At 43.5% G+C, this 144,179-nt stretch overlaps 4 protein-coding genes across 6 annotated transcripts in view; 2 read left to right on the top strand and 2 right to left on the bottom strand.

Moving 5' to 3' along the window:
• LOC144690570 (alpha-1,3-galactosyltransferase 2-like) overlaps positions 1–47,595 on the top strand; it is a 61,808-nt gene extending 14,213 nt beyond the window's left edge. The window contains exons 2-5 of one of the 2 annotated variants that reach the window (XM_078558183.1): positions 6,123–6,206; positions 29,114–29,209; positions 41,423–41,560; positions 46,432–47,595. In XM_078558183.1, the coding sequence (XP_078414309.1) occupies positions 6,123–6,206; positions 29,114–29,209; positions 41,423–41,560; positions 46,432–47,122 (1,009 nt within the window). In that variant the 3' untranslated portion in view covers positions 47,123–47,595. Of the gene's footprint in view, positions 1–6,122; positions 6,207–7,148; positions 7,186–29,113; positions 29,210–41,422; positions 41,561–46,431 lie in introns of those variants that run through there. The other variant, XM_078558184.1, reaches the window with a different exon arrangement.
• Positions 47,596–54,333: 6,738 nt separating this feature from the next.
• LOC144690567 (chymotrypsin-like elastase family member 2A) lies at positions 54,334–67,359 on the bottom strand. The gene is made up of 7 exons (XM_078558181.1): positions 67,290–67,359; positions 64,945–65,042; positions 63,619–63,747; positions 60,397–60,533; positions 57,336–57,481; positions 57,095–57,244; positions 54,334–54,429 (listed from the first exon to the last, which is right to left on the bottom strand). Exons 2-7 carry the CDS (start codon positions 65,022–65,024, stop codon positions 54,412–54,414), a joined length of 660 nt encoding a protein of 219 aa, XP_078414307.1. The 5' UTR covers positions 65,025–65,042; positions 67,290–67,359; the 3' UTR covers positions 54,334–54,411.
• A 4,998-nt stretch (positions 67,360–72,357) lies between these two features.
• rcc2 (regulator of chromosome condensation 2) lies at positions 72,358–142,677 on the bottom strand. Of its 2 annotated transcripts, none has more exons than XM_078558180.1 (12): positions 141,938–142,677; positions 133,380–133,473; positions 129,608–129,751; positions 127,596–127,727; positions 124,410–124,498; positions 123,019–123,133; positions 116,798–116,964; positions 115,190–115,370; positions 114,194–114,299; positions 112,185–112,257; positions 110,359–110,436; positions 72,358–72,444 (listed from the first exon to the last, which is right to left on the bottom strand). In XM_078558180.1, the coding sequence occupies exons 1-12, from the start codon at positions 142,097–142,099 to the stop codon at positions 72,439–72,441; spliced, it is 1,347 nt and encodes a 448-aa protein (XP_078414306.1). In that variant the 5' UTR covers positions 142,100–142,677; the 3' UTR covers positions 72,358–72,438. The 2 variants fall into 2 exon arrangements, with proteins under 2 accessions (XP_078414306.1, XP_078414305.1); XM_078558179.1 differs by lacking the exon at positions 72,358–72,444 and adding an exon at positions 105,022–109,525 and having other exon boundaries at positions 141,938–142,676.
• LOC144690568 (chymotrypsin-C-like) lies at positions 93,442–102,724 on the top strand. Its single transcript, XM_078558182.1, has 7 exons — positions 93,442–93,524; positions 95,956–96,053; positions 96,887–97,021; positions 98,670–98,806; positions 99,982–100,127; positions 101,007–101,159; positions 102,637–102,724. The coding sequence occupies exons 2-7, from the start codon at positions 96,031–96,033 to the stop codon at positions 102,652–102,654; spliced, it is 612 nt and encodes a 203-aa protein (XP_078414308.1). The 5' UTR covers positions 93,442–93,524; positions 95,956–96,030; the 3' UTR covers positions 102,655–102,724.
• Positions 142,678–144,179: the final 1,502 nt, after the last annotated feature.

The raw sequence follows: 144,179 nt of genomic DNA, 5'->3' as shown, positions 1-144,179 counted from the left end.
GTCTTACGGTCTTATGGCTCTTTTTGATGGTATAGTTCGGGTTTGATTGACTTTTTTGATTTTCTGCTCTGCAGTAAGTGAACATGTTGAATATCTAGATCTCTTTACGCTCCACTTTTGGCTACTGAAACCCCATTCTATTCATTGGTTGCTATCCTTAAATTTATGGCAGTTACACGTTTCCTAACTTTACTGAAATGGCTGCAAGCTAAGTTTCAGAACAGCGTGTAACTCAGGGTAACAGTTATTGTCAGGAGTAGTGGGGTCAGTGAAAAACGTCTGTTAGCAAGGCTTCAATTTCAGATGGATGCTGGAATGCATCACAGAACATCTTTAGGTGTATGATTGTCATCCACCCTGCGAGCATGCTTGAGCCAGCGAGGTCATCTCTCTTTGATGAGTGCCAACATACTCAGGAGCTCTGCCTTTTTGAGAAGACTGCCATGTTCGTGATTTTTGTCCTTCAGTGTTATGCCCAGAATGCACCGCAAACAGCAAAGATGAAAGTTGTTGAGCGTCCTTTCTTGATAGCTGTAAGTCGTCCGTGTATCACAGCCATACTACAAGGTGCTGAGAACACCAGCCTCGTAAGCCAACATCTTGGTCCTAAGGTTCAGCTTGATTGTTACTCCATGTATGTTTTGTGAGTTGGCACTGCTTTCTCCAGGCCTGTACCAGGTTCTGCAACAAGGAACAGGTTGTCACTGTGGACTCGCTGTAGGTAATCCATGAGCCTTTCGTAGCTTGAATTTCAGTGTGAGTGACTAGCATGGCATCATGAGTGTGATCAAATGTGCTAAATTTCTGTCTTCGCTTTCAATCTAGATAGATTGTAGAGCTTGCTGTCTGACCTAGTATGCAGGTAAACTCCTTCCATATCTTCAGGGATGAAAAAGGTCAGGAGCTGGTGTTTAAACACTTCTTAGCGTGTGTTTCACTGCTTGACGGGTGATTTCCAATTGGAAGTCCTTTCACTGGTCCGGCACCTCATTTGCCTTGATCTGAGGATTCAATATACAGTTCAGCTGTTCTGAGCCTGACTGGAGTCCCTTTTAACTAGAAATGTTTCCTTTAAGAGATCATCTCACCCACTTTGTTGTGATATCGCTTTGAGAGAGAATATGCTAATGAGTAAGTAGCCAGGATGTAAACCATGTGACCATCAGACATTGTTCAGAGGCGCTTTCAGTTTAGCTAGCAGCATGTGGTGTGAAAGAGTTGCAGCTGTACTTCCCTGTTAACAAATAGCTGTTGAATCTTTATAGTATGTCTGTTGAGCAATCCTGTACTACATCTTAAAATAAACTGAACTACATTTAGTTTACCAGTTCTGTATGAGATTGATAAGTTTTTTTTTGCATTAATCAAACATAGAAATACAACACACTCTAGTCAGGAAAGCCAGAAGCAAGATACAAATGCTGTACATCAGATAAGCAACCACGTCAAAGCTCACTTTGATTAAAAATGAGTTCCTGACCTGCCATTGGCCCTTCCCGCCCCCATACCCCTCTGCACGTGGGTCTGTAATGCTAATATTCCACTCAGTGACTCTCTCTATGTACTGAAGTAAAGAATCTTCTGATCTACGTGGTTTATTGATGCACCCCTGGGCCATTGGAGTGATGATTAGAATTTCCAAATTGTTGAAGACTTCACATGTATCCTGTTCTATGATTTTGATGGACAATTGTATTTAACCACTATGATTAACTATAGTATTTGCCTTTCTATACACTTGGTGCCACAAAACTCCCCTCAATCCAATATGTTTCACTAATTCAATAATCTCCCAAAGTCCACAGTGCAACACAATGATGCAGGAAGAAGTAAATTACTTTGTAAACAAGTACAGATACTGTCTGGCGCCAACTTTGTAATAGAAACTACTTTGATGCTGGTGCTCTGCGGAGAAAGTGATCACTGACGATGGTGAACAACTGCCTCTAAGCTGACAGCTTTAGGAGCTATGGGTTCACCCAACATTACCGTTCCATATTGCCACCTGTATAATTCCTACTCCTGCACTGCAAACCCAATGTGTGAAGGTTGAGCGTATGTAGTTGTCTCCATATTGTCAGTTCTTAAATGTTTGAATCTGTCCTGAATTGTGACGACCTTGACTGCAGAGTGGTTGCAGCTCATCACTATCTCTTTGGATGTTCATTGAAGTCAAATTCAGTAGTAACATGCCCTGACATTCTCTCAGCAAGTGCTTGACAATTTAGGAAGGTCCCATCTCAATACTTTGCTAATAGGCACACAGTAGGATCCTACATTTAACTTTGTCTTTGACACGAAAACCAGGATGGAAGTCAGCCACTCAGCCCCTCAAACTTGTCCTGTCATTCAACTAGATCATGGCGGACCTGTATCTGAACTCTTGTTTACCTGTCTTTAGTTCCATAATCCCTTTAATACCCTTACCAAACAAAACTCTATCAATCTCAGTTTTGAGGTTTCCAGTTGGCCCTGACTCCCAATAGCTTTTAGTGAGTGAGATTTCCACTGCCCTTTGTGTGAAGAAGTGCCTCCTGGTCATCTGGTGGTGAGGATCACACAGGAATGTTGGGTATAGTTGCTTGGTGACTTTGATACTGGACTATAAAGCTTGTGACTTCGAACCCTACATCGTGAGATTGAATTCAATAAATCTGATAGTTTGTAGTAGAATAGGAAGAAGGTCAAATTGTTGTAAAATCCTGACGTTACTAATGTCCTTCATGGACCTCTCTCACCATTTTACTCCATCTTGCCCACACTGCATAAATGATTCTAAATCCCTCAAGAACCCAACTAGGGATGGCAAATAAATTCTGCCAGTCAGTGTTGCACTATCATAACGAATATATTACAGAGGAAAATGCTACTTGTGGACTGGAGTCCCTGACATCCTGTGTTTGTGATGCCTTCAGAAAGTAAAGGCAAAGCCTCCCAGTACCCTGGGAAATGGTACATCCATTAACCAACCTCGACTGAATTAACTGTTAATTCATCTCATTGCTGTATGTAACAAACTGGCTGCCATAATTGCTCTACAAGACAACAGTAACTCCACTTTAAGGTGAATTCTTTGGCACTGAAATGCTTTGGGATGGCCTGAGGGTGTGAAAGACGTTATAAGTGATAAGTTCTTTAAAAATTAACCAGCATTTGGACACCTGCTGAGTACTGAGCTCCATTTTCCACAGGCAGAAAGTGCACAATGTAATTGGGAGCTGCTAGCCTATTCTCACTGGTAGCACACTTACATTTTTTTAAAGAATCAGTGTTGAAGTATAAATGCAACTGCTTTGTGATGAATCATACTTTGTAATGGAGGATTGAATAGATTTAATCTCTGGGTCCATTTCGCACATTAATCGAGATTAGTAGATTGCAAGCTCCTTCATCTCATGCCTGTAAGAACGCTATCTTAAATTTTGACAGACCAAATTTTGTGCAGCCTTGCCACATCCAGTTGTGAATAATGGTGCTCAACTAGATCACTAACAGGAGGAGGAGGCTTCATGAATATCCTTATTGTTGATGGTGGAACCTACCGCATGCAAAGGCCAAGGCATTTGCAGCCATCTTCAGTCAGAAGCACTGAGCACATGACCCTTCCCCGCCTCCTCTCGAGGTCTGAGCCAATTTAGTTTACTCCATGTGACATTGAGAAACAGCTAAGTGCACTGAATCCAGCCAAGGCGTTTGTGCACCTTGAAAATATCCCGGTTGTAGTGCTGTAGATATTTGCTCCAGGAATAGCTTCCTCCACCCCAGCCATCTTATTACAGTGCAGCTACAACGCTGATACCTGCTTGCATATGGAAATTACTCTGTGTTCTGTTCACACACAACAGGATTGATCCAATCCATCCAATTACTGTCCCATCTGTTTGCTTACAACCGTCAGAAAAGTGATGAAAGATGTTGCTGACAGTGCTATCAAGCGGCACTTGCTTACTCAACAGTAACCTCACTGATGCTTACTCAGTTCCACCAGGATGCCTCCTCTCCAGGCATTATTACAACCTTTGTTCAAAGTTTACCACGAGTTGCATGACAGGTAGTGAGCCCAGAATGACCTACCTTTTGGCAGCAAGGCAATATTCACCCAGGAGTTGTGCCAATGAGCTCAACCATAACTGAAGCCAGTGGAGATGGGAAAACTCTCCAGTGACTAGAGTCATACCTGGCCCAAATGAAAATAGTTGTGATGTTGAAGGTCAATCGCCTATGCCCGAGGATAAGACTACAGAAGTTCATTCACCGGGCAGTGTCCTCGGCCCAACTATCTTTTGTTACTTTCTACGTGACCATCCCTCCATAGTAAGGCTACAAGTGAGGCTGTTTACTGATGATTGAATGGAGATGAACATTATGCACAGTTCCTCAATCATTCAAGACATGGGCAGAATTTGAGCTTAGGCTGATGAGTGGCATGGAACATTTGCATCACACAAGTGCCAGGCAATGACCATCTCCTACAAGAGAGTTTAACCACCTCCCTTTAGCAATCAATGGCATTACCATCATCAAATCCCCCCACCATCAGCATTCTGGGGGCCAAAAACTCATCAGCCACATAAATGGCATGGCTTCTAAAGGAGGTCAGAATCTGGGTATTCTGTGACAAGTAACTCAACTCTGACTTTCAAGTCTCTTCTTCACCCTACAAGGCCACAGTCAGGAGTGTGATGGAATATTCTCCACTTGCCTGGATGGGTCAATTCAGGACAAAGCAGTGTGCTTGATCAGCACTCCATTCCTCCAGGTTTAATCCACTCCCTTCCTCACAAGGCACAGGATCTTCAGTGTGTATAATCTCCAGGATGCATTCGACTAACCTGTGACCTCTCGCACCAAGAAGGACTAAGGCAGCAGGGTTATGGGAACACCATTGCCTGCAAATTCCCCAGCCAAATTTCTCCCCATCCTTACTGGGACACATTGTTCTTCCTCCTTCAGCGCTAGATTAGAGTCCTAAACTATTTTGCCTAAAAAGATTGTGCTTCAAGAAAGCCCACCACCACAACTAGGGATGGAGAGTTTCTTATTTTTAAAATCGGCTCAGTTCAGTCCCTAGTTCTTTCACAGCAGAAAACTCTACATTTAAATTGTAGTCCCATAGCCTCTCTGAATAAGATGCCTGGATATCGTAAAATTACCATATTGAGGCAGTGTAGTTGCTTTGAGATTGGTACTGAACACATTCCTGCAGCACCGGGAACTTTAAGCTGCTTTAACGTTTGTGCGAGATGCACTGGTGCTGCCCATTCTCAAAGTCTCATTTTAAAAACCAGCCTGCCTAGCAGCTTGTTTAGCAAGTCCTGTCAGTTTTACACCCAGTTTGGGCTGTGTGAGATTAGTATTTTGCGAAATGGAAATGTAAAAGCAGCCTAAACACTGAATCTAACCTGTTCTATACCTAACCTGGGCATACTTGATGCTGTCACCTGAGTGCTAACAGTGGAACATGTTTCATTCCCCAGTATTAACATCCCTCACTTTGAAGACCAAAGTTTAAAAGCATGGAGGAAGCTCCTTCTCCCACACAGACAGGATTTCCATCGCTCATCTGGTGAAGTTACATTGGTGCTGGGGCTGCTCTGAGGAAAGTTATTTGGGTCCTCTTTCTCCTCTTGTCAAGGAAAGATATAAATCCATCACTGCACCTTTTTTTCTATTGGTTTTAAAGGATATTACCAGGGACGAGACATCTCAAATCTCTTAGCATATTTCAGAACTTTCCAATTTAGAAGCCTCCAATATCACGAAGGATTATCATTGGGAATAATACATTGAATGAACAGCAATGGTCAGATGATAACGAAGGGGAAAAAGATTAAGATAATCACAAAACATGAAGGGTGAGATTAGAAGAAGCAACTTTCGGTGGAGAGTGGAATTCTCACCACAAAAGTGGTGGTGAAACAGAACTTGGGTTCTTTTTAAAAGGGAATTGGGTTGCTTTCAAAGGTGGAACATTGAACAATATCTGGAGTGACTAGATTTTAAACGAGGTGCTTGTGAAGGAATACAGCAGTGAAGATTGGATGGACTGTAGGATCTGTTCCTGTGCGGTTACATTCTGTGATTCATCTGCACATCTGACTCTGGGTGTTTTATTTATTCAGGTACCTCACGATGAAACGTAAATGCATTGCATTGCTCCTCACAACCATCGTCCTCTATTTAGTGGTGGACCTCAGCTTTTTCAGGTAGGACATTCCTCTTTTTCCCCGCCCTTGGAGTGGCTGTGTCAATGGATTGCTTCTCTGTTGTACAAGGTAACTTTTGATTCTCGGCCTGGTTGGCAGTAGGTGGAGGTGCTATTCTTGGGCCTTGGCATACCTGGATTTGGGTAACATGGAGTGGGAGTTCCCTTTTCTAATCACTATTGAATGATGCCTCCTGGAAGGTGCTCATGTGGATAATAGACTGGCATCAGCTGTGATGCTCCCACAGTGAATTAGATGATTGATATAATGGCCAATTAGGTAAGCAGGCAAATGGTTGTTGTGGTTGAGAGAAATCTACCCCAGAAAGAGGGTAATAAATTGGAAATGGGGAAAGAAGCCTTTGAATAGCCCAGATGTCTGTTCTGCTTTTATACTGTTCTTTGTCAGTGCTGTGGATGCTATGCTGGAATTTTAATATACAAATCACTTCAGGTAGAAACAGAAACAGTTGTGTTTTGTATTGGCTGCTTGTGCAGTTGAGTTTGCTCTGATTTATTTAGCTGGATGCCAAAGATCTAGCAGTCAACAGATGGGCGACCCCATTCCTTTCCAAATTCCCTGGGCTGGGGCTAAACAGTCAGACCAGCAGTGAGCAAGAATATGGCAGTCACTTAGCATGGCTAAAGTTGGCATCTGGTGATCACTGAGCCATAACACCACAGTGCTTATATCACTAAATTAAAGGGGCATTCTGTGATGAAGTGGCATTGGTTCAGCTGACCCAGCCAGAGGTGAAAGCAGTTTAAAAGCATATTGGATAGCACTGAATTAATGTTAACAAATTGGTTGTGTCTCTGTAAAGAATGAGCATGGCCTCAACTTCAGACAGCCCAGTACCATATATGCATCACAGACCTTTACGAATTATGTATTATTATGAGATTCCTTTGTTACTGATACCTGTAGATTCCAGAGCAATAGGTGAGAATGCACACAATGGAATCATATATGTACATGAGTAAATATAGGTCTACTCTCTGAAATATACATTAGCAGCAGCATCCAGGCCTCTAACCTGCCTTTCCTTCCCACACCAATCTTTTGACCACACGTTTATCTGTCTGCCCCTATGCCAGTTAGCGCATGACTCGGGTAGCAATCCTGAGATTGCCATTTGTGAAGTATGTTTTGTTTTATTTTAAAATTTAATTCCTAACTGCTGATATTCCCTTGTCAGGACCTTTTCCTTGTGTTGGTCGAAACATGGTTCATGGTAATTGGATTTTCCATTCCCCCTCCCACATTCCCTTCAGTTACTCTGAGATATCCTTTACCCTTGTACCAGGTTGGTAATTTGACCTCCAACTGCAGTGACGTGGGGCTGAAAATTCTGCCCTTTCATTGGGGTCAGTACGGCGGTAAGTGGGCAGGGGCGTAATTCTGCCCCAGTTTTCTGGCATCATCCCGAGGTGGGATTGATGGGTAGAAGGGCTCCCTTCCTGCAAGCGGTGAATAGCCAATTGGGGTGAGTTTAAAAAGCCAATTATCAGCGGCATCGAGAACAGGTTGGCCACCTGGCGGTTTCTTGGCAGCAAGGCCATGGTTCCAGCACTCGAGGTACACTTTGAAGCCTACCTAGCAATAACTGTGGTCATTTGATTTTAAGTAAAAGCTTTGAGAGGGTGCCTCAAGATGAAGCTGCTCCTTTATCTTCCTTATGTGCAAAGGTAGGGTCATTTCCTAATGTGCCGGAGGACCTCCTATTGACCCTCCAACTTTGAGAGCCTGCCCGCTGTTCCTAATTGGACGGTGAACATGTCCTCTGGCCAGTAATTGCCAATTCAGGGAAACTTACTGCTGAGTGGCTGGTTCCAGCACAGTGCAGACTTGGAATTCCTATTTGACCCAACCCAAAATCCTGCACATGTTATCTAGCCCCTAATTGGAGGCATACCTAGCACAAAGGAAGATGGTTGTGGTTGTTGGTGGTCCATCATCTCAGTCACATGACATCTTTGCAGGAGTTCCCCAGGGCAGCGTCTGAGGCTCAACCATCTTCAGCTGCTTTATCAATGACCTTCCTTCCATCATAAGGTCAGAAGTGGGATGTTCACTGACGATTGTGCAATGTTGAGTACCACTTGCAACTCCTCACATACTGAAGCAATCCACACCCATATGCAGCAAGACCTGGACAACATTCAGGCTTGGGCTGATAAGTAACACTCGCACCACACAAATGCCAGGCGATGACCATCTCCAACAAGAGAGAATCTAATCATCTTCCCTTGACATTCAATGGCATTACCATTGCTGATTCTCCCAGTATCAACATCCTGGAGGTTACCATTGACCAGAAATTGAACTGGACCAACCATATAAATACTACAAAAGTAGGTTACAGGCTGGGAATTTTGAGGCAAGCAACTCACCTCCTGGTTCCCAAAAGCTTCTCCACTATCTACAATCATTGAGGGAAGATGTGGTAATATCACTGAACTAGTAATGCAGAGCTCCTTCATCATTGCTGGGTCAAAATCCTGGAGCTCCCTTCCCAACAGCACTGTGGATGTACCTGCACCAGATGAACTTCAGCAATTCAAGAAAGTAGCTCACCACACCTTCAAGGCCACTGGGGAATGGGCAACAAATGCTGACCTTGCCAGTGATGGGAAAATCCCATGAAAGAATTTCTTAAAAATTCTATCCCTGATGACTACATCCTTATTATTCTGCTTCTTTTTAAAAAAAAAAATGTGGGCAATGGTAGAGTTGTTCAGTAATCAATATAAAATCATAGCAAAACAAAGTTGCTATTTACCCTACAAGTGCAAATACATGCCTGGTAATATGGTAGTTTAAAATACAGTACTTCTGGCACTGTAGTGTCATGCTGAGAATCTCCCAAAGTCAGCAAATCTTGCCTCCAACTGTTTTTCATCTGTGGATACATAGGGAACGTATGATGTTAAGTGGATGAGGGGAGATGACATCACTAGGTTCTGTAATTCTAACATCAACTTTGAGTCTATCCCAAGGTTTTAAAGTAAGTAGGTGAGAACACTGTAGATACCGTGACTATAACCTTTCAATGTGATCCTGATTTGGGAACAGTTCCTTTTCGATTGGAAAATGATGTATATCACTCCCTTTATGGGACTTAGCCTAACAAAGTCCATTATACTACACCTCCCCCCTGACCTCTGTTCAGACTTCAGCGTTCTCTGATGTTCCTGGAAACCCAATGCTTCAGTCTCCTAATCATTCTGAACATTTCATGTTTAAGTCTCGTAGGAAATGTAGATTGTTTTGCTCTCTTGGCATCTTTAAATTAATTTTACTGATGCACAATATAATTAATAAACACTGCTACTCCCAATAACCTTTTACTACTGCTAGTAAACCTTACTATAGCTAATAAAACCTTACAATTACTAATAAATTACATGAGTTTTAAAGATAAAAGAACAAAATATTCACCAGCCAATCCTTTTATCTGTTTTCCTGTGATGTCACACTTGATTTCTCTCACACTGTGACCACTGTGCTCTGGAGCCACAGATTGCATTGGATAGCTCTTCTAGGTGGTGGTTACTGCCTCTGGGTCCACTTTATTTCCCTTACACTTCTAGGTGCTGCTGACTGGGCAAAAAGAGCACCCAGAACCATTCTAGGCGGTGGTTACTGCCTCCAGGTCCTGTTTCTGCCCACTCTCCAATCTCAAGTGTATGACTATGTTGTATGCTCTGCCTGAAGTTAGGTCCTTGGCTCATTGTCTGCTGATGCTTCACCCTGAGCAGTTTTCTTAGTTGATTTTCTTTTTCGGTGGTGGTTTGCCTTTGTTACCTCAAGTTGGAGCAGGAATCAAACTTGTGCTGTTGGTGTTATGAGCTAACTGGCCCTGATACAAGAAACCTGATTATTGTCTGTGAAAACTCACACTTAGTGTTGATTGTCAATCCTGCCTCTTGTAGTCTTCTCAGCACTGCTCTCACTCTCATGATGTGCTCAGCTTGAGTGGACCCATGTATCAACACATCATCCCTGTGGCAGACAGCACCATGTAAGCCCTCTGAAAGGTTTGACATTATTTTTTGAAATATCTCTGGTGCTGATGTTATTCCAAAGGGTAACATGTTAAAACAGAATCTTCCAAATGGTGTTATGAAAGTTGAGAAGCTTGGGCTCCTCTTCTAGTGGTATTTGCCAGAATCTGCTGTTTGCGTCTAACTTAGAGAATATTGAACCCTTCCCTAATTTAGCTAAACTCTCATCTACTGATACCATTGGATAGACTTTTCTTTTCAAAGCCTTTTTGAGTTGTGTGAGATCAACACACATTCTTATAGAACCACTTGGCTTTGAAACCAGTACCATCCCTGAGCACCAGCTCATTGGGTCTTTTATGGGTGACATGATTCCTTATCTTACCATTGATCAGTCTCTCTCTTTACTTATGGAAGTAAAGGGTGTGGAACCTTTCTGGGTATATATAAGCGTATTGGTTTCACTTCTGGGTTTGGGGTTTTTAGCTCTCCCAGTTCTGTAAATAACTTTGGAAATTCTGCTCTAGAGTCTCCTGATTGACCTTCACCGTTCTTCATTTCTTCTATTCTGCGGATTAGATGCCATTCCATACAAATCTTTCTACTTAACAGCAAACAACTCTGATCTTGACTTATGTATAGTACTACAGTAATTACATTCTCTCTCTGCTTTAATATAGCTGTTAATTCTCCCAGAACCATCAGCTCTGCTCCTCCTGGTCCGTGTAACTTTGTATGGGATGATTGTAGAACTCTCTTGACTAACCATGGTTCAATATCTGAAAGAACTGAAGCTTCTGCTCCAGCATCTAAATTGAAGTGCGTCCTGAGATCTTCTACCAGGATCTCTGCCCAAAGGCAGATCATTGGCAATTATCACCATACCACAGCAAAGTGCCGGGATTTTTTTACTAACAGTAGGACAAGGAGGCAGACTTCGTGTCCACCTCGGCTAGAACAAGGATTGAATCCCATGCTGTTGGCTTTAATTTGATCCACATGCTAGCCATCTAGCCAACTGATCTAACTGCCCCCCCCACATCACTTATTTTACAGCATTACAAAAATAGACCTAGCTCAGTGACCATTGTAAGAACATAGGAGCAGGAGTAGACCCCACAGCCCCTTGAGTCTGCTCCACCATTCAGTAAATCATGGCTGATCTTAGGCTTCAACGCCATTTTCCAGCCCACTTCCCATATCCCTTAATTCCCCAAGGCACCAAAACTCTGTTTATCCCAGCCTTAACTGTATTCAATGATGGAGCATCCACAACCTTCTGGGGTAGAGAATTCCAAAGATTCACAACCCTTTGAGTGAACCCATGCTTTCCTTCATTTCCATTCTGTAAAGATAAACCAATCCGTCTGAAGCCTTTGCAAAAAAAAAACAGACAGTGAATGAGAACACCAAGGGGCTTTGTAAAAGCTGCTTTTGTGGCATATAGGCATAACACAAAACATGGATTATTTTGGCTGGAGTTCCTGTTGCTATAGAGTTAACATGCTCTGACTTACACAACAGTGCTTGGGTGATACACAATTTGGACACTTGGCACAAACTCCCCTTTGAATATCTCGCCTTGTTCCAGTCCTCACGCCTCATTTTAAAATCCTAATTTTCTACTGCCCACCCAAGTCCCGTGCCAACTTTCTCACTGAAATATCTTCATTCTTCCTTCCTCAGCCTCTGTACTGAGCAGCTTCTTGTCCTCGGTGATTTCAACCCCCATCTGAATTAATCGTGCTCTCCCTCCTCTTGAGTTCACTGCCCTCCCATCCTCCCTTAATTTCTCTCCATGTGAACTCCCCTATGTACATTTACGGCCACCCCCTTGAGTTTATAACAACTGCTCTGGCTGGACAATTTAAAGCACTATTGGGTCCAGCTCTCGTCTGCCAAAGCTGCTCATTATTCCAGGATCTTCCTGGAATACAAAGGTGACCTCTGGCTTCTTTTCTCCACCATAAACCATCCTCTTAGAACCTTCTCTCCTTTCCTTGTCTCCTCCACCCTGATCTTTGACAACAAGTGCAAGGAGCTCATGCACTCCTTTGTCACGAAAGATTAAGGGTATATGTTCAATTGACTCTGCAACATCTCTCCCTTTCCCTAGCCCACTGGGCCAAATTTCCTCTAAAGCTCTGCCTCCCCACCAACATTGTCTTGAACTTTTCTCCAGTTCCTCTCCTATTTCCCTCGTGCTCAGTCCGAGCCCATCTTGTCCATAAGACCCACCTCATGCTCCCTCGCTCCTCTTCACACCAAATTGCTACCCACCTAACTTCCCCTCCTCGGCCCCTTGTTACCTGACATTTAATGTTGGTTTTCTCTCCTCGCGTACTTGCCCCTCGCCTTCAGATTGGCCATCCTCGCCCCTCTGGTCAAAAAGCTTTGAGACTCTTTCATTGCAAACTACCTCCCCATCTCCAATTTCCTTTTACTCTCAAGCCCTTGAAGCGTTTTCACCTCCCACATCTGTTCTCATCTTTCCCATGACCCTTGGCCGAGATTCAAGACACTAAGTGAAGAAAGCCACAAGATTCCACTAGTTTTGAACAAACAAAAATAAACTTTTTAAGATCAAAAATAAAAACAATTTACAATTTCTATTTTAAACTCCAACTTTCAGGGTATGTGAAGGAGGTGTATATGAATTAATAGACAAACTGTGGTCAGACACACCATGCTCGCAATAGATGACAGATGTGACCAAACCAGATTCTGTGGATTTCTCAACAGACATTTGTCACGTTGTGAGCCAACTAGTCTCATTTGAAACTTCATCTATCTCATGAGGGTTTCCAATCTCTACATTTTGAAGATCTCGCCTTGGAATTCTCTCCCAAAGTCGCTCCTACTCAGATAGCTTCAACAATGACCCACCTCGCAGGGTTTTGATCTCACCTTCCAGGAATCCTTTCCCCTGCATCTGGAGTACACTTAAGCTTCACCTTCCAAGCACAATTTCAGATCTTCAGCCACGCCAAGCAGGACAGCTCAGCTCCAAAAGGATTGGCCTGCAGCATGGAGCCACCAACCTTCAGCTGCATTCTCTGATCTTTGGGGCTTCTCTTGTTCCCACTTTGCTTAAAGTCTGCTCCCTGCAGCACTTTCTTTAATTCAGAGCCTATTTCTCTGCTTCCTCCTTTTAACTTGACTTAACTGGATCTATGCCTGTCCCTGTCTTTAATCCCTTACCCGGGATTTCCTTTTGGGACCTTCCCCTTCCCTCTCCCGTGTCCTTTTCCCTAGTACACCCTCCCTACAATGGCATTCCTGTCAGGTTATCTGACCTAACTTTTCACACCATTCCTCCCTCCCTCCCTCTCTTCTCTGCGCAGGTGTGCAGGGCTGGTCCACGACCTAAAGAACACAAAACAACCGAACTGCGCAAATGCGGCCACTTCCCAGCCAGCGCATGTGCGCAGTTCGGTTGTTTTGTGTTCTTTAGGTCATCTGGAACTGGAGTTCCCGACCTCAGAAGGTAAGTATAGGTTTCTTAACACCCAGATTTCCATTTTTGAATCTCTCCAATCAGGCCCTACCACCATACTGAAAGCATTTATCAAAGTCCTATGTCATGTGGAGCAGATATGAGAATTGTTTAAAAAAATTTAAAAACCTGTATGCCCTCCTTTAAAAGAGACACTGTGATCTTCAAGATGGCTGCCACAGGTCATTTGACCTTACAACTGCACTGTTGTCAAGCTTCCAGAAGGCTTGCAAGCAGACACATGCAGACATGAAAATACTTTTGAAATTCCAAGAGTCCTCAAACAGACGATGACTTTTCCTGAAGGTGTGAAAAACTTTAGCCTTTTTGAACACTGGAGGTGGTAAGGAGACTTACCTTATTTAGAAGATGACTTGGCATTTTGTCCAGATCACATGATACAGTGGCCAATTTTACTCTCTGCTAAGGTAGCAGGAAAAATTAGCCTGCCCTTTCAGATCCATCTTGAAGAAGCTTCAACCCAGGGAGAGACATCCAGAAATGGCTAATAATTTGATGTAATCAGGAAGCTAAAAGTACCATTCCTGAACAACTAGAAGCAAGGAATCTTCTCTAAACCTGATTCCTAGTACTAAGCTCACCTGTTAAAGCAACCTCTGGCAGCAGGTTCAACAGTAGAAGCCATTGTAGCTGCAGAGACGACTCAATAATCTCAAGACCTTCATTTCAGACATCACAACATCTCAAATCATGTTTACTACATATTTGGTGCAGACCTGCTATGTTTTGAAGTCACTTATAAGTATCATTTTTTTCTCTTCTTTTGTAACTTTCGTGTACGTATGTGTTAATAATTTTACCTTTTTCTTGGGTAACATGCAGAGCAACAGTGTGAAATAAACTAACCCTTTCCTGTTTAAGTAGAAAGGCTTTGCTGCTGGGTTAATTTTAAATTGAATTACTCACTCCAGGGGTACAACATACACTTGCATACAAATACATTGTTCGTAGGCGACTTTGGGGAAACACTTCTTTTAAAGTGCCCGTGACACATAAATGACATCTTATGACCATTGTTAACAATCTCACTTTGATGTATCTGTAGTCCTTGACATGGTTGACCACACCATCCTTCTCCCATGCTCCAACACCTCTCCTCTCTTTTGTCCACATGGGTGGGATTGCACTCGTGGTTCTACTTTTATCCAGCCTTAACCAGAGAATTACCTACAATGACTTCTCTTCCCACTCACCCCACCCCCCCCCCCAACTCTGCACCCAGAGATCTATCTTTGGCCCCTTCCTGTTTCTCATCTACATGCTGCCGCTCAGCAATATCATGCAGAAACACAGCATTCAGAATCCACGTGTACACTGACGACACCCAGCTCTGCCTCCCTACCACCCCTCTCAACCCATCACTATCTCTAAATTGTCAGATTGCTTGCCCAATAGCCAGTGCTGAATGAGCAGAAATTTTCTCCAACTAAATATTGGGAAGATTGAAACTGTTGTCCTCAGTCCCCACCACAAACCCCTTTCTGTAGCCACTGACTCCATCCCTCTCCCTGGCAACTGTCTGAGGCTGAACCAGAACCTGGTGTTGTGTCTGACCAGAGATAAGCTTCCAGCCGCACGTCCATGTCATCACCAAGACCACACACTTTCAGCTCCTTCGTATCTTCCGACTCCAACTCTGTGCCAGCTCAGCTGGTGCTGAAACCCTCGCCTGTGCTTATGGTACTGGACTGTTCCAGTATTCCCCTGGCTGGCCTCCCATTTTCCATTCTCCATAAACTGGAGCTCACTCCAAAACTCTGCCTGTTGTTAGGACCCCGAGCTGAGGTTACCATTAGAAAAGCCTGATCCCAGGGTGAAACCCAGCTTGATAGATCCTAACTTTTATTTGTTTGTTTAGATATGTGGAGAGGGACTACTGAACAGAGTTTCCAGAGTCAGCTAATGAACTTTTAACAAAGCATGAAATGTTCATTAAGCAAGAAAAGATGAACTATGTTACAATACTCCTTCACTTACAACTATGCCTCCACAGATATATAGAAATTTGTAACGATAATGCAAGTTACAAAAGCTATCTTCATTTTAAAGAGAGCGGGAAGAATTTGGGCAGAATTTTCCAAGACCGCTGGTGGCGGGTGTGATAGGTGGCGTGCGTGGAAGATATGGCAGGATGCAGCGACAGCGTGAAGGCAGGTCGCGATCATCTGCTCAGCCCGCCAGTGCCAGGCCGTGTTTCCCGCCATCGGTCGGCGGGGAGCTCATTGTAATACATTAGCATATAATTAAAAGACCATCCCGCCAGGCTCTTGGAACCCCGCTGTATTGTCCGTCCACGTCAGCGGGGAAAGCACGTTGATGTGTTTCACAACAGCACACAGGCGTGTGCACTTGGTGGCCTTCAATTGGGGGGAACTGAGGTGAGTGAACAGCTGTGTTCTCCATAGTTCGCCTGTTGTTTACAGGCGTCGGATGCCAGGGGGTAGGGGCAACTGATGCCTGGCCCCAGAAGCGACTGCTGAGGGGGGGATGGTGTCCGGGGACAAGTGCTGGGAGGCAATTGCTGAGGCGGGGTCGGGGGGAGGGGGCGTAGGGGCCAAGTGCTGCCCTGGCATTGCATCCCGTGCAAAGGCAATTGAGTTGGGGGGCAAGGTAAGTGAGGGAAGTAGCCACGCATTGGGGACACCTGTATAAACTGACCATGCATCTGCAACTAAGACAGATCAGGCACAGCCACAGTGATATGATTGGGGTCAGGCTCCTAGCCTGGCCACCCATGCAAGCAATGCGGAGGCACCAAAGGGCTCCACGTCTCCTTGGCGCCAAGCCCTGCAATAAGTGGCAGATGTGAGCTACCAGGTCCCTAGACATGCGCAGTCATCGGCGATACTGGTTCTCAGTCATCTGCAGGAATGGCAGGCAGTGTCCATAGACCCTGGGTGTCGCTAGACGCTGACCTGCCACGGTTCACTGTCGCTTCTGGGCAGCGTGTGCAGGGCTCCCCCTTCTTCCTGAGGTTGCTGCTTCTGCCTTGCACGGCCAGGTGCCTCAGTCACTCTCTCCTCCATCTTCTACAGTCTCTGTAGGCCATCATGCAGACAGCTAGGTCAGCAGGATCCATGATCCTGACGTGGTCCTCCTGCAGCATGAAAGAGAGAGAGATGTAGTTATCATGGCTGTACTTAGCACCTCTCCTGGCCCTGCGTGACTGCCCCTTAATGATTCCCGGAGAGTGCTGGTCACCCCTTGGATGGCCAGAGATGAGTGTGCTGCTTGGCTGCCCTGTCAACCTGTGACATGGGGGACACTGGTCCAAACCAGGATGCTGAGATTGCAAAGGGCTGTGAGCGCCTCCAGCAATGACTGCTACATGGCCAGCATTGGTGAGGAGACTGTACAACGTGTGCAGTCCAACTGCTTCGCGGTCCAATAAAGTGGTGGCGGACTCAAAGTCTGTGCTGGGAGGCATCCACTGCCAGTGGCTGTAAAAGTGACCGTGGCGCTCAATTTCTATGCCAGTAGCTCATTTCAGGGCTCCTCAGGTGACCTCTGTGGGATCTCTCAATCCGCCACCCACAAATGTATCCATGAGGTCACAGGTGCCATCCATGGCACACAACTTTGTGCATTTCGCCCGGGACCAGGACAGCCATTGGATTCGTCCTGATCTCGGGATTCCCACAGGTGTAGGGTGCGATTGAATGCACTCGTGTGGTGCTCAGGTCTCCATCGCTACACTCAGTGGACTTCATCAACCACAAGGGCTTCCACTCACTGAACGTGCAGCTGGTATCCGACCACCAGAAATGCACCCTGCAGGTATGCGCATGGTTTCCAGGGAGTGTGCATGACACCTACATCCTGAGTCACTTGCAGATCCCTGCAGCTTTCCAGGGTGCACAGAGACTGCAGAGTTGGCTCCTCGAGGACAAGGGCTACCCACAGAGGCCGTGGCTGATGACACCCGTGTGGTAGCCTCAGACTGCGGCAGAGTGACACTATAATGAGGCTCATGCAGCAGCTGGCAACTTGGTGGAGCAAACCACCTGGATGCTGAAGATGCGGTACTGGTGCCTAGACCGGTCTGGTGGAGCCTGCAATACAGACCACAGAGGGTATCACGCATCGTGGTGGTGGTGGTGTGCTGTGCCCTTTACAACCTGGCGCTGCAACGGGGAGAGGAGCTGGCCGAGGAGGGGATGGAGGAGTTGGATGTCTCCTCCGATGAGAAGGACGCCGATGGGAATGAGGGTGAGGGGGTCCTCGGTGGTGATGATGACGGGGATGAGGCTCTCGCACTGGCTAGATGAAGGAGGTGCACACGGGGGGCCCTCATAGCTGCCAGGTTTGTGGAGGATGGTGATGACATGCAGTGAGGTGCCCCCATAGATCCTCACATCGCAGTTGTGAACTCTTCACTCCAGACTGGCTTATGGCAGCGCCAATACCCTCTGAGAATGCTCCTGTCATGGAGATGCAGTGGAGGCCCTAAAAAGTCGCTCGATCGCAGGAGGCTGATGACAATATGCAGTGAGGACACTCCATAGATCTTCACATAGCCTCTGAGAATGTCTGACTCCCATCTGGCCGAGGGCAGCTTGCTTGTGCTCCATGATCAGGGCCATCTCGGAGATACAGCCATGAAACTTTAGACACATCTGATGCTGTGTCCGCCTTCAGCACCTCAGCCCTTCAGGAGCTGGTGCTCAGCATCACTGGTCGGAGATGCTGGTGTGATGAGGGCCAGCCCCACCTTAAAGGTGCTGAGAGCACACAGAGAGAATGCAAGAACTCTGTGGCGCCTGCCCACTGCATTCTGGCAGCAATGACCAGCATTGACCGAGTTACACTCCCTGGAAACATTACTGATGCCTGTGAGGCCGGACCATCACTGTGGTCTGAAGGCCACACAGAGCACAAGGAAGAGGCACTGGACTGAGACACCTGCCTTTTATCTTGTGCAGAAAGGTTTCACATCTGACTGACAAGAACACTGCTCATCAGAACTAGGAGGCACAGGCAGGGAGAGACATCCTTTGGAGCTTATTGACAATAGTGAACAGTATGTACAAGTGATCAACACCCGTGGCCAGGCTGTGCAACTATTTTTTTACCTAACTTTCCTAACCCTGCCGTTATGTCTTGGTGCTCCCCGGACATCCACAGCAGAGGTGAAGGCAGCCTGCTGACTGCAACACCCTGTCTGTGATGACGTTGGCTGGCCTCCTCTGGAGGGCCGGGACTTGCAGGGTCCCGACGTGCTTTCAATGTCCCTCTGTGTGGCAGTAGCACTCTCTTCCAGCCTGTGAAGCTGGACCTGCGGAGGTCACAGGAAGATAGGATTCGGATGGACCGGTCACACTTAGAGTCACCTGGGTGGACGGCCCTGGAGTGTGCACCTGTTGATCCTCCTCCCTGTGGGTGCCCGAGGGGACAAGACCTGTCATTTTTGTTGCCCTCTGGCTGACTCCGTGAGCGGAAGAGGTAGCTGGAGTGAGATCGAGCTTCCCAGCACGCCTCTCATATATACACACACACACTGCTGGAGGCCAACTATGCCATCAGTGATGAGTTAAGCCTATGCAGGAGTGACATCCTGGACCAAGGTCTCCATGGCGGCCACCATCCTGCCAGTGTTGACCTTGGTGCGTTGTAATGCTTGCACTATCACCTCAGCCTGAAGGTGGACAGACTGCAGGCGTGCCTGCGAAAGCAAGGGGAGGTAACTAGTGTATGGCAGTGGCCTGTGAAAGAGGACACATCACTCACGGCATGGTTGTCTGATGGATGTTGCATTGCTGGATCCTCACTGGGTAGAGCAGCGCCGACCTCACCATCAGCACAGGACCAGTCCCGGTCATCACTGGCCAGCTGAATAGCTCTGTTTTCGAATTCTGTCAGAACTTTGATTTCTGGCATCCCTCCACTTTTCTGCGACCTTTCCCTCCTGTTCTGAGCCAGTTTGTCTTGCGTGGATAGAGATGGGGAGTGTATCAGGACTCGTGCTGGGCTGAATGGTAAGTATGCCTGGCCTGTGTGGGTGCTGAGTGGTCCCATGGATGGGATGAGGACAATGACGGTCTGTAAGAGTGATTGATTGGTGATGTCCCTTGCACTGGCAGTGAATGAGGGCCCAGTGGATGTGTGATGGGTTTGTGAGTGTGAGAGTTGGGAGTGATGAAAAGAGTGACTTACCCTGGCGGAAGAGAGGAGATCATTCATCCTTTTGCCTCACTAGGTAGCTGTCTTCCTCTGCAAGGCGTTCGCACTGACCACCGCTGTCACCGTCTCCCAAGCTGGGTTGGTGACATTGCTACCCATCCTGCGGCCAAAGCTGGGGTAAAGCAAATCCCGTTGGGCCTCCACGGCATCCAGCAGTCGCTCGGCGGACCCATCGTTGAAGCGGGGGGGCTGCAGTCTTCTTGCCTTTGCTGGCCATATCTCCTGGACAGCATTGGTGAGCTGGTGGCAATGAGCGCTTTGCTGGTGGCTGCCTTCTAAAGATGGCGGCCGGCGTGATGCAACAGCGGGGTGATGGCGAGCAGGCGAATGAGATCATGCCCGCTGTGGAAACAGCGTGTTTCTCGGGAATGCATAAATAATGAGGCAGGCTCGGGAAGATACAGCGTGAAAACCCGTCATTTTTGTCGGCGGGCAGTACTTCATTTTACCCGCCCGCTACCGTGCTTATTGCAATTCTGGGAAAATTCCACCCTTCGTTTTAAAGAGAGCGGAGAGACTTCATGTGAGACAAGCAGAAGAGTGACGTCACGGACCACAACGTGACGTGAGTGCAGGGAAAGCAGCTGATTGAGTACTTCTAGTCTTTAAAGTAAAATTAAGGTCTTTAGTTTGTGTTTAAATCTCTAGTCCCTTTTTTTCCTCTTTTTCTTAAAAATAACTTAAGTGTAAGATTGATACTGGTGTAAAAAAAAATAATTACAATAAAGTGTAAAGAGCAGGGATGCTAGAGTAATGAATTAATAAATAAAATAAAATACGATAGTGATGGCAGGGTAGGTGATGTGTTGCTGCTGCAGCATGTGGGAGCTGCTGGACACCAAGGTGATCCAGAGCGAACACATCTGTCGTAAGTGTTTGTAGCTCGAGGAACTTCGGATCCAAGTTGAGGAGCTGGAGTCCGAGCTGCAGGCATTGCGCCACATCAGGGAGGGGGAAAGTTACCTGGACACTTTGCTCCAGGAGATGGTCACACCCCTCAGATTAGGTAATTCAGATATGGTCTGTGATCAGGGACAGGAGGGTGTGACCGCAGGTGAGGCAGGTATGGGGACCCAGGAGGTAGCTTTCGAGGAGCCTCAGCCCCTCAATTGTCCAACAGGTTACGAGGTACTTTCAAGCTGTATGGACAAGAGTGGGGGCTGCAGGGAGGATGAGCGAACTGACCACAGCATTGTGGTACAGGGAGCCATTCAATTGTGGGGAGAAAATAGGATCATAGTAGTGGTAGGGGACAGTATAATTAGGGGGATAGATAATGTTCTCTGCAGCCTTGAGCGTGAGTCCCGGAGGCTGTGTGCCTAACCAGTGCCAGGGTTAAGGACATCTCTTCAGAGCTGGAGAGGAACTTGAAGTGGGAGGGGAGAGATCCAGTTGTCGTCGTCCACGTTGGTGCCAATGACAATGATCGAAACAGAACTGAGGTTCTGCTGAAAGAATTTGAACAGTTAGGCACTAAATTAAAAAACAGAACCTCCAAGGTAATGATCTTGGGATTACTACTTGAGTGACGGACAAACTGGCATCAAGTCAAGGAGTTAAATGTGTGGCTCAAAGATTGGTGTGAGAGGAATGGATTTCAGTTCATTGGGCATGGGCACCGGCACCAGCTCTGGGGTAGAAGGGAACTGTTCCGGTGGGACAGGGTTCACTTGAACCGTGCTGGGACCAGTGTCCTGACGAACCGAATAACTAGGGCTGTAGAGAGGGCTTTAAACTAAATAGTTGGGGGAGGATTCTGGAGAGGGGATACGTAGGCTTACAAAGCAAAAGGATATGGGAGCCTTGCAAGGCAGCTGTTTAGGTAATGATACCCAGAGTGTGACAGGAAGGGACAGAGTGTACGCACATTAAAAAACAGCAGCAAATAGGGTCAAAGGGCAAAAATTAATGGTTCTTTACTTAAATGCATGTAGTATTCAGAACAAAATAAATGAATTAACGGCACAGATGGAGGTTAATGGGTATGGTCTTATAATCATTACAGAGACATGGTTACAAGGAGATCAAAGCTGGGAACTAAATATTCAGAGTTATGTGACTTTTTGAAAGGACAGGCAGGAAGGAAAGATTGTGGGGTGGCTTTGTTTGTATGCGATGGAATAAGTAAGGTAGCAAGAAATGATTTTAGACTGGAGGATGTAGAATACATATGGGTGGAACTAAGAAATAATCAGGAGAAGAAGACACTGGTGGAATAGTCCGTAGGCCCCCCTAACAGTAGCTAGACTGTAGGGCAGAGAATAAATCAGGAGATAATGAGGGCATGTAAAAAAGGCAGTACATTAATCATGGATGACTTTAGTCTTCATGCAGATTGGGAAAATCAAATTGGCAGAGGTAACTACGAGCAAGAATTCATAGTTTATTCAGGACAGTTTCCTAGAACAACATGTTGCGGATCTAACCAGGGATCGGGCTACTTTGGATCTGGTAATATGTAATGAGGCAGGTTTAATAAATTATCTGAGTTAGAGATCCTCTAGGAAACAGTGACCATAACATTGTAGAATTTAGCATTCAGTTTGAGTGTGAGAAACTTGGGTCAGAAACAACTGTGCTAAATTTAAATAAGGATAATTACAAAGGAATGAGGGAAGAGTTGGCTGGAGTGGACCTGGGAAAGGAATTTAGCAGAAAAGATGGTTGATGAACAATGGCAAACGTTTAAGAAAATAGTTCATGACTCACAACAAAGATATATCCCAGTGAGGAAGAAAGATTCTAGGAAGGGGATAAACCATGGTTAACCAAGGAAGTTAAGGATAGTATCAAGTTGAAAGAAAAAACATACAATGTGGCAAAAATTAGTGCTAAGCCAGAGGATTGGGAAAGTTTTAAAAACCAACAAAGGATTACCAGAAAAATAATAAAGAGAAAATGAACTTTGAGGGTAAACTAGCAAGTAATATAAAGACAGACAGTAAGAGCTTCTTTAAATATGTAAAAAGGGAGAGGCCAAAGGAAACATAGGCCCCTTAGAGAATGAGGCTGGGGAAATAATAATGGGGAGCCAGGAAATGGCAGAGGAGCTGAATAAATACTTTGCATCAGTCTTCACGGTAGAAGACATTAATAGCATTCCAAAAATACTAAATAATTAAGGGGAAAAAGGGGGTGGGAGGAAATAAATACAATAACTATCACGATAAAAAAAGTAAGAGGGAAACTAATGGGACTAAAGGGCAATAAGTCCCCTGGAGCTGATGGGTTGCATCCTAGGATATTAAAGGAAGCAGCTGCAGAGATAGTGGATGCACTGGTAATCTTCCAGGAATCCTTAGATTCTGGAAAAGTCCCAGAGGATTGGAAAACTGCCAATGTAACACCCTTATTCAAAAAGGGAGGGAGACAAAAAAACAGGTAATTGGTGAGGCCAACTTTGGAGTATTGTGTGCAGTTCTGGTCGCCTAACTACAGGACGGATATCAGTAAGATTGAAAGAGTGCAGAGAAGATTTACTAGGATGTTGCCGGGTCTTAAGGAGTTGAGTTACAGGGAAAGATTAAACAGGTTAGGACTTTATTCCTTGGAGTGTAGAAGGATGAGGGGAGATTTGATAGAAGTTTACAAAATTATGAGGGGTATAGACAGAGTAAATGCGAGTAGGCTCTTTCCACTTAGATTAGGAGAGATAAACACGAGAGGACATGGCTTTAGGGTGAAAGGGGAAAGGTTTAGGGGGAACATTAGGGGGAACTTCTTCACTCAGAGAGTGGTGAGAGTGTGGAACGAGCTGCCATCTGACATGGTAAATGCGGGCTCACTCTTAAGTTTTAAAAATAAATTGGATAGATACATGGTTGGGAGAAGTCTGGAGGGTTATGGACTGGGTGCAGGTCAATGGGATTAGCGGAAAAATATTTCGGCACAGACTAGAAGGACCGAATGGCCTGTTTTCTGTGCTGTAGTGTTCTATGGTTCTATAGGCCAGTTAGCTTAACATCCGTCATTGGGAAAATGTTAGCGTTTTTTATAAAGGATGTAATAGCAGAGCATTCATAAACGCATAAACTAATCAAGCAGAGTCAGCATGGCTTCATGAAGGGGAAATCGTGCCTGACAAATTTATTAGAATTCTTTGAGGAGGTAACAAGCAGGATAGATAAAGGGGAACCAGTAGATGTAAAATATTTAGATTTCCAAAAGATAAGGTACCACACATAAGGCTACTTAATAAGGTAAGAGCTCATGGTGTTGGGGGTAGCATATTAGCATGAATAGAGGATTGGCTAGCTAACAGAAGACCGAGAGATGGGATAGGGGGCACATTTTCAGGGTGGCAACCTGTAACTAGTGGAGTGCCAGAGGGATCAGTGCTGGGGCCACAATTATTTACAATGTATATTAATGACTTGGATGAGAGAAGTGAATATACTATCACCAAGTTTGAGGATGACACAAAAATAAGTGGGAAGGCAAGCGGTGAGGATGACAGATATAGACAAGTTAAGCGAGTGTACAAAAGCTTGGCAAATGGAATATAATGTGGGAAAATGTGAGCTTATGTAGGAGGAATAGTGGAGCTGAATATTATTTAAATGAAGAAAGACTGCAGAGAGCTGCAGTGCAGAGGGATTTGAGGGTCCTTGTGCATGAATCACAAAAAGCTAGTATACACGTTCAGCAGGTAATAGGGAAGGCAAGTGGAATGTTGGCCTTTATTTCAAAAGGAATGGAGTATAAAAATAGGGAAGTCTTGCTAAAACTATACAAGGCACTAGTTAGACCACACTAAGAATACTGTGAACAGCTTTGGTTCCCTTATCTAAGGAAAGATATACTGGCATTGGAGGCAATCCAGAGAAGGTTCTCCAGGTTGATACCAGGTATGGAGGGATTTTTTTATGAGGAAAGGTTAAGTAGGTTGGGCCTGTAGTCATTGGAATTTAGAAGAATGAGAGAAGACTTTATTGAAACATATAAGATTCTTAGGGGGCTTGACAGGGTAAATGCTGAGAGGTTGTTTTCCCTTGTGGGAGAGTCTCAGACCAGAGGGCATAATCTCAGAGTAAGGGGTCACGAATTTAAGACTGAGATGAGGAGGCATTTCTTCTGAGGGTAGTGAATCTGTGGAATCCTTTACTGCAGAGGGCTGTAGAGGCTGGGTCGTTAGGTATATTCCAGGCTGAGATAGACAAATTTTTAATCAATAATGGAATCGAGGGTTATGGGGGATAAGGCAGGAAAGTGAAGTTGAGGGATTATCAGATCAGCCATGATCTCATTGATTGGCAGAGCAGACTCAATGGGCCGAATGGTCTTGCTGTGCTCATATGTCTTCTGGTCTGTCTTATGCTCTAATATTCAGAGTAAGTACACAGTCCATGTAAACCAATAGGCACCCCGTGGTCAGACAGACCACACCATGAAACGAAGTGACAGATGCCACTGCAACCAGATGCTATGGATCTGTCCTCAACTCCCCCGCCTCCTGCCCAGATGCTTGTCATACTGTGAGTCAATCGGTCTCACTGACCTCTGTCTTTCGCACGAGGGTTTCCAATCTCCACTTTGCAAGAACTCGCCTTGGAATCTTCTCCTAAACCGATACTTTTTCTTTCAGACTCCTTCTTCAAGGGTTCGCTTCAGGGTTTCAAACCCTCTTTCTGACGTTTCTTCCCCCTGGGTCACCACGTGCATCCAAGCTGTCTTTCATGCACTCTCTGTCACTGACTTAGCCATCAACAGAACACCACTGCCTAACATGCCCATAGCAAGGTTACAGACCTTCAGATGTCTCTTTGGACCTTCTTGCCTCTTGCAAGCTGTTCTCACTTTAAATCTGCTTTCTACGGCATTTGTCTCTTTAAATCTGAAGCTTAGTGCCTTTCTCTCTGTCCCTCAATCTTAACTTCACTTAACAGGACTTTTCCAGGTTCCTGTCCTTCCTTTGACTAGAAGGTGGTCTTGGGTCTTTCTCCTGTTCCACTCCCTTGGATTTTGGAGTCTTCTTTAGCTTGGGACTGGCTATCTGCCCCTTTGCTCCAGTTTCTCCTGACAGCTACTTTCAAAACCAACAGAACTGTTTCCTAATCAAACTGCTGTTTCTAGTATCTTCTGTGTGTCTGTGGGGGGGACCTACCTCTCTGGACCCTGTTGCTAGGCAACATTCCAATTTCTGTACTCTTGTTTGTTTAACTTAACTGCAACAGTCCTAAAACTCTCATTAGATATGCAGGCACCTTTTAAAGTGAAACTAAAACTCAAATTGACCTTTCCTTAACACAGATAACAAAAATACAAACTTAAACGATAAAGCTAAAACTCATTCCTAACAACTACAAATACAAATATAACTTAAACTATCTCTATTTCCTAACACCGTATTCTAAGACACACCACGTCCTATTCGCACATCATCGCTTGCTGACCAACGCTAGCTCCTAATCCAGCAATGTTCCAGTGAAGCTCAACGCACAAACTGGAGGAACAGCACCTCATCTTCCGCCTAGGCACTTTACAGCCTTCCAGACTTAACATTGAGTTCAACAACTTCAGACCATGAACTCTCCCCTCCACCATAACCCGTTTTTGTTTTTTAATTCATTTTTATTTTTAAATTTTGATTTTTTATTTCCCACTTATTTTCTTTTTTTTACATTTATTTCCATTTTATTCATTGTTTTATCCCCAGCTTTTAACCTTTTCGATCTTTTTTCCCACCACCGTCCCTCCCCCCACCCCAGCCCCACTAGGGCCATCTGTCACTTTCCAGAGTGCTTACCCTGGTCCTGCTTTATCACATTCTGCTTTCCACTCTTAATGTCACCATTAGCACCTCATTTAGCCAGCACCACCACTATTAACAATCCTTTGACCTTTTGTTTCTGACATCTTTCGCAGTCTCTCCTTTGCCTCCACCTATCGCTGGCCTTCCATCCAGCTTCACCTGTTCCATCCTCTTTCAACAGTATATATATTTCACCACATTTCTACTTCCCTTTAGCTCTGAAGAAGAGTCATACGGACTCGAAACGTTAACTCTGTCTTTCTCTCCACAGATGCTGTCAGACCTGCTGAGTTTTTCCAGCATTTTTTGTTTTTGTTTCAGATTTCCAGCATCCGCAGTATCTTGCCTTTATACATCAAAGCACCCAGACTAGCTGGCTTTGATCCAATTGAAACACATACACAGACCCCATAGATCTCTACTTTAAATAATAATTTCCAATAACATTAATATCTCCATGACAAATCCTTATGAAATTATGGGGGAAAGAGCATTGTTATCTGCCCTTAAATAGAAACATATCTTGTCATATTGTTATTTAAAAGTACAGTACTTCCTTGTGACACTGTAGTGCTGGACTACTAAACATCCACAATCAGCAAATCCTGCCTCATCTGATTTTTATTTGAGTATATAAGTAATGGAACAATGTTTCCTTTTTAAGTGGGTGAAGGGAAGGGGGCATCACTACTTGTTTTAATTGAGTTGAGTCCTCTGTCCTTCTGCCAGTAGATACTGCTGATCTGATCTGATCTGATCTGATCTAGGGAGATTTAACAAAAATAAATCACAGGCAGCATTACGGGCCTTTGGGAGGGGTAAGTAGATTGACAGGTGCTTTCTGCTCCCCACAGCAATGCACTTTACCCCCTTGGGAGACCATAATACTGTAACTTCCGCCTGCTGAAGGGGGAAGTACATCTCGTGCCTCTCCTGATGACGAGGCTTATCATCCATGGCTCTAGTGGCTGTTCTGTTTATTTTTCCAGTCTGAGCACTTCATGCTAATAGTGTTCCTGCTTATCTGACTTACTCTGTACTCAGAAGCAGGAATGGCATGACAATGGCCCACTCTGAAGCAGCAATCCTGTATCTATAGTGTCTTTTAACAGGGTAAAAGTTCCCAAGATACCCCGAGTGTGATCAAACAAAATTTAATTGCAAGCCGCAAAAGGAAAAATTTGTTCAGGAGACCAAAAGCCTGGTCAAAGAATTAGTTTTTACGAAGCATCTTAAAGCAGGCGCAATAGCAACGGAGAGGTTTAGGGATGGAATTTCAGAACTTTCGGCTCCTGCAGCTGAAGGCGTGGCCTGCAATGGTGGAGCGATTAAAATCGGTGATGCACAAGAGACCAGAATTGAGCAGGGCGACCTTGGTTGGGGGCGATTTTAAAGCTGGAGGAGGTTTCGGAGCAGAACAGGAGTGAGGTCCTGGAGGGATTTTTTTTTTCTTCAAAGGTGGGGATTTTAAAATGGAAGTATTGTCAGGTGGAGTCATTGTAAGTCAGCAAGCACAAGCTGAGTCTGAAGATGCCAATATTTCTGTCATCTCAACTGACTTGCATCAGGCATGTTCCTTCTAAGGGACTTTCAAAACCCCACAACAGCATCACCATTGATGTCCCATGCCACTGCACCAGACAGAGTGGCCACTAGTGCTTCTGTCACTACTGGCAGAGTCTCTGGCAGCTGCTGCTTGTAACTTGACAACTCCCTTGAGTCCCAAGACTACTGCCTCTCAGTACCCACAGTTGCAAAAGCAGCAAGAGAGTCAGACAGAAATGAAACCAAAGTAAGAAAGGAATAAAGAAAATTGAAAGAGCAGCAAGTGTGGAGACAAATAAATGTAGATAAATGGAACTGAAGGTAGGAAGAGGGGAGTATACACATGAAGGGATAGAAAGAAAAGGGAAGGGGAAGCAGACAAAAGTAAGAGTGAGAGAGAGAGAAACTGAAATGGGGGAGCTATTTAAGGTGGATCAGCCAGACAACTTTGGCATTAATGTGAAGCTGCTGTATGCTCACACAAGTTGTAGCAGTGCTTGGAGGCAAATTATTAGTTGTACCCCAAAGATCCCCTCGCTGCCCCAAATGATTTGTTGTCCTGTTTGAAGTGTTTTCATCAGCTGCGCTATGAGGAATCAGATGGACCAAAATTCATTCTCTGCAGCATATGTTAGAAAAAATTGGCTAACTTAGTCATTCACCTGGCATTTCCTGGAATCGATTTTGATGTGATCGGGAGGAAGCTAGAAGTTGGCCCAGTTAGATTTTGTAAACAGGGCACGGTTCCACGTTTGCCAGATTGGTGCCAGTGTTATTCATGGCACTGCTCAGCAGGGGAGTGGGTAGTCTGCCACTTCTGGCTAAAGCAGCTTTCAAATGTTTCAGCCATGTCTAATGGTCAGTTACGATAATTCAATCCTAACTCTGTTCAATAATCTGCTTTCAGGTTTATGGAAGGCCTTATTCCCATGGATGTCTGCCATTTGCCTAAAGGATTTAAATTAAAACCTGGAAACCATGTGGATAATTATCTGGATTATTGGTACATATTTTTTTAAAACTGGTTAATCGTTAACAAATTTCTTTTCTGTTTGCAGTTTACATTGTATTAAATAAAAATGTTCTTGAGCACTTTACTCCTCCCATCTCTTGAAGGCACCAGTTCACCTGGGGTATAGCTCAATGGCTGCTGGCAGCTCCTCATGTAATTGGTCATTTTAGTATTCAGTTATTTTTTTTGTTTTTATTAGGTGTGTTTCTGGGCTCTTTTCTGTTCTATGTGCTGTTACTTAAGCCTGAGTGTGGTGACTGAGAAACTGAAATTAAACAGAGCTATAAGCATGACAGCAAACATTTTAGAAGTGCTGTAAATAAAACTCCTGAACACAGAAGCTGGTGTGTCATCTCTGCATATCTCCAAGGCATAAAACAAACTGGTGACAAGGATGATGGAGAATAGTCTAAATTTACTGACTCCACCTTTCCTTTCCTTCGCTGGGAGATCCACCCCTACCGTGGGATTGATGCATTTCAGGGTTAAAGAACTACTTGCTCATTAAGGAGATGGACAGTCCAGATGTAGCAGCGACTCGCAAAAAGACATATTCATACGTTGTCTTGGAGCAAAAGAAGGCCAGTGGATATTCGAGCAGCTCACCGCAGACATGTCCATGTCTGATATGGTAAATGTTCTTGAAAAATACATCAGGAAAAAGAAAATTATGATGATTGAACAATATATGTTCTGCCAGAGAGCCCATCATGGTCAGATACCTTCAAACATGCACCCAAGTTGTGGAGGTATCCATCCATCCATCCATTCACTACAACATGTCCAGTATGCTGGGGGAGGCTGTGGTGTAGTGGTATTGTCGTTGTACTGGTAATCCAGAGACCTAGGGTAATGCTCTGGGGACCCAGGTTCGAATCCTACCACAGCAGATGGTGGAATTTGAATTCCATAACTATCTGGAATTAAAGTCTAATGAAGACCATGAAACCATTGTCCACAGTCGATTGTCGTAAAAACCTATCTGGTTCACTAATGTCCTTTAGGGAAGGAAATCTGCTGTGCTCGCCTGGCCTATGTGACTGCAGACCCTCTTTAAAAATGCCCCCTGAACAAGGACGATTAAGATAGGCAATAAATGTTGACCTAGCCAGCAATGCCCACATCCTACAAAGGCCTAAAAAATAGGCCTGAGGGAAAATTTGTAACTCATTGTAATCATTTCACAAAAGTGTGCAGGTTGATTGAAGAAGGGGGGACTTCATTGATTCGACATGCGTGGGAGTCTCTTCCCAAGAGAAAAATACGGTAAATATATACCATCACAGACTTAAAGGCATTTTTATCCCAGTGTCACTCCTCATCTATGTTGGTGTGAAAGTATCTATATTGAGTGCCATAATCTACCATCATTATTTTATGCAACTTTCATTCATTCCTATGATAGACACACCTCAAGCATATGACTTGATCATTCTGGTTTTGGGAGTGGTCATGATTCCACTGTGCTACAAAAGAAACGTCAACCTAGACAGGTTTGCATTCTACATAAGCCAAGGGGTAAACCTTGGCTGGCTTCAAACTTGAAGGCCCCGCTGGAGATCACATTGTGATTGACACTGACAATGTACAATGCTATCCATCCTTATATATGGAACTTGGTGGGGTGGGGGGGGGGGGTGGGGGGTGGGTGGCGTTAAGGGGTGCTGTCGTGTTCCTTGAGTTGATGCTGGTTCTGTCAGCTTTGCAAAATTTGAGATGATTACCATTTGTAATCCGTGCTGAAGTATCACAGGAGCTGAAACGACTTGAGGCAAGTGGTATCACTGAGTGAATCAACTCATCCTCATGGACATCAAACCTAGTCGTTGCACGACTCAATGAAGACAAATTTAGACTGTGTTGAACTTAAGGTGGTCGACAAAGCAATTATTCCAGAAAAGAATCCACTTCCTACGATCCAAGAACTATCAGCATCATTTCATGACTGCATAGTCTTCATGAAGCTTGATGTTCACAGAGCTATCTGGAGCAAAGCCAATATCTTACAGCTTTTGTTACTCATGAAGGTGTGTTTCAGTAACACAGAATGCTCTATGGACTAAGTTGAGCACCTAGCGCATTCCAGAAGATCGTTTCTTCAGTCCTTTCAGACGTTGAGTGGATGCTCAATCTACTTGATGATGCTGTTGCCCATGGAAGGACAAAGCAGAACACAATCGATGGTTATCAGCGGTGCTCCCAATTGCCCCCCTCAACACAATTTGACATTCATCAAGGACAAATGTACATTCACGGCACCCGAGATTGAATTTCTGGGGTACAGAGTGACAGCAACTGGAGTAAAGCCTACACATGACAACGTCAAAGCCATTAATGCACTTCCAACCCTGTCCAATGTGAGAGAGTTAGCATTGTTTCTCATTACTACCAACTTTTATCACAAATTCGTTCCTAAATATGCAGAGACTGTAAAGCCTCTTCAAAAGGTTCTGCACAAAGATGCTCAATGGGAATGGAAAATTGCACAGAATACAGTGTTTAATGTGTTAAAGGCAAAGATCACATCTCTGCCAGTCCTTGCGTGTTTCAACCCACATGCAGAAACCTCTGTCGCAACAGTTGTGACAGGGAATGTGATGGGAGCTCTGCTCTCTTAGTACATTGAAGGAAGTGAATGACCAATCACTGACATGTCATGCCCTTTGTTGGAAACTGAATCCAAATATTTTACTAGAGAGCGGGAAGCACTAGACTGCATCTACACATGTGAATACTGGCATACGTATCTCTGTGGTAGAAAGTTCATGCCCTGCGCTGATCACCAAGTGTTGACTAAACTGTTAACCACATCACAATCTGATCATCGAGCTCTATACATCAACAGACAGTCAAATCAGCTTCATCTGTGCAACTTGAGGCTGAGCATCTTGCAGGTTCATGCAACTGGATGGCTGACATGCTTAGTCATGCTAATATCGTAGACAGCTTTAACAGTAGCTAAGTGACTTGCAATGTTGAAGATTGTGATCGCTGTAATTTCACATGTGACCACGAGTCAGTCTGACAACTGTATCATATGCGGAACTCGAGTGGTTATCCCGAAGTGCTGCGGCAAAGTGTATTGCATCTTGCCCATGAAAGACATCTGGGTGTTGTTGAGATGAAGCAAAGATCCTGTGAAGCAGTTTGGTGGCCAACAATAGATCGCTGCAAAACAAATGGCCAGAAATCACTACAACAAACTCCATAACCACCAGTTTGGTCTTTGACATTCAAGACAAGTTGTTTATAAAATGGGGTTTGCTGGAGTCTATCATTACGGACAACGAACCACAGTTTATTTCCAGTCAGTTCAGAGTTCCGAGCAAGCTCCGGAATTCATCACCATCTGACATTGCGATACAACCCACAATCGCATGGTAGCATTGAATGATTCAACAAGGTGATAAAGGACACCCTGTGGGCTAGTATGTCAGTGGAGAAAAGGTTTGAACAATCCGCTCATATCCTACTTCACACATATTGATCCAACCCACACTCTGACTGGAAAGACATCAGCCGACCCTTATGACTGGTCGTAACTTTCGTTTGCATCTGATCGTTCTTAAGCCGCCATCCTCCAAACAATGAGAGAAGTCTGCCTGAGTGAAAGCAAAAGAAATCAAAGTGACAAGGTAAAGCAAAAGTGTACTTCAACAAGTGAACATACAGGATTGATGCAAATCCAAAAAGCCAAATCGTGACTTGCATCATCTCTTATCGGGACCAAAGCAGATTAAGCAGTTGGTTGATACCAACGCTTACCTATTGGATGACAATACAAAGTGGAATACGAGATCCTTGATGGTGAGTAGACCAGGATATTTTGGGGACTGTGATTATGAGGATACATTTCCTTTTCTAATGTGTGACCACAATGTTGACCATCTGTCTCATCAAGGTAATCATGCAGAATCACAAGCTCAAATTTGTAGATCACAGCACCGTCATCAACAACCTTCAATGTCTAATGTTAGATGTGATTCCGTGATTTGGACAGCACTTGATGAACAATCCCGAGTGTGCTAAGAATTACACTAACAACCAATTTAAGATTGTCAGGCCGGCTTACAATGTGGTTTACTTACACTTGCTAGAATTGCTCTGAATTCTGTTAGTCAAGATTAGGTGTGGCGACTGACAACCTGAAACTGAACTGAAAGCTAGAAGCTGTAAGCATGAGAACAGACATTTTAGAAGCTCCTGTGCACATAGTAGCTGGTGCGTCAACTCTGCATAATTCCCAAGGCATAAAACACAACAGTCCTTACTTGTGTTTCAGCCTAGTTAGTGAGATGATCCACTATATAGATGGGGCATGGAGGTGGATGGCACCATGATTGGATTTTGTTCAAAATGCCAGTAGATAGGAAAAGGAGCCCTGTGATATTGGAATTCGGGGCAACAGAATTAATTAACACATTCATTCACAAGTTCTAAAATGATTAGAAGTGATAACCTTATTGATTGCTGGTTATATTTTATTCTGTATAAGTAAGACTTGACACAGGCTACTATCTGAGCAGGAGCATCAAAATGCAACGGCATTCGCATTATGTCCTGGGTAGGAGCACAATCTCCATGTAACCAATCTGTGGCCGTTCCCCCAGTATCACTGTGCCAGTCAATGCAACACCTAATACCTCTACGATCTCTGTGCTCACGGAATCCCTCCTTCTACTTCTTTCCACACCAAGCCCTGTGGAGAGCGATTCAACCCAACCATTGCCTCGTTATTATTTGAATGACATAATTGGAAAGAATGTCATTTGCCTACCTGCCCGTCCAAACCAGGTCAGGGTCTTGGACATATTGCGCTCGAACTCTTACGCGCTCATAAACGTTCCAGTGCCAAGGGACCTTAGTTATTTTGTTTTGGCCCCACTGACATCGGGGCCTAAGTTCCGACAAAGGTATTTTTCTTTCAGTTCTCAGGCAGCAGGCCGCCTACCGCCTGTTTTCTTGCTCTGCTAGATTTCTGCTGAAGTTTACTTTTTTTTACCATTTTGGTTTCTCTCTCAACTTTTGCAGTTGATTAAAATGTTTGGCTAGCAAAGGCCCAAATCACAATTTCCCAACTTGTCACCTTCCAAGCACATTTGAGCCAGAGCGTGTCACGAGCAGGGTGTAAAAACATGGATCAGTATAAGCAATCATGCCACATCTAGTGAAAATTCAAGCAGTCATAGTGTTTAAGTTAGCTTTCATTAATTATCAAGAAAACCCAATGCAGGGATTTTGTAGCATTCTTCCAATGGGTTAACTAGTCGTGGTAGAGTCTTTTAACAGGAAGTGTAGTAAAACTTAATTCAACACTTTGTCTTACCTCTGATGGAGTAATGATTCTCAGTGAATAAAGTGTATGTCAAAGTCTAATGATGACCATGGAACCATTGTCGTAAAAACCCATCTGGTTCACTAATGTCCTTAACTGGTCTGACCTACATGTGACTCCAGACCCACAGCAATGTGGTTGACTCTTAAATACCCTCTGAAATGGCCTAGCAAGCCACTCGGTTGTATCAAACTACAAAGTCAATAAAAAGGATTGAAACTGGACGTATCACCTGGTATCGCCCTAGGCACTGGAAACGACAGCGGCAAACTCAGCCCTGTCGACCCAGCAGAACCTTCCTTACTAACATCTAGGAACTTGTGCTGAAATTGGGAGAGCATTCTCAAAGACTAGTCAAGCAACAACCTGACATAATCATGCTCTCGGAATCATACCTTACAGATAATGTCCCAGACACCACCGTCCCTGCGTTTGTCCTGTCCCACTGGCAGGACAGACCCAGCAAAGGTGGTGCCTCAATACAGTGAGGAGGGAGTTTCCCTGGGAATCTTCAAAATTGACTCTCGACCCCATGAAATCTCATGGCATCTGGTTGAACATGGGCAATGAAACCTCCTGCTGATTACCACGTACCACCCTCCCACAGCTGATGAATCAGTGCTCTCCATGTTGAACACCACTTGGAGGAAGCACTGAGGATGGCAAAGGTGCAGAATGTACTCCAGTTGGGGGACTTTAATGTCCATCACCAAGAGTGGCTCAGTAGCACCACTAAGACCAAGCTGGCCGAGTCCTAAAGGACGTAGCTGCTAGACTGGGTCTGCGGCAGGTGGTCAAGGAACCAACAAGAAGGAAAAACACACTTGACCTCATCCTTACCAACCTGCCTGCCATAGATGCACCTGTCCATGACTGTATCAGTAAGAGCGACCACCGCACAGTCCTTGTAGAGACAAAGTCGCACTTTCGCATTGAGGATACTCTCCATGTTTTGTGGCACTGCCACCATGTTAATGGGATAAATTTCAAACAGGTCTGGCAACCATGAGGCACTGTGGGCCATAAATGCAGCAGAATTGTACTCAAACATGTGTAACCTCATGGCCCGGCATATCCCCCACTCTACCATTACCACCAAGCCAGGGGATTAACCCTGGTTCAATGAAGAGTGCAAGAGGGCATGCCCGGAACAGCACCAGGTCTACCTAAAAATGAGGTGTCAACCTGGTGAAGCTATAACACAGGACTACTTACATGCCAAACAGCATAAGCAGCAAGCGATAGAGCTAAGCGATCCCACAACCAATGGATCAGATCTAAGCTCTGCAGTCCTGCCAATTCCAGTCATGATTGGTGGTGGACCATTAAACAACTAACTGGAGGAGGAGGCCCCACAAATATCCCCATCCTCAACAATGGAGGAGCCCAGCACATCAGTGCAAAATACAAGGCTGAAGCATTTGCTACAGTCTTCAGCCAGAAGTACCGAGTGGATGATCCATCTCGGCTTCCTCTTGGGGTTCCCAACATCACAGATGCCAGTCTTCAGCCAATTCAATTCACTCCATGTGATATCAAGAAAGGGCTGAAGGCACTGGATACTGCAAAGGTTATGGGCCCTGACTGTATTTTGACAATAGTACTGAAGACTTGTGCTTCAGAATGTGGTTGACTCTTAAATGCCTTCTGAAATGGCCTAGCAAAGCCACTCAGTTGTATCAAAGCACTACAAAGTTTCAAGAAAGGAATGAATCCAGACGGACCACCCGGCATCGACCTAGGCACCGGAAACGACAACGGCAAACTCAGCCCTGTCGACCCTGCATATTCCTCCTTTCTAACATCTGGGGGCTGGTGCCAAAATTGGGAGAGCTGTCTCTCAGACTAATCAAGCAACAGCCTGATATAGTCATACTCACGGAATCATATCTTACAGATAATGTCCCAGACACCACCATCGCCTTCCCCGGGTATGTCCTGTCCCACCGGCAAGACAGACCCAGCAGAGGTGACAGCTCAGTGGTATACAGCCGGGAGAGAGTTGCCCTGGGAGTCCTCAACATCAGCTCCGGACCCCATGAAGTCTCATGGCATCAGGTCAAACATGGGCAATGAAACCTCTTGCTGATTACCACATAACACCCTCCCACAGCTGATGAATCAGTATTGTTCCATGTTGAACAACACTTGGAGGAAGCACTGAGGGTGGAAAGGGTGCAGAATGAACTCTGGGTAGGAGACTTCAATGTCCATCATCAAGAGTGGCTCGGTAGCACCACTACTGACCAAGCTGGCCGAGTCCTAAAAGACATAGCTGCTAGACTGGGTCTGCGGCAGGTGATGAGGGAACCAACAAGAGTGAAAAACATACTTGACCTCATCCTCACCAACCTGCCTGCCATAAATGCATCTGTCCATGACAGTATTGGTAGGAGTGACCACCGCACAGTCCTTGTGGAGACAAAGTTCAGTCTTCACATTGAGGATACCCTCCATCGTGTTGTGTGGTACTACCACTGCTAAATGGGATGGATTTCGAACAGATCTAACAACTCAAGACTGGGCATCCATGTGGCGCTGTAGGCCATCAACAGCAGCAGAATTGCACTCGAACACAATCGGCATATCCCCCACTCTATCATTACCATCGAGCCAGGGCTGAATCCTGGTTCAATGAAGTGTGCAGGAGGGCAGGCCAGGAGCAGCACCAGGCATACCTAAAAATGAGGTGTCAACCTGGCGAAGCTATAACACAGGACTACTTGCATGCCAAACAGCAAGTGATAGACCGTGCAAAGCGATCCCACAACCAACGGATCAGATCTAAGTTCTGCAGTCCTGCCCCATCCAGATGTGAATGTGGTGGACAATTAAACAACTCACTGGAGGAGGAGGTTCCACAAATATCCTAATCCTCAATGATGGGGGAGTCCAGCACACCAATGCATAAGATAAGGCTAAAGTATTTGCTACAATCTCCAACCAGAAGTGCCGAGTGGATGATCCATCTCGGCCTCCTCCGGAGGTCCCCAGCATCACAGATGCCAGTCTTCAGCCAATTCAATTCGCTCCGTGCGATATCAAGAAACAGCTGAAGGCACTGGATAGTGCAAAGGCTATGGACATTGACAATAGTCCAGCAACAGTACTGAAGACTTGTGCTCCAGAACCTGCAGTGCCCCTAGCCAAGCTGTTCCAGTACAGCTAGAACAGTAGCAACTACCTGGCAATGTGGAAAATTGCCCAGTTATGTCCTGTACACACAAAGCAGGACAAATCCAACTCGGCCAATTACTGCCCCATCAGTCTACTCTCAATCATCAGTAAAGTAATGGAAGGGGTCATCAACAGTGCTATCAAGCGGCACTTGCTTAGCAATAGCCTGCTCACTGACGACCAGTTTGGGTTCTGCAAGGGCGACTCAGCTTCTGACCTCATTACAGCCTTGGTTCAGACATGGCCAAAAGAGCTGAACTCCTGAGGTGAGGTGAGTGTGACTGCCCTTGACATCAAGGCCGCATTTGACCAAGTGTGGTATCAAGGAGCCCTAGCAAAACTGGAGTCAATGGGAATCAGTGGGAAAACTCTCCATTGGTTGGAATCATACCTAGCACAAAGGAAGATGTCTATGGTTGCTGGAGGTCAGTTATTTCAGCTCCAGGACTTCACTGCAGGAGTTGCTCAGGATTGTGTCCTCGGCCCAACCATCTTCAGCTGCTTCATCAATGACCTTCCTTCCATCATAAGGTCAGAAGTGGGGATGTTCGCTGATGATTGCACAATGTTCAGCACCATTCACAACTCTTCAGATACTGAAGCAGTCCATATCCGAATGCAGCAAGACCTGGACAATATCCAGGCTTGGGCTGACAAGTGGCAAGTAACATTTGTGCCACACAAGTGTCAGGCAATGACCATCTCCAGCAAGAGAGAATCTAACCATTGCCCTGTGACATTCATAGGCATTGCCCTCACTGAATCCCCCACTATCAACATCCTAGGGGTTACCATTGACCAGAAACTGAACTGGACTAGCCACATAAATACTGAGGCTACAAGAGCAGGTCAGAGGCTAGGAATCCTGTGACGAGCAACTCACCTCCTGACTCCCCAAAGCCTGTCCACCATCTGCAAGGCACAAGTCAAGAGTGTGATGGAATACTCTCCACTTGCCTGGATGAGTGCAGCTCCAATAACACTCAAGAAGCTTGACACCCTCCAGGACAAAGCAGCCCGCTTGATTGGCACCTTCCACAAACACTCACACTCTCCGCCACCAACATAGTAGCAGCAGTGTGTACCATCTACAAGATGCATTGCAGGAACTCACCAAGCCTCTTTAGACAACACGTTCCAAACCCACGACCACTACCATCTAGAAGGACAAGGGCAACAGATAGATGGGAACACTATCATCTGAAGTTCTCCTCCAAGTCACTCACCATCCTGACTTGGAAATATATCGCTGTTCCTTCATTGTCACTGGGTCAAAATCCTGGAACTCCCTCCCTAACAGCACTTGGGTGTACCTACATCACATGATCTGCAGCAGTTCAAGAAGGCAGCTCACCACTACCTTCTCGAGGTCAATTAGGGATGGGCAAAAAATGCTGGCCCAGCCAGCAAAGCCCACATCCCATGAATGAATTTTTTAAAATGCCATCAGAATGACACCCATTCTCCACTATTACTGATCAGCCAATCTAAGGCCGAGTCCTTTTATACAATTCATTAATTAACCTCTCTGCAATCATGATCAGCCATTAATTTAGCTAACCTTCATATCTGAGCTAAGAGATAACAGTGTCTGTATCCTGGCTAATGGCTTTTGTGACCATTGTCACATTGACACTGTCTGATGTTTGTTAAATGCTGGTTAACTCTCATTATCATTACTTTGAAAATTCAGATCTAATTCCTGATGATCAGGATATAATTTTCAGCAGTAATCCAGCTTCCTATAATAACGTTAAAATTGGTGACTTACCTATTGGTGTTTTGGACGCCTTTTAAGTCTTTGACAGAGATTGATGGTGTGCATTTCTAAACAAGTTATTGTCATTTAGCCTCCCACGAAACTATTTTGATGTCTCTCCAATTTAATCTCAAATCACTGCATGTTGTAATCAATGGATCATCCCCTGCCCTTTTCTTCCTGCTTAACTCGAGACTAGCCCAGGAACCTGAATCTCCCCTTCTCTGAACCTTGATTTCAATAATGTCCTCCACTTATTCAACCCCATCTTCTGTATTGTTGATGATCCCACTCTACATTAATTAACTTCCTTTTAAATTGTACATACTGGACCTCTGAGTGATCTCCTTCATGCTGTTTCAGAGGCAAAGAAAATCTTGACATTTTCAATTCTTCAATTATGTGGTCTCTCCCAAGACTAACCTAAGCTCTTAACTTTTAAGGGTTTCATCCTTGGTCTTTTTATCTATTTATATTCTTGACCTCACACCATCCTCCAATTTCCAATGGAGCTCTCCCACCTCCATTACTAATGCTGCCTCTGAGAAGCTTAATGTCCTCTTCAATGCTTAAACAATTCTTCCCTCCCCTTTTTAAAAACTCTCTCATTTCCGAAAAGGCCAAATATGACCACTGTGGTGTTCAGTTGTTCTGTGTTTGATTATGACAGTCTGGTAACTGATCTATGTTCACTGTACTTGATTGGTTAAACCTGGATGTTGACTTAGAGAAAATTAAACAGCACAGAAGTTGCAAGAAACTATGAGCTTAACATGTAGATTTTTAAAACATTGTATAAAACTCTTGAATAAAATTCCTGCACATTTAGAAACTTGTGTCATCTCTGCATAGATCCAATATATAAAACATGTAACAACCACTACTTAATCACGTTTAAATAGCTTCAGAGGTGAGCAGAAAAGGCTCCTACAATATTTTTCTTTTTGCTAGTAAGATCTAGGTTATCTTTCACCTCCAACAACCATTTCTCATCACAACATTCCTTGTTTTTATTTTGTCAATATTTCTATGCCCATTGCTCCTCTGAATTTTCTTCTTGTTTATTTTGCATTTCCCAAATATATCATTTCGCATGAGGCCTAGTGCAGCGATTCTGTCTGTAACTCCTCCTTTCCAAGTCTCGAACAGTTTATGTCCTTTGTTGCTTTCTTTCCACAATTTACCAGATTTCGAAACTCACATTGGCTTTCAGTGATTGTTTCCTGATGTTATTTTGAACTCTCTTTTGTCCTTTTGGTCCCCTGAACCCTACACTGTAGGCCTTGAACCCATGCTAATTGTAGCAATTAAGATTGTTCTCACAGCCGAGCTGAAGACTGGGATCTCAGACTAGAAATCAAAGGTGGAAACTTGTATTTAGAGACACAAACACTGTCTTTACTAAATCTTAAGCTTTGTAAACACTTTTTTCAAGTACTTCAGAAAATAATTGGAATGTAGGAACGCCACTGGCAATAAGTGATGTTAGACAAGTACAAGAGTAAAGAGAATAGAAAGATATACCGAAAGGCTGAGGTGAGATGGATGGAATGGAAGGGAACTCATGTGGAGTATAAACACCAGTACAAACCAGTTGGGCCGAATGTCCTGTTTCAATACTGTATCTTCAATGTAATGTAATTCTAGGTAACAACTCCCACAAGTGGAATAGTGCCTCAAAATACGAAGGCTCCTGATGGCTGTGCAGTTAGCCCTGCCAGAAAGTGCAGCTATATTGCAATAGGGCATGGCTCTGATATCTTTCATAGTCAATTAGCCTGTCATCTATCATTTAGTGGGATGACGGGGAGCTCCCAGGGCAGTCGTACTCCACATGTATCAGTGCCTGCTTGAGAAGAAGGGAGAGCATTGGAGGCAAGAACTGGGGAAGGAGAATGGTCTTTCTCATGGATATCTCTTTTTATCTCAATAGGGACAGAACTGATGTGCAGACTTGTACAAATTGGAAGGCGCCAATCATTTGGGATGGAACCTTCAATCCCATATATCATGATGCGATGTACAAGAAACAAAATATTGTTATTGGTCTCACGGTCTTTGCAGTTGGCAAGTATGTTGTAATTTGTGCAGTGTGAAGTACCATTATCAAACTCAGCATCAGTTGTATGACATTGCACAGTCATAGCCCTTTTGTCTTACAGAGTAGCTGTTAGTAAAAGAAAATCCATTATAGTGAAGATTGTGGTGCTGTAGAACCCACCCCGGTTACTTTGCTTCATAACTTCATAACAGCAAAACCTATGTTTCAACTTTCTGACAAGGATCATTAACCTGAAACTTTAGCTCTGTTTTTCTCTCTCCAGAGATGCTGCCTGACCTGCTGAGTATTCCCGACATCTTCTCTTTGCACTTTAGTGTCAAATTTCAGCTTACTTGCCAAATGTTTGAAAAAGTTTTCTATAGGCCAGTGAAGTGCAAACAAGCTATCACTCGGCCCATACTGACAAAGCCAAATGCACAGCCTGCCCGTGAGGAGGTTGCAAGTTCCCCACAGTGTGACCACTGCTCTTGGCTGGGGTAGCAGTTAAGGCTACAATTATAGCCTGAGCTCAGTCACGGTGTTCCTCTGTGCTGCTCTTTTCCTTTAATTTGCCTGAATCTGGAAAAGGAAACTGGATAAGTATTTGACTTTAAAGGAAGTGAGGGGAAGGACAGACAAATGGAATTTGAGTAGATGGATTCAGATTTGAATTTGGGACCTTTGGTGATCACTCCACGAGCTGGAATGCTTACAGACTTATTAATTAATTGATCTAGAATCGTCACAAATGTGTTGCCTCCTGTTCTATAGTTATCATTTTGATACTTTGGAAGATAAGGTTTTGCATTCTGAGCAAGAGGCATTCACAGGACATTAAAGGCAAGTCGATCAGATTGTAACTTTTTTCCAAAAAAATAAACAAATTTCATACAACCTAGAATGCCAAGGAATATAGAATATAAAAGCTAAGAGGTACTATGAACCTACATAAAACCTTAATGATATTTCAATTTGAGTACTGTATGCTATATATGGGCTCCACACCATAGGAAGATATTGAAGTTTTAGAGATGTATTGTATCAATACATTTTCACTAGGATACAGCCATGTACAAGGAAATGCAAATGAATGGACTCGGAAGTATGACATTCCCAGCATTGGCGCTAACAGTTTGAAGTCTTGGGAAAGCAAGGCTGAAGCACAATCCACAAGTTACACATTCCCTAAATCCTGACGCAGAGTAACAGGCCAGAACTCTAACCTCAAGATAACAAACTAAAGAATGAAACAAGTTGCAATTGCATAGTGCCTTTCACGTTCCTCAAAACGAATCAAAGTACACTGAATCCGACAAAGTTCTTCCTTGTTGGAGTCTCTTCGTGTAGGCAATCACAATAGTCAGTCTGCACATGACAAAGCCTTGCAAAGAGCAACTGAAATGATTGACCAGTGAATCAAGATTTATCACTACAATTAATTACTATTTAAATGGAGAGAGATTGCAGGACTCAGTGCTACAGAGGGATCTGGGTGTCCTGGTACATGAATCACAAAAAGTTATTATGCATGTATAGCAAGTGATTTGAAAGGTAAATGGAATGTTGGCATTTATTGCAAGGGGAATGGAATATAAAAGTAGGGATGTTTTACTGCAGCTATACAGGGCCTTAGTGAGACCATATCTGGAATACTGTGTACCGTTTTGGTCTCCTTATTTGAAAAAAATAATTGCATTTGAAATAGTTCAGAGATGCTTCACTCTAGGATGATGGGCTTATCTTATGAGGAAAGGTTGGACTGGCTGGGCCTGGATCTATTGAAGTTTAGAAGAATGAGGGGTGATCTTATTGCAACATATAAGATCCTGAGGGGATTTGATAGGGGAGATACCAGGAGGACGTTTCCTCTTGTGGGAGAGACTAGGACCAGGGGACACAGTTTAAGAATAAGGGGATGGAGATGAGAATTTTTTTTCTCTCAAAAAGTTGTTAGTCTGTGGAATTCTCTTCCCCAGAAAGCAGTGGAGGCTGGGCCTTTGAATTTATTCGAGGCAAAGTTAGACAAATTTTTGATAGATAAGGGAGTCGAGGGTAATGGGGGGCAGACAGAGTTGAGACACAGCCAGATCAACCGTTATTAAATGGCGGAGTGGCTTGAAGGACTGAATGACCAAGCCTGCTCCTATGTCCTATGTTCCTATCTGCTTTTGCTGATGTTGGTTGAGAGCAATTAAAGCAGAATACAGCAATGGTACTTCATTTGTATTTTCTCTTAAAGCACGGTTCTTTATCCAAGTCTGAAACACCAGGCTCAGAGGCATTGCTTTCAGTGACAGCAGCAATGAAAATGAAGCTATTATTATGGAGATGCTTAGAGTCTTGAGAAATGTGGCATGTTGAGCGTGATATTTAGTTATTAATCTGAAAACTAAGTTTATCCCTGAAAATCTGCCCAGGACTTTCAAATCTAAAAATGTAACAGCAATTAAGTATCTGCATCACACATGTTTTTCAGAATTCCTGTATTTGTACGAGAATGAAGTTGGAGTGAACACAAAAATAATAAGTCTGTCTAATCTTTGGCCAAGAACCTAGAGTATGAAAAGAGTCCCTCAGGAAAGCATTATTTTTGTAAAATTATTCCCACATACAGTGGAATTTCTAGAAATCGGAACCATTTGCAGCAGCCCCCAATAATCAGAGTAGACACAATCCAGGATGAATCAGCACAGCCGCAAGTTCCTTTGTGTGATGCTACAGTCTTATGAGCAGACAAAACCCTTCTTCGAAGCTAATGCCTTTTAGCAGCATTGAAATTTTCCATGGTAATGTAATTCCTTATACGAATGGCACTTTGCCAGATTCTAAATCTCATTCTGGTAAACGTAACTGGGTTGACTGTGATCAAGGCCTCTGATGTCCAGTTTTCCTACAAAATGGGTAAAGCAAAATACTAGGGAAAAATTTCTTTAAAAATAGAATTTAACTTATACAGTCTCTGTAAAGCTTTGGTCAGCTTGAGTAAAATATAATTTTTAAAAACATAAGGTTGAAATGTAAATCTGGCCGGGATATGACATACCGTCTGGTTTTTGTTGAGACAAATTGTGAATATTATTTTTAAAAATTTCCATTACCAGAAATCAAATATAAAGTTAAATTGAACACAAGAAAGAGCTTCATACCTTGCAAAGGGTGAGAAATGTCTGGGATAAACTGGCATAAACGACAGGAGGCACACTAAGGTTCATGATCTTGAGTTCTCAGCTCAGAGTACAACTCAAAAACAGGGCTGCAGCACTTTTTAAAAATTCATTCATGGGATGTGAGCTTCATTTTTGTTGCTTATCCCTAATTGCTATAACTGAAGGGACTTACTAGGTCATTTCGGAGGGCAGTTAAGAGTCAACCACACTGCTGTGTATCTGGAGTCACATGTAGGCCACTAAGGACACTAGTGAACCAGATGGGTTTTTATGACAATTGATAATAGTTTCATGGTCACCGTTACTGAGGCTAGCTTTCATTTCCATATTTTTTATGAATTGAATGTATTAATTAATTGAATTTAAATTCCACCAGCTGCTCTGGTGGGATTTGAAACTGGGTTCCTAGAACATAAGCCTGTGCCACTAGCCAAGTGACATTACAATATGCCACCATCTCCCCTTGTTGGGCTATTTAGAAGGATAAAGTTGGAGCCTGAGGGCGTGAGATTTAGGAGAGTTATGGTACCCTTCAGAGCGTAGGCCCCTGTTGAGAACAAGGGCCATATTGAGGAAAACATAATCTCCAGTTTTTGCTGGCTTGGGGAGGTCCACGTCATGCAGGAAGCTTGGCAGCTTTAGCTGGGGGGCGGTGGGGGTGGGTGAACCTCTTTTGTGAGCCCCCTGAGCCCACATCTCCCCCAAGGTCACTCTCTTCCCCGAAGCTCTTGAACCCAGTCCCTCGTCCTCCTTGCCGGGGCTAGGGTTGACAGGCTCTGGCTAGACCCCAACCCCAGACTGACCTAGGCTCCTTGGCATTGTGGGACTGCCTGTAACCCGAGCAGTGGCAACCACTCCTGGTGGCGCTGCTGGGACTACAGTGCTGCCAGCCAGCCGATTGGCTGGCAGCTCTCGCGGAGGGACTTCTTACTGAGAGATGGGTGGAAGTCTCACCTTGTGCTGCTCCCAGCATTAAATTGCTGCTGGGCAGTCATCAGGATTGTGGGCGGGGGGCTCCCCCACCCCGACATTTTAGTTTTTAGGGGAGGGGTGCAGGCACCATGTAAAATCCAGCCCGATGTGTAGATCATATTGCCAGGATGGGCGGGTGGGGCGCGTGGATTGGGGTGGTGGTCTATGTATGGTTCACATGTGGTCCACGGACCATAATGTGGACACTCCTGCTTTAGGATGCTAGAGTAGGAAATATGTAAGGTGGATTTAAGATGTACTTTCAGTTGCCTTTTCTTTGTGGTAGCATGGTATTTCTTTTTTGTTAGTCATGAGTATTGAGTGTCGTTTTAGTATACAGAGCATCCAAGTGCCAGCTTGGCCCCTGGCCACAAATGTGTGCGTTAAAATGCATTCACTCAAATGCCCCGTTCTCTAGGTGGCTGCTGGGTAGGCTTTCTGGTAATTGGAAAATTTGAACACATCGATTTGACTGAAAATGTGCCTTTACAAGTGCACTCTGATTTTGGACAGGGACCCCTTGCAGTCCCAGTATTAAAATTTCTAGTCCCTGGGGTGATGCGGTCATGGTTGCATTGCACCCCAAGTATTAACACTAGCTTGTGCGCCAAGATCAGGAGCTCTGCATTCCAAAATGAGCCAACATCTTAAAAGATTAAGATAAAACTGGGGGTGGGGGGTACGCTGGGGGTGAGGAAGAGTGTGTGGGTGTGTTTGTGTGACGAATACTTTTAGGAGAACGTGCATGTTTGCATATTTCAGGTATCTGGACATGTACTTGGAGAGTTTCCTGGTGTCAGCCGATGAACACTTCATGCCGGGATTCTCAGTTATCTACTACGTGTTTGTGGATGACCTGCTGAAGCTTGAAAGGCTGAGGCCAAGTGTAAGGCGGAAAATCGAGAGGTTTCAAGTTGAAAGGCACAAGCGGTGGCAAGACATCTCTATGTATCGTATGAAGTTAATCAGCAGGCTGATTGAGGACCGCATCAAGCACGAAGCTAACTATGTGTTCTGCTTTGACGTGGATCAGAGATTCCAAGGTCGCTTTGGCACAGAAGTGCTGAGTGAGTCGGTGGCTCTCCTGCATGCCTGGTTCTACAGAAGGCCAAAGTTCATGTACACCTATGACCGTAACCCCCAATCTGCGGCTTACCTGGGTGATGAGGGGGATTTCTACTATCACGCGGCCGTGTTCGGTGGAACTTGGCAGAGCGTCAAGAACCTGACGGAGACCTGCGACCGGGGGATCATGCAGGACAAGCAGAAAAATGTGGAGGCTCTTTGGCACGATGAGAGCCACCTCAATAAGTTCCTCTGGCTGCATAAACCCACCAAAGTCCTATCACCAGAATACTGCTGGGACCCAACGATTGGATGGCGACGAGATATCCACGTGGTCAGACTGCTGTGGGCTGAGAAACAGTATGACATCAGTCGACAAATTAACTAGGCATTTAGAAAATAATTTCTACTGATTTTAATGTTGGGTGTTCCTTGAATTTTCCCTTGCTTCTCTCTCCTAAACCGGTGCAACGTGTGTTAGGTGCATGGTGAAGCTGGTCGCACAATGTGCCTTAATACCATCCCCACCCCATCTCCCGGCAAGCTCAAAAGATCATACCCAATTGCATCAGTGCTGTATGGAAGAATGGTTTCTAAATTCTGACTTTGCGTCAAGCAAATTAATATAAATAAACTGTATAGATTAAAATTAAGGGCTTTAACTAAGTATTGCAGCTGTTTTTAAAACTTAATTTGTGCATTATGTTTACAAAGCCCCATTGAGGCTAGCACTGACCTTCAGTTATAAATTGGCTTCTCCGTTTTAGTATCATTGACTGTAGTGTGTAAATAATTTCTTATTTTAGAGGGTAGAGAAAACTGTATATTTGGCTTGAGAGATGAATGAATTTTTAATTCTGCCCAAGATGTTTGTTTTTGAATAACGTGCATTTTCTTCAGCTGTTTACGATTGTTTTCCCCCTTTCCCTCATCTGGCGAGTAGATTAGCCACAGGGCCTGATCTTTACTGGGGTAGGTTTACCAAGCCCGGGGTTGTGGAGGGGAAAGGAGTTTCCCGGAACTCGATGGCGTGCGTTTCCAGCAGATTCCCTGCCCAGAAGTTGGCCTGATTGACGGGCAGGTTTGGCTCCCTACCAGAAGAGGCTGCACCCAAGGAGCAGGAAGGCTTGGAGAGTCAAGCAGTCAATCGCGGGGGGGGGGAGCATAGTGGGTGGTAGGGGAAGTGGATCAGTGATCAGCGGTAGCTGTGCTTTCAGCTGCCTGACCCCACAGCTCAGAATTCCCTCCCTGAACCTCTTCACCTCTCTTCCTCCTTTTAAGACACTCCTTAAAACCAAACTCTTTGACCAAACAATTAGTCATCTATCTTGACATCCCCCATTTTGGTTCAGTGTCAAAATTTGATTAGTAACCCTCATGTTATCAGTGCTTTGGGACATTTTACTATGTTAAAAGTGCTATGTAAATCTAAATTGTTGGAGGAGAGGTGGATGGGGTTCAAACATGAGGACGGAAGCAAGCTGGCTGAATTGGAGGGGTTGGGGGGAGTACTCTTCCTCCTCCTGGCCCATAAGCAATGCTGGATGGGCACTTGCTTCATCTATGCTCTGAAAAATGGCAGTTCTGAGAATGTGATAGGATTACTGGAAATGGTAGTTGGAAAAAAAAAATGCTGGGGCTGTGACTCTTTGGCAACATGTTGCTATCTGGCTCTTGCACTCTCTGCATTGCTTGGTGCTTGTCAGCTGTGGCTCAGTTCATAGCACCCTCGCCTTTGAATCAGAGGGTTGTGGGTTCATATCCCACTCCCGGAAACCAAGAACTGTGATTGTACTCGAAAAGAGTTGCAATTTCCCCTCTGCATTGCTTGCACGCGCTCTCTATCGCTCACATGCTCTGCCTGCTGGTGGTCAAGATTAGGTTGTGTAAGGGTTGTTATCTAGGTAAGGACATGACTCAGTCGAACATTCTGGTACAATCCTTTCCTCAGCCTGGTGAGATCAAATGCCCTAGCAAGAGATGAGTAGAAATGTGATCTCATGGGCTGGGAGCTAGAGTGGGTGAGACACCCACCAGCCCCCTAGATGTAAGGTATATAAACAGGCACTCGAGCCTAAAGTACATCAGACAAGGGAGAGATTTCCAAGATGGGTTCCCCCTGTCTTTGGCCTTACATCCTGGTTAGCTCAAGAGGACAGAGCAGAAGAGACTGCCACTACCAGTTGTGATCAGCATCACTTTGCTTCATCTGTCTGTTAGTCTGATCCGGGACCAGTAAACTGTCCTCGCCTGTTAAGGATTATATGTTTACTGTCGATTTAGCTTATATGTTGTATCTAAACTATTGCTTTTTAATAAACTGTTATAAACTATTTGAGACATTGACTACCTTTTTTTGGGGGCGATCGGTGATTCTCGGAACAAATCTTACAGTGGTGTCAGAAATGGAGTTCACAGTGGTCGGGATTATAAGGATTGGGTTGCGAGGAGCAACAGTCTGAGTTAAGCATGTGAGTATTGTGAGACTGGTTAAAAAAAATCTCAGGAGGGTTTTGGTTTAGCAAAGCCAGAACTATAAAGACATTTGCATTTTACAGGAAACAGCTGACAGCCTAGTGGAAAAAACAAGGCTGCCCCAGGCAAAAGATATCCTGAGAATTTTTGAAGGGTGTGATGGTAATAAGTATATTCTCGGTAAAATTTCTACGGATATCCAGAAATGCAAGCTTAAACTTGAGAAATGCCAGAATAAATTGGCCTGCAGGGCACATGTGTATGTCTTGCAGTTAAGTACGAAAGAAGACTTGATGGAACAGTAGACAAGTTAACACAAGAAAGTGATAGCAGAATCCACAGTCAGTTATGCACAATTAGTTATGGTGGGAACATGAACAGGGAGCACCTAACGGAGCATGTTATACAAGGAGAAAAACCAGATCAAATACTGGACAAAAACATTGGGTTACAGGCAAGAAAATACCAGACTAAGTGAGGAGTTAGAAGATGCAAAGGGGGCTTTAAGGGAATTGATCCAGACCAAACTATTGCCTCCCCTTAGTACCCTGTGTTTAGCTAAAATGCGGCAGCCTCAGGCACACATTGGCCAACCATGGGAAGTGGCAGCTGCTGTCTCCAAAACCAGGTCAAGTGACCCTTGCCCCTGTTAGGACAACATGGGAGAAGAGGCTACCCCTGCCTTTCCCATGCAAGGCTGATGGGGTGGATGGGTGAATGCTGGTGTGTGTATTCACTCAGGCCCAAGTAACAGGCCAGCCTAGGCCCAAGACTGAAAGGAATAGGGATGGCAAATGACTGCCCACACCCACTGAGGGTGAGGGGGAGTCAACCACCACAACCACACATGGGTCCCTTACCCCACCCTCCTGTTGAGGTCAAGGCTCTAAAGGAGCAGCTGGGATGTGGATAGATATTAACACTCGATCCCTTTCTCCCACATCGCAGTGGGAGGTTTCTAAGGTCACCCACCTGGAATTGGAAAGGGATGACCGAAGCCTTGACCGAATCCAAAGATATTAGCGGATGTGCTCCCGTAATGCACACTGCTGAGATTGTACCAAATGTTTGAGCCACTGTCAAGTCACTGTTAAAGCAGAGTGTTATTCACAAACATCAAGTAGAAAAATCAATTTGAGGAAGAAGCTTAGAAGCAATTGGAGGTTAATCTAAAATACTGCCTTCCCCGATGAGAATGTTTTCCTCTGAATTTGATAATGTTACTAATGAGTTTTGTTTTCAATATCTGAGGATAAAAATTTGTGCATGATTGAAAAGGTAGCAAGGCTTAAGAAAACACTTGAACATGGTGTTTTGTTCATCTTCAAATGGAGAAAACATTTACAAGAAGTGACACAATTGCAGGCGTCAATGAATGTTTTGCCCAACCTTCAGTACCAACAGGCAGAGAGGTTCACTCTGCTGACTGTGTTTTGTAAAATTCACTGTGCAGCAACTTTGTATTGCTGAGTTCAAATTTATATATAGGGCATCATTAAATTTGAATTTTTAAATTGACAGATACGATTGAACCAATTAACCCATTGGCCTCCTGAGCAGAGTCACGATAGCTTATTTTCCTTTCAGAAATTCAATTGGCTCTTCAGGGAAATAAACCTGTAGGGCTCTGGAGAGAGAGAGAGAGAGAGAGTGGTGGGATGGGACTGGCTGGACTGCTCTACAGAAAGCCAGCATGAACACAATAGACCAAATAGCTTCCTCAAGGGGAGACATCGGCACAGCAGTAAGGTCACTGAGCTTGTAATCCAGGGGCCAAGCTAATGCTCTGGGGACGCAGGTTCAAATCCCATCACAGCAGCTGGGTGGAATTTAAATATAATTAATAAAACCTAGAATTGAAAACTAGTCACAGTAATAGTGACCATGAAACTATCAAGGATTGTCATAAAACCCCATCTGGTTCACTAACGCCCTTTAGGGAAGGAAATCTGCTGTCCTTACTTGGTCTGTGACTCTAGACCCACAGCAATGTGGTTAACTCTTAACTGCCCTCTAAAATGACCTAGAAAGACACCTGGTTCCAGGGTAAAACCTCCCATGAAAAGAATAAATGATCTGTGCTGTAATAACTCTATGACTCTATATAATTTGTTCAACATGTGGAAATGCATGGTGAATTTGAACTGAAGAATGTGAATTCAGCTCATGCTCAGCTACTTAACAACAGCGCAATGTAAAATGGTTAATGTGGCCAAGATAGATTAAGTTTCACAAAGACTGTTATTGAGGCAAAGACATGGCTCTAGCACAGGCCCTGGTACAAGATATTCCTAAACTGGATAAGTGTGGGTCTCAAGCTCCATATCTAAATGAATTGTCTGAGTAAGGATAGCATGAAGTAAGAGATGAGTAAACGGGTGAGCTCATGGTCTAGGGACTGGAATTTGGGAAGATGAGGCACCTGTCAGCCCCTAGAAACAAGATATTTAAAGAGGCACTTGGGTGGTAAAAGGTACATCAGACAAGGACAAGCTTTCTGAGGTGCATCCACACTGTCTTTGGCTTCACACCCAGGTTAGCTCAAGAAGACAGCTGGGAGACCAGCATCACTTTGCTTCATCTGCCCATTTGTCCGATCTGGGACCATTCTCACCTGTCACAGGTCATATGTCTAATCCATCTATTTAGCTTATATATCTTGTCTGAACTATTGCTTCTCAATAAACTGTTTTAAACCACTTGTACTTGAGCTCCTTTTTTTTGGTAACCCGTGACTCATGAATCAAATTTTAGACACACCAGTTCTTGCCTCCCTTTAACAGTCGGGTTCTCCGAGGTGAGGGAAATCCGGCCAACCAGCATTAAAGCCAGAAAAGAGAGAAAATAAGAGGCATGCAGCCTCATCAAAAACATTTAAATAAACAATCTGCTTTCTGGGAGTGGGTTGGTTTCCTGATCTTCTCCCACCTTTGTTAAAACCGGAGGTGTGCGGGTTCAAGGCGGCTTGGGTTTAAGATTTACCAAAAAATTTAACATCTCACTCAATCCAAACCCAGCTTTTTTGGGCTATAGTCACCCTCATATTGTGTAGAAGGTAGGCAGAGTTAAGGAGGGGCAGTTTAGCCCAGTTTCTCTCTCCTGATTGTGACTCAGTAACTCCTGCTCAGATTGTATGTAAGCATATATCTGGTGAGGTTTGTGTTCTGTTGTGGAGCCCTGATTCAGGGATGATGTCAGGAAGCACTTCTTCACACAAAGACTGATAGATTTTTACTAGGTAAGACTATTAATGTTTACTGAACCAAGGCAGGTACATTGAGTTTTTATTTTATTCTTTCATGGGATGTGGGCGTGGTTGGCAAGGCCAGCATTTCTTGCCCATCCCTAATTGCCCTTGAGAAGGTGCTGGTGAGCAGCTTCTTTTGAACTACTGCAGTCTGTATTGCATAGGTACACCCACAGTGCTCCCGTGAAAGAAGTTGCAGGATTTTGGCCCAGTGACAGTAAAGGAATAGCGATGTATTTCCAAGTCAGGATGGTGTGTGTCTTGGAGGGAAACTTGTAGGTGGTGGTGTTTCCAAGCATCTGCTGCGCTTGTCCTTCTCGGTGATAGAGTTTTGGGGTCTGGAAGGTTTTGTTGAAGGAGCCTTGGTGAGTTAGGATGTGGGGCTGGTTATCTTATGAGGAAAGGTTGAACAAGCTGGGCCTGTATCCATTGGAGTTTAGAAGAATGAGAGGTGATCTTATTGAAACATATAAGATCCTGAGGGGACTTGACAGGGTGGGTGCTGTAAGGATTTTTCCCCTTGTGGGAGAGACTAGAACTAGGGGACACAGTTTAAAAATAAGGGGTCTCCCATTTAAGACGGAGATGAGGAGAAATTTTTTCTCTGCGGGCCGTGAGTCTTTGGAACTCTCTTCCCCAGAAAGTGATGGAGTTGGGTCATTGAATATTTTTAAAGCAGAAACGGGTGGTGTGGAAGAATAAAATACATCTACAGGTCAACTAAGGGTTAAACAGTTAGCACCATAGTGGAATACTACAGCACAGTTCCCTCTTTTGTTCTAGCAGGCACACCTGCAGCTGCCAGCTAATTGAGCAGGAGGGGAGAAAGGGGAGTGTCATGGGCAGGCTTCCTGGAGTCCTTGAGACGGGGCTGGGATGTCTGCCCCCAACACAAGGAGACAGGATCAAGCAATGGTCATCTGTTCTCTAGAGTGTACACCCCCTAGCACTAAAGATAAGGTCAAGCATGGTTATCTATTCTCTGTCTCACTTTTTATTACTACGTGAGCTTCCCCCAATATCCTGTATAGTCATAAACTTAGAATAGACTAATTGCGTGACAATGATTCTCAATGTAATTGATCATTGAAAGTTAGACAGTCTTATCACCTTCAAGCTCTTTGATATGTACAACTTCTACTATAAATACGTGTGTGCTCTGATGCTTCCTCAGAGTGTCAGCTAGCTCCATTGTATGCTGCTGGGCTCTCCGTGATATCACGATTTAATAAAGGCTTCCGAGACAAACCACCTGGGTCTGAGTGTTCACTCCGATTTCCGCGACAGATGGAAATGAAAGGGTATCAGGGATAAGCGGGAATGTGGAGTTGAGGCCACAGTGACATCAGCCATCATCTTATTGAATGGTGTAGCAGGCTCAAGGGGCTGAATGACTTACTCCTGCTCCTAATTCATATGCTCGTATGCTGCAGTGCATCTTGTATATAGTACACGCTGCTCCCATTGTGTGTTGGTGGTGGAGTGATTGAAGGTTTAACTTGGTGGTTGGTGTGCCATTTAAATGGGCTGCTTTATCCTGGGTGCTGTTGATTTTCTTAAGATACAGATGGCCATGATCTAACTGAATGATGGAACAGACTCAAGGGGATGAATGGCCTATTTCTGTTCACTCTGTATTTAGTCTCCATGTGGAGAAATGCCATTTTTGTGAAGGTTGGTGACATTGATGGAACCAGACCGCGGCAGCACACTTCAATTATGATGGGGACATTGTACAGTCTTTTTAGATTAATGACCTTTCTCATCCATACAGTATCCATCCTGTGAACTCCATGTATGTCAAAGGGTTCAGAGCACCACAGAGTCATTGACTATGAAGTCAATTTCAATAAAGAATGTCATCATTAAAAGCCACAAGACAACTTTATTTTTAGAAATACAATTATTCTGAGTTCATCTGTTTGCAATCGTCCGAAACTTCAACGTAGATCACTTTAGTTGTTCATCATTTTCTGTAAAGTAATAGAATTGTCATTAGAATAGCATTTTTAGAATAAATTATTTGTCAAAAGATTGACCCCAAAAGTTAATAATAAATTCTTGGATTAGGAGTTGGAAGATGCTTTCCTTGGCAGAGGTTAAGCATGTAATTAACAGACTAGCAACAGAATTAAAAGGCTAAATAAAACTTATCTCCACCAAGGTTTCTTAGACAGTACCTTCCAAACTCATGATCACTACCATCTAGAAGGACAAGGGCAGCGGATAGATGGGAACACCACCACCTGGAAGCTCCCTCCAAGTCACTCACAATCCTGACTTAGAAATATATCACCGTTCCTTCACTGTTGCTGGGTCAAAATCCTGGAACTCCCTCCCTAACAGCCTTGTGGGTGTACCTACACCACATGGACTGCAGCGGTTCACCACCACCTTCTCAAGGGCAATTAGGGATGGGCAATAAATGCTGGCCTAGCCAGCGATGCCCACATCCCATGAATGAATACATTAAAAAAAAAATGGTTGAATATTTAGTTCCAATGTAACTCAACAGACGCTCGAGGAACAGCACTTTATCTTTCAATTAAGCACTTTACAACCTTCCAGACTCAATATTGAGCTCAATAATTTCAGATCAGAACCTCTGCTCGCATTCTTTTTTCGGACAGGCATGGACATGGCTCTGCTTTTATCATTTTTCAGTTCAGCTAGTCCCATCTTTTTCTTTTCCCTATTACCATCTCCTTTTGCCTTGCATCATCATCCCTTTTGACAGTTAATCTCTTCTGCCTGCCACCCTATCACTGATCTTCCCTTTAACTCTTCCTCACTCTTTTCCTGCCTTGCTTAAAATCTGTTACACCTCTTAAGTTTTTCCCATTTCTGATGAAAGACCTGAAACATTAACTCTGTTCCTCTCTTAACAGATGCTGCCAGACCTGCTGAGTACTTCTGGTGTTGTCTGTTTTTATTTCAAAATGCCAGCAGCTGCACTTTTTTGCTTTTGGATAAATATGTTGGAAACAGGACCCGGTGCTGGAATGGCAGGTTATAGACACGTAATCAAATACTCAAATAGCAAGGGTATGGGGATAGAGCAGGGGGAATGGGACTGATTGGATTGATCTACAGAGAGTTGATCTACAGAGATCTACAAATGGCCTACTGTGTCGTTATGACTCTATGTAATGACTTTAAGAACAGAAATACTCAGTATGTGTTGGGAGAGAGACAGAGTTAACATTTCCGGCTGATGACCTCCAGAAGAATCTACATAATTGAGGACCCAAAATGGTTGCTGAGGCTGAGAGCAGGAGAAGGAATATTGTCTCTGGAGAACAGCAAGCCACATTTGAAGAGGATAGGGCAATTTTCTGATGGTTTTACTATTAGAAATAAGAATAAATACTTGAGGTTTTGTAAATGCTGCAAGTAATAAGACACATTATATCCCACCCCCACCTCTGTAACTGGAAGCTTCCTCACAATGAACATTAGTGAAATGTTAGAGTGTTACAATGGGTAATCTATGGACTCCTTCTACAAAACAATATGGAGCTCTTTACCAGGAAGCTTACATGAAGCAGATGTGCACAATACAGTCACAACATCCCCTAACAAGCAAGAATGGACCCAGGAGATAGGAATCCCGTTCTCAAGCCTACACTGTCAATGACTTCAGCTTCCAGGATCTCCTTCTGAACAGCTAGAATCATTGATGGTCTCCTGTGCTAACCAAAGCTCAGGGCCAAATCATTTTGTGTCCCAACAGCAGACAGTTGGTATCACATGGGCACCCGCACAGACTGCCTCAATGTGCCATTGTATTCTATAAATACTATGACAAATCCATTTCATTTGCGATTCAGCACTGGAGTGAGGGAATGTATTATGGACAGCCCACCTGCACTCCTGTTGCTAGTCCATTTACCCCACAGAGCAACGTGTATCCAGTACTTCTCTTGGTTGCTGGTTCTCCTGACTGCACAGAGCTTGCCTCGCAGATTTTTCCATTGCCGACCTGCAAAGCCCTTCCCCCAACATCAGTGAAAGTCAAGGAAAAAAGAGCCTTGATCTTTACAGTGTTCCCCTGTAGCTTCCTGTCCTCAACAACAACAACTTTCATTTACATAGAGCCTTTAATAGAGTGAAATATCCCATGGAACTTCACAAAGAGCATTATCAAACAAAATTTGACATCAAGACACTTAAGGATATATAGTGGGACAGGTGACCAAAAGCTTGGTCAAAGAGGTAGGTTTTTTTTTAAGGAGCAATTTAAAGGAGGAGAGGGAGTTAGAGAGAAGGAGGGGTTGAGGGAGGGAGTTCAGGAGCTTACGGATTAGGCAGCTGAAGATACAACCGCCAATGGTGGAAAACTGGAAATCATGGACATAGAAGAGGTGGAAATTGGAGGGATGCAGAGATCTTGGAATCTTGTAGGACTGGAGGAGAGATTTGGGGGCTGGGTTTGGAGGAGGGCAATGTTAGTGGGGGAGGGCGGATTTGAACACAGGGATAAGATTTTTAAAATTGAGGCATTGTGGACTTCTCAAAACACGTCAGTGATGTAAAACAGATGGGGTTCACAGGAGCCACAGAGAATGGGGGCAGTTCAGCAATGTGCAGAGATAAAAATGTTCATTACTTCAGTAATCATTATTTCTAGCGATGTACCTCAGAAATCCAGTCATTGTAGGCAGTCACACGGGAGAAGACAGTTGGCTTATTCTTGCTGCTGCAGAAAGCGGTCCCAAAGCTGACGATTCCGTGCACTTCCCAGACACCATTAGCATTCTGGCAGTTCAAGGGCCCACCAGAATCACCCTGAATGGAGAACAAAAGTACAGTTTAGTTGTGAAGGTGCGGAGAGCCTCAAATAACACAATATGTAGGCAGTTTGCATTAGTCAACTAACATTGCATCCTGAGACAACTCCATCACCACCGGCGCACACCATCGACTGCTTTACTGTCGACCCCCACCAATCGGACTGGGAGCAAATGGCGTAATCTACGACAGGTAGAAAGGCTTGTTGCAGGATGTCAGCGTCAGGACCGCCAGCTGAAAGGGAACAAATTCAATTGTTACTGAGACATGTAGGTGGGAATTGGACAATAATTTTCCAGCTGGACTCAAAAGGCACTAAAGTGTTGATTGCCTGCTGCCAGATCCCATTCGCATTCTCCAAGCTCCAAGAATTTGGGTGTACTCGAAATTGGGATGAGCACTTCCTAATTCCGTTGAAATGTTGATTCAGTTAAAGCCAGCTTCAAGGAGTCAGTCAAAGTTTCCCAGCTCAGCATGGATGAAAGGGGAAGATACTTCAACTGGCTCCTGCCATTCCCAAGTTAGGGAAGGGGGAGAAAAACAGCTGATGTTGCTGCTTCTGACCACTGTTCAATCCCATCTACTGGTAAAAAGCATCTGTGTGGGTATTACATAAAGGCCTAACCATACCTGGCCATGATACATCACCACACTCAATGAATCTGTCAACATTCGCTGACTAGGATCACCCATGGCTTGTGTGCGATCCTGAAGGGTGACCTGTAGCCCAGCAAGAGTTATGGGTGCAGAACAAACAGGTGAAAATGAAGACGGGAAATAATGGAATGAGGGATATCAGTGGAATAAAAATTGGACAGCTTCCATACATGTTAGGAAAACCGTTCAGCCAGGTTATTGTCCGGACACTGAGAGTGAGAATCCAAACCCCTTACTGGCCTCACCAGAGTACCAGTATTTATCAGTACTGCCAGCTGGAAGTTTGGAAAAGTGTCTGTGAGGACACACGTGATAGATATAGCATCCAGTTTGTATGGCAGTGGGGTTGAATTTTACTGGGCCCAGGTTGGAAGGAACGGAAGCAGGAAACCTGGTAAAATAGCAGGGAGCTATACCGGGATTGTCTCCCCAATGTTGTCCTACTGCCAGGGATGTATCCCAGAAACGGGCAGGTGGCGGGCAGCCAATTTGCATAATTAAGACCCCAATTAGGGGCCATTAAGCGAGGCCACCGGCATTTTGCCAACAACGGGGCAACCACCTGCTGTCTGGGGAGACCACAACTTCATGGAGGCTCCATTGCCCATGAGGGACTGCGGGCAGGAAAGGCAGCCCCTGGATCTCCCTGGAGGTTTTCCTCACAGGTCTCCATCCCCCTGGATTTTTAATTTTTAATTTATTTATCTGGAGATGCCCTAAAGGTGCCTGCGTTAGCAATGCTCACCACTCCCAGCGATGCTGCTGAGGCTTCAGACCTACCAGCCCTCTGATTGGGCCAGCAGATCGGTAGCCCTCCTTATGTCCTTAATTGGATTGGTGGATCCAGAGCTGACCAATTAGGAGGTTGGCTCTGGTAAAATCGCCAAGTCAGCCCCACTGCGACAAAGTGTGGGCTTGGGACCCCCATTTGGTCCTAACATCAGGATCCCAAAGCCCACAGGAAAATTCAGCCCACAGAGTCATTGTCACGTTTCCCGGATTATACTATTGTGTACTTAGATATTGGGCGGTATGAGTTAACTCCAAATGCCGGAGACATGAAGGCAGCTTCTGTGAGTGACCAGTGCTGCTGAACCCAAGAGATTATCTATGTCAAATCTGACATCTGTAACACAAATGTGTAAAATCTAAAACAACTCAGGAATGGAAGAGAAGCACATTCATCACATCAGCTTCTATGTACAAGGCCTTTTGATTGAACCCTATACCTCTAATTGATCACTCTTAAGTTCCCATTAATGAACAAATGACATAGTAAAGATTATTGCCATGAGATGGAATGTGTGGGCAATGTAGGATTAAAAATAATCTGTAAAAATATGGTACCATTTTATAACTTTCGAAGATTTCAGTAAAATGTGTCATGTCCAACACTCAGCCTCTTGGTAAATAGGCCTCCCCCCCACCCCTTTCCCCACCAATCAGAACTGTACAATTACAGGCCAATCACTCTCTGGCTGCAAACAAGATGCCACAACATGAGACTCCTAGCATTGGGTCAAAGAGATTAAGTCTTATGCGATTGAATCCAGCCTTGCAACATCAGTTCTCACTTCTGAGCAATAATGCTCGAACCCAGACGTGTCCTGATTTCCATTGGCATAGGTGTCTTAGCTGCCTCATGGATCATAAAGTCTAAGTCAATATTCCCATTAATTTGCACATATCCCAAGTTGTTGATCAGTGTTCTGATTTAGGATGTATTCACCAATGTGGCAACAATGCTTGTAACAGCTCATTTGAAACTCTGGATCCACAAAATTCAAATTGTTTTCTTAGCTTCTTTCCAAACCTTATTTTCTGTTTTCTTTTTACTTCCTCTCCTTTGTTGTGTATTGTGTAAGCCTCCTTCTTTAGTTTCAATTTGGCCTTTACTTCTTTTTTCATCCATGGTGTGTTATTACTGACTAGTTTATTCATGCTTTTTATTAGGATATTTCATCTGAACTCTGTAAATAGACTTTGTTTGCTTTGCATCTTGCTGTTTACTGTAAATTCCACCTATTTGACCATAAGTCCTGCACGCTTCGAATTCATTGACTGGCACAATGGTTTCAGCAAAACTCTGTGCTACCATTACCCATATTTATGGCCGAAATCAACACAAAATTGAAGCCCTCAGGTTAATTTACAGATGCAGTGGAATGTGGTACTGAGCTAACCAGGTGTAAGTTTAATGCCATGGTCCCTGTCAAGTTGGCCAATGTCTGCAGAGTAGCAGTTGGAGGATAAGAATTGAACTCAGTGGGCCAAGTCCACAAAATTTAAATGGGAGAAACCAGCGAATTAACAATGTAAGTGCGGATAGATCGATGTTGCCTCAGCTTTGCCAGGTTGCCAGGATTTGTGGGACACTTGGGCCTTAGATTATACCAATCTGCTCTAATGCTATGAAGCACTGTATCATGAAATAGTTCTTAATGGATATGTCTCCAGGCAAGGACACTCCATATCTTGAATGATCAACTCACCCTTCAGGAAGCCCCAGCCAGTGACATAACAACTGTAGTTATTGGGAAGAATTGCGCCCGGGGCAGGGATGCAACCCAACTCAATTTTGTCATCTAAAACCACTGGCTCTGCAAGTTTGACAAGAGCGATATCATATCTGGGAAAAGAAAGAGAAAATAGTGTTGAGTTGTGCTCTCCCAGCACACAATTATCAACATAGAAACATAGAAACTAGGAGCAGGAGTAGGCCATTCGGCCCTTCAAGCCTGCTCCGCCATTCATTATGATCATGGCTGATCATTCAACTCAATAGCCTGCCCCCACTTTCTCCCCAACAGTTGTGGAGAGGAACGTACAAGCTGGCAGTTTTTAATTGATGGTGTGAGCTCTGAGGGGTCTGACTGACCTTTCTCATTCTAGTTTGTTTGCAATTAATTTGGTAAAGTGTTTACTTGTGAAGCGTAATATCTTACAGCGCAGAAGGGGGTCATTCAGCTCATCATGCTTGTGCTGGAAGAGCTATCCAATTAGCTTCACTCCCCTGCTTTTCCTTTGCATAGCCCTAGAATGCACCTGCCTTCAAATTTATCAAGTACAATTTTTCCTGCGACCTTCGAAGACCTACCCATATGGAAACATTCAGCCCCCTCTCTTCCAGCATACCGTCTGAAACTGTATCATTTAAGCCATATTGTGACAGCTCCACTACCCCAGATTGTTATCATCTCCAGCAATTCACCAGCCCTCCGCTCCAGCATCACAGCTCCAGCTGTACTCCTTAAATGCTGGAAAGAAATCCTCCCACCGCTAACCTCCCCCAACCACCTGTAAAATTCAACAAAAGAGTTTATGGCTAAGGACCTGCATCCATATGACATGCTTCACATCAAGCTGGTTTGCTAGATTTTTATCTTAAAAACAAAAACACCGTGCACTGTAAAACTACGGAAAAATATTATAGCACTAGTATGGGCTACCTGGGAGCCCTAGCCACAGACTGTTCAATCTTTCCTAATAGGTATAACCTCTCAGTTCTGCTACCATTTGAGCACCTTCCCCAGTGCCTCTATTATAAAATGGAGACCAGAACTGTTCACAAGTGTCTAAGTGTGATCTAACCAGTCTACAATTCAAGTTTAACATCAATTCTCTGGTTTTCAATTTTGAACCTCTAGAAATGAACCCAATGCTTTGTTTGCTTTTCTTATGCTCTTCCTAATCTGCGTCACTACTTTTAGTGACCTGTGAATGTGTGCCCCCACAGGATCCCTCTACTCCTCTATCCCTGTTAGACAGTTATTTTTCTAGGAGTATGTGACCTCTTCATCCTACCTGCCAAAATGTATTACCTCGCACCTGTTGAAGTTCATTTGCCAATTACATGCCATCTCTCCAAGTTTATTTAATGTATTCCTGCATTTTGTTGCAGCCCTTCTCTGTATTAACTACACCCCCGCCCTCCCCCCCTCCCAATTTGGTGTGATCAATAAATTTTGAAATTGTACTTCCTATTCCCGAGTCCACATGGTTTATGTAAATGGAGAACAACAATGCTCCCAGTGCTTATCCTTGTGGAACATCAGTTCCCACCATTTACCAATCTTAATTTTAACTCCTGCTCTGTTTTGTGGTCAGCTTGCTGTCCATTCTACTATTTGTCCCCTGACTGCACAAGTTCTGACCCTAATCAAGAGTCTACTATACAATCATTTTTTAAAACTCCAAATTTATTACACCTACTACATCACCTTTGTCCAGTCTTTCTGTTACTACTCTGGAGAATTCAATAAAGTTTGTCAAGTATGTTCTTCCGTTTTGGAATACTTGCTGACTGCTCTTGTGTTTTTCCATTACATCTTTGACTAAGGATTCCATTATCTCCCCTTATCACCAATATTAAGCTGATCAGCCTATAGTTACCCGGGCTTATTCTATCTGTTTTTAAAAATAGAAATCACATTAGCTGTCTGCCAGTCATTTGGCACTGCTCCCTTTTATAGTGACTTTTTATCTTTATTTATATAGTACCTCTGCTATCGCCTCCCTAACTTCTTTTAAGGACATTTGCATACAATCCACCTGGACCAGGAGTTTTAACCTCTCTAAGTTTGATTAGTTTATCAATTATTTCTCCATTTCTATCTTAAATATCTTAATATCCTTTTTGATTTCTTCTTCTAATGTCTATATTTCCGTTGTAAATAATGAGACAAAGTAATTGTTTAATATTTCTACCATTTCTCTGACATTGCTTGTGAGTTTATCTTGTGCTTCCTTTAGTGGCCCTAACTCTAACCTGATTTTACTTGTGTTATTTGTTAGCCTGCAGAATACTTCACTGTTCCTTTTCATATTCCACAGTACGTTACTTGTATTGTTTCCCTTTGTCTTCCTAATGGATTTTTTTTGGCTTCTTTCCTAACCTTTTCACATGCTCTTTTGTCATCATCTCCTTTGTTGTCTATGTACTTTTTCTTCTGATTCAATAGTGTCCTTACTTCTTTATTCATCCTTGGTGCATAATTACTGGCTTGTTTGTTCTTGCATTTTAGTGGAATATATTTCTCCTGGACTCTGTAAATAGACATTGTTTGCTTTGCTATTTGCTTTGTTTGGTGTAAGATACACTTGTTTGTTGGTAAGTCCCCTCACCTTCAATTCACTGACTGGCACAATGATGTCAATATACATTCCACAAGGTGTTAATACTCTGTGCTGCAGTTAACCATATTGAAGACCTAAATGAACACAAAGTGTCTGATTTACGGATGCAGCCTGACATGTAAAAATTACAGCGGGGAAGGGGAGGGTAGGGAGCGGGGCTGCGGTGGTACTAACCAGACACAAGGTTGATTCCCAAGCCCAGGCCTTCCAGCCAACAGCAAGGCCGCAACACCTTAGAATTGAGTTGGCTGATTTCTGTGGAGTGGCAGCTGGAGCAAGCAATTAACTTCCCTGCTCCTTCATTTGAAGGGGGAAAAGAAATTCAACCGGGATTCTCACTCCTGATCAATGCTGGAAAGTTAAATGTGGGTGCACTGGAATCTGCCTCAGCTGAGGTACTTTCTTATGTATGAAAGAATTCAAATACTCGCTCTGTCTAAGTGCAAATATGAAATATGGTCACATAAATGAGGCATAGGCAGTGACTTTGGAATTGTACCCTAACAAGAGCGAGCAGCTTTGGGAGAAGAAGGGAGAGCCTTTTATTTAATCCAAGTCTCTTTCTGTTTTATACTAACCCATTGGCAGCAAAGAGCATGCTGAACTTTTCATGGCGGAAGGTCTTCTCAATGGTAGCGAAAACAGACCCTGGCTCATTGGCTGAAAGGACGTGTTTGCCGAGAGCCACTCTGTAGGTATTCGTCTTGCTGTGTGTAAAAGTTGTTAAATTAGTGAGAGGCTTCAGAACATATCATAAAGTGAAACAGAAACTTACATACTTGTTAACTGACTTGAAATGGGGACTGGATGGGGCTATAGCCTAGGCACCATCTTTCATCACTCATCATAGCATTTAAGAACTAGGAGCCGGAGTAGGACATTTGGCCCTTTGGACGTGCTTCACTATTCAAGTAGATGATGGTTGATCTTCTACCTCAACTCCATTTTCCTGCATTAGCTCCATATCTCTTAATTTTTTAGCACCCCAAAATCTATCGACTTCTGTCATGAATGTACTCAATGACTGAGCACCCACAGTGTTCTAGGGTAGAGGATTTCGAAGGTTCCAAACCTTTGAGTGAAGAAATTTCTCCTCATCTCAGTCTAAGTGGCCGACCCTTTATTCTGAAACTGTCTCCCTGTGATCCAGATTCTGCAGACAGCGGAAACACTTACTCAGCATCTACCATGCCAAGCCCCTCAAGAGTTTTATACGTTTCAATTAGATCACCTCTCAGTCTTCTAAACTCCAGGAAATATAGACCTCGTCTACTCAATCTGTCTTCATAGGGCAATTCCATCATCCCAGGAACCAGTCTAGTGAGCCTTTGTTGCACTCCTTCTCGGGCAAATATGTCCTTCCTTAAAATATGGGACCAAAGAATTCAGTCCAGATTGATGAGATGAAACCCTCCACTGGAAGCTGGAATTATTGCTGGGAAAAGGATGGGGACTGAGTCCTTGACTGAGACTGAAAGTGGGGAACTGGGAATGGGACATGGGCTGAACCTGAGACTGTTTGACTGGGGTTTGTGACAGGGATTGACCATAACAGCTCTAATGTGAAGCAAATTTAGTCTCTCTCAACCAGTTGTTAAATGGCTGATGATCTGGAGGCCTCACTCAGACAGAATGGTTAATGCAGAAAATGGGAAATATCGCACTGCTGCAACGGAAAGGGATAGGTCACATTGTTGGATCAGGCTAAGGAGAGCTTTATTTTGTATGTGCTATAGCTGATTTAGGAGTACTTGATGCAGCCTGTAATGGGACAATACTGCAACAATCCTATCCCTCACTTTACATGGCACTCATCCTTCACTTTAAATGGCACTAATTTCACCAAAAGATGAAATCAATTTAAAATGTATTAATATTCATTTTTAAGTAAACCAATAACTTACCTAATGCAATGTGCAGCGGTCAAAACCCATCTCTGATCAATTAACGTTCCGCCACAAAAGTGACGCCAGTCATTTTTCATAGCAATCTGGAGAGAGATCTGCAAGAAATTCAAATCTTTAGCTTTAAAAAATATTCTAGCAGAGAAATGCTGCTTCAAGTTCTGTAAAATTGGTGTCATCTAAAAACTCGTGGTCATCCAAATACTCCGCTGCCTGTGTCCCAGCTTTCAATCCATCAGCCCACTTGCTGACCTACATTGGCTCCTGGTTAACCATCACCCCGATGTTAAAATTCTCATCCTTCTTTGTAAATCCCTCCATGGCCTTGCCCCTATCTCTTTAACCTCCTATGGAGGTTACAACCCTTAAATATCTGCACTCCTTAAATTCTGACCTCTTGAGCAGCCCCAATTTTTTGTTACTCCACTAGCCTTCAGCTGCCAAGACTCTAAGATCTGAAATTCCCTCCCTAAACATTTCTGCTTCTCCAGCTTTCTTTCTTCCTCTAAGCCGCTTCTTAAAACTTAATTCCTTGACCATGCATTTGGTCATCTGCCCTATTATCACCTTATGAGGCTTCAGGTCAAATTCTGATTAGTAATGTTTCTGTGATGTCTTCCTATGTTAAAGGCGCTATATAAATGCAGGTTGTTCTTGTTGTTGCTGGGACCAAAGAATTCAGTCCAAATTGATGAGATGAAACCCTCCACTGGAACCTGGAATTATGACTGGGAAAAGGATGGGGACTGGGTCCTTGAATGAGACTAAAAGTGGGGAACTGGAAATGGGACATGGGCTGAACCTGGGACTGTTTGACTGGGGTATGTGACAGGGATTGACCATAACAGCTCTGATGTGAAGCAAATTTAGTCTTTCTCAACCAGTTGTTAAATGGCTGATGATCTGGAGGTCTCACTCAGACAGAATGGTTAATGCAGAAAATGGGAAAAATTGCACTGCTGCAACGGAAAGGGTTAGGTCACTTTGTTGGGTCAGGCTAAGGAGAGTTTTCACTTAAATGTTTTTCCAGAAAATTCTTCCTCTTATTTCCTCCCTTTTTTTATCATGGAGTTGGACTATAGTATGGTTCACAGATGATGGTACCTCACTAAAGTGACATTCCAGCTGATCCACATTTGTTCTGAGCCAATGGACATACACACATAGTAATAACAATAACCTCTAGTCTAATGATACATCTCAGGAGTGGTATCAGTCAAAATTTAACACCAAGCCACATGACTGATCACACCCACTCAAATGGCATTTTCTTCATTGCCCAAATGGCTAAGCAGTTATTAATGTCAACTTTTTTTCTTTGTCCTTTCATGGGATGTGGGCATCGCTGGCAAGGTCAGCATTTGTTGCCTAATCTAATTACCCTCCAACTGAATGGCTTACTAGGCCATTTCAGAGAGCAGTCAAGAGCCAACCACATTGCTGTGGGTTTGGAGTCATTTTTTTATTTGTTCATGGGACATGGATGTCGCTGGTTAGGCCAGCATTTATTGCCCATCCCTAATTGCCCTTCGGAACCAAGTGGCTTGCTTGGCCATTTCAGAGTCAACCACATTGCTGTGAGTCTGGAGGCACATGTAGGCCAGGCTGGGTAAGGATGGCATGTTTCCTTCCCTAAAGGACAGTAGTGAGCCAAGTAGGTTTTTGTAACAATCAATGATAGCTGTCATGGGTCACTATTACTGAGGTTAGCTTTACATTCCAGATTTATTAATTAAATTTTAAATTCCAGTAGCTGCCATGGTGGGATTTGAACCTGCGACCCCAGATTACTAGTCCAGTGATATTACCACTACACTACCATTTTTCCATATTACATACTAGGCATCAAAAAGCCCTTGGAGCATACGGTGCTGGAAAGGATGAGAAAATTGGAAGGAACCATAATAATTCCTCCTTCCGCCTTTTTGCTGGGGCAATTCCATGGGGGTTTGCCATTCTCCTATAATTGGGCATCCACTGTGTCATATGCCAACACTCAGTCTTAAAAACTGTTTGAATGAGGGCTGCATAACAGGGCAACCCCAGTGCTATTCTTGTTTAACGTTAACAGGTGAGCTCTTCCAACAATGATCCCTAACTAACAATCAGGAATTGGAACTCTGTCTGGTAATCCCCAGCCCTAGCTTTGTGTTGATGAGGCCTGACTGTGTTCAGCCAACTCCCTACAGTGGCATTCCTGGTCTTTATGATGCAGTTCCACAAAGAATGGTACACTTATCAAATAAAACATCAGGAGAGCTCCAAAGGTTAACACATATTCTCTACTATTTGGAATATTAAGCATTTGAAATGTAAACACAGTTTGGTTTTATGAGTTTACGTACCTGCCATGGCCAGCTGTTAGGTCTTGCGTTTACACCCCCTACTACCCTGGAGGGTATGGGTTGGTAGGTAGGGGTCCCACAGCTGTGAACTAGAAAGCAAAACATTGTGTCAGCCTCAAATGTTTTATGTTTCTAATTTTGTCCCATCTCTTCATCCCCTATCTTGTTCAGAAATACTGAGGTTCACTGTAGCATCCCTATCATAACCCAGCTAGTTTAGCACAACCCCGGGATAAAACTGGAGTGCTGCTTTGGGCTGCAGTAGAGTGCTTAAGTTTGAGTTTGGTGACTGAGGGAGTTCGGTGAGGAGGGAACAAGGTGATCCTTTGAGTACCATGAGTACGGTCGGGTAAGTATTTACTACTTTATCGCTTATAGTTTTTAAGGTCTTATTTTGTAATTTATCATTTGTAAGGGCTAATTTCTGGAACAATGAGCAGCAGGGAAGAAGGGCCCTAGAGTAATTGATATTATTTGATATTAAGTATCTTCCAAAAGGTTTAATTTAATTTAAAGGGGTAAGTCATGGCAGGGGAGTTCAAAGCTGCGGTGTGCTCCTCCTGCTCTATGTGGGAAGCTGGGAACATTTCCAGTGCCCGGGGCCAGCATGTGTGCCAGAAGTGTCTCCAGCTGCAGTTCCTGGAAGCCCAGGTTTCGGAGCTGGAGCAGCAGCTGGGGACACTGTGGAGCATCCGGGAGGTGGAGAGTATCGAGGATAGCATGTATAGAGAGGTGGTCACACCACAGGCAGGAAAGGAATGGGTGACCACCAGGCAGACCAAGAGGACTAGGCAGGCAGTGCAGGAATCTCCTGTGGCTATTCCCCGGCAAAACAGATATACCGCTTTGGATACTGTTGAGGGAATGGCCTCTCAGGGGAAAGCAGCAACAGCCAAATTCGTTGTACCACAGTTGGCTCTGCTGCACAGGGGAGGAGTAAAAAGTGTGGGAATGCAATAGTTATAGGGGATTCAATTGTAAGGGGAATAGATAGGAGTTTCTGTGGCCGTAAACGAGACTCCAGGATGGTATGTTGCCTCCCTGGTGCTAGATGTCTCAGATGTCAAGGATGTCTCAGAGCGGCTATAGGACATTCTGAAGGGGGAGGGTGAACAGCCAGTGGTCGTGGTACATATTGGTACAAACGACATTGGTTAAAAAAAAGGGATGAGGTCCTAAAAGCAGAATATAGGGAGTTAGGAAGTAAGTTGAAAAGTAGGACCTCAAAGTTGTGAGATCAGGATTACTAACAATGCCGCGTGCTAGTCAGAGTAGAAATAGCAGGATATATCGGATGAATATGTGGCTGAAGAGATGATGTGAGGGGGAGGGTTTCAGATTCCCGGTCCCCATTGGGACCGGTTCTGGGGGAGATGGGACCAGTACAAATTGGACAGGGGTTACATCTGGGCAGGACCGGGACTGATGTCCTAGGGGGAATATTTGCTAGAGTGGTTGGGGAGGATTTAAACTAAAATGGCAGGGAGGTGGGAACCTATGCAAGGAGTCAGAAAAGGGGGAATCAAGGACAAGAACAAAAGACAGAAAGGGGAATAAGAAAAGTGATAGGCAGAGCAATCAAGGGCAAGAGTCAAACAGGGCCTCAGTGAAAAATAGTGGGCACGGGACAAGTAATGTTAAAAAGACAAGCCTTAAGGCTTTGTGCCTTAACACGAGGAGCATTCACAATAAAGTGGATGAATTAACCACGCAATTGGTGTAAATATATTTGATATTTTCAGAATTATGGAGACATGGCTGCAGGGTGACCAGGGATGGGAACTGAACATCCAGGGGTATTCAGTATTTAGGAAGGACAGACAAAAAGGAAAAGGTGGTGGAGTTGCATTGCTGGTTAAGGAGGAAAGTAATGCAATAGTGAGGTAGGATATTAGCTCCAACATGTGGAATCTGTACGGGTAGAGCTGAGAAACACTAAGGGGCAAAAAACGTTAGTGGGGTTGTATATCGAACCCCAAACTGTAGCGGTGATGTTGGGAATGGCATTAAACAGGAAATTAGAAACACATGCAATAAATTATGGATGACTTTAATCTGCATATCAATTGGGCAAATCAAATTAGCAACAATGCCGTAGAGGAGAAATTCCTGGAGTGTATACGGGATGGTTTTCTGGACCAATACATTGATGAACCAACGAAAGAACAGGCCATCCTAGACTGAGTATTGTGTAATGAGAAAGGAATAATTGGCAATCTAGTTGTGCGAGGCCCCTTGGGGATGAGTGATCATAATATGATAGAATTCTTCATCAAGATGGAGAGTGACGTAGTTTATTCTGAGACTAGGGTCCTGAATGTTAATAAAGGAAACTACAATGGTATGAGGTGTGAGTTGGCTATGACGGATTGGGAAACGTTACTTAAAGGGATGACGGTGGATAGGCAATGGCAAACATTCAAAGAGCGCATGGGCGAACTACAACAATTGTTTATTCCTATCTGGCACAAAAGTAAAACAGGAAAGATGGCCAAACCATGGCTTACAAGGGAAATTAGAGATAATATTAGATCCAAGGAAGAGGCATACAAATTGGTCAGAAAAAACAACAACCCTGAAGATTGGGAGCACTTTAGAATTCAGCAAAGGAGGATCAAGGGATTGATTAAGAAGCGGAAAATAGAGTACAAGAGTAAGCTTTTTGGGAACATAAAAACTGACTGTAAAAGTTTCTACAGGTATGTGAAGAGAAAAAGATTGGTGAAGACAAATGTAGGTCCCTTACAGTCAGAAACATGGGAATTTATAATGGGGAACAAAGAAATGGCTGACCAACTAAATACATACTTTGGTTCTGTCGTCACAAAGGAGGACACAAACAACATACCAGAAATGTTGAGGAACACAGGGTTTAGTGAGAGGGAGGAACTGAAATAAATCAGTATTAGTAGTGAAATGGTGTTGGGGAAATTGATGGGATTGAAGGCCAATAAATCCACAAGGCCTGATAATCTACATCCCAGAATACTTAAGGAAGTGGCCCTAGACATAGTAGATGCATTGGTGGTCATCTTCCTAGATTCTATAGACTCTGGAACATTTCCTACAGATTGGGGGGTAGCTAATGTAACCCCACTATTTAAAAAGGGAGGTAGAGAGAAAACAGGGAATTATAGACCAGTCAGCCTAATGTCAGTCTTGGGGAAAATTCTAGAGTCCATTATAAAAGATTTAATAGCTGAGCAATTGGAAAACAGTAGCAGAATCGAACAGAGTCAGCATGGATTTATGAAATGGAAATCATGCTTGACAAATCTACTGGAATTTTTCGAGGATTTAACTAGTAGAGTTGATGAGGGGAAACCAGTGGATGTGGTTTATTTGGACTTTCAGAAGGCTTTCAACAAAGTCCCACATAAGAGATTAGCATGTAAAATTATAGCGCATGGGATTGGGCGTAGCGTATTGAGATGGATAGAAAACTGGTTGACAGACAGGAAACAAAGAGTAGGAATAAATGGGTCTTTTTCCGAATGGCAGGCAGTAACTAGTGGGGTACCGCAAGGATCGGTGCTGGGACCCCAGCTATTCACAATATATATTAATGATTTAAATGAGGGAACTAAATGTAATATCTCCTAATTTGCAGATGACACAAAGCCAGGTGGGAGGGTGAGCTGTGAGGAGGTTGCAGAGATGCTTCAGTGTGATTTGGACAAGCTGAGTGAGTGGGCAAATGCATGGTAGATGCAATATAATGTGGAAAAATGTGAGGTTACTTACTTTGGTGGCAAAAACCGGAAGGCAGATTATCATCTGAATGGCTATAAATTGAGAGAGGGGAATGTGCTACGAGACCCGGGTAAGCATGCAGATGCAGCAGGCGGTAATGAAGGCAAATGGTATGTTGGCCTTCATAGCGAGAGGATTCGAGTACAGGAGCAGGGATGCCTTGTTGCAATTATACAGGACCTTGGTGAGACCACACCTGGAATATTGTGTGCAGATTTGGTCTCCTTATCTGAGGAAGGATGTTCTTGATAGAGAGGGAGTGCTGCGAAGGTTTACCAGACTGATTCCTGGGATGGCGGGACTGACATATGAGGAGAGATTGAGTCGGTTAGGATTATATTCGCTGGAGTTCAGAAGAATGAGGGGGGATCTCATAGAAACCTATAAAATTCTAACAGGACTAGACAGGGTAGATGCTGGAAGGATGTTCCGGATGGTGGGGGAGTCCAGAGCCAGTGGTCACAGTCTGAGAATATGGGGTGGACCATTTAGGACTAAGATGAGGAGAAATTCTTCACCCAGAGAGTGGTGAGCCTGTGGAATCCACTACCACAAAAAGTAATTGAGACCAAAACATTGTATGTTTTCAAGAAGGAGTTAGATATAGCTCTTGGGGCGAAAGGGATCAAAGGATATGGGGAGAAAGCGGGGGCAGGCTATTGAGTTGGATGATCAGCCATGATCATAATGAATTGCGGAGCAGGCTCGAAGAGCCGAATGGCCTACTCCTGCTCCTAGTTTCTATGTCTCTATGTTTCAAACCAGCCAGCTCATTGTGATTCAGTACCACAATGCGCAGTGAATTTACCCATCAAATCATTAGGGGTGTCCACATCAGACAACATCTTTATAGATAACATCCAGTCAACAGGGTTATCTTTAAAGATTGTGGAGTATAGGACTTATAATTAACTCTTGAAAATGTTTGTCCATCTATATATATAGTAAGAACTATAGGGGCCACAGTTTAAAAATTAGGGGTGTGCTATTTAAGATTGGGATGAGAAGATTTTTTTTCTCTCAGAGAGTTGTTATTCTGTGGAATTCTCTTCCCCAGAGAGCAGTAGAAGCTGCATCATGGAACATATTTAAGGCTGAGTTCGATTTTTGATCGACAAGGGTTATGGGGGGGCAGGCGAAAAAGTAGAGTTGAGCCCACAATCAGGTCAGCCATGATCTTGTCGAATGCCGTAGCAGGCTCAAGGGGCCGAATAGTCTACTCCTGTTCTTAATTTGTATGGTCTTCTGGTTTTTTCTCAGTGATAATTTGTGAGGACACTTGGGCAAGTTTTGTCTTTTACCCTTTACCTATTGGCTGAAGTTGAGGGATGACAGTTCATCTTGCTTCCAAATTGCAAGAGAGCTCTCTGTTCCATATTCCCTTTAAAGGGGTCACTTAAACCTGAGGAGGAAGAAGAAAAAGCTTAAATAATAAAACAGAAACTCACCTGTTGCGACAAGTAAAGCGGTCAAGGCAAAACGTAGCATGTTTGCAAACTACTGGAATCTCCATACACACTCTGGCTTTATTTATACCTGAAGAGGAATTATCTCCTCACAAGTGATTACCTTGTACCTTGACTGTGAGAAGTAACTGCATTTAACAGATGCTTGTGTCCTTGTAAAATATCTATTGATTCAGCTATTTTTCATCTTTATCTTGGACAAAATCCACCATTGATACAATCACAGAATTCCCATAGTTTTGAAGGAAAAAATAGCTATGTACAGGTCAGAAAGGGAAAATAAGGAAAGTTGGCGTGAATGAGAAAGAGAGAGACCAGGGCAGTTTTTTTTTTTCATGGGACGTGGGCGTCGCTGGCAAGGCCAACATTCATTGCCAATCGCTAACTGGCCTTGAACTGAGTGGCTTGCTGGGCCATTGCAGACAGAAGTTAAGAGTTAACCACTATGTTGTGGGTCTAGAGTCACATGTAGGCCAGATCGGGTAAAGAATGGCAGATTTCCCTCCCTAAAGGGACGTTGGTGAACCAAATGAGTTTTTATGACCATCGATGATAGTTGTCACGGTCATTATTACCAAGTATAGCTTTTAATTCCAGATTTATTAATCAAATTCAAATTCCACTAGCTGCCATGATGGGATTTGAACCCATGTCCTCAGAGCATTGGCCTGGACCTCTGGGTTACTAGTCCAGTGACATTACCACATCTCCCCTTTAAGTTGGAGAGACAGAGAGATGCTCAGGAGAAGGATACAATGAGACAATGAGAGCAAAGAAAGATAGTTAGAAAGAGAGAGTGATGGGAGAAAGAACACAGGGATAGAGACAGAAAGAGGTGGCAGGAACATAGCAACAGGAATAGACCAATCACCCTCTCAAGCTTTTTAGTTTATAACATCATAGGTTAGATTTTCCACAGGGGATAAGAGTCCCACCAGAAGTATGGCAGGATGGAGACCTTTGGTCTCTGATGATACAAGTGCTGGCCCAGCTGAAGTTTCCAGGGTCAGGATAACTTGTATAATTTGGGTGGGTTCCTAGTGTTGCAAACCTCTCTGGAGAAAAGCAGCAGCTCAGGGACAGGAAAAGGGGCGCTGTCTGGAATTGAAAGACAGAAGACCCTGGAATGGTTTAGGGTCAACAGAGGGAAGCGACCAGAGGTGAATAGCCAAATTCCAACACTCCTTGCGCCATCTCTCAATTCAGGAAGAAGCCTAGTTTCCTTACCAGAGCATGTAAGATAAGAGGAGTCAGCCACACCTTCTAAGAATGCCCTGTGCTAATTAAGGTTCTGATTATCATTCTTAAATACTTTTCATTAACTGTCATGAAATCCTCATGTCACTTCTTCAACTGTAGGTGATATGAGCTGCAATGCTTAGGAAACCATTCTTTGTTCATTTCCTCTCTATATGTGCCAGAGTATGAGGAAGACAAAGCCTCCTCTACATCTGTTAATGTCAAAAAATGCCTTTGTAGCAGGCACTAACACTGAAACTAACCTCACCAAGCCACTGTTGGTAATGAATAGTGAAGTCACACACCCAGAGTATATCCTGTATCAATGCTACCTTCAGTTCCCTCCAAGTTGTGTTCAATGTGGAGGAGTACTGATTCATCAGCTGAGGGAGGGCAGTAGGTGATAATCAGATTTCCTTGTCCATGATTTATCTGAAGTCATGAGAGTTCAAGGGTCTGGTGTCAGTGTTGAGTACACATGAGCTAACCCTCCATGACTCCATGTGTGCCACTTAAGGATGATGTTGGAGGAATCTGGGACAGTGGCTGATATGCATTACTATATTGCTATGTTAGGCTGTCGCTTGACTAAGCTGTGGGACAACTCTCCCAATTGTAGCACCAATCCCTAGATATTGACAGACCCGGTAAGTGGCTTAAAGAGCGCAAGAGGCAACAAGAGGGAGCGAGCTGGTGAGAGGCTTAAAAGAGCTGTGTGGTCTAGACCTGTCTAGTCTGTGGACCAACCACATTTGAAGAGCAATAAAAAGTAACAACACAAGAGAAACAGGTAAGTGATTGGTTAGTGAGTATTTTGCTCATTTATCTTTCAAAACAAGTGTAATTTATGAGTAATTGTAAGGTTTTATTAGTATTAGTAAACTTTACTAGTGGTGATAAAGCTTATTGAGAGCAGTAGGGTTTATTAATTATAAATTGATTAAGACAAATAAATTGATTAACACATAATAAAGATGGCAGGGCAGGTGATATGTTGCGACTGCAGAATGCGGGAACTCTTGGATGCCAGTGTGATCCAGACCAAAAACGCCTGTAGTGTATGTCTACATCTTGAGGAGCTTTGGCTCAGAGTCATTGAGCTGGAGGCAAAGCTGCAGACACTGCGATGCAACAGGGAGGATGAATGCTACCTGGAAACTTTGTTCCAGGAGGCAGCCACACTCCTTATGATAGGTCCTTCTTGTTTGGTCAGTGTTCAGAGACAGGAGGGTGTGAATGTGAGTGAGACAGTTAAGGGGATCAAGAAGATAGAAGCGGACCAGCCTCAGCCTTTGCAATTGTCCAACAGATTCAAGGTTCTTGCCGTCTGTAGGAATGAAAGCAGTGACTGCAGGGTGGATGAGCGAATTAACTATGGAACCATGGTACAGGAAGCCATTCAAGTGGAGAGAGTTAATGGTAATATAGTGGTAGTAGGTGGTAGTATAGTCAGGGGGATTGACACAGTTCTTTGCAGCCAAGAGTGAGAATCCAGACTGCTGTGTTACCTGCCTGATGTCAGGGGTTGGGACATCTGCAGTGGGCTGGAGAGGAACTTGCAGTGGAAGGGGGATGATCCAGTGGTTGTGGTCCATGTAGGTATCAATGACATAGGTAGAACTAGGAAAGACGTTCTGCTGAAGGAGTATGAGTAGTTAGGGGATAAATTAAAAAGCAGAACCTCAAAGGTAATAATCTCTGGATTACTACCTGAGCCATAATCAAATTAGTGTAGGGTAAAACAGGTTAGAGAATTAAATGCATGGCTCAAAGATTGGTGTGGGAGAAATAGGTTTTGATTCATAAAGCATTAGCACCAATACTGGGGAAAGTGGGAGCTATACTGTTGGGGCAGTCTTCAGCTGAACTATGCTAGGACGAGTATTCTGGCAAGTTGTATAACTAGGGTAGTAGAGAGGGCTTTAAACTAAATAGTGGGGGGCGAAGGATCAAGTTTGGGAAGATGCAATAAATTAAATAGAGAAAACAAGGCAAGAGACCAAGGTAGCAATAATGATCAGAGCATGGCAGGAAGGGACAAAATGTACAAACCTATGGGTGCACCAGCAGATAAGGCCAGAGGTTACAAAGTAGTAAAATGACAGAACTAAAGGCTATGTATCTGAATGCATGTAGCATTTGTAACAAAACAAGTAAATTGACAGTGCAAATAGAAATAAATATGTACGATCTGATAGCCATTACAGAGACATGGCTGCAAGATGACAAAGACTGGGACCTCAATATTCAAGGGTACATGACATTTAGGAAGGATTGGAAGCTAGGAGAAAGTGGTGGGGTAGCTCAGTTAATTAAGGATGACACTGGTACAATAGAAAGATATGGCATTAGTTCTGGAGATCAAGCTACAGAAACAGATGAGAAATAGTAAAGTTAGGAAGTCATTTGTGTGAGTAGTTTATAGGCCCCCTAACAGTAACTACATTGTAGGATGGAGTGTACAGGAAAAAAATAATGGGAACTGTGAGAAAGGTACAGCAATAATCATGGATGATTTTAATCTACATATAGACTGGATGAATCAGATTGGCAAAGGTACACTGGATGATGAATCCATAGAGTGTTTTAGGAAGTTTCTTAGAGCCCACATTCTAGAGCCAACCAGAGCAGGTTATACTAGATCTGGTAATGTGCAATGAGACAGGATTAAGCTAAGGCCTCATTGTGAAGGCATCCCTAATAAGCAATCATAATATGATTGGATTTCACATTCAGTTTGAGGGAGGGAAGAGTGGATCCAACACTAGTGTTCAAAACTGAAATAAAGGAAATTATGAGCGTATGTAGACAGAGCTGGCCAAAGTGAACTGGGAAATTAGGTTAAGAGATAGAGCAGTAGAGATGCTTAAGGAGATACTTCAGAATACTCAGAAAAGATGCATTCCAGTGAGAAAGAAAGACTCTAAGGGAAGGAGGCACCACTTGTGACTAACTAAGGAAGCTAAAGATGGTATCAAACTGAAACAAAAAGCATATAATTCTGCAAAGATGAGTGGCAGGTCAGAAGATTGGACAGAATATAAAGAACAGCAAAGAAATTCTAAAAGGTTAACAAGGAAGAAGAAATTAGAGTATGAGAGAAAGCTATCCAGAAATATAATAACAGATAGTAAGAGTTTCTACAGGTATTTAAAAAGGAAGAGTAAGTGGAGTGAGCATTGGTCCTCTAGAGAGAATGTCCGGGGCATTAATAATGGAAAATAATGAAATGGCGAATGAACTGAATAAATATTTTGCATCTGTCTTCACTGTAGAGGACACAAGTAACATCCCAGAAATAAGTGTGAATCAGTAGGTGAAAGGGAGGGAGGAACTTAAAACAATTAGAATCACCAGGAGAGGAAACTGAGAAAATTATTAGAACTAAAAGCTGACAAGTCCCCAGGTCCTGATAGACTTCATTCAGGGGTCTTAAAAGAAGTGGCTGCTGAGATAGTAGATGCATTGCTTTTAATTTTCTGAAATTCCCTAGATTCTGGAACAGTCCCATCAAATTGGAAAATAGCAAATGTGACTCCTCTTTCAAGAAAGGAGGGAGACAGAAAGCTGGAAACTACAGGTTAGTTAGCTTAACATCAGTTGTAGGGAAAATATTGGAATCTATTATTAAGGAGGTTATAGCGGGGCACTTAGAAAATGGCAAAGCAATCAGGCAGAATAATAATATTTGACTAATTTATTGGGGTTCTTTGAGGAAGTAACAAGCAATGTGGATAAAGGGGAACCTGCGGATGTGCTGTACTTATATTTCCAGAAGGTATTTGACAAAGTGCCACATCAAAGATTATTACACAAAGTAAGAGCTCAAGATGTAGGAGTTAACCTGGATAGAGAGTTGGTTAGCTAACAAGAAACAGAAAGTAGGTATAAATGAGTTGGGTTGGCAAGATGTGACAAGTGGTGTGCCTTAGGTATCAGTGCTGGGGCCTCAACTGTTCACAATTTAGATCAATGACTTGAATGGAGGGACCGAATGTATGGTTGCTAACTTTGCTGATAACACAAAGGTAGGTAGGAAAGCATATTGTGAAGAGGACATACGGAACCTGCAAAGGAACATAGATAGGTTAAGTGAGTGAGAAAAATGTTGGCAGATGGAGTATAATGTGGGAAAATGTGAATGTGCCCACTTTGGCAGGAAGAACAGAAAAGCAGCAAATCTTTTGGGATTTTACAATAATGTGACAGCTTCATGGTTATTTTCACGAGCTTATTATTTACAGTTTTTTTTAAGCTAAATTCAAAATTCTCAAACTATTTGCAGTGTGTTTTGAATTCAGTTTCTCGGAATTTCTGATGCAGTAATATAACCTCTAAGACCTGTACCCACATGAATAGAAAGAAGCCAAGACTGCCCAAGGCTCAATTCAAATCAGATGTTCTAAATTGAAAGCCTCATTAAACTATGTTGGCATGTTGAAAAGTACTTTGAAGTGAACTGTAGGAAGAATAGAACAAAATGTGCTTATTTGCAACAACTTTGCCATTATCAGGCTGTTGCAAAGTGCTTTACAAACAATGAATTCTTTTTTAAGTGTCATCACTGCCAGTATGTCACCAAGTGTTCCCATACATAGCAGTTAAAATGCACGAAATAGGACCCCACAAGGAACAATGAGATGAATCACCAGTTGATAATGGCGGATGCTGCCAGACCTGCTGAGTTTTCCCAGGATTTTCTGCTTTTACACCAATTGATAGTGTTAAGTAAGACTTGAATGCTGGTTAGGATACTTAGAGAACTCCCTACTTTTCTTCAAATAAAGGGCCATGGAATTTTATATATCCACCTAAACAGGGCCTCAGCTTAATGTGACTTTTGAATGATGTTATCTTCTGATATATTGTGCTCCCTAGTTCTCCCTGAAGCATCAGTTTGCATTATGCTCAAACCTGCAGTAGATTTTGAATACACTGCCAAAGACAGAAGTGCTACCATTGTGCCAAATGGGTACTACCTTTTACAATGATAACCATGGACTGCATTTATATTGGCCGCATTACAATTAGAATTCCAGGAGACCTATAGTTAAGAGCAGTTTCCAGTGTTTAATGTTTCAAATCTGACTCCTTTATCATAGAAGTCAAATGTTTAGAGCTAGTTTTCCATAGGCTATGATGCTGTCTCTGGGAGTATAAATAGTAATAGCTGCCTTATGGCCATTGGTCCAAATTAAAATGGTGTCAATATAAAAGCAGCTTCATCGCCAGTGCAGCACTTCCTAACAGTGATATATTTTTTAGCATCTTCTCTGAGGATTAAAGTGCAAAAATTCTAATGAGGACCAGTGTGGAAGATGAGGTAGGTAGCACTTCCTATTCAAAGTATCTCCATGACAGCTATCACCTCATTGCTACCTCGCTAGCTTAGTTATTAGCAATCAGTTGTAAGGTTTTGGGTTCAAGGCCCACTCCAGGACTTGAGCATGAAATCCAGGCCAAGCCATCAATGCAGTACTGAGGGAGTGCTGCACTGTCGAAGGTGTTAGAGGCATAGCACAGCACAAAGGGAGGCCATTCAGCCTGTCATGCCTGGGCCAGCTTTGAGAAAGAGCTAACCAATTTAGTACTATGCTTCACTTTTTCCTCATAACCCTGCAAATTAGTCATCTTCAAGTTCATGTCCAATCATCTTTTAAACATTCCTATGGAACCTGATTCCACCACCATTTCAGGCAATGTGTTCCAGATCTTAAATTTCCTCCTGATTTCCATCCACTTCTTTTACCAGTTATTTTAAATCTATGGCCTCTGGTTACCAACCAGCTTGCTGGAGGAAACAGTTTCAACCTACTTACTCAATCAAAATCCTTGATCATTTTGAACATCTCTGTTCAATCTCCCCTTATCCATCTCTGCTCTAAGGATAACAATATTACCTTCTTTAGCCTCTCGACATAATTTAAGTCCCCACATCCCTGGTATAATCCCAGTAAATCTCCTCTGTACCTTCTCCAGGTAATTGACGCCTTTGCTAAACTGTGGTACCCAGAATTGGACACAATACTCCAGCTGAAGTCTGATTTTGTTGTTCTTCAGATATGCCTTTATGGGATAGCAGCGTGGCATCAGTTTAAGGGAAGTGTGTCGTGTGATCCAACCTCAGTTTCATTTCAGCCTGGAGTAGGACACAGCTCTGCAGCTTTGATGTCCTCAAGCTTTCTATCCATGTATACATGTTCACATGTGCCTGGTCATAATAAATGAACCTACAATGCGTTTGCACAATCCCTTATGAGCGATGGGTGCCCTTATATCATTGTAACACATATGACACAGATGAGGCCTAAACCTGGGCAGTTTAACTGGATGTGAAAGATCCCATGGGACTCCTCAAAGAAGAGCGTGTAGTTCTCACAGCATTCTGGTTGGCATTCTTCCCTCAACCAACACCATTGAAAACAGGTTCTTGCTTTGTAGACATTGGCTACTGTGTTTATCCACATTTTAAGTAATTGCAGTTAAAAGTAATTTTCTACATGTGAAATGGTTTGAGAGACTTGATTATGAAGAGAGATTTGCATTTATGTAGTGCCTTTCACAACCTCAGGGTGCCTCAAGGTGCTTTACGACGAATTAAGTGCTTTGAAGCCTAGTCACTGTTGTATTGTAGCAAATGCAGTGGGCAGTTTGTTCACAGCAAATTCCCCCAAACAGCAATGTCATAAAGACCAGATAATCTGTCTTAGTGATGCCGATTGAGGGACAAATATTGGCCATGCTACCAGGGAGAACTCCCCTGACCCTCTTCAAAATAATGTCATGGAACTTTGATGTTCACCTGAAGAGCAGACAGGAGCTTGGTTCAACATCTCATCCAAAGGACAGCTCCCTCAGTGAGAATACTGCCAACTGAGCCGCAGCTGGCACTGATAAATAGGGCACTGTGACTATTTTTCCAGTCTTTCTGTGGCTCCACCTACAAAGTTGTGGCAGTCAAGTGGGAGAACCCCCTTGAAAATACACCCCCTAATTTCCTTAACCCCAGGCTCCTCCAGTAATGTGACTCATGAGCCGCCTGAGTCCCAGAGTGAGTCCACTCATTTAAAAGAGGCTTAGGCTGGATTGGCCAAAGGGTTGATTGGGAGGAAAGTGTAACACAAAGAAAGTGTGCAGCATGCCCAATAGGGAGGGGAAGAAATCAGTTCCTAATCACTGCCATAGAGTGAAGAGTGCAGGAAATGCTGCTGTGGTGTGACTGTCGGGATGCCTATCTCTACCCCTCTCTCCCCATCCCCGCTGGGTACGCTGTTAACACAAAGGAAGTTAAATCCAAGGCTTCCAGCTGTTTTAACATATTTAAAATGCCAACCCTCCCCATGGGAGGGTATTGGCTACCTGCCCCTTGTTCCCTCAGTAAAGAAGTTGGCCATTTGGAGCCGGCTTCCCGACACGCTCAGTCCCTTTAAAACCCCCACCATCTGTACCCAGTCCCACCCATGTTAAAATTCCTCCCTTTACTGTGGAGGCTCAAGCATGAAGAACACTTGGATGATGTTCTATGGTACGGTGAATGCTCGCTGGACCATTTCTCACAGGAACAGGTGCCTTCACGTAAAGAGATTCCAGCTGTAACCTTTCTGATGTATTCAAGTTAAAGGTTAACTGAAATGAGCATTCACAATATTTTCTTTTCTAAATGACACCTGTCAGGATAACCTGTTTAAATTAAGAGTTCAGACAGTTTCACCTTAATCTCTGTTTGCCGTTGAACGACCTCAGTGACATGATACTAGTTATTAATAGTCATGGCATTGGCCTCATGCGCCTTTCAGCGCTTCTCAATGTTAGAACATTCGAGCAACCCAGAAAAAGTGAGTTGCTATCGTTTCCTGCATTAAAAGAGTGACTACACTTCAAAAGCACTTTATTGGACATAAAGCCCTTTAGGATGCCCTGAAGTCATACAAGGGTGCTATGTAAATACAAGCCTTTCTCTCGCTTTTATGACAGTTTTCGATTTGAGTCCACTATCGTTGAAAGCAACAAGCAGCCGACTACATCAGAGTTACAACTGGCTCCGTGCCATGCTGTAACCCAGAGAGATGAAGCTGTGCTAGCCTCATACCAACAGCCCCTACACCTACCAGTCTTTTCAATTGCAGGATATAATGCCAGTGTCTTACACATAAAATTCAAATGTGTGAATAATTTTCCTACACCTGAGTAAATTTCAAATGTGGCTGGATTAGCCTCAGCAACACTAAAGAGATTTAAGAAACCTGTGCAAGATTTCCAGTCCAGTGATCCAGGAATGTTTTATAGCTAATAACTGGGTATGAAGTCAGGGTGCTGTGGGATTAACATCCTGAAATAATTTCTCAGCCTTGCCCTAAATTGATTGGGCTAGTTTTATCATGCCATAGTTTGATCACACATTGGAACAAACCAGGAACCACTCCACATCGATACTGTACAAAAGGTGGCAGTGTTGGGAGATTAGAGTTTGGAGAGCTGAGTGCGTGACTAAGTGATTCCTAATGGAGATATAATCCTGCATCAAGTGAAGGAATTTGAACCTTGAAACCCTGTGGTTTTCTGGTGCAGACTTTATACGATTTGGGCAAAACCTTCCCAGTCCTGATGCCAAGTCATCAGCATGAAACCTGGGTCTCAATTTTACTGTGGGCTTCAGAACCCCGACAGGGGCACCATATAGAAGTCCTGAGGCCACAGCAAGACTGCCCATTTTAGTGGACATGGGACACTAATTGTCTGCCTCCAGGCCCACCACCCAGTTAAGGACAGCGGGTGGACCCCCGCTGCTGCCGGCCTAATCAGAAGGCCCAGCAGCTCTGAAGCCTCAGCGGCACCACCAGAAGGGGTGGGTGTTGCTGAAGCAGCTAGGAAAGCTTAGGAGCACCTCAAAATGGAGGCGCCCTCAGAGAGGTGGGTATGGTTTATAATTTTGGATGACCGAGAGCAGAAGGCCCCGCCGATTGAAGGGGACATCCTTCGGTGGGGATCTTCGGGGCTGGCAGGGATTCCTTTTCCACCTGTGACCCCTTTTGAGGGCCCTAGAGCTTCTGGCTCTGATGGCCTTCTGGACTGCCGCAGCAAAGCCACCTCCATAAACCTGGCAGCCTCCCCTTTTGGGGGGTGGGGGCAGGGGGAGGGCATGGTGGCCCCACTCAATGGCCCCTAACAGGGTTTTAATTATGCAAATTGGCTGCCCGTCATTGGGAAATGACACCATCCTGACACTATTTTACTGGCCCCCATTCACCTTCCAATGACCAGAAAATTCAGGCTGTTAACTCTGTTTCTCCCTCCACAGACGCCGCCAGACCTGTTAGGTATCCTCCAAAATGTGTGATGCCAGGTGTTGGAGATCTTTGCCCTGTCACAAAAGTGGGCTACAGCTTCACCAACTACCTAAGGGCATGTTGAACTTTTTCAGGAAGACCTGTGTTTTTTAAAGAAATACAAGTAAAGACGCTGTTCAAAAGATTGCTGATAATGTGAAGTGACCACTTTCTGGAAAATTCCTTTGTGAATTATACTGAAAGACCTGTCCTGACAGGACATGGAATGTTTCACCTGAAGAGGTGTTAAGGCCTACTTCAAACAGAGACACTTGAAGGGTGTGGAAAATGCAAAAGGCTGGGCTTTAATCTCCTGTATTTGTGGAGACAGTGAGCAGTATCCCACATCTCATCAGAAATCCAAAAAAAACCTCCCATGATGATTTATATCTCAGAGTGTGCAAAGAAAGTTCTTGAAGCAAAATGGACTGTAGATGTATTTCCCCTTCCTGGGGATACACAGAGATACTGGGTTAAAACTGACTGAAGACCAGTGACTGACAGTGACAGAAGCAAGAGGCAAGAACCAGTCAGTCAACCCTGAAGAGACAAGCAGGTGATCTCACTCCGTCTATCTTGCTGGAGGCAAGTGTGTTTTAGCAGAGACAGGCAGCAAGCAGGAAGAAACAGGATAGCCTCTTCATTTAATCCTGCAGAGACAACCAGGTCATCTCTCCTTCTGGAGCACCAAAGTTCTAACAGAATCATCTAACCTAACGACCACAACATATCACCATCATGGACAAGCCAAGGACTGATTTGTATATTCTTTTAAACTTTGATTTGGACTCTTAACTTCCTCATTTTTGACTGCGTGTTTGTGTGTGTGTGCATGTGTGTGGGGCCGGAATTGTACGGCCCCATCACAGTGGGGACGGGGCTGTAAAATGCAGCGAACCATTCTGAACTCGATTGAATTTGGCAGGAAAGTAAAATCCCACTGCCGTAAAATTCTGCCGTGTGTGTGTGTGTGTGTGTGTGTGTGTTGCGTCTTTATTATTTTTCATTGGGTTTTAGTAACTAATAAGCTTACTCTTTCTTTGACTCAAGAAATCCTGGTTAAATTGGGTCCTCATAAAAAGTAAATACATTTGGATTGGGAAGAGGTATCCACGGGGAAAGAACCTTTGTTGTGACCAACTGAGGAGGTTGAGGGTTGAGGAAAAAGGGGAGCCAGCTCATTCCTCCTCACTTAGCTGTAACAGCCCTCAAGCTTGACGTTGCCCCCATCAACCTTCTATCCACATGTACTCTTCAGTGAGAGAGACTGGTTACCGAGCAGGAATGGAAATTTTGGCTGAATTGCTCCCTTCACCAGCTGCAAGGCCAAGTGTTGCACTCAGCTGAGGTCAGTTAATTCAGAACAGAATGGAGATCTACCCTGTAACCCCCTGGGCTAAATATCTCTCCGTGCCACACCAGCTATTTATGTCTTGGCTAGTAGAAAAGCTAACATTGCATATTTAACGTACATCCCCTCTGACAATGCAGGTTAGAGCAATCCTATTGGAGTTCACTACTCTGCTGTGGAGACTATTTTTTAAACGCCAATACAATCCACTATTTTAGTTTATTAAAAGAAACTTAGGCCAATTGGCAGCAATTTTGTCAGAATTAGAAAATCGTGGGTTAGTTCCATTCCTGGACTTGACAGCATGTTCCAGGTTCACACTCCAGCACAGCACTGTGGCCCTGCCTACCCCTTCAACTGGCTGAGACAGGAGAAATTATGATGGGGAATAAGGAAATGGCAGAGATGTTAAATAAATACTTTGCATCTGTCTTCATTGCAGAAGGCACAACAAGCATACTAGAAATTCTGGGCAGCAAAAGGTCAAATGGAAAACTTAAAGTGGTTAATATCAGTAAAGGAAAGACCCTAGAGAAATTAATTGGACTAAATGCCCTGGATCTAATGGCTGGCATCCCAGGGTTCAAAAAGAGGTGGATGCAGAGAAAGTGGATGCATTGGTTGTGACCTTCCAAAGTTCCTTAAATTCTGGAACAGTCCCGGTGGATTACAAGTTAGCAAATGCAACACCGCTATTCTGAAAGTAGAGAGAGAGAAAACAGTGAACCACAAACTCCTCCATCCTCACCCCCTTTTTTAAATCCCCTTTTTAAATTTTTTTTAAAATTTTTATTCATTTATCCGTGGTTTTACCCCCCTTTTTATCCCATTTTCTATCCTTTCTTTTTTTCTCCCCCACCACTGCCCCCTCCCCCCATCCCATCCCCCACAGGGCCGTCTGTCACATGTTCCATGTGCTTTCACACAATGCTACCCTTGTTCTGCTATTATCACATTCTGCTTTCTTATCTCTATGCCACTATCAGCACCTTTTTTTAAGCACTAACCACCACCATTAACAATCCCTTTGACATTTAGTTCATGACATCTTTGTCAATCTCTCCTTTGTCCCCACCTGTCACTGGCCTTCTATCCAGCTCCCCCTGCCCCATCCCCCTTTAACAGTATACATTTCGTCACATTTCCACTTCGCTTTTGCTCTGGAGAAGGCTCATACAATTTCGAAACGTTGGCTCTTTTTCTCTCTCCACAGATGCTGCTAGACCGGCCTTTTCATTTTCTGTTTTTGAACCACAAACCAGTTTCCCTGAGATGAGTCGTTGGAAAATGCTGCAATCCGTAACTAAGGAAGTGCTAACCGGCCACTTAGAAAATCATGAGTCAGTATGATTCTATGAGAGGGAAATTGGTGGTTGACAAATCTATTAATTTTTTTTTGAGAATGTAGATAAAGGGTAATTTGTGGATGCAGTACATACGGATTTTCAGAAGGTGCTACAAGTGTAGTTGTTACACACGATAAGTACTCATGGGAATAGGAGTAATATATTAGCATGGATGGAGAATTAGTTAAAGGGCATTGAACAGAGAGTTGGAATTAATGAGTCATTTTCAAACTGGCAGGCTGTTACTAGTGGGGTGCCACCAGGGCCCATGCTTGGGCCTCAGGATATTTACAACTATATTAATGACAACTTAAATGAAGGGACCAAGTGTAATGTGTTCATGTTTGCTGATGATACAAAGCTAGGTGGAACAGTAAGCTGTGACGAAGACACAAAGAGGCTGCAAAGGAATATAGATAGGTTAAGTGAGTGAGCAAGAAGGTTAGAGTATCATTTGGGGAAACGTGAGGTTATTCACTTTGGAAGAAAGAATAGAAAAACAGAACATTTTTTAAATGATGAGAAACTATGAACTGTCGCACAAGAACTAAAATGGATGGTGGGAGGTGATAAACTGATTTTTGAATGATTTGAATGGTTCGCTTTTGACTGTTTGGTTTCTCAGTGGTTGGTGCCTAGCTTTTTGCCATCTGTACATTTTCTGTGGTTTATGATTGGCTTAGGTTTAACAAATACTTCTTAATTTGTTGGTCATAATGTGTGTGAAGATGTTAGATGAGAACAACATTGGACTCAATGGTGATGGATCCGATAGTCTTGCTCATATTTGAAGAATAGTCACTTGAGCAACCTACTAGAGAGGAGCCCATGGAATGCTAGAGAAAGTACGTTGTAAAGTAGGAGGGGTAAAAGAGAAATAAAAGAAATGTAGTCTCAACATTTGGAGTTCATTATATTCTTGGAGCTCATTACACTTCATATTAATTTTCTTCTTCTTCTTCAGTTCTTTGCCTGAAGGCAGGCCTGACCTGCACTGCCATGACCTCCACCACGTGTAAGGCAAAGAGGCAGGTTCTGAATCCACCCAGCCGGAAGAGGGATCGAACCCCAAGCTGTTGGCACCAATCTGATCCATACTGGCTGACCAGCCAACTGAGACAACTGCACCCCACCACACCTCTGCCCCACCCTCCCCTCCGATACCCCCAAGGAGTCCGAGCTGCTGTGGCAAAATACAATTTTACATGCATGTTGTAGTCAGGAGCTATGGATAGTGAGGTAGAGGCTCCAATTTCCTTTCCCTCACATGGCTGACCAGGAATCTCTCCCGCTCTCACCACCTGCCATTGCCGTGCATCAGAAGCATTTGCAAGTTGACACACAACCTGTTTGGCCGTGTTATGAATGCAACTTCCTTGGTCATCAAACCCTGGAATGGGACTTGAGCTTGGAGTCTCTGGTTCAGAGGCAGGGAATCAAGACCTCCCTTTCATATTAATATCAAACAAAAGAAAAGTGTAGTCTGATTTTAAAATAGTATAATCAGTGTCAAATATCTTTCAGACACTAACTCCTCTAAATGGAGTCCTCCAAGCTACACATACCCTGAAAGGTGAAAGCCTCAGTTCAAAATGGAGGTACAATGGTCACACTTGTATCTAGTTTTAATCTGAACACCTGCCTGATTTCGCATAGCATGTATACGGGGTTTACAGAAAATAAAGAAACTAACCATTAGAGTCAAGGTTATGGGAAGATTTGAAGGGAATCCCTCTGTGTTTTCAGAATCTTGCCTTGAAGGATTGGGTAACTCAGCAAGACATCAATGACTAACATTGGAGCATTGTAGTAAACACCTGACCATTCTCTGTTGCCTTTATTGTTAACTCTTCAAGCGACAGGCACAACGATGCGTATGTGGACTCTTTTCATTCAGGAAGGCCAAGGTTTTTTTACCTGTTCCTTTCTAACTCAGCCTTACAGAATAATGAGGTCCTTCAAACTGTGGCCTACGCTCAGTTAGATGATTTCAGCCAGCACTTCCTTATAGGGGAACCGTAACTGACCTTAACACTCGGGATTTGGGAAGGGAAATCAGTCAGGGCTCCAGCTTGCGAGATTGTTGGTTATGGTTTGTTTGCAGGGACATCGGGTGTAATTGTGCACAGTCAAATAGGCTGCCAATCTTCTTATCTGAGTTTAAGAATTCATTTGTTTTTGCTTCTTTGTTCCTTTTCTTGTCCCATCACCATTCACTTTGGCCCAGGATTACTCAATCTCTTTTGTCTTCCACTCTATCACAGACCTTCTTTAGCCCTTGTCCCAACCACTCATCTGCTCAAAACCTATTACATCTCTAACTCTTCCCAGTTCTGAAGAAAGGTCACAGGACTGAAACGTTGGCCGGGATTTTCCAGTCGGCAAAGGCGGGAATGGGCGCAGGCAGGACCTGAAAGTTTGGAGAGCAGCCGAAAGTCTGTTGATTTTGGGCGGGAATTTCTGGTTTCGCTTCCGGCAGGACTGGAAAGTCCCACCCGTTAACTCTGTTTCTCTCCATAGATGCTGCCATAACCTGCTGAGTAGTTCCAGCATTTCCTGTCATTGTTTAAGAATTAACATCCTTGGAACCGTTACCCTGGGATATGATCCAATGTGCATCCGAGGCCAGAGACTTCAGGCTGACCTGAAATTGGGCTTTGTGCCTTGTTTTAATATTATTGGTAAGTTGTGGGATTCTAGAGGAGCTAATGACACCATCAGTGATCAGCAGTAGAGCCATGGAGCTAGGAACAGCATTCCTGCTCCTCTTGCCTCTACTTGAAGCTAAGTATAGAAAAAAATTATTTGGCTTCTGTTTCAGCCTCTGGCCAACCATTTTATGACCTGCTGGTTAGATTGCAGGTGGAACTGATAAGGGAAGCAAGGAGGAAGTAAGAGGCACGAGTCTTAATAAATATTAAAAAGAACAGGAAAATATTCCACAGAATACTTCAATAAGAAGCAAATTGTTGAGTGTGAGATGGAACGGAGGAGAGGAGAGGAGAGTGAGTTGGTGGAAAATAAGCAGAAAATAGTGGAGGTACTTAACAAGTTCAATGTTCAATAAAAGATTTTGGAGAGGAAATAAGGGCAGTATTGGTTAAGGGAGAGATAAGGAATAACATAAATGATAAATAATAGAAAAGTTAAACTAAAGGTGGACAACATCTAAGGTTGAAGGATGTTGAGAAAAATGGAGGAAGAATTAGCAGAGGCCCTAGAAATTATTTTTCAGGTTATCTATTGAGAGTGAAAGTGTGTCAAAGGATTGGAGAGTGGCCAGTGGCTAATTACAGGCTAATTAGTTCAACATTTATGTTAGAGAAAATGTTGGATTTTTTAAGTAAAGGTGAAATTACTAAAAATTTAATTAAAATTAGCACATTTGAGAAAATAATTAGTTGCAACCAATCAAGATTTCCGGGAGGAAGATCATTCTTGACGAACCTGACCAGTGGTGGCTGGGAGGATTGCAGTGGATGTGGTGCACCTGGACTTTCAGAAAACCTTCAACAAAGTACCACACAGGAGACTAATGGATGTCTGGGCTCTCAGATAAGCCTCATTATGTATTCTTGACTGAGAGCCCAGACATCCATTAGTCTACATTAATCCATTAATCTGTTGAAACACTTGAGCACCAGAGAAAACATTGCTTGATTGACAGATCTTGCTCTCTGATCTATGCTGTCACTTGCACAATGTTTATTTACAGAAGGTTAAGAGGGTTCAAGTGCTTGCAGTTTCACCTATTGAAACTTTAAAGGGTCTGCATGATTGACATTTTCATTGGGCTGCAGTAAAATTGAAATTTTTTAACATAGTGGTAGGTAAGTTATGAATTTTTTTTACACATCCTAGTGTTGCTATACAGTTCATTGGTTCTATACAGTGTATAGTGAGTTGATGGGCATGGAAATGCTGCAACTTGGCATAGGGGCTATGAGAGGCTGTGGGGGTGGGTGGAGCTATGAGGGGGCACGTATGGGCCATGAAGAGCATGTGTAGGGTAAGGGGGTGTGAGAGCTGGAGGACGCTTTCTGTTTTTATTTTAACTGGGGCAAAGTTTCACAGGCCCGAGGTGAGCCTTTTAAACTTCCCGCCTCTGCACCAGACAGCCCCTTTGGCTGTGTCCAACCTGTTTTCCCCGGGTTGGCAAGACCAACTTCAACCTGCAGCCACCCCCAGCCACCCCACAATGGAAATCCCTTCCTTGCGGCTACTTTCTCCCGAGGTGGGCGGGCCGAGCCGGGGATTTTCCCAACTCCCACTGCCCACCTCAGGGATGAAAACCCAGGCGCCAATGTCAACATTTAAGAACAGGTAGGGTAGGTGTTTGAGTGAAAAAGGAACTAAGAGGGAGATAGGAACAGATCAGACACGTTGGATTAGGTTGCTGGCATGGAGGTTAAACAGGATCTCAGGCCGATTGTGCTGTGAGCCCTGTTTCTGTGCTGGGAGTTCTGCGTAATTCTATCTTATTAAAGCAGGAGCCCTGAAGAAAGTTAAACCCTTATCTGCCTCCACACAAGCGGTACTCCTAATCCCATCTGCCTCAGTCTTGCCATTTTCCTACAATTAACAGATTCAGGAAATCCCTAACCTGCTGTCACCTAAATCACTCGTCTCCTCTGACCCCCAGCGTTTCTCCTCAGCTTTGCAAAGGGCCAAGTCCTGATGTGCTAAGTGGGGCCGAGACAATAGTTTCAGTAAAGCATGACCATGGGACAAAAGGACAAGGGTACAGAATGGTAAAGGGCACATTCTGGACTGATTCAGGAAGCTTTTCTTCAGACAAGCAGTAATCAATGCCCGAGATGGCTTCTTGCGTCAGCTGGTGAAGGGCAAAAAACCCTCTGGGATCATCCCAAGTCATTTAGGTGCTGGAATGGGGAGGATGGCAGATCTCTGGGGAGATGAGCTCCTTCTATACTGCGCTTAGTTTTATATTGCATCTGGGGTTATTTTGCTGTGTTAAAAGAACTATATAAATGCAATTTGTTGTTGTCATCGATGGTAACATCTTCCAATTGACTTAGGCCAGAGCAATCAAGACCTAGTGAGCCTGCGAGCTGCACATTAGTGCTGATAGTAGCTAGACAAAGCCCTCACGCCAGGGCTCTGGGATCGGCAGTCTAAAGTGGTACTGAACGTAACACAAAAACAGCTCTGGATGCACTGAGTGACCTCCTCATCCTCACTTATCTGGCTAATTGATTGAACCTTGCTGATATCTGGCACTACAGGCCCTGACCTGTCCCCTCGCTCTCTCCAGTGGAAAGAGTCACCATTGTTAATGAACCTCTGGTGAAACCTTGAGCACCTGCTAACATGTCAGGTACAACCTGCCTGTCTCACACAAGCCTGTCTGACACTTAGACTAATAAACTGCAAGATAAGAAGATCGACCATGTCTCTATAAATATTCCGGCAGCAGGGACTGAACAGCAGAGGTAGAGAAATGATTTTGTTTGTGGTTGCAGCTTCGCTCCTGGCTAGTGGTGAGTAACATTTGCTCTTAGGACAGGCCTAGCGCTGGTTCTATAGTTCATTGTTTTTCTCTTTGTCCACTCCTGAGAGCACTGCCTCCTTGTTCAGGGGTGGCCTCCTGGGCGTTGTCAGCCGTCTGGTACCTCGCATAAACCTGCATGGGGTTCATCAGCCAGCTATTCAACAGGAGGGAGAATCACACCCGAATCTGACTCTGACATCAATTATAATCCTGAATGGGTTCCGGACCAGGGAGCGGGGAGCTGGCAGGGGGACTGGGGTCCAGGCAGCTGGGCGGAAGTATGGGATGGTGCAAAAAGCACTCGCTGATTTGAATTGCAAGCGTTTTCACTTCCGGGCCCTCATTTAAAGGCTGCTTGGAATGCGAGGAAACAGTGCCTGTTAGGGAAAGATCAGCTTGTCGATGGGGGATGGGGGGAAGGTTGTTTGGGAGCGCCTGGGGGAGAGATGAGGGGCTGTAGGAGGTTTTCTTTTTATCATTCATCCATGGGATGTGAGCATCACTGGCAATGGCAGTGGTTATCAGCCATTGCCTTTGAGATGGTAAGTGGAGTGTCACCTTCTTGAACCACTGCAGTGTAGATATACCCAGAACACTGTTAGGGAGGGAGTTCCAGGATTTTGAGCCAGTGGCAGTGAAGGAATGGTGATATATTTCAAAGTCAGGATGATTTGTGACTTGGAGGGGAACTTGCAGATGGGGGTATGCGTCTACTTCCCCCACCCCTCTGGTTGGTAGAGGTTGCGGGTTTGGAATGGACAGTGGAGAAGCTTTGACAAGTTACTGTCATACATCTTATAGATGGTGCACAATGCTGCCACTGTGCACTGGCGGTGGAGGGAGTAAATGTTTAACAAGTGGGATGGGTTGGCAATTAAGTGGTTGTCCTGGATGGTGTCAAGCTTCTTGAGTGTTGCGGGAGCTGCACTCATCCAGGCAAGTGGAGAGTATTCCATCACACTCCTGACCTGTGCCTTGTAGATGCTGGGAATGATTCCAGCAACTTCCTGTTTCTGCTGACCCCACTGAAGGATGGCTGAGGCCCAGGTCAGAATTCCGTTGGAATCCTAATGACAGCATTTAGACCTGATTCCAATGGGCAACTCATCCAGTGCCAAAACCAGCAACAATATAATTGGCGATTAGCCAGAACAGAGTGGGAAATGGAGCTGGCCCGTTTCAGCTGTTCACCTGCTCCTTTCCCGCTAGGTGCGGAGAATTAAAATTACCCCCTTTGTCTCCACCTGACATCTGCACACTAATACAGCCCTGGATAGTGATGAGAAGTAACAACCTTGACGGATTTGTCCCCTTCCTAGCTCACTGGCCCTGAAACCAACTGCACTACCCTGGCTGCATGAGTGAAGTCAGCACACACTGGCCATTCAGACTTCCTGTTCGGTACAGCTCAGTAACACATACAAGGTATTGCATTAGCTCACCTTGAATATACTGAGAGATCTCAGTGCTGAAGGCGGACTCAATGCAATGCAATGAGGATAGTGACTTAAACCTCAATGTGTTAGTGGGCTTTGTCTCTCTCAAAGAGTGTTTCTTTGTCACTCTGAGACACCAGCCCAGATATATAGCACCATCACTCAACACCGCCTGTAAAGGAATAAAACTAAGGCTGTGGGGAAAGAGCAGGGGAGTGGGATTAATTGGACAGCTCTTTCATTGATCCAGCACCAGCACAATGGGCCAAATGGCCTCCTCTGTGTTGTCTGTGGACGTGGAAAGGATGTTTCCTCGTGTGGGTGAGTCCAGAACTAGGGGGCACTGTTTGAAACTTAAGGGGTCGCCCTTTTAGGACAGAGATGAGGAGAATTTTTTTCTCTCAGAGGGTTGTGCGACTTTGGAACTCTCTGCCTCAGAAGGTAGTGGAGGCGGGATCATTGAATATTTTTAAGGCAGAGGTAGATAGTTTCTTGTTAAGCAAAGGAGTCAAAGGTTAACGGGGTTAGATGGGAATGTGGAATTCGAAACACGAACAGATCAGGCATGATATTTTTGAGCGGTGGAGCGGGCTCGAGGGTCTGCTCCTACTTCTTATGTTCTTGTGTCTGATTCTATCATTATATGACTTTGTGGAAAGAGCTGTTTAATGGTTCTAAAATGCAGTGAATTGAAGGAGAGTGATGTTTGTCTTGCAGCCTATGGGTGCGGTTCCCCTGCTGTTCCACCTTTGACCTCCAGGGTTGTTGGGGGTGTGGATGCTGTGCCCCACAGCTGGCCATGGCAGGTGAGAGACCCTTTTCCATATTCCAAAATAGAAAGCAAAATGTATCAGCAAAAGGTATCCCCCCCAACCCCCCAACTACTAACTAGGACCTCTTCCCGTTATCTAATCCTTTTCCCGTTGCTTTTAGTTATTAACTATTAAGCCTTTGTTATTTGTGCTTCGTTGAGAATAAATGTGATCTACCTCATTTGCAATTGGAGATCAACAACTGGTGTCGTTTAGAGGCAAAGTTAATTTACAAATAAATTGCTTGGTTGTGAACATGCTATTTAATTGGGAGGTTCCACAAACTCTGCAGTGACCTCTTAAGCATTTCTTAATTATTTCTACATAATATTTCCGTGCAAGAATAATCTGCTCGGACTTGATTAATTATATAATGCAATTGCACCTTAATAAGGTCTGAACTTATTGATCACCCTGTAAAATAGCTGGTGCACTGAAAACACAGTGAGAAGCAACATTAGCAATAATTGATTCATGCGAGTTGATTTAATCGATTGCCCATTTTAAATGGGGTGGGATAATGAGTGGGGGAGGTCTTGTGGTGCCTCTACCTCTGAGCCATGAGGTGTCAGCTGTGGCTCAGTTCATAGCACCCTTGCCTTTGAGTCAGAAGGTTGTGGGTTCATGTCCCACTCCTGGGAAAAAAAAAGCCAAGAACTGTGAATGTACTCGAAAGAGTTACCTCTGAGCCAGAAGCTCTGGGTTCAAGTCCTATTCCAAGACTTGATGACCAAGGAAGGTGCATTCATAACATGGCCAAACAGGTTGAGTATCAACTTGTAAATCCTTCCAACACACGCCAATGGCAGGTGGTAAAAGCGGGAGAGATTCCTGGTCAGCCATGTGATGGAAAGATGGTGATCTCGACTATCACTATCCATAGCTACAACATGCATGTAAAACTGTGCTTTGCTGCAGCAACTAGGACTCCATGGGCAGGGAAGGGCTGGTTGGCTCGGTTGGCTGGAGGGCTGGTGTGGATCAGATTGATGCCAACAGCATTGGGGTTTGATCCCTGTTCGGGCTGGGGTGGATTCAGGACCTGCTTTCTTGCCCTACCCAGAATGGAGATTGCGGCGTTTCACGTAGAGAACTCAAGAAAATAAGATAATTAGTGGGGACTCTATGTATATAGCCTTGGGAAAAGCCTGCTCTTATTAGAAATAAGAGCAACACCGCCATCTCCTGGTGTTTAAATAGCACTGCAGTACCAGAAAGTCTGTATTACAAAGGTGGTATTATATCTTAGAGGGGAAAGATTCCTATTTTGTGAGAGTAATATTCTCCCATCTTGACTTTTTGTATTTTTCTGTTCTAGGCATGTGGGTGATGCTACTCAGGGCCATCGATTGCCAATTCCTAGTAGCCCTGAAAAGGTGGTGTGGGCCTGTCCATCCACCATCTATCACTGAACCTTGTGGGACAGTGCTGTCATGATCATGTTAGCTAGGGAATTCCAGGATATTGACCCAGCGATGGTGAATGGGGATATATGTCTAAGTCAGGATGGTGTAACATTTGAAGGATCACTTGGAGTTGATGGTGATCCCACAATAGTGTTGCTATTGCCCTTCCCAGTAGTTAGAGATTGCATGGAGAGAGGTGCAGTTGAAATAACTTTGCCCAGTTGTTGCAGTGTATTCTGTAGAGGGTACATACGGAGACCATGGTGGTAGAGGAGGTGGATATTGAGCCAAGTGCTTACAGCACTGATCAAGTGAACTGCTCTGTTCTGAATGGTGACAAACTTCTCGAATATTGTTGTGCCTCCACCTGTCCAATACAGTCCTGACTTGAGCTTTGTGGAAAGTGAATCCAAAGATGATCCACTTGTCGCACAGCTTCTGCACTGTCAAGGTGTTGATCCTACCCACTTAAGCTTCTGGACAATAGTGACCCCATGATGTTGGTGGTGGTATTGGTGAAAGTGAGGAAGGGGTATTTCATCTACTTCCAAGACATCTCTCTGGTTCCATTTCTCTGGAAGCACTGCACAAAAATTGCTGTTTGCAAATTCATTAATGAGCTCCCTAATTATTCAGGGCACCTTAGTACATTTATTTTTCTATATTAAGTCGGTTATAAAAACAAATATAGATGGTGGGGTGCAATTTTATTCTGAAGAAGTTATACTCGTGAGAATGGCCCATTTGTCAGCTACATCTACGGAGGTGAACACTAAAAGTAATCTGCACTCACCTGCAGCAATCGTGCCAGATGGTCAGCTCATGTTGAAGATTGGGGAAGGGGGTGAGCTGTCGTTTTTCTAGCTGTGGTCCTGGGAGTGAGAAACTACCTGGATTTCCAAGCCATTGGGTGACTTGACAATGTCACAATGGATAGATATGTTGGTTTGGTGTGGGGAGGGGTGGAATTTTGTTTCAAATCCCGCAGCATGATTTGTTCCTTTTGTTAATTCACCAAGGTCTCTCTCCAATATTTAAACACTAATAATTGGAATCACACTTGTGGAGGATCTCTCATTGCAACGAACTGGGTCATGACTGCTGCTCACTGCATCAGGTGAGTTGAGTCACTAACAAATCAACACTTGACAGCTACCCTACACTTCCTTCCATTTTACTTATTTTGATTTTTTTCCCATACTGCTGTAGTTCAGCACTCTCCTAAACTTCCTTCTGCTGTTCCTCCTCAGCTGTAATTACAACATCCTGCGCACATCATCTATAACGTCAATGTTTTTCAATCAAGGCCCATTGCACGATTTCAGATGAGGAGGTGGGGAAGATGATATTCATTGTGAGGGGTGAGCAGGGTGCCATAGATTATGAGGGTGCAGGAGGAGGGGAATAGTAACTTTCAAAAGGGAATTGGATATACACTTCAAAAGGAAAAACGAAAGAAATGTTATGGGAAAGAGCAAGCGCCAGGCAATAGGACTATTTGGATATCTCCTTCAAAGAGCCAGCACTGGCACAACAGGCTGAATGGTCTTTTTCTGTTCTAAATGATTCTCTCTTCTACTTTTACTCATTCTTTCCCAGGACCTCAAAACTGCAGAAATACATGGTTTCCCCCTTCCTCCTCCAATTTACAGGCACTTTAAACCTAAGCATAGTGTTAGACAACTACTACCCCTTGACTGATCTTGTCTTCCCACTGAAGAAGGGTCATACAGACTCGAAACGTTAATTCTGTTTCTCTCCCCACAGACGCTATCAGACCTGCTGAGTTTTTCCAGCATTTTCTGGTATTGTTTTGTTTTCCCACCTACTCTTTTCAACATTGGCGGGTCCCACATTATATGCCAATATGCCAAAGAGGTGAAGCCTCTTTATTGATTAAAGCAATACCTAACCAGAGAACTGAAAGTTCTGATTTTTTTCCTGTTTAAGCGAGAGCGTGACATACCGGGTGGTGCTCGGCAAACACAACCTCAAGACTACAGAACTGGGATCGATTGCAGTTGAAATTGCTCCAGGGAACATATTCGTCCATGAGAGATGGAATCCAACATTTGCTACTCTTGGGTAAGTACAGGTACCAACTTAATTTCTTGTACATTCCAACATAAGTTAATTCCAATTTCATGGGGGGTGGGGCTCTCTACCTACATGATGTTTCGAGTTGCACATCATTTCCCCATCGCTCTTATGCCACCTCAAAATCCGGTGGTGGGTTTTGAGTTAATTGTGTAAGATTGGCCGCAATTTGCACCAGTTAGCACTCACAGCAAATTCATTCAAACTTGTTTAACAAAGGGACCCTCACAGTCTCAAGTGAGACTGCAGCCCATCAATCTTGGCTGGATTTCAGGGATAACTGGACTGCATCACGACCACCAAAAATTGTAATCTCCACAAATCCGGTTACGACTTCAATAAATGTTGCTTAATTCTTTACAAACTTTTGACCATTATGAATTTAACAGTTTGCAGCAGCTTTGACAATCCCATAGGTGAGCCAGGTAGGTCCACAGTACTCTAGCTGGTCAGCCATCCAGCCAGCTCTGTAATAGTGGAGTGGTTGACTTGTCGCTGAGAGCTGGGATTTAGGTCCAACCATGACCCTAATGGATATGATGGCCTTAGCTGGGCAAGTATTTGGAATCCAAAGGCTTTACCTGGTGAAACTCTGGTAGCATCTTGACAATTTTTGGCCTTCTTTATGCCAACCTACATTTAAGTTCTTGGGATTGAGGCAAGTGGGATGCGTTCCTACAGGAAGAGAGTGTGCACTTAATTCTGTGCAAACCAAACCCTACGAAGTGGCTGTAAATCTCTCAATTGCTTGAATTTCAGACTCTTAAATGATGGGTTTCTCCACGTGTTAAGACTCCCTGCTGACCAAGGTGCTTTATGGGACATTGTCATTGTATTTCGGGGCGGGAGAATTTTGAGCTCAGTTGGAACAACAGCCCATTTCCTGAAGGCTCACTTCACACCCTGCTGCCTTAGTTAGTGGGGACGTTCTGCTGTTCACTGACTTAATTTACTGCACCATGATATTTTCTGATTCAGCTGTTGTGGTGTTTGATCAAGCTACATTAAAACTGGTCATCGTGTGACTGATGAGGTTCTGCACAGTCCTCTCTACATAAACTGGGAGAAACACATCATGACAGTGACAGGACCCCACTGCCCTTACAAGGAGAAAATTAATTGTAACTACTGCAGTACTATATTTTTGGTCATTTGTTTAATTCTTTCCCATCCTGGCAGTATTAGGTTATGCCAGGGTATAGTTCTACAGCAGCCAATAGTTCTGTGGCGTCTCAACCAAGAGGGCATTTGTCATATATGAGTTTTAACAATGCTGATATACTAGTCTATCATATGTTGTCATTCAGATACAAGCAGAAGGTACCATTTCCAGGAATGGGAACCTCAGTTTAATTTAGAGGTCCCGACAGCAATTGAGTATCATCTGTTAGGTGAGTGGGTTTAACTCAAATTCCAATGCCACACAGCACAGTCCTTACAGAAATGGAGTCACCAGTTTTCACAGTATGCCGTTCCAGGAACCGGAACTTACTGAAAAGTCTCCGTTAGGCAATAATGATCTTTTACATGAAGGTTAATGGAAATTTCTACAGGAATAATATTCTCTTTGAGGTGGTATATTTAATTCCTATTGCTAAAAAAGTGTTAACCTGTGACTTTTGATTCAACTCAACAGGTATGACATTGCACTCATCAAGCTTCCCAAGCCAGTGACTCTGAGCAACTCAATAAGGCTGGGCTGCATTCCTGCCCCTAATACTGTGCTTCCCAACAACTATCCCTGCTTTGTAACAGGATGGGGTCGACTCTATAGTGAGTGGTACACAAAATATTTTCTTTGTACAGATATTAACATCTGATCTGATCTCTCCAAAGAATACTCTTGAAAATCCAACATGCTGTGCCATATTGTTTAGTCCCCAGTTAAGATAGGGAAAGACTATGATCCAGATCGGAAGTGTTATTCTTTCCCAATCTGTGCATAAAGGTCACACAGGACTTAGGAGCAGGAGTAGGCCACTCAGCCCTTCGAGCCTGCTCCATCATTCAATAAAATCATATCTGATCTGGCTGTGGTCTCACTTTCCTGTCTGCCCCCCATAACTCTCGATTCTCTCGTCTATCAAAAATCCATCCAACTCAGCCTTGAATAGATTCAATGATCCACCATCCGTGCTACCTGGGAAGAGAGTTCTGCAGACCCTCAGAGAAAAAAAAATCCTCATCTGTCTTAAAATCTCATTTTTAAGCTGTGTCCCCTTGTTCTAGTCTCCCCCACAAGATGAACCATCCTCCCAGCATCCATCCTATCGAGTCTCCTCAGGATCTTATATGTTTCAACAAGGTCACCTCTCTTTCTTCCAACCTGCTCAACCTTTCTTCATAAGCCCTTCATCCCAGGAATCAGTTGAGTGAACCTTCTCTGAACTGCTAGTACATTTATTTCCTTTTTCAAATGAGACCAAAACCGTACACAGTGTTTCAGATGTGGTCTCACCAAGTGAGACCCTGTGAAGCTTCAATAAAACTTCCCTACATATTGCAATGATGGAGAATGTATAGTCTGAGGACACATAAACAGTGTGGAACCACCTATTTGCATTTAATACCATTCATTTATCTGTTTTAGTGTTCAATACATGTGTCTAGTGGATTATAGTCTGAACTTCACTGTGATAGATTCTTTCACTTACTGAAGACAAAGAGATTATGTGTCAACATGTGATAACAATCCAAGAATTGGAGTGCAGTGGCAAGAGTTCTTTGTTCAACTCCTGGGTGAGAAAAGGATTAAGCTCAGCTGTCCTTGAGTACCCTGCAAACACTCACTAAGATTGGCACATGAATAATGGCAACTTGGGTAAGGTACTGCAGGATACCATACTCCAAAGAGTCAACATCTTCAGGGAAGGAGGGGAGAGGATGAGTGAGATTTTCTTTTAACAAAACAGCTGACTTCAACCATCTCTATTTAATTCTCATTGCAGCAAACGGTCCCATTGCTGACAATCTCCAGCAGGCCCTTATGCCGGTTGTAGATCACGCAACATGTTCCAGACCAGACTGGTGGGGTTTTGCCTTAAGAAAGACAATGGTTTGTGCTGGTGGAGATGGCATTGTTGCTGGATGCAATGTGAGTAATTTGGGAAAAAATGCACAACAACACAATGACAATTCAAAAATAGCTTTTGTTTTTGAACAAACTTGGACAAAAGGCAATGCAAGACCCAAAGTGTGAAGAGCAGAAGAGCCAAACAATGAACTTGGGTTTCAAAATTCTGGTGACTCTAGAAGGGGAAGGCCAAATGCAGTAAGAAGCTCCATAATTTTAAGGTCCAGAGAAAGAAGAGCTAGAGTAGGAAATTTTCTGATGCGTTCGTGTCAACAGTTAGAAGGATGTTGACAGCCCATTTACATTTTTAGTGGAAAAAACATTAAGGGAGGAGCCAAAATAGCCTTCCTAAGTTAGAGACAAGATTGTTATTATAGAAACATAGAACGCTACAATACTTGAGGAAGTCATTCAACCCATCATGTCTGCTCTGGAAATGCTAGGCATGAAGCTTTTTCAGCCAAGTTAATATCCTGACAAGGTTTAGTACCATAGGTTTATGCTGTCTCTTGTGAAAATCACAAATAGAATACATTTTGGTCAGTTGGTTGATGGTTGAAGACCTCCTTATCCTGTCTGAGGAAATACCATTTTACTTCAGTGGATCTCTCTCCTGGAATGTTATGAAGTTGGAATTTCTCTTCAGATACTCTCGGAATGTAGATTCCATCCGCAGCCACCAAACTTGTGTTGTAAGTTTGAGTTAAAAAACAAAAGATGGGTGGCAAAGCATGGTATAAGATGAGATTGATTGGACAGTACCATGGGCTAGTAAGAACTGGCTTCATGCTAATACAAGCCAAGTAAAACTAGATCAAATAATTTCTCATAGGACCCCAGCAGGCAATGGCCAAATGACTACAGGTATGACTTAAGAAACTCACTACCCTTTCTCAACAGGGGGACTCTGGTGGACCTCTGAGCTGCCGGACTACTGATGGAACCTGGGAAGTGCATGGCATTGCCAGTTTTGTATCTAGCTTGGGTTGCAATGCCAAGAAGAAGCCCACCGTTTTCACTCGTGTTTCTGCCTTTAATGACTGGGTTACTCAGGTACGCTGGAGATACGGCAGCAAGTGGCTGATATAATGGTTGGGACTTGATGCAGTGGTGCAACAGAAATGAACATCTATGGGTGTTTTAATTTGCCTTATTGTGTTTGTCTGACTCAACATCTAAAGCTATTAGGATTTATAAACTTAATGATACTTTTGTTTTTTCTCCCACTATGCAACATTGAGAACAGGGTCATACCTAGGGACAGCTAGAAAATAGCAAGTCCAGGATATGCCGCTACTTATCCATGTGCATTCTGCGGAGCGCGCTCCATATGGACCAAAAGCTGTTCTTTTGTTTCAATTAAATGATTCTAGCTCATGACGGCATCTACCAAAGCTGAGAGTAGAAATTAGCAGCTGATGGGAATTATAGGACCAGAATTTCCTGGACAGTTTCATCCTTAACTAGGGTTAAAGAGTTCTTTGCAGAGAAAATTCATGTGCAACTAATCTTACAAATTTCATGTCAAAATATCGTTATGCATAAATTTCAAGTGCTATTTCCAAGCTTCTTCCGCCAAAATTCTCTTGCCATTCACCCATAAAGCATTAACCCCCCCCCACTGCAAATGACTTGCAGGAAATCGGGGTTGAATCTCCCGTCAGCAAGGTTGTCTCAGAAATCGGTGGAATTTGGGCAGTTTTTGCATAAATTCAGTGATCCTGGAAACTCCAGTGCTAATTTTTCATCACTCAATCTGAGTCCTGGTTTCACAACTTCAGCAAGGGTAACAAAAACGGTAACCAACATTATGAATAATATTGTAGAGAAGACTTGAACAGGGTAACTGGCTAGGAGGAGGAATGAGGTCATCTGTGTAGTAGAGAACTACATTTAGTAATGGCAACTCTGCTTCTTAGTGTGTCATCAAATTTAAGTATCAAGCTAATTAAAATTCTCCAACCTAATTCCTCAAATTGTGTCAACAGTTTTAAGTCAATTTATTTTAAGTCAATTTATTACCATTCCTTTTCTCTCCTAAAGCACACTTGGAGCATAGCTTCACAGATGCAGTAACCCTTAGTGCCTTTCCCAAGTGGTTTTTTTATACATCAGCGTTGTCAGTGAGCGATGATAGTCCTATTCAACCATGAAGCAGATTGTAGCCGAGCCAAATCCCATCTTCATCACGATAACCCAATTCACTTTCCACCAGGCATCACTGATCAGGGCCAGAAGCCTTGTGTTTATTTTTGGTTGAAATAAAGTAATGCACTTCTAAGCAGGTTCTGATGATGGGGGCTTTACAGTTGATTAGGCTATGACAAAGGCGTGAAAGGCACTAGCTTTCCAAAATGGATTGTTCATAAAATGAATATCCAAATTCTCCATCCCCCTCACATAGTAGGCATTAAGACTAAGTCAGAGGATCTGTTACAGTCCCACACTCTAGCAGCAGATTGTTCTGTGAAGGAGTTGCATTCCACTATAATCACCCCAAAGCTAGTAACTGTCTTGTCTTATTCCACAGATAATGGCGAACAACTGAAGTGAGTCACAAGAGGTGCATGATTCATGACCAGATTTTCTCTACAAATCAATAAAAAAAATTACCTTCTATTTGCTTTTGTTTTTTTTTGCTCAAACTTATAGGCTATGCACAAATGGACACTGGTCTTATATCACAGAGTAACATCCAGGTTGATCTAAAAACCATAGGCTTCTATTCTCATAAACCTTATACCATACATAGCTCCCACACTTAATGCTACACAGTTCACTGGTTAATATCCATTCATGTCAGCTCCCTACCATTCAAAAGGTTGGAAGTAGTTCTCAGCTAAATCAAAGCTTTATTCTTCAGACAGAATTGGGCTGCCATGCAGCCAGTTTGAAAGCCAACTAGATTTTTAAAAATGATTTAACAAGGCCTTCATTACAGAAAGCGATGTATAGTAGCAGGCTGTCTACCACTACTCTCCGGTTTAAAACGAACGAACTAAAGCAGGGAGTATCTTCAACCTAGTTAGAAGCAATCTGCAGACTCAGAACTAATGGCTCGTTCATACTCAATACCTCAGTAGCATGGAGCTGTATTGGCCTTGTATTCAATTCCCATCAGTTGAGTGGTCTAATAAAGCAGTAATGCGCTTACCACCACCAATGCTTTGGTTCAGGAGAGAAGTCACATAGCAGGTTCTCCCAAATTCTATTCGCTGGGTCTGGTGGAAATGTGTGTGGGGATTTGTTTTATTACTTCAAGGGCACTATATGAATAAATGTTGTTGTTGGATTGAATATGCTATGTGCTCCCCCTCCCAAATGTCCCAATCAAGAACAGTCATTTACACAATTGCTAGCTTTTAGTTTTGTACATCTTTAAGCAACTTAAAGTTACCGCCAGTTCTGAAAGGTCTTAACCCAAAGTGTTAACTTTTTCTCTGTCCTGATGCTGCCATATTGCTGATTACTTCCAGCATTTTCAGTTTTAATTATAAAGAGACTGCCGTTGTGTTCAACTGTGTACATTTTGTGAGTCATGCTTGACCTGGGCTCCCTTTACCTACAACTTCCTTGCAAACTCAACTCCAATCTCTGTACTCAGTTGCCCATATCCCACCATTCCGCAACATACCTTTGTCAGTTTCCTACCCAATTAACTACTGCTTCCCTAAGTTTCTCCCATTTCTTCATGTTCTGCTTCCTTCTCTATGACCCCACAGCCCCTTGTTCCATCATAGGCCCATGTCCTATCCATTTGCTTTACAGCTGCAATCCAACTATGTCAGCACTTTCCTAGCAAACATCCGCTCAAACCTCCTTCCTAACGACTACTTTATCAATCTGTGCAGGCAAGGCCTTCTCAATTCGCTTCACTCGAGGAAACTATTAATATCCTGGGTCCGATGAATCTGGCCCATGACTCCTTGCCCCACCCCAAAAATCACACTACCCATTTATAAATGTCCTATCATCCCCATCGCACCCGAAATAGTCGCTGCCAAAGTCTATCTGGCTCATTCCTCTTATGCCTCTTCTTGTTTGATCACTGTCCCTTCTTCGTCTACAGCCCTCCAAAGTTCCACACCAATTTGTAGCAATTGCCTGTTTATTCCAGCTTTCCAGAATTTCAATCTTCACCTGAACTCCCCTCATCTCATGACCTCTCCCCTCACTGGTACCTTTGCTCTGTTCATTTGAATGACTTTGTATTCTTTCCTTTTCAAAGAACAAGCAATTAACTGAAGACACCATTTAAAGATGAAGTGTCTGGTACAATGAATATCCAAAGTGCTTTACAGCCAATGAAGTACTTTAACATGTTGTCACTGTTGAAACACAGTAATCAATTTTCACATAGCAAGTTCCCGCAAACAACAATGTAGTCTGTTCTTTGGTGTTGCCTGAAGAAATTTCAGGTGACACAAAAGCATTTGATCCTCTTATCCCATAACAAATTCAGGGGCAATAAAGAACAAAAAAATTGCTGGAGAAACTCAATAGATCGGGCAGTATGTGGAGAGAAAGAGCTAACATTTCAGGTTGGTGACCTTTCACCAGTTCTGACTCTTTCTCTCCACAGATACCACCCGATCAGCTGAGTTTCTCCAGCTTTTAAGACTTCCAGCATCAGCAGTATTTTGCTTTGGTATTACAATTTCAGGGGCACCGTCTTCAATCTCAAGTCAATATTCAGGACTGCAGGGCAAAGTTCCCGAGGTTGAAAATTTAAGAAAATTGTTTTTAATCATGTTGGGGGCATAAAATTGAGCGTGTACTGTTGGTTCATCTGTAAAAAAGTCAGACAAAAAAGGATGACGGTAATTTATCCTGAGGTATTACACCAGCACCTCCTCCCAAATTTTACAGCTGTTAATGGACTGCATAGAAATTACATCCATAGTCGCACACAATGGAAGGAAACACAAGGTAAAATTTATTCAATTTATTGCAGGAAATACAAAAGTAAAAAAAAGAAAAAAGTTTACAGCACTGAACAGGCAGCTAATTGGCTACAAATCTCTAACTAAATCTAATGATGCCAAGAAACTAGTCATTAATAACCAGCATGAAAAGAGACGCCCCCTTCCCACCCACTTTACTAAACAAGCCGACAATTCACCTCCACTTGGGAAGTGTTAGAAACTTGCAAATGTTCAATTCCATTATTAGTTTTATGTTGCCAGGGAAGCCATTAACAGTACAACAAGTGGGTGGTGTTTGTGCGCAGTGGAATAACTCCCCAGGCATCACAGCTGCAATGAACAGTTCTAATTTATCCTCCTTTGGGGTAAATTAGCTGAAGGAGCAGGATATTTTCCCCCCCATTCTTTCCAAAAAGGGAAAGGGATTTTGGGGGGTGGGGGAAAAGAGAGGAAAGAGTTTGCACTATAATAGCTTCATGGCTTGGTCAACACATTTTTTCCCCCATAAACAAGGTTTTAAGCATGTTGAACCACTTTCTACTTTATCAGAGTACAGCGTTTCTAAATTTGGATATTTGAAATTGACAAAAACAAAACCTTGGTATTTAAAATGGGAAAGTTCAGCTTGACTCCCCATTCAGACTATGAGAATTAAAGTTTGCAGGATTAGGTTCCAGACACCTGGAGCTGAAAACTAGAAGCAATCTTTGCAGGCACATGAAAACACAAGTAACACATATGAGGGAGGAGTTAAATGCAGGTGATCACAGGCCATTTGACCTATAGCCTTGAATAGCCTTCCTTTCACCATGGAGAAAAAATATTCAAGAAAACAAGGCAACCAATTACAAAGTTCCCATAGAAGAGCATCATCTCGTGCTCTGTCTGGCCATTTTATACACAAATTCCGTCCAGTTCAGGGGTAGTGAAAGATGGAAATGAATCCAAAGTTATCCAAGTTACTTTATCTTTGAGATAATCCGGTTGAATTCCATGCAATACTTACAGAAAAGAGTGCATACTCACAGCTACTGGTGCAATACACCGTTAGTGCAACTTGCACCTGCAAAGTTCTGTGGTACATTCAGACCCAATTCCATAAAGCCTGGACCTTTGAAACCAGAAGGAAAAAAAGGGCAAAATCTGGGCCAACTTTTCCACATTTGCCACCTTGACAGTTAAGCATTGGTTGCTGCAGGAAGACACCAACACAGTTAGTGCCATGCAGGGACACGTACCAGATTAAAAAGGACCAGTAGAAAAAATGTACACACTCCAGTAGAGCGATGAAGTTTTCAGGATAATAACTTACCAGGGTCTCAAAAACTCAATAATCAGGAAGGTATAAGTAAATCTAGTCAATGTAGCTGTTAATGACATCAGAGCACTGCCGGCTACAGAATGGGAAGCAGACAGGTTGGCTGGCAAATTAGAGAGTGGGGGTGGGGGGTGGGGGGTGGGAAGAAAAACATTAATTTAAAAAGCCAAACCAAATAAAAGGGAGGCAAGTTTATTGAACATTTTACAGAACAGAATTTTGCTGCACATTCCAGTACGGACTGAAATCAGGAAACTGCAGGGTTATAAACAGATGGTATCAGACTTAGTTACACAATTATGACATGTACATCGGTGCAAATTTAACCGGAACGCAAAATCCAGTTTGAATTGCAGCCAGCCAATCTCTTCTCGCTTCTTTAAAGGAATGTGCAGTTTATCGCACAAACGCCATAAGGTAACCCAAGTCATTTCCATCGAGGAAACACCAAGATGCCAACAACACCTTCACCTTGTTAAACAATGCGCTGTGGAAAGAGGATGCACCACTGGGTAGTCACAGAGATACCCGAGCACACACAGCTTATTCTAAAAAGGTCCCCTCCCCACAAAACTCGTTAACAAGCATTTAAAACAGTGACTAGATTGTGGATCAGTTGAATTAAAATTGTTAAATTTATTGGTTGACTCATGTTAGAATCCTTCACCTCATCAGTAGTTCTGCTTAGGATGATTATAATAACCAAATCTCAAGGGTCCTGCCAGCACATTCATCTCAAGCGTCTGAACTGTTAAAATTTATCTTGACAGACATAATGAATTTAAAGGAATGCAAGGTGAAAGAGAAAGGTAACTACACCAGCGATTTTGATTTAGCAAGGAGGCTAAACAAAATGCTAGAAAAATTGTGCAGCAGCCTCTCATTCCCAAAAAATCTTAAGGGTGTAATTCCGATCCTGTTTATTAACAAGGGCTGAAAGAACTGGATTGATGATGACAGGGTGAATTTTGCATCTGCGGAGTCAGGCATATGGTTTTCTGAATGGCAGAAGCCATTCTGGAGAGCAGGTGACCAAGTTGTACCGTACATGCACTGACACCTCTGAGAAACCATCAATACTGCCCACAATACAGCCAGCAGGTCTCAAAGAGGCAATGTATGAATTGCTAGTGGAAGGCAAAGATTACAGCTCTGGTAATTAATAGTCAGAAATGAGAATTGAATCTCCCTATTTCAGTTTTGAATTTACAATAGCAGGTTTACCATGGCCTCATTTATGTACTGCAACTTAACAGATGAGAAATCTGACAAACCACCAAAGGATATCAGAATTTAGAACAACATAATGAGGGTTCAGTGTGCACATGTTAATATCTAAAGCATCTAATATGATCTGTTCACTAATGCTACAGGAAGAATCAAACATGTTTATAATAGCCTCACCATTAAATGTATAGTCCGACTACAAATACAAATAAATTCGTCAAATACTCAAAGACTCTTTTGGTATGGTAGACTGTCCTGCATCTAATCCTGTTGTGCCTTATGCTCCTAATAAAACACCCAAACTTACCCTGATCTTTAGAACAGCAAAGAGGTTAGTCAAATAATGAACAGTCAATAAACCACTGGTATTAAAAATAACTGGACCCCACCTCCCCTTCACTGTGGCAGATTCCTTGCTCTGAGTTCCTTTGGACCTCAATTCTCTCAGGATTGTAGAACTTAGTGCCAAGTTCATTCTTCCCTCTCTAGGGAAAGGCGGCAAAGGAATGTTATAATCCTTACATTTATAAATGACCATGTCATTGAAAAGTCTCAAAAAACACCTCTAATGACTTTTCAAGTCTAAGCAAAAGAAATATCCCAAATGGTTCAGATTTGGGCTGATAAAGTTAGTGCACAAAGATTTCACCTCGTTGCCTGAGTACTCTCAATTTAAAAAAGAGAAAAGGGAGGGTGGGGGCAGGGCAGAAAAGAGGAAAAAGGTAGTTCCATTAGCTTATCAGAAGTGTAGAATGTAACCAAACACTAGCTTAACTTAACATAGACTAAGAATGGGAGGTGAAAATGTGACTCTTCTTAGGGCTGTGCAGAGGAAATCACTAACATCGATTTATTAATTATTGGCAATGAGTTGGCCAGAGTGGGACATCATAAGGCACTTCACACGGGTGGTGTACTATTGACAGCAAGTGTGCTTCACTCCTGCTGTCAACAGCAAAATAACATGACCCACAACCTCAATGGCGCAGGGGCCTCAATCCTTTGTGGGATCTCAAGGATAGAGGTCAGAAGCTACAGAACACAAGCATCTTTCGACAGGCCCTTCAAAATAAAGCTGGAGATATGTAATTGCACTAAAAGGGAGCATGTGGTTTTCAGCGAGACACGGGTCTCTGTTGGAACATTGCTCCCCTACAACACCAGGGACAGTGCTGAAGTCCAACCACTCGGGTCCTGTCCTGCCCTGCCCTACAGGAGCATCTGTTATTACAAAACCTGAGTCACATTTTAGGACTTAGTGGTTAGCAGAACCGGATGGAAGATCCCTGCACCCTTCCCAAATAATCAAAGGGAGGACATTAATTTCACAATTCACAAGTACACCATTGGCCATGCCATCTGACCAGGTCAGAACCAAAATTAGAAATAATTGTACCAGTGTGATGGTTTAAATGTAGCCATTTGAAGACCATGATTCCCAGCATTCCAGCTTGTTTACACCACTCTTGCTGACCAATTAAAACAGCCAAATCTAGGCTTTAAAAATATACAAAAAGTTCCAACACATCAGTAGGAAATGGCCATTACTGAAGCAATGGTAACACAATGGCCATGGAACACAAGTAAAATTAACTATCTGCGTGCATCGTTAATTGCTCTGGAAATACTACTACTAGCTGCATATGTAATCGCGATCATGTAAGTACCACTAACATTTTTTTTAATGCATTGGAAAGTTCTTTGTAGGATGTTGTCCATTGCCTGGCTCCCTGTTCAGTGTGGAATTTTATTTTTTTTTAAATCTTGTTGACCAGTGCACTGCAAACTTCAGCTGCCTTTGTTCAAGTGAAGCTTTCATGTGTGGTTGCACAGGCTACACAGCATCAGATAATCCGTGGGTTATATTCAGGCAACTTCTTAATCCTCTCTTTCTCTGCATCACTTTCATCTCTCGCTATCATCAACGAATGAGCATGACCCATTGCGACCTGCAGGAAAAAAAAATAAAATTCTTTCCCTACAAAGCATCACTGGGCATAAGATGTTGACTGTCGAAGATCTCTAGAAAGAAAGACTTGCATTTATATTGGGTCAGGATGTCCTGAAGCACTTTACAGCCAATTAAATACTTTGAAGTATAGGGAATATGACAGCCAATTTGAGAACAGCATGATGCCAGAAACAGCAATGTGATAAAGACCAGATATATTTTTTAAAATCGTGTTGGCTAAGGAATAAATATTCACCAGGACATAGAGGAAAACTCTCCTACAAAATAATGTCTTATGATCTTTTACATTGACCCGAAAAGGCGGGGTGGGGGTGGGGGGAGGCCTCAGATGAACGACTCATCTGAATGACAGTGCAGCACTCCATCAGTGCTGCGTCGGCCTTGATTTTGTGCTTTTTAATTTCTGGAGTGTGATTTGAACCTAAAATCATGGGGCTGAGGCTAGAGTCCTCCCTAGCCATTGAGCCAAGGCTGGCACTGGACTACCACAGTGACCTTCCGTGAATCAAACAATTTTGTTACAGCCTTGATCCCCCTTCAAACAGGTACAGATCAGATTCCTTTTTGGAGTGTCAACAATCTAGAATTAAAGTCTTCTAGGAGCCCATTCCACATCCACTAGACTATAGGGACAAAATATTATAATTTCACAGCAGAGTGGTGTGCAATTCTACACTGGAACTTCTGCAAGAGTGGTAAAATCCCGAATGAGCATTTCGGAGCAATGCAGATAGCAATGCTCAAGAAATATATTCTTGTATACTTCTTACAGTTTAAGATGAAAAAGGAATGAGAAAAGCTCACTCTCACCTGCTCAATATATACTCCATCCAAGGTCTTTATCTCCTGTGCAGTGGTGGAGGATTTGGGTTTGTTGTCTCCATAGCCCTGTAACATCAGTAATAGTTTAAATTATATCATTGGACTGCAGTTATAAGACTGTCACACACTGGCCCATGTGGCAGGAACTGTTTTCAAGCCATTTCTGTTTATAAGGTGCAGGCATTTGGTGCTGCAAAAAAATATCTATTGCATATTAAAAATGTTAAGTGGGTCACAACGTTACATTTCAAAATGCAATGAAGAATCCTGTCTGCCTCTCAATCAATAGCAAAATCCATTTTAAATGGGTTAATGTTTGGTTACAGTGCCTGTAGGTGGCGATGTATATGGTAGTTTTCAATTATAAATCGATCACCGACATTAGCTTGAAAAGCAGCACTTTGTATTTAAGTGAATTGCCCTGCACTTTCAGGCAGTTGCCAGCAGACGTCTTGTTAGGAAAATCCAGCAATCTTCTCTGTTCTAATGTAAATAAACTTAGCTGAACATTCCAGTTTCCTCTTTCACCGCCTGTCAACATGGTAAACGTTAGACCGGTTTCCAAAACCCCTCCATCAAATTCTCCTTTCAAGTCTGTCATACAGTTTCTGTTGCAACCCCTTTGAATACAGTAACATCGAAAGATGGATCATTTTATTTATATAAATAGAGTGCACTTGGACATACTCACGTCATCACGTGTAACACCACTGCCGAATTTGTGCAGGACATTCATCTTGCACTGGCATACAAGAACATGTCCACCCCACCTGCAGCAAAACCTTTAAAGGTACACACAACCTTACGCTTTCTTCCTCTCCCTGGAGTGGCCAGTGAATACTATCCCCTCTGATACAATACTTCATCCTCGACCCACTAATCAGCACTACCAGCTACTTCAATTCACTCCCCCAAAAGCAGGAACAATGACTTTTTGGCCAAGCTGCTCCTCCCAAGTTCCAAGACAAATGACCCCCTTACCATCCAATCCTGCTTAATCTACATACTGCACTTGGTCTGGACACCCTATAATAAGCTAATTAAGGTCTGACTGCCTGTCACAAGGATGTGGCAGAGTCACCAACGCCAAATTAACTTTGAGCAAACCAGGAACACAGAGACTACCCGAAAAAAGACCCTAGGCTTTCTTTGTTAGGATCAGATAGTGCCACCAGAGGAGCAAGGGTTTTACAAGAATGCTCAAGGTTCCTTGCAGGCCACACTGCAGCCAAAAAATTAAACTTTATATCAGCGAGTGGACCATTTGCACCAAACACTGCAACATCGATGCAAAGCTGTTTTTATACTGACATTACAGTTAGGTAAATGCTTCCCATGTCCAGAGTAAGGGTCAAAATGGGTACCAGAGCAAAGTTCAGTCAGAGTCCGTGGAGGAGGGAGTCTCGCTCTCCATCACTCTCTAATCAGATTAGATCTCAACTCTAATGAGCCAATGATGATGTACAGTAAATACATTCAGCATTAAGTATATTTAAATGGCCCTGGAGATTCTTGGTTCAAATCCTTTCTCTATCATAGAGTCCCCACTTTTCACATCAATTTGACCATACAAATGGAGTAAACTGTTATACGCATTCAACCTTATTTAATCTTTAACAGTGACCTTTTGGTAGATATATTTCTCCATTCTAGTGGCTTTGAACTCCAGAGCCAGCCTTGCTTCTAGCATTTCTTGGTGACATTAGGACGTCATTGTTCAGAACAGGAGGGTGATCGGCATCACCTTCTGTGCATGTAGATGCACACTTGCTGAAGCTCAGTTTGCAGCCTGCAATTACCAGCGCAGTTCTTACCAATTCTCCAAAGGTAGGTGATGGCCCCCAGCTGATTGTGCTCTCATCGGCCGCCACAATGATGCTGCTTTTCCTGAATACAAAAAAAAAAGAAATAAAAAACATTCCATGATATTCAAAAACATCCCTTTTCCAGCCTGAGATTTTTTCCAAGTGTTGTGAACAAGCTCAAGTCCTGGTGAAGGATACATACCCCAAAAATACCATAACAGGTCCTTTCTCTTTATGAATGCTGCTCAACTGGTTATAAACTTAGCAGCATTTTCTGTTTTTGGCAAATTTTCATTATTTTCCCTTCAGGTGTTGTTTGCATTGCCAAGCATTTGTGGTTTAAAAAGTAGAGGATTGCATGGAACTTCTTTCAATCATTCAAGGACAACAATATAGTTAAGCCCATTCTTTCATTTACTTGCCCCCAGGACTCTTGTGGCCTTTCATTAGGAGTACCAGGCCTATCAAAAGTGAGCAAACTCAACAATCCCTGATAATGAGCAGAAGCACTGCTTACTGCACTAAGCCAGACAAGACCAGAAGATCCCAGATTATTAAAAAAAAAAGAAAATGCTGCAGATACTCCAAAAGGTTTGGCAGCAGCCCTGGAGATTGAAACACAGAGTTAACATTTCAGGTCAATGAACTTTCAACAGAACGGGTCATGAATGTTCTGATAAAAGATCATTAACCTGAAACATCAACTCTTGTTTCTTTCTCCACAGATGCTGCCAGGCTTGCGGAGGACTTGCAGCATTTTCTGTTTTTAATTCAGATTTCCAAGATCCACTGTTTATCTGCTTTTGCAGATGATCCCAGGTTCGATTCTTCACCCTGTAGGTCTCATCCAGGGCAGAAATGCGGACACTACAAAAGGACTCAGCCACCTTTGGGGCAAGGGAGGTTTAAAAAAAGTCAATTGGAGCTGCTGCTGTTGATTGCATTTTGAATCTGATGCAGAACTGCATATGCTCACTGTCCAAGGTCACAAATATTGGCACCCTCAGGAGAGGAGGCAGGAAAATTGGCACAGCTTGCAAGAGCATAACAACAGTGCACAGATGCTGCAGATGGGTAAAAGCAAAATACTTCAGTTGCTGGAAATCTGAAATAAGAACAGAAAATGGTGGAAAAACTCAGCAGGTCTGACAGCATCTGTGGACAGAGAAAAACAGAGTTAACATTGCGAATCTATATGACCCTTCTTCATAGTTTGGCATCCCCATCTACAGCAAACAGAATTTTAACTGGACCAGCCAAATAAATACTGTTGCTTCAAGAACAAGTCAGAGGTTTGATATTATGCAGTGACTGACAACTCCTGACTCCCCCAAAACAAGGCACAAGTCAGGAGTGCGATGCGATACAATACTCTCCCCTTACCTGGATGAGTGAAGCTCCGGCAACACTCAAGAAGTTTGACACCATCCAGGGCAAAGCAGCCTGCTTGAGCGAGACCCCATCCACCAACTTAAACAGTCACTCCATCTACCACTAGCGCAAAATGGCTGCAGTGTGCATCATCTACAAGATGCACTGTAGCAACTCCCAAGCCTGTGACCTCTTACCACTTAGGGCAGCAAGGGCATGGGAACACCATCACCTCCAAGTTCACACACCACCCCGCCTTGGAAATATATCACCGTATCAAAATACTGAAACACTACCAAACATTACTATGGCAATACCTTCAACACAGACTACAGCAGTACAAGAAGGTGGTTCACCACCATGTTCAAGGGCAATAAATATCGACCTTTACCAATGATGCAAATATCCTGTAAATGAATAAATTTTAAAAAATCTTTCAAGCACGGTACAGGAAATTATATTTAACTTGTATGCACTCAAGTATCTTCCCCGCCTCCTCTTCTTTTATTCAATAGAAAATGGCAAGACAGGCAATAGTTTTAGGCTGGTAATGCACATCAAATTCAGCCTAGGCATGCAAGACAAAGATAAGAAGTTGTGACCAGGAGTCCAATATTTGCTCAGCAATTCTGCAGCTATTTACTCACCCACTAGACAGGCTTCGAACCTTCCACCCACACAGGTCCTGCACCACTTTGGGATACATCGTAGAGTCACGGGATGTGTTAGTTGCACCCCAGAAAAACAAGCCACCTGTGAGGCAAAGAGGGGAGGGAGACCGGAACCACTGGTCAATCAAATGCAAAAAGAACATCCATTATCACAAGTGGTCTATTGCAAACTTGTTAAAACGGTCCTCCGATATTTTACAAGCTACCATCAAGCAGGTATAGTCAGGAAGAGTTTGTTCGAGTGCCTGAGCTCTAAAGTCAGTTGATGCTTAAAATGTATCAGAAACAGGAATTAGTTGAAGAGCAAACTTGCATTTATACAGCAGTGCTTACACTCAGAACATTGCAAAGTGCATGACAGCCATGTGAATTACATTTGAGTTATAGCCACAATTATTTAGGCAAACATTACAGCCAGTTTGTGCACGGAAAGAGCCAAGAACATTAAATGAGATAAAATAACTAGTTAATCTGGTTTAGTACTGAAGTGAAGTGTCAGCCTAATGTATGCACTCAGTGTACGCTTGGAGTGGAATTGGAACCCTCAAGTCTACACTCAGATTACAAGTGCTATCACTGGGCCAAGATGAACTGGAATGAAAGATACTCCAGCATCAGGGTACAGTACCTACAACAATGAGGGGTGGGGCATGGCATAAACATACATTTTCCAAAAAGCAAGCTTTAAATTGGCAAGCAGTTCCATTTTAATGGTGCTGTTTCACATGCTGAGTTGAAAGTGGGATAATCCTACCTAATAACACTTGGGTGTCTTTTTGTTGCAAATAAAATGAACATTGAGCCCCAGAATGAGGTTAGGGATCTGTATAGAAAGGCAAATCCGTCAAGGTCAGCAAGCTGGTGGGAGGGGCAGTAATAATGGCCTTGGTCATATTATTCACATTTCATTGCCACACAAAGCAATTCACGCTTCACAATTATATATAGTGAAGACATATGTGCATTACTAACCCATTTCATTCACTGCAAATGAGCAGGTATTTCCTGCGCAGATCTGTACAGCACCTCTACCGGGGAAGTCAAACAGCTTAACAAGGCGCGGGACCATTTCATCCTTCTGTTCTGTGTGTCCAAGGCGGCCATATCCTCCAAAACCCCAAGTAAACACCCTCTTCTGCGAATCAAGAGCAATCTAGGAAATGCAAAAAGACAAAGGGATCACTCTTCCAACTTTGCAAGGCTGCACTAGCAGCTGCGCACTCATTAATTCACTAGAGGTGTACACCAGGCCAACCTTCAGGAATGTCACCTACAGTAATGACAGACATGGGCAGTAGTCAATATAATCAGGGAACAGCAGTGAGAAAGGTCAGGTGCCACTATGTTCCGAAGAAAAGTCATATTTGAGCTCTCCACAAATGTTGCCAGACCTGCTAAGATTTTCCAGTACTTTCCATTTTTATTTCAGATTTCCAGCATCTACAACATTTTGCCTTTATCCTGCGCCACTATGCTTGAGGAAGGGCACATGAGTCCCGATTAAACGTGAGAATGGAGTCACAAACACAGCTTCCTGCTAAATGAGCCAAGGGAAGAGATTAGATCAGTCTCTCTTATCCAAAATAAGAAAGAGGAAGAGGAATTGAAGATAAATTCTCATTAAATAGAAGGGTAGGGTTCTGCAGGTAGATAACATATTATCTACTTGGCTGTAGAGAGCCCATCCCATATTGCCCTTGAGCAGGGGGTGGTCTTCTTGCAAGACATGTGGTGAAGGGTTGGCAGTTGGATTTTGGCCTAGAATTGATAGTTTTCTTTATATCCGTTCATGGGCTGGGCCAGCATTTATTGCTTAATTGCCCTTGTGAACTGAGTGGCTTGCTAGGCCATTTCAGAGAGCAGTTAAGAGTCAACCACATCGCTGTGGGTCTTTGCTTCCAAAGGACATTAGTGAACCAGATTGTACGACAATTGGCAATGATTTCGTGGGGCAGATTTTTTTATTGAATTCAGATTTCACCATCTGCCGTGGTGGGATTTGAACCTAAGTTCCCAGGACACTCTCTGGAGTACTAGTCCAGTGACATACCACTTCGCCACTGCCTCCCCGTGAAGGAATGCCAATATATATATCCAAGTCCAGATTGCGAGAGACCTAAAGGATCCCAAGTGTCTTGTCCTTATATAAAGGTGGTCGCAAATTTGGGGGCGTCCTGCTTGGAATGGGGAGGGGGGTGGGGGGGTCACTGATAAAGACAATTGTGAAGACAGGGCTGCATTGGCTCTTTTCAATACATCTTCTAAAAAAATATCTGCAGAAGGATCATTTTCCTCTGTATGTTCTTCCTCTGATGACAGAGAAAAGCAAGAAAATATTTATCTTTATCCCATCCTCCACACGAATAATTTTCTTTCTAAGGGCATAAATTTGTTGTTCGTTTTCCGGAGAGATAGGCATCTTCCTTCCTCGTTAAGAAAAAAAGAATTCAGATTGACTGATGTCACTCTAAAATTGATGCCATTATTGGTAGGGAGAATGAGATTTCAGGTGTACAGGTTAGGTTACACAGCAGTTTGTTTAGCATGACAGTCCCAAGCACAAATCATTCTCTCTTGTACCGTGTGATTCGCTCCACAGGCCACCTCACGGACAACAACATTTGGCACTGGTAAGATCTGGCCATCCTTTGTCTTCTCCAGGAAGATCGCTACACGCCGCGGCACTACCTCACAGTCAAATTCAATTCTCTGGGCCCGGGCAATGAACTTTCCATCAGAGTTGTGTCCTGTTTTAAAACCACAGTAATTAAAATAGAATGTTACAGCACAGAAACAGGCCATTTGGCCCAACAGGTCAATGCCAGCTCTGCACATGCTCCCTCCCAGGTTACTTCTTCTCCTCATAACAGCATATCCTTCTATTCCTTTCTGCCTCATGTAATGCACCTATGCAAGTTGCCTCACCCATTCCATGTGGTAGCAATTTCCACATTCTCACCATACTTTGGTAAACAAGTTTCTATTCAATTCCTTATAGTGTTAATTAAGTGTCATGTATGTTCCCTAATTTTGGGCTCCCCACAAGTAGAAACATCTTCAGTATATCTACCCTATTGAACTACTTCATTATTTTAAATAAATAGACTTTAAATAGATCTCCCATTGAAAGAGCTCATCATTCAGAAGTTAGCATAATTGAGTTTTTCCATAATACCACACGAGGTGCCAAATATATTGTAAACCAAGCAATGAAATTAGATTAGCAGAGCAAGAGTCAAGGAGTACTGTTCATTTGAGACACTGTAGGACGTGTAGTTTTAATCGTTTTTCCAGCTCCGTTCTGACACTGTGGAAGATGAAAAATCGGCAGAAAAAACTTGGGCAAAATACATTTAGGACATTTAGATTACAAACCCCGTTATCGTTACCCAAATCACATTTCCTTCACCCCAAAGTTTTAACCAGAGGTGCTCACATAGTCACCACTTTCTCGCTCTCTCTCCACCTCCACACCCCAGTTCTCTCCTCTGACATAGGTAGTGACACATGCTAGGGTGTTGTTAGAAGGGTGCCTTAGTGTGCCTCACCCATGTAGCAATCCTTCACATGGGAGCTCAGACAGCAAATGTTGGGAGGCATCATAACCTGTCTCACTTAAAGGTCATACATGCATCCTTTCCAGCAGGCGGTACTACGGTGGTCAGGCACCCCCCACGGCCATGGCTGGTGGGGAAAATGAGAATGTATCTACTGACTTTGGCAGACATTAGCTAACATTACAGGGATCAAGCCAAAGGTTTTCTGGTCTGTTTGGTTACAGACCACATTTTACCAGCTGAGACATCAGGGAGGCTGCATTTATTGCCTTTATATTGCACCAAGGCCTGGGACCCATGTCAGCATCTCTGGCTCCAGCACAAAATAAATTTGCCCTACTCTTGCACTGAAGGATATGGGAACTGGCCATTCAATCCCTCAGGCCGATTCCGGCATTCAATTAGATCACGGTTGATCTGCACCACAGCTCCATTTTCCTACCTTTGCTTCATACCATTTACAAGATGCACTGCAGCAGCTGGGCAAGGCTCTTTCAACAGCACCTTCCAAACCCACGACCTCTACCACCTAGAAGAACAAGGGCAGCAGACACATGGGAACACTACCACCTGCAAGTTCCCCTCCAAGCCACACGCCATCCTGACTTGGAACTAAATCTCCACTGTTGCTGGGTCAAAATCCTGGAACTCCCTCCCTAACAGCACTGTGGGTGTACTTTCACCACATACACTGCAGCGGTTCAAGGCAGCAGCTCACCACCACCTTCTCAAGAGCAATTAGGGATGGGCAATAAATGCTGATCTAGCCAGCGATGCTCTCAGCCCAAGAACAAAAAAAAATCCCAATACGTTTACCCAACAAAAAAAATCAGAGTCTTGAAAACTCAAATCATACAAGTATCAGCGATTTGGAAAGTTCCAAATTTCTACCGTGTGGAAAACATGTTTCTTGATTAATGCGCACATTCAAAAAAACAAAATAAAGCCCAGGCACATAAAATGTACAGCACAGTAACAAGCCATTCAGCAGTGTGTATGCTGTAAACAAGCCAGTCTTTGCCCACTCCAATTACTTCATGTAAAAGCGTACAAAGTTTTCACGAGAATAGTTCCAGGTATGAGGAACTTCAGTTACAAAGCTAGATTGGAGAATTGGGGCTGTTTTCCATGGAAAAGAGAAGGCGGAGAGAAGATTTGATAGAGGCGTTCAAAATCATCAGTGGTCTGGACACAGTAGATAGGGAGAAACTATTCCCATTGGTGGAAGGATCAAGAACAAGAGGGCACAGATTTAAGGTAATGGGCAAAAAAAAGCAGTGGTGACACAAGGAAGAACTTCACACAGCGAGTGGTTAGGATCTGAGAATATGGTGGAGACAGTTTCAATTTAGGCATTCAAGAAGAAATTAGGTTATCTGAAAGGAAAGAACATGCAAGGCTACAGGGGGAAGGCAGGGGGTGACACTTGGTGAATTGCTCCTTTGGAGAACCAGCACAGACATGATGGGTGGAATGGCCTCCTTCTGTGCTGTAGCCATTCTCTTATTTTGTGAATTTTTCCCTCATTGTCTTTTCTCGCAATGTTTTTAATGTTCTAAAATTGTAGCTAGAGTGGAATTCAGCACACTGGCAGAAAAATTGATGCAATCATTGGAACTTTTCTGCTACTGTCATGGGCAGGTTGGAACAGGCCAGCGATATGAAAGGTACGTTGCTCATTTACACAAACAGGCCGAGGGCTCGGCACACTGATAGCCATACACACCAAAAACAGGTAGTAAGAGGAAAAAAACACTCAGAAAACTATCTGTACCACAAAAAGGCGCTAGCATATCCTCATTTATATTATGTGCCATCTCCAGCACCAGTACAGTTAAGTACAGGAGAGGGAGGGGTGGGGACAGAAGCAATCCTTCAGGCTCTCCTGGTCTTTTTGAGATGGAAATGCTAACTATTAACATTCCAAGCTCAGAAACTCAAATGTTCCAGCTCATTAAACTGCACTTCAAGAAATTCATACCCACACAGATCAAGGAGGTGAACATCAACACCAGATAACGACTCTAATGGTCTTAATCTGCCACCGATCTTACACTGATCATGTGTGAAACACTCATTAAAAGAAGTAATGATTCCATCGCGCGTTTGTTTTTGAATGTGGGTAATCAGCCCTTCCGTGCAGTAGTAGTGTTCATCAAGTTGAGGGGGAAAACACATACATGCCAACAATGTGCAATAGATTAATAAATCGAATTGCTTAAATCACTGTGCTAGCTTTCACACTGAAAACCATTCCAGGAGTCAAGTACTCTTGGAAGCAACTGATATGGCAGTTCTCTGGCTCCATCTCTAGCTCCCTTCCCCCTAAACACTTTCAGAGTGGAAGATTCATGGAAGTTTGTACAGCATTAAGAAAAATCAAAGTTAGTGGGCCCAACTCTGTGGGAAGCAGTTAAGTGAGAAGATTCTGTTCTATATTAAAATGGTAAGTGCATCTTTTTGCTTCCCCACCATCTGACTCAATTCAGAACTCATTTGATGTGAGACAGCATTCAGGAAATTTCTACGCTCGTCGAGTGAAGTGCTATTTGTGCTACAGGTGTACAAGTGCCACAATTTTGCAGCAGCCTCAGAGACCATAAAAATACCCCTTTCTGGACAGTACCAAATTACAAAAGCATGATATTGCAGATTCTGAAAGTCAAAAAGCAGAAAATGCTGGAAATATTCAGGTCAGGCAGCATCTGTGAAAACAGGAAGTTAATGTTTCAGGTAGATGGCCCTTCAGAACACACAATTCTATTCACTGCTGCCAAACCTCAGCTCATGGCACAGTACAGTGGTTCTAAGACTCCTGAAGGAAACATTTTCTGCTCCTTTACTCTGAAGGGGGGGGAGGTGGGTGGTGAAGTTTCTGTTGTTCCCCGTCTCACAAAAGATAAGTTACAAATTTCCTATAAAGGGGTGCACCCCACAAAGGGGAGGGCAATAATAACAATATATGTTCCAAATAATCAAAGCAAATTACCCAACTAATGTGTGCAGCAAGGACAAGCTGAAATAAATACAAAGAGATTCTTAAAAGTTTTTTTAAATTTTGCATTGGTCATACCCTCAGGTTAAGGCACAAGTACAATGGCCTACACGAGCAACAACTTCCTTTCTCCTCCCCTACAAAAACTGGCACAAGACAACCCAACGCTTTTTCTCCAACCTCTTAATTTCACTATCAAGCTCAGCTCAGCCTGGGAGCATGGCACACTTTGGGAGGAATGCAAGTTTATTTACAGATTTGCCAGTTGCCCTCAGTAATCTGAGTAAAGTCAAGGGTCAATGGTAGACATTGGGAGAACAGTGCATTCACTTGAAAGATATGGTTTAACAATTCATCTGAAAGACAATACCTCTGACAATGCAGCATTCCTTCCGTACTTTATGGTTGTGTCAGTCTAGATCAGCTACTCAAGTCTCTGGAATAGGGTTTGGGCCTACAAACCTCCTGACTCAGGCGACAGGGGTACCACCGAGCCAAGCCTGGCATCAAATCACTTTAATGGACACTAGTACACCTACATCTGTGTTCCTGAACATAGTGGAATAACAGCCACCCTCTATTGGAGAAAGCAGCTTGCTGATATTCACGAAAGAAAAATACAAGCAAGTCAACAAATACAGAAAAATAAATTTTAAAAGGAAATAACAGAGATGGCTGATGAAAGCCATGCGGTTAACACGTGGACTTCTGAAGGTGTTTGATAAAGTGGCTCGTCAAAAAAGTTGAAGCCAATGGAATATAAGAGGGACAGTGGCAGCTTGGGTGCAAAGTTGCCCGAGTGGAAGGAAACAGTAGTGGTGAACAGTTGTTTTTCAGACTAGAGGAAGTTATATAATGGGATTCCCCAGGGGTTGGTGTAAGGAGCACTGTTTTTATCTATATTAACAACTAGATAGGAGTGTACAAACATGAATGTACAGAACACAATTCCAAAATGTGCAGATGACAAAATTTGTATTGTGAACTGAGAGGCGGATAGTGATAAATTTCAATGGACAGACTGGTGGAATGGATGGACGAGTGACATGACATTTAATGCAGAGGATTGCGAAGTGATTTTGGAAGGAAGAATGAGGAGAGGCAATATAAACTGAAGGGAATTCTAAAAGATATGCAGGGGCAGAGAGACTTGGGGGTATATGTGCACAAATCATCGACACGGCAGGTTGAGTTAGCGGTTAATAAAGCATACAGAGTCCTGGGCTTTATAAATAGGGGTATAGAGTTCAAAAGTAAAGAAGATATGGTGAACCTGTATAAAACACTGGTCCGGCCTCCACTGAAGTAATGTGTCCAATTCTGGACGCCAGACTTTAGGAAGGATGTGACGGCATTAGAGGGGCTGCAGTAAAAGTTTAGATTCCAGCGATGACAGACTTTGGCTACGTAGATAGACCAGAGAAGCTTGGGTTGAGAGTAGAGGCATCCAAAACCATGAGTGATCTAGACAGAGTGGATAGGAAGAAACACTCTGTTGGCAGAAGGGTCAAGAACCAGAGGGTATCGAGTTAAGGGGATTAGCAAAAAAAGGCAACTGCAACAAAAGGAAAAACTTTTTCTTAAAAAACACAGCACACAGCTTGGATTTGGAATACTCTGCCTGAGACTGTGGTGGAGGCAGATTCAATCAAGGCCTCGAAAGAGAATTAGATAATTATCTGAAGCAAGGAAATGTGCAGGGCTAGAGGGAAAAAGGTGGGAATGGTACTGGGTGAGTTGTTCTTCCAGAAGCTGGCATGTAATTGATGGGCTGAATGGCCTCCTTCTGTGCTGTAACCAGTCTATGCGTCTATTCTATAAAATAGAAACGTGAACATACTGTATCAATCAATAGGATGGGTGCACCTACTTTACTTGGTATAATGCACCAAACTCACTGGACAATTGGCAATAAGACATCAAGCAAAAACGTGGATTTACAGTGTCCCCCATGACCTCAGGTCATCTCAAAGCGTTTTACAACCAGTGAATTACTTTTAAAGTGCAGTTACTCATGCTGTCAAATGCAACAGTAAATTCACAGTGGGACCCCACCTCATAAACAGCAAGGGATGATTAATCAATCTGTGGGCTTTCTGTATTAAAATGTACAAAGTGCAGTTGTTTGAGGGAGGGAGGATGGCTGGGCAAGGTTTTTTTAAACTTGAGCAGGTAGGATGGAGCGTTGGAAGAAAAATCAAGTGCCAAGACATATCGGTGTGATGTTTAAAACGCATGCGCACACATACCAAGCTGGCCGTACTCTGGATGACCAAAAGAATAAAGGTTCCCTTTGCAGTCAGCAATCATACTGAATTCTGCACCACAGGCAATTTTTACAATTGGCTGGCCATTGTACATTATCTGGAAAAAATGACAAGAGTATAAACAAGCTAATTGATCAATCCACTGGCTGGTCATACAACTCTCAGTATATAAAAGAAGATTACTGTAGCACTGTTTTAAATTGCAGCCAAATTTAATTTTCTACGTTCTCCATAGTCTAAATGGTTTTGTGGATCAGGTTACTTCACGGGAAACATGACATTTACATGTGAGAACATAAGATAGAATCAGGCTTGAAGTCCTTCTGACATTCACTATCCCATGGAGCCACAAAGATAGTTACCTTTTGGCAGCAGTACAAAGTGGCCTAGCAGGGAGAGATTCTGGTCCTGGGCTATTATTGTACTGTTCAATGCTTTTTATTTGATCACAAAAATAAATTGCTTATATCTACAGTCACGCCCTTATAGCAGCCTGTGCTATATAGTAAGCTATGACACAAATATAGATGAACTTTCGTAAAACCCTCCCCACAACTTTTGCGAGCAAGCAAAACTTATGCTAAATATTGGTGGAAAATGTACTTAGAAGCTACCATAAAAACCAGACAAGCGAGGGAAGGCCAAAACAAGACTCAAACTTTTGTATGGCTGTTTTGTGAATTAATTTAGGATATTTAGTGCCAAGTAAATGTTATCTAGCTTCAACTCAAAAGGACATAATAAAGATACTGCACATACATGTTGCCTAGCAACACAAGGTGCACAGCACTGATGTTTTCAAATACATAAAGATCTGCAGCCAGTTATGTACTCCCAATCAAGTGGCATTTCAATATTACCATTAATGCCAGAAAATTGTTAATGCCACTGACATCACTGTTCATTAACCTAATGTAATGGGACATGAAATGGCAGTATTTCAGCACAGATGTTCAGTAGGTACTGTGTTGCTGCTATTGAACGCCTGTAAAAACTACATAAAATAAAAAACACAACATCCAAGAGAGGGGAACAGGATAAAACATACAAATAGAGAGAGCAAGAGAAAGGTTCAGTGACTTTGCTGAAAAATGCATTCATGAACATGAAGAGACCAAGATCAGGAACGGCTGCGATATCACACTTGCATGTCCATCACAATTGAACAGCCCTGTCAATATTCAATCTACACACAGGAAGTGTGGTTCACTTGGGCACGTTTCCATAGGGCTTCTTAACACATGGGGAAATCAGTGTAAGCCCAAGATTATAGAGGAGAGAAAATTGGAAATAAGTGAGCAAGGAGGGATTGGGTAGATGGACGGGTAATATTCATCAGGAAGAGTTTGTCAGATTAATTGGGCTTGGTTTACCTGTGAAGGGCAGGGTTCCGCTTCAGTCTGGTTTCCGAGGCCAAGCTGTCCCATTTTGTTCTCACCAAAGGCAAAAACAGTCCCATTTTCTATAAATAGTTAAAAGTTAAGACAACTTAGTAATTATAAAAAGAACCACAGCCTGCAGAGTAACAGTCAGTCAGTCTTCAATGAAGGGGATTAACAGAATTACAACAGTCACCATGACAGACATTCATGAATAGTTACATACAGGATATAGTCGGATTTTCAAGAGCTGGTACAATGAGAGAGTTCCCTGATCATGTTACTCATTTAGAACTCCAGCTTTAAAATTGATAACTTTGATGTCTTGCTTAGGATTAGTCTTTTATCAGATCCACTCCTCTATAACTTAACTTCTTGCCAGAGAACTTTCCTCTGGTGTCGGCCAGTGACCTCCCGTCACAAGAGCTTCCGCTTGTCTTGGGCAGGCAGCTAACCAGCAGCACGCTGAGTGGGGTTCTCATTAAATTGCTAAACATCATGCTACCAAAGAAGTGGGTAGGAGGGGGCTTGGCAATTGCCTCATCTCCAGTTCAGTCCCTAGCCCGAATCTGGTGGAACAATGGCAGGGTTACGACAATTGATTGATATACATTCCCGGGCAAGGGAGAAAGAAAAACAGGCAAGTGTCCTGCTTATGATCGTTTTGTCCAGTAAATTCTAATTCTGCTGGCAAGAGCTGTCTGATTTCAGGTAAAGAGAAAATGGAGAGCAGCTGAACAGCCAATCTTTATTTAGATGTCTGGAAGTTTACAGACAAGATACCTAAACACTGACAGCAATCAAACTATACCCCAGCACAGGTTAGTCCCTTTAGGAGAGGCAAGAAAAAAATTAGAACAAATAGTTTGTTTTGCAGCAACAGGGCAATTAGTTTTTGAATACATTCTATTGCAGCCAGGTCAGAATCACTCCCTTTTCTGGTCTACCAGCAGGGGAGAAATCAGGGTACAGATACAATTGAACAGTTGAGTTATTCTAATCCAAGGTTATACGATTAGGATAGATACTAATTTACACAACAGCGGTAAATGAAAACTTTCCCAAGTTACATATTGTTCAGTACAGATTAAAAAGGTTCACAAGGATAACTCCCTTAACATATTTGTTATGTTAAAAATGCTAAACAGCTGTTGCACATGTAGACAATTTTTAAAAAGTTCATTTATGGGATGTGGGCGTCATTGGCTAAGCTAGCATTTATTGCTCATCCCTAATTGCCCTTGAGAAGATGGTGGTGAGCTGCCTTTTAGAATTGCTGCAGTCCATGTGGTGTAAGTACACCCACAGTGCTTTTAGGGAGGGAGTTCCAGGATTGGGACCCAGCGACAGTGAAGAAACGGCGATATATTTCCAAGTCAGGATGGTGACTGGCTTGGAGGGGAACTTCCAGGTGGTAGCGTTCCCATATATCTGTTGCCCTTGTCCTTCTAGATGGTGGTGGTCATGAGTTTGGAAAGTGCTGTCCAAGGAGCCTTGATGAGCTCATGCAGTGCATCTTGTAGATTGTACACACTGTTGCCACTGTGCGTCAGTGGTGGAGGGAGTGAATGTTTGTGAATGGGGTGCCAGTCAATGGTTGCTTTGTTCTGGATGGTGTCAAGCTTCTTGAGCGTTGTTGGAGCTGCACCCATTCAAACAAGTGGAGAGTATTCCATCTCATTCCTCACTTGTGCCTTGTAGGTGGTGCTCAGGCAGTTCTTGCAGTTTTCATATGAAATCCTTCCCCCTCTAATGGCTCAGTGAGTTACCAATGGTCCCTATGAGGCCAATAAGGCCTTGATCTTATCCTCTGGTCCCTGCAGTCACCCTGACCACTGTGTGCTTTTCAATAGAAATCAATGAGAAGCAGCCAATTTTTTCCCCATCACCTTGCCTAGGGGTATGGGGGCCAAATGTTACATCTCTTGGCTGATTCAGCAAAGGGCAGGATTGCAAGTTGGGACTTTTGGGCTAATTGATCTGCAATTGTTTTAATTTGCACTGTTTCACCCCTACAACTGGAAACTAAAAGCTGCCAAGCACAGCACAAAAAACACAGGCACAGCTCAGAAACCTCAAGAGAAGGTAGCTAAATAGATAAGTTCAGTAGAAATGCTTAGACTTTTGTATGTTCCACATCAGATATCAGAACTATTGCTTGCAGGGAAATTTATAGATGAAAGCTTGCACCATAGCACCCAGAAGACAGCCAGCCACTTCAATGAACAGGAAATTAAACACACGGATCTGGCAACAATCAGCCAAGGGACCCCCACATCAAGTGCTCTGCTTCATTTCCTCTCAAATAAAATGGACATTATTGAGCTCTATGCTGAAGCCTTTCAACTATAAGCTCCCCTGTAAGATTTTGAAACCCACAAGATTTAAATTCAATCAAATAGGATTAGACAGCACTTTGCCATGCATAAGATGAAAAAAAGTCTGAAAGTCTTAGCAAGCAACGTTACAGACCTACACACCCAATTAAAAGGATGTTTAGCATGACCTTAACACAAAATTTCTTCCTGCTACCTCAGGGCCAAATCTACCCCATTAAGTCTTCTATTTTTGGGCCAGCACCCCACAGAGGGTTGTGGGTTTCTGCTTCAAGACCCCACTGTGTCTTGGAAGGGACAGTCTAGAGTCCTACCTTGCCTTGTAGCTTTAAAATTATCCAACCATGCAAACTGCATAGGGAAGAGGCAAAATTGTTCATTGCCACCAATATCTGGCCTTGTTGGATGGGTGGAACAGCTGCCACTGCTCAGAATGTTCTGTAATCCCCTTCATATGTTGTTACTATACTCATTAACACTAGACAATGTAGTTGCTACTTTTCAGATAAGACAGTACTGTACCTTTAATCATATCTTAACATTTTTTCTCTGTTCTATGGTATACTATATATAGACACTTATTTATAGTTCAGTGCAAAACTAAGCCCTCAATATTCCTGAATTGATTTTTAAAATGCGACTAGTTTAAACACTGGAACTTATAGAACAGCAATTTTAGGCACATGTTAAATATTAGCTTTATCTGGAATATGGCAATCTTCCCTAAAAGGGATAACTCAATAAGCCAAGTTCTGCTCACGCTTTACTGCAAAATACAATCATTGCTCGTTATGAAGTCATAATAAAGGCCTCCTTTCAGCCTCCCACGTGCTCTGGCAGTTACCTGTTAAACAGAGACTGTGATTACGTCCACAAGCTCCTGCAACTATTGTCTGCTCTTTGAGGGCCTCAATGAGTTTGGGGACCTCTCCGCGCTTTGTGTCACCGTGTCCAAGCTGACCTTTCTCCCCTCGACCTAAGAGGGGTGAAAATCATAGAAAAAGAACATTTTTAAAATAGCCTCTAGTACACACTGCAGGCAGTATTTAATGGAGGTGCCGGGGGTCTCGTTCGCCAGCTGGTGAGCCCCACGTCGCCTCTTTTCGGGGAGGCTCGCTGAGTTAAGTACCTTCAAACACCCTGGGGGCGGAAGTCTTGCTCTTCACTGCTCAGTAGTGTCACCAGGGAGGCAGTGGCTGCTGCAGGTACTACACCCACCCAAAGCAGAGGATCACCACAAATCCAGGCACAGGAAAGTGTGGCAGGAAGGTGTTCACAGGGGAGGGGTTGGTGCACGGCATAGAAAGCAAGGGCAAGGGTTGGCTCTCAGTAGGTTACCCCCTTCCCAATGCCGGGTTCATCGATCAGGCAATGAGTGCCTTTGAACAAGAGACCCCATCCCCACAGGAGCCCGCAAGCAACACTGACAAGGTTTGCTTTTTGGGCTTCCCGCATGCAGAGTCCTCCACCCACGGCATCCAGCCGTGGCGAGATTAGGCCCTGAAGTGGACATTAATTGTCCACTTAAGGGCCTCAATTGACAAGGCGGGGGGCAGGAAGGCTGTCCGCAGGCTTTTCCACGACAAGCTTAACCAGGATGGAGGTGGGAAGTTAGCGGGGTCCTCACCTGCTAGATTAAATATCCTCCTGCCAAACTTGCCTCAGGAAAGGGCATTAAATTCCACCCTGTGGTGCTACATGTGTCAGACAGCAGACTGTGCTGGCAGGATTAACAAGTGCAATTCCCATGGTGCACTTGAGATACGTTGAACTTATTTTCTCCAAACTTATTCCATCCACTATAAAAGATAGCAGTTTGTATTCAAGATTGAAGTAAATAGAATTGGTAAGGCAGCTGAGTCATAAATATGAACCAGAACCATACACAAGATTATCAGAATTCACCGGGGTAGACATAGAAAGGGGCGGGGGGAACAGACAAAACATTATGGGCCATAAATACGAGATGGATACTAATAAATCAAACAAGAAATTCAGGAGAAACTTCTTTACCCTGAGATTGGCTAGAATGTGGAACTCAAGTAGTTGAGGGCAATAGCATTGATTCATTTAAGGAGTAAGCACATGACGTAGTGGTATTGTCACTGGACTAGTAATCCAGAGACCCAGAATAATGCTCTGGGGACAAATGCCGCCATGGTAGAATTTGAATTCGATAAAAAAATCTGGAATTAAAAAGTCTAATGATGGCCAAGAAACCATTGCCGATTGTTGTAAAAACCCTTCTGGTTCACTAATGTCCTTTAGGGAAGGAAATCTGCCATCCTTATCTGGTCTGGCCTACACGTGACTCCAGACCCGCAGCAATGTTGTTGCCTTTTAAATGCCCTCTGAACAAGGGCAATTGGGGATGGGCAATAATTGCTGGCCTAGCCAGCAACGCCCACATCCAATGAACAAATTTTTTAAAAAAAGAGTAGAGGGCTATACTAAAAGGGTTAGATGAAAAGGGGAGGGAGGAGACATATATGGAGTATGAACATCAGTATGGACCATTTGGGTCAGGTGACCTATTTCAGCGCTGTACATTTCACACATGCCAGGTTGAACAAAATAGAGGAGAGGTTGGGAAAGAATGAAACCACTTCCTCAACGAAATCACTTCCTCAACAACATGACAAGTAGCTTTCATCTTTAAGGTAGTTAAATGCTACAATTTTAGAAGTGCATACGGGTATTTGTATGCAAGCTTGATAAGCAAATTTCTGTCAGTCAGTAACTTACAGCTGATTCAAGTGATAAAACTTGGAAGCCAATCAGGGTGCACTGAGTCTACAAACTCAATCCAACTGCACTGCTCTTACAACTCCCCTTGTTTCATTTCCAGCTACTCACCCCAGCTCCAGATCTTCCCTTCTGTTGTAATGATGAGATTGTGGGCAGCACATGATCCCGATGACACCGTCCGCACACGTATTCCTGAGAGACATCCGTAACGATTTGGGCCCCAAAGATTCTGCCCCAGGTTACGGTATGCAGCTGAAACAATTAAAACGAGTTTAGCTACTAGCCATTGCCAAACACATTAAAACAATGCGACATAATTGCCTCTCTGACATTTCAGTCATTTTCACATCACCAACAGAAAATTGCTGGCTCCAAGATTACAGTAATTAACATACTTATGCAAACGTTGTGGTCACCCAAGTTGCACCTCAAAAAAATAAATCAACCATATTATTACTACTGATTGAGAATCAATGTGCATACTGTAAATAAAATGAATATTTAATAAAAACAGGCAAAATAACACAGTGGAATCACTATCAGATGGAAGGGAAGTCCTCCGCAATACAAGTCTATTCTTTCTGAATTATGTTAATTCATAATATTTGAAGTCCAAAACATCAGTGATGTTTTATGTACCAGACCCAATTCAAATTAAGCAACTTAATTAGATGATCTCGCATGTAAGGCTCAGCTCTAGGAGAATTCAGCAAATATTGGAGGTTCGTATCATTCACTGTTACAATTTAAGTAAACTGAGTGGGAGCAATTCAAGGAATATGGGGGCTAAATTCACACAGCCCTGTAAACAGGCACAGGGATTATCATCATCTTACCATGCCCATTTGTGTGCATCGCAATCAATGTCTTGCTGTCTGCTCATTTCAATTTCAATCTCAAACCAGCATCACCCGCGCTATTGATTGGCCCCCTGCTAATGTAGCCAGCCAACAGTGTGGGTAGCAAGCACCATCTAAAGCTAGCATGCTCTACTTAAAGAGGAGGTGCTTTGTGGTCAGAGCAGGTGCTGACAGTCAGTCATTCATGAAGCAAATGTTACCCAGAAAATATTGAAGAATGTCACAACATGTCTCCAAGGTTTCTGGATGCTGAACTAGTGGTCTTAGTCAAGGAGGTGGGAATGAGAAGAGATAAACTGTATTCACAGGGGTCCAGGAGGCCCTCCAGACATCCTCAGAACACTATGGAAGCAAACTGCCATAGAGGCCAATGCCAGGAGCCTTGCCGAGGGCCTAGCTGTGATGTCACAAGAAGTTCAAATGACCTCATACAAGTAGTTATGGTCAGCAAATGCAGCTTCAAATGCCATATCCTATCAACTGCACCACTGGCCTTAGGCGCTACTCAATGCACCACACTTTCATCTCTTAAATATCGCTAATGTTTAGCAATCAGGGCAATCACACCTGACACTCATATGCTTGACCACACACTCAAGACACTAACTGCTGTAAGTCTCACAACTACATCCTCACTGGTTGCACACATTGCCAGCTATTCAACTATGACAGGCCTATCAGCTAAATAGATTCCATAACATCCAGTGACACACTTCCAGTTCTCTTGGAGGACAAGGTAATGCACAACCAAAAGCAGCAGGAGCTAACTGGAGGGGGCTAAATGAACCTAAATAACCCCTCCACAGAGGAGACAGAGTTGGCTTTTATTGGGACAACGATTGCTGAGGCTGTAGCCAAAAGGTAGGGATGAAATCACTGAAGATGTCAGTATCCTCATGCCTCATCCTACAGATTTCTGTCATGCAGGGGACAGCTTGCAACCCTGCAAGCTCAGACTGCTGTCATTGTGGTTGTAGATGAGTGTGCAAAGAGGCTTGCAGGGTGTCACATCAGTTCAGCAATCTGACCTCCAGCAGGTTAGCTAGGATTGCTGAGATGGAGCTCGGGGTACTGGTAGCGGTTCATCCTCTCTAATGCCCTTGCTGTTGTCTGCCAGCCAGCCAGCCCAGGCTGCTGCTGCCCATGCGGAGGCGATGCAGTCCCAAGCCAGGCCTTTGAGATTTCCCTCCACAGTCACCTGCAGTCTCTTCCACAAAAATCAGCAACCTTCCACTAGCCACACTGTAGCCTGTGGGTCAGGACTACGTAGAAGCACTAGGACAGGCAAAGGCACAAGGGAGGCAGGCATCGGGGGAGTGCACAAAGCAATTATCGACTTTTGTATGCATTATGGCATGATTTCATTCACAATTTGGGTCAGGAATGTTTATTTTATGCTGGTTTTGATTTCTGTGTTGTGGCCGGGTCCTGTGGTAGTCAGTGACGGGAGAAGGGAAGATGTAGGACTGTTTGTTAATGGCAGAATTGGGGTTGCAGTTCCTGGTATTGCACTCGGATAAGTTCTTCACAGACAGCCTGGGCAAAAAGACATTGTTAAAAGCAAAATATTGCAGATGCTGGAAATCTGAAATAAAAACAGAAACTGCTGGAAAAATTCAGGTCTGGCAGTATCTGTGAGGAGAGAAACAGAGTTAATGTTGAGTCCATATGACTCTTCATCGAAAAGGTTGCCTCCTTCCTTTCCCCTTCTCCTGAGCTACTCGCTATATTGCTATTGCAAGAGCTGTCTCCTCATGATGGCAAGGGTGTGCAGTGTGCAACAGACCTTTGCAAACCTGAATACTGCTCTGCCAAGTACTGGAGGGCTCCTCTAGAGTGGTCCAGACAAAGTTAGTGTTGCTTCAGCACACCAGTGGTCTGCTCTATCACATTTCATGGGGCGGCACAGCTTTCATTATATGCATGCTGCTCACTGGGATCATCAGCCATGTTGTCAGCAGCTAGCCTTTGTTGCCTAGTAGCCACTCTTGGGTTTGGCATGATGGATTAAGTTCAGCTAGCACAATGGACTGCCACTGAAAAACTGATTCAAGACTGCTGCCAGGATACCTGGAATAAACAGTATGATTCACGGCCAATGGTCCCATACCAGGTGCGTCTGTTCCGGCACAGGGCATAGTTAACACATGACTGTCTGCAAAGTAATGTGTGGCAATGGCACACAACACCCCTAACAAATCTGTGTGCTTGCTCTGCCTGCTTGTGTTTGACAAGAGAATGAAAGGTAGCGGCAGATTTCAGTGAGGACATTCTTATTGAGGTTCAGGCGTTTCATATATTGTTCCTCAGAGGTTCAGGTATAGAAACTGCTCCCTGAACACCCTGAGTAAATCTAGCCTCCTGCTGAGAGCCATTCTTCTCCCTCCTTTTCCTTCCCCCTCTTCCAGCAGTTTACCCTGCTCTGAGTGGCCTCTGCCCATTCTCCAAGTCAACTATATTCCAAAGTGAATTGCTTAACAGTGCACCCAGGTCTTGTGCAGAAGCTTTGAACTCAACAAGAAGTCCTTTAGCCCCTGCCACACCACCTACTGTTGACTTCTGCAACCTGAAACTTCTACAGAAAGCACTTGTAGAATCATAGCAACAGCCAAAGGAATATCAATCAACACTTAACTCGTAACTAGCTGATGATCCCTTTCAATAGTCCTGTTGCATTGAGCAGCATAAAAGACCCCACATGTTCAGCAAGGGCGAGAGGGTGTCCCTTGGACACTGAGCTGCAAAATTATATCACTAGCAGTAAATCAACACTGTGCACTGATGACATTGTGGTCTGTCTGCTCTGCGTCTTTTCAGGTGTTCACTGCACACAATTATGCCCTCACCAATATGGCATCCAGTAAAATTCACCCCACTAGTGTGCTCACCCCTATCAGCATTTGAATTCTTAAGGGCCCAAAACACAGGCATTAATGAACCTGATTTGTCGCTGTGTGTATTCACATGGAGGTGATCAGCACCAATGTCACAGATACATATTCAGAAGTGTAGCATCCTACCTTGTTGCTTAGGGACTTCTTTACGACCAATCAAGTCCCAGTTTGTGGCTCCACAGATAAGAAGCTGACCTTTGCACTTTGATCCTTCCAGTTTCTGTGGGAAAGCATCAGGAGAGAAACATTCAGGTGCATGAGAGATTACAGGAGCCAGTCACAGCATTTAGTAAATTGTACAGGAGCAAAGCAGTTATATCCCATGTTCCTTCATGTAGAAATCTGAGGTTTAAAATAAAAATTAAAAATAAAGCTATGGTGGACATTCTGGTACTTAAGTTCCACGTGGGCTTCCTCACACCCAGTATTGCTAGTATGAAAGCAAAATACTACAGATCTTGGAAATTTGAAATAAAAACAGAAAATGTGAGAAACTCTCAGCAGGTCTTTGGAGAGCGTATACAGAGTCCTGATGAAAGGTCAGGGCTGGAAACGTTAGCTCTGTTTTCTCTCTCCACAGGTATGGCCAGACCTGCAGAGGCATTTTCTGTTTTTATTTCAGTATTGCTACTTGTTGCACAGAAGAAAACTACATGGTAAAAAACTGAAACAAGAACTGAGAAAAACTCCACCCCGGAGTGGTAACTCTACTGACAAAAAAACAAAAATACCTGGAAAAACTCAGCAGGTCTGACAGCATCTGCGGAGAGGAACACAGTTAACGTTTTGAGTCCGTATGACTCTTCAACAGAACTAAGGAAAAATAGAAAAGAGGTGAAATATAAGCTGGTTTAAGGGGGGTGGGACAGGTAGAGCTGGATAGAGGGCCAGTGATAGGTGGAGATAACCAAAAGATGTCAATAGACAAAAGGTCAAAGAGGTGTTGGGGTGTTGAAGGTGGTGATATCATCTAAGGAATGTGATAATAGGTGACATTAAGGGTAGAAAGCAGGACGAGCAAGGTACAGATAGCCCTAGTGGGGGTGGGGAGGGGGGAAGGGATCGAAATAGGCTAAAAGGTAGAGATAAAACAATGGATGGAAATACATTTAAAAATATTGGAAATAGGTAGGAAAAGAAAAATCTATATAAATTATTGGAAAAAAGGGGGATCGGAAAGGGGGTGGGGATAGAGGAGAAAGTTCATAATCTAAAATTGTTGAACTCAATATTCAGTCCAGAAGGCTGTAAAGTGCCTAGTCGGAAGATGAGGTGCTGTTCCTCCAGTTTGCGTTGAGCTTCACTGGAACAATGCAGCAGGCCAAGGACGGACATGTGGGCATGAGTGTTGAAATGGCAAGCGACAGGGAGGTGATGGACCACGTGAAAATGATGGAGAGGTAGAAATTGGAAGCAAAATTAATAAATTTCCACCCATCATTTTCACATGGTCCATCTCTGACACTTCTCTTCCCTTCCTTGACCTCTCTGTCTAAATTTCTGGTGATGGACTGTCCACCAATATTCATTACAAGCCTACCAACTCCCACAGCTACCTCGACTACAGCTCCTCACACCCCACTTCCTGTAAGGACTCCATCCCATTCTCTCAGTTCCTTCGCCTCCGTCGCATCTGTTCTGATGATGCCACTTTCAAAAACAGTTCCTCTGACATGTCTTCCTTCTTCCTTAACTGAGGTTTTCCACCCACGATGGTTGACAGGGCCCTCAACCGTGTCCGGCCCATCTCCCGCGCATCCACCCTCACACCTTCCCCTCCCTCCCAGAACCATGATAGGGTCCCCCTTGCCCTCACTTATCACCCCACCAGCCTCCGCATTCAGAGGATCATCCTCCGCCATTTCCGCCAACTCCAGCATGATGCCACCACCAAACACATCTTCCCTTCACCGCACCCCCCCGGCGGCATTCCGTAGGGATCGTTCCCTCCGGAACACCCTGGTCCACTCCTCCATCAACCCCTACACCTCAACCCCCTCCCACGGCACCTTGCCATGCAACCCCAGAAGGTGCCACACCTGCCCCTTTACTTCCCCCCTCCTCACCGTCCAAGGGCCCAAACACTCCTTTCAAGTGAAACAGCACTTCACTTGCACTTCCCTCAATTTAGTCTACTGCATTCGCTGCTCCCAATGTGGTTTCCTCTACATTAGAGAGACCAAACGCAGACTTGGGTGACCGCTTTGCAGAACACCTTCGGTATGTCCGCAAGCATGACCCAGACCTCCCTGTTCCTTGCCATTTCAACACTCCACCCTGCTCTCATGCCCACATGTCCGTCCTTGGCTTGCTGCATTGTTCCAGTGAAGCTCAATGCAAACTGGAGGAACAGCACCTCATCTTCCGACTAGGCACTTTACAGCCTTCTGGACTGAATATTGAGTTCAACAATTTTAGATCATGAACTCTCTCCTCCATCCCCACCCCCCCTTTCCAATAATTCATATAGATTTATCTTTTCCTACCTATTTCCATTATTTTTAAATGTATTTCCATCCATTGTTTTATCTCTACCTTTTAGCCTATTTCGATCCCTTCCCCCCATCCCACCCCCACTAGGGCTATCTGTACCTTGCTCGTCCTGCTTTCTACCCTTAATGTCACCTATTATCACATTCCTTAGATAATATCACCACCTTCAACACCTCTTTGTCCTTTTGTCTGTGACATCTTTTGGTTATCTCCACCTATCACTGGCTCTCTATCCAGCTCTACCTGTCCCACCCCCACCCCCCTTAAACCAGCTTATATTTCACCTCTTTTCTATTTTTCCTTAGTTCTGTTGAAGAGTCATACGGACTCGAAACGTTAACTGTGTACCTCTCCGCAGATGCTGTCAGACCTGCTGAGTTTTTCCAGGTATTTTTGTTTTGGATTTCCAGCATCCGCAGTTTTTTGCTTTTATATTATGGTAACTCTACTGATGCTGACTGACCAGTGCTTCCAGCACCTTGATGTTGTTTGGATACTTACAGCTTTTCAAATGGCATTTTGGCAAGTCACATGGTTTGGTTGATGTTATTTGAGATAATCCGCATACCACAATCTTGTGCGCGCCAAAGCCAATGGACAATTCACCAAGTTGAGATATCAAAAAATAAGTTTAGTTTGTAGGATTGTAACACATTGCGCTAGAAAGCTCTTTATAAAACTGGCACAACATAACTTCTCACAAGTCTTCAGTTTACAACTTCATCTGCATGTCAAACCCTCCGTGACAAGCTCATTTTTCAAAAAAACAAAAACATCTTCCAAAAACAGCCTTGTAACAAAATAAAATCTAAATATGGATCAGCCCACTTCTGTGGATTTATTTTCAGCATCTGCTTCAAAAGAGTAACGAAAGTCTTCCATGAGTCAGTGATTCCGTTGATCAAGATAGTTCCTTCAGACTAAAGCACAAAGGCATTTCTTCAGGGCATCCAGTTGTGCTATAGATGATCTGAACACAAAATGGCGTAGTGAAGAGAGGCCTATATGCTGCATTTGAACACTTTTTTAATGGTAGTGCCAAGTGCTGCCATTTCCCTACATTGTATGATCCAATCAGCACTGCCAGAGATCACGTAGCTACAAGGCTTAAATGGGCCTTTCCAATTCCGGTTGGTTCTAAAATCTCCTGAGACCAGTCATTAGATGAGCCAAGTCAGATTAAATACGTCTGTGGCCTATTTCATACAGAAAACTCCTATGGTAAAATGGCCTTTTTCACAAAAATACAAAGATGGGAATGTGTTGGCACGCTGCAAATACATTTAAAATACAAGTCCAATCATTGAAATAAAAACAAAACCTGGTTATTCAGATTTCTAGAATCTGAATTGCAGTTACTTTATATGTTGTGACAGGATGGAATGACATGGCTCATCACTAGTGAATGGTGATGCACTCTTCATCCTGCTATAATCAAAAATCACTAATATTGAAAAGCTGTTTTCTTTTAATTTGGTCCTTCCTTAGCCATATTAATCGACTCCACCGTGCTACCAAGTGTTGTTACCGATTTGCACGCAAGCCTTATTCTAGGCCACTCCATGCTTGCAGACGTAGACATGGGCCATCAAGTACAGTTCTCACATTACTGTGAGGGATGCTCAGTGACAGGGTAGGCTGGGAGTTTATTGGGTTGGGTGTGGGGTGGGGTTGTTGGTTATCGACACTGGGTTGAGACAATGGGTGGGGCTTGTCTTTCTGGTTATGGAAACTTGACATGATTCCTGGAAAGGATCCCATACCTCTTGGTCTATTTCCTCAACAACATGTACTTTATTTGCTCTGATGGATAAAAATGAGCTTTCCCATACATTTCCTATGGGGGTGGGGGTTTGGGCACTGGGTTTCACTCAGGGCAGTGCATCTTCTTGCTGCAAAGATATGCACAAGCCTCGTGAGTGCCATGTTCCTTGACCTACTTGAAGCTGGGTCATTTCATCCAGTGCACCTATTTTTGTCATCTCCAGGGCTAACACTTCAAACCAAGACCCTGCTGTGTTGTGCTCTATAGAATCCAACAGACCAATCTCATCACAACTGGCTGCCCGCAATGCAAAATTGCTCCAGAGATGCACCTCAGACCTCAACCACATCTCAGATCTCTACCGTTCATGCTGAGCAACACCAAAAACTTATGAGGCTTTTCAAATTGTGATCGGCACCCTCTCCTTGGTCCTGGGAGAAACCCTCATTGCTCTACACCTGCAGAATAATCAAGAAGGGTCTAATCCAGTGCTCTTCACTGCAAGGCCCTCGAGCTAGTGACGGCTCCCATCAACACTAAGTGCAGCTCCCCAACTCCATCCACCCATTTTCAGTAACCGCCTTATCGTCAGAGGGTCGCGGCGAGCCAGAGCCCAACCCAGCATTACCTTCCTATTTAATTTTATTTTTAATGTTAAAAATGCGTACCGAGTCTGCCAAAAATCAGCCTTCTTTAACATGTCACATTCACCACATGGTACAATGTGTGCCAATATGTATATCTAAGTATGTGGGTTGTATAGTAACAGTTATGTTACCATAGCAACCACCATAGAACTAGCAGAGCATTCAACTCTTGGTGTTTATTTTTTGGCTCAAGTGACTTACTGAAGTCGTAAGCAATTATAATTTAGTCGTCAATGTGGCTCTCACACTGCAGGTTTTTTGCTACAGTGGCCCTTACTTGAAAGATGGTGAAGACAAACTGGTCTAATCCTTCACAAATCTCACCCTGACAAACTGTAAAGATTCTTAGTGGAGTGCTTATTCCTACCTTATGATTTGTTTAAAATTACATAAAAGAATATTCAAAATAACCAAAGCAAGCAACATTTGTGCAGCATTTGTGGCTCTGAGGCTAAAGCATTAAGAGGGATAGTACAATTGTTGTACAATAGTACAAAAGTACCCAAATTGGGATGCAAAGACAAGGCTTGAATGTGGAATGCCTTTAATATAACTTTTAAAATGAAAATCTATGTTGGTAGAAAGGAGACTCAATCACTTGATAGGCAACTTTGAACAATGAAGGCTGCCAATTGTTGCATTTTTACGGGAGAACTATCACAAACATAAGAACATAAGAAAGAACATTGTTGAAGGTCATTGCTACACAGATGTATTCAAATCAACAGTGGTGTATAGTGTTAGTTTTATTGGGCCTTTTGTGGTGTTCAGTGCTGGGCTAAATCATTTTAAAGTGTATATATACATACATACATATACACACACACACATACACACACATATATATATTCCAACAATTTAAATAAAAAGGTGATATAGTCACCCTAACATCCCAAAAGATAAACTCTAACTTTGTGCCACATCGAACAAGGAAAACCTGTAGTTCCATCCCAGATCTCTCCTGAATAAGTACATAAGTACATGTGTGAACGTAAGATAGGATCAGGCTTGAAGACCTCCTGACATTCACTATCAAGACTCAGGCATGAAATATCAATTAGGTGAGTTACCAGAGGCCAATCACCACACCCAGGACAGGGAAATTTGGAGGAATATAAAAAAAGCATTGAACAGTACAATAATAGCCCAGGACCAGATTCCCTCCCTGCTAGGCCACTTTGTACTGCCGCCAAAAGGTAACTATCCTTGTGGCTCCATGGGAAACAAAGGAAGCTGCTCCCTTAGGCTTCTGAGACCAGATCCAGAGGTCCGTGACTATCGAGGGACCCAGATACTGGCCATTTCACTGTCCAACAATTGGGCAAAAACAAAGATGTTGAACAAGGGACAACTTTTTAATGTCTCTTCCCCTCTTCCAAACATAATGCTGTTAACTCCCAAGTGCTAGGTATATCCAATTACAAAAAAGAACTGTGCAGCACACAACTGCCACGGTGCAGCTGTTTTGGAAAATGCATGCACATTTTAATTCTATGCTTTCTAATAAACATACAACCTGCAAGCTGGAACATTCAGAGCTAAAAGTTGTGCAACGAAGAACCTCTCTGTTTTCCTCCCAAGATTTGCACCATTGCTCCTAAACTTTTCTCTCATCTACCCTAAGCTCCAAATATGCATCCAATGTTCCTCCTTCCCAGAACCACAGTGTTGAAGTACAGAAATCGTCACTGAATTGAGTCAGAGGTGGTGCACTCTGTTGCAGGCCCACAAAACTCTGGAGCTCCCAGTTTCCCCTTCCTTCTTGGGACTTATCTTACTTAACCCACTACTACTTGATTTCGCTCACTTTTCTCCAATCCTGAATTTATGCTATGGACAAATATAAAACGTATTCATTCTTGTTTGCAAAACACAGCGCTGCTGGTAGAAAATAAACAAGTGCTGGAAAAACTCCACAGATGCTGCCAGACCTGCCGAGAGAGAAACAGAGTTAACGTTAAGTCCAATATGTCTCTTCTTTGGAACTCTTCCAGTTCCGAAAAAGTCATATTGGACTCGAAACATTAACTGTGTTTTTCTCTCTCCACAGATGCAACCAGGCTGGTTGAGTTTTCCAGCACTTTAATGTTTTTATTTCAGATCTCCAGCATCCACAGTATTTTGCTTTCATTACAGGGCTGCTATAATATAAATATTATATAATAATAATGAACCATTGTGAGCAGTGCAGTATAATAAGCAGTAAGATATGGTAAGGTAATTAGCCATAGTCCACAAAGGACCATAGGCAAAAGCACTAATGAAATATAAGATAAACATCGCCAGTTAAAGTTCTGACCAAGGGCTTTCGGAAATTCCAACTTATATAATCACACTCTTTAAAATGCAGCTTTTAAATCAAGTATGTTCCAATATCTCCCCCCCGACCCCCATTATGTCCAGTTTGCAGCATCTCGTGTTTGCACCATCTCGTGTTTGCACCTCTGGTTGGAGCAGCGTTTGCTGCCAGGGACTCCGGGGTTGATTGACAAGCGAGGCCGGAGCATGCGCAGTGAGTCTCCCCCGCCGCCCGAGAAATGGCGGGAAATTGGAGCAGCGGAAACAGACGAAAAAATTTTTTTGAAAAAAAAATATTTTATTCCCCCTCCCAAAAAAACAAGAAAGTTAATCAAATAAACCTAACCGTGACATCCGATATTTAAAGAAAAAAATAAGGTAAAGAAAAGAAAAGAAAAGTGACTATGACGGGAAGTTTAAATTTTTTTTAAAAAAAAATCAGGTTTCAGGAAAATATCGAAGTTTGAATTGTAAACATTTCTGTGAATAAAAGTGGCGGAAGATGAATTAAATGTTTTTGAGGGGAAGCGGAGGTCGGTTTGTGTGTGCGGGGGGGGGGGAAATGCCGCCGCTTCGGGCTCGGCGTGCGGCCTAGTCGGGGCGGGGGGGGTGGTTGGTAGCGAGGGAGAAGCCCGAGTCCCGGCAGAGCCACGACCCGCGGGTCCCGGGACCTCCACGAACGAACACAAAAAAAAAATCCCTCTCCTCAGACACACACAGGGCGAAGGCTCCAGTGTTTGAACTCTCCATTATTGAATTATCCCGTCCGCCTCTTCGATTCGAGGCTCCTCCGCGCCTGGGCCGCGACTCACAGGAGGAGGAAAAAGAAAATCCCCAAACCCCACACACAGACAAAAAAAAACCCCAAATCCTCCACACAAAACATATAAAAACCCCTCGCCCCTTCAAACAAAAACAAAAATAATAACACGGATTTTTAAAAAAACCCACTAAAATAAAGAAAAAAAGCTGAGGTAAAGCTGCTGATTTAAAGCCTTCAAAATGTGTGTTTCTTAAAAAAAAAAGCGAGGTCGAAAAGTACAAACCCCCCCAAACGCGGGTTCCAAATTTAAAGAAAACTCAACAACCGGCTCTTGTCTGGTTAAAAATAAAATCATTTAAAGAAGGGTGTCGCTCTACAGGCCCGGCTTCTTTGTTCAGGCCTCGAAACATTTATTTTTCCTCCCCCCACCCCCACTTCCCCCAATCAAGTTTAAAAAGTTCGGACTTTTAAAGTTTAAAACGTTCAGGGAATTTCTTTTTAAAAATAAACTTTTCGAGAAGGAAGAAAAAAGGAACTTTTTTTTGTGCCAGAAACCTCTTCCCAGACGTTAAGTTTTAATGGTTTATTTATTTTAGCTCCGTCTGAAGGATAACATGGGTTTGAAGGATTGATTGGAAAAGAAAAATAAACCCCCACCCCCTCAAAAAAAAGTTGCCCCCCCTCCCCAATTCCGCCACAAAGCCCCGGGCTTTCTTACTATTTTTTCCTTGGTCTCCTCCGGCTCGTTGACGGTCTGAAGGACGGGTTTGCCCATCTTCTTGCCGGGATTCTCCAGCTCCAGCTCCTCTTCATCGCTGAAGTCTCTTTCTCTTTTCCTTCCACCTTTCATTTTCTTTTTGTCCACCTTCTTGCGAGGCATCTTGTCTCAAACAACAACAACAACAGCAGCAGCAAAGAGGGGGTGGGGGGGGGAAGCAAATCCCCAATTTTTACCCCCCAAAAAAGTAAAAGAAAATCGTCCTCTAAGCAAAATTAATTCCTTTCTTTCCAAAACAAAAAAATCTCCTCTGCAGGTGATTAAATATCCACCAACTTGATTGAAAGTCACTAAATTCTATCTTTTTTTTTCCCCCTGCCGGGTTTTAAACCCTTAGATTTGTCTCCTTTCTTCCCCCTTTTCCCCCCTCAGACTCTGCCTTTTTATTGATCTGAACAATAGATCTGTGTCTGAAACAAACCACGTGGACCCGCCTCACATCTGTCTGCCCCTTTTATCTATATATATATTTATATATATTCTAAATAATTAAAGCATCAAACTTCCGCCTTTTCCTTCCTCCTCAAAACCATACACCAAAGTGCGCTGCTTTTCCCCCCCCCCCCTCTCCTTCTTTGTCCCGTTCTCAGATCAACTTTAAGTACCTGGATTCGTTTAATTGGGAAGAAATGATGTGGTTGTTGCAAATGTGTTATGGGGGAGGGAGGCTGGGTTATTTTCTGTAGGTCTTTTTTTTATATTCCAGCCCACCCGCCGTTAGGTTAAAATGTAAATCTGCCCCTGTGTCTGTGACATGATGTGACAGCTCTCTATTCACAATCAGTCATGGACATACATCCCAGGAAGGAAAACCAGTTTCTACAAAAGAAATCCCTGAAAACTCCTCAGACATTGACATCTGCTGGCTGGGAGAGGCCCTTTAAACCCAGTTTTCATCGTTTTTTTTTTACATAGTTCACTTAAGGTTAAATGTTTTCTTTCAGTTGAAAGGAAAGAATCGTTTATGTTTTAATTAGATTTTCACTAAAATGTGGTGGATTTTAAATGTGCGCCGTGGAATGGGCAATGGGCTAGAGGAAATGGAGTTTACAATCTTGAGTTGCTGAGTGGAGCCAATATTAGATGACTGTATCCATCTCCGACTTACCCCACGTGGATTCCAACTGAAGTTCCATCCCTCATGTCCCACTTCTATGGTCCTTTGCGCCCCCTGACAGCGACAACTAGCATTTATGTCCCACCTTAAAGTGAGAACTATCCCAAGTGTTATGATCCCAGCTGATGTTACTACTGAACAAGTCAGATCCCAGGGTGAAACCCAGCTTGATAGATCCTAACTTTTATTTTTTTGTTTAGAAACGTGGAGGGTGGCTACTGAACAGAGCCACAGGAGTCAGCTGATGACCTTTTAACAAAAGAAAAAAATTATTAAACAAGATGAACTATATTACAATATTTCTCTATTTCCTTAGTTCTGCTGAAGAGTCATACAGACTCAAAACATCAACTGTGTTCCTCTCTGCAGTTGCTGTCAGACCTGCTGAGTTTTTCCAGCTATTTTTATTTTTGTTTTTGTTTCAGATTTTCAGCATCCGCAGTATTTTGCTTTTATCTTAGTGTTTAATTGACTGCCACTTCTCTTCCAGGAATGCCTACCTTGACGAAGTACTGCTCTTCTCTACGACAGAATTTCCATTTGTCTCTTTTGCCCCATTCACCTTCATTGCTTTCCATTTCTCTCCTGGTGTTTCACAAGGTGTTTACTAAAACTCGCTTTCACAGCCATATTTCCTTCCTCAGTGACTGTCTCCGTCTCCAGCTTACCCCACGTGGATTCCAACTGAAGTTCCATCCCTCATGTTTCGAACCCACCCAGGATTACAGGTATTTCCGGGACATACAACGCTCCTCGGACTGCTGTTCTTGTCGCATCCTGAGATCCACACTCAGTGCCATGCGCCGCTATATTAACACACTCGACCTCTCCCTCCAGCAGCACCGACTCACCCTATCTCTAAGCTGTCCTTGCCCCCAGTTTCATTTTATTCTTCGTCTCATCCGACACCTCAACAAGAAACTTTGTCTCTTTCTTTCAGATGCAAAGTAACGCAAGCTCCAACAACTCATCGACACCAACGCCCATCCAGGACCCTCCAACCCTGCCCGTCCCCCTGACCTCATCCCGTCTTCCAATCCCAGCCCCGGCCGTGTATTCACCATA

This window comes from Cetorhinus maximus, chromosome 15, assembly GCF_964194155.1.
Source record: "Cetorhinus maximus chromosome 15, sCetMax3.hap1.1, whole genome shotgun sequence".
Classification (NCBI taxonomy): domain Eukaryota; kingdom Metazoa; phylum Chordata; class Chondrichthyes; order Lamniformes; family Cetorhinidae; genus Cetorhinus; species Cetorhinus maximus.
The sequence above is the reverse complement of the archived record's forward strand: the minus strand, read 5'-3'. Positions and strand labels throughout refer to the sequence as shown.

What these genes read in the sequence shown, in the direction of transcription:
- LOC144690567 (XM_078558181.1), bottom strand. Translation starts at nt 65,024, where the DNA reads ATGAAAAATGACTGGCGTCACTTTTGTGGCGGAACGTTAATTGATCAG. An exon ending in ACCGCTGCACATTGCATTAG is followed by an intron (nt 63,748 to 64,944) that starts GTAAGTTATTGG and finishes TTTTACACACAG; the next exon opens with CAAGACGAATACCTACAGAG. An exon ending in GAGTTGTCTCAGGATGCAAT is followed by an intron (nt 57,245 to 57,335) that starts GTTAGTTGACTA and finishes TTCTCCATTCAG; the next exon opens with GGTGATTCTGGTGGGCCCTT.
- LOC144690568 (XM_078558182.1), top strand. Translation starts at nt 96,031, where the DNA reads ATGACTGCTGCTCACTGCATCAG. An exon ending in ACTGCTGCTCACTGCATCAG is followed by an intron (nt 96,054 to 96,886) that starts GTGAGTTGAGTC and finishes TTCCTGTTTAAG; the next exon opens with CGAGAGCGTGACATACCGGG. An exon ending in GCATTGTTGCTGGATGCAAT is followed by an intron (nt 100,128 to 101,006) that starts GTGAGTAATTTG and finishes CTTTCTCAACAG; the next exon opens with GGGGACTCTGGTGGACCTCT.
- rcc2 (XM_078558179.1), bottom strand. Translation starts at nt 142,099, where the DNA reads ATGCCTCGCAAGAAGGTGGACAAAAAGAAAATGAAAGGTGGAAGGAAA. An exon ending in AGGAGACCAAGGAAAAAATA is followed by an intron (nt 133,474 to 141,937) that starts GTAAGAAAGCCC and finishes GCTTTCCCACAG; the next exon opens with AAACTGGAAGGATCAAAGTG. An exon ending in TCCAGAGTACGGCCAGCTTG is followed by an intron (nt 116,965 to 123,018) that starts GTATGTGTGCGC and finishes GTTTTAAAACAG; the next exon opens with GACACAACTCTGATGGAAAG.